Raw genomic sequence first — 144,179 nt, 5'->3', positions numbered from 1 at the left:
GGATTATATGATAGTTTTATTTTCAATATTTGAGAAACCTCCATATTACTTTTTTCAAGTATTTGCATCCATGTTTCTAAATAATATTATTATATAACTTTCTGATTTAAAAATTCTATATATTGTCATAATTACTTCCTACTATTAAGCACAGGACTAACTCCCTCTTAAATGACCACCACCATCACCATCATCACCACTACTACTACAACTCCCACTCTCACACATACACATACACATTTCTTCTCATACTTTTTCTTTTTAAGATTTATTTATTTATTTATTCATGATAGACAGAGAGAGAGAGAGAGAGGCAGAGACACAGGAGGAGGGAGAAGCAGGCTCCATGATAGGAGCCCGACGTGGGACTCAATCCCGGGATTCCAGGATTGTGCCCTGGGCCAAAGGCAGGCACTAAACCACTGAGCCACCCAGGGATCCCCTCCTCTCATACTTTAAATTATGTTACAATCATCGATTAAGTAAGCATTTAGTATTAAATTATTATGGCCATGTAAATATTATTTACAGCAGAGTCACACACTTAACTATCAATACATTTCTTTTTTGAACTAATCTAAGAATCAACTTCATATCCATCAGATTAAAAAAAAGTTAACAACTCTGGTGCTACTGAGTTTTGGTGAGGTTGTGAACAGAGTGGCCTTACTGCTGGTGTGTCTATGAATTGCCACATCCATTCAAAAGAGCATTTTCTCTGAAAATGGTACACGGGGCATGAGTTTTCCATGTATCTCTACTTCTGGGTGCGTACTGTAGAGAAACTTATCTGCATGCACATAGACACTATGCACTATGACAGCATAGTTTTTAATAGCAAAAATGTGGAAAAAAAACCTAATTAACTAATAGGAGAATGGATAAATAAGTTGTGGACATTAAACATTATCCAACAGTTACAATTAATGAACTTTGATTATGTGTATCAACATGCGTAAACCTCAAAATCTAACTTGGATTAAGAAAAAATAAATTATATAATGATAAATATACTGATAATACTTATTCAAAGTTTGAAAATGAGTCAAACAATGCCATTTGTTACTTACGGTTATATACTTAAAGAGTAAGAGTAATAAAATATACACAGGAATGATAAACAGCAAATTCAGGATCATAGTTATTGCTAGAGAGGGAGGCAACTGATGCAGGAGGTAGCACAAGAGATTTAAAGTGTATAATTTTTTTAAAGATGCAGTAGGTATGTTTCAGTCTCAAGGCTTGATAGACCTGGGTGGTGGGAGCACAGGTGTTTACTGTGTTTTTCTTTGAACTTTGTTTTAGTCATTTTAACATAATCTTAAAAATTTTTACATTTTATTTTTTATTGGGGTATAACTGACATGTAAAATTATATTTGTTTCAGAAATACAACCTAATGATTATGTACATATATATGCAAAATGATCACCACAATAAGCCTAATTAACATCTGTCACCATACATAATTACAAATTTTTTTTCTTGTGATAAGAATGTTTAAGATCCACTCTCTTAGCGACTTTCAAAAATACAATATAGTATTATTAACTATAGCCACCGTGCTGCACATTACATCCTGTGGCTTATCTATTTTATACTGGAAGCTTGGACTTTCTGACCCCTTTCATGAATTTTGTCCACCCGCCACTTCCTGCCTCTGACAATCACCAATTTGTTCTCTGTATTGTTTTTTTTTTTTTTTCCTACTTTGTATTAGGCATTATAGCTTTTTAAAAAGAAAAGAAAAAGAGAGTGATCTTTCATTAACAACGTTTTCTCTGAAAAATGTCTGGTAAAGAAATCCCACTTCATTCTCACAGCCTGAATTTAATTTAGGAATAAATTTTACTGGTTTCATGGTGCAGATGTGAGCCTTGAAGCAGATGTGGTAGGAGGTCTCCTGACTCTTGTCCTGCACACCTTCCATAGGAGGTCAGGGTACACACAGAGTAGTGATGTGGGGTCACACAATCTTGGATCCAAACCCTGGCTATCTCCCTCATTACCTGGTTCACTTTGGGCTAGTTATTCTTTAAGCCTTAGATCCCCCCTCTGTAAAACGAAGATAGGAACAATCCTTGTCTCACAGGGCTGTTGTGAGACTTGGATGATATGTGGTCAGCACTCAAGAAACATGAACCGTTCATAGCCAATCTCCTTGTTATACACATTCATGGCATTTTTAAAAAAGGATTTTATTTATTCATGAGAGACAGAGAGAGAGGCAGAGACACAGGCAGAGGGAGAAGCAGCTTCCCTGCAGGGAGCCTGATGCAGGATTGATTCCAGGACCCTGGGATCATGCCCTGAGCCAAAGGCAGATGCCCAACTATTGAGCCACCCAAGTGTCCCCCACCCTTTAGATCTTAAGAGTTTATAAAGAGGCCCTAACTGGGCTCAGTCACGTACACCATGCAGGTGTTTTCAATACCACATCCCCATCTCAAGGTGGTGTCCTTGGAGCAGCCTCTGGGAGACAGAAAGGCAAGTGGAATCTGCATCCCAAGGACAGGGGAAGGAGTGAGGAGCCTGTGAGTGCCCAGGGCCAGCTCATGGGTCAATCAGCAGTTGTGCCTTTTTAGGGACATTCCCCAGCATCAATGTTTGCAGAGTTGCATTACATGTTTTGAAAGGCACAGAATTTGAAACTATGAGTTATAGGCTTTCTCAACCAGATACTGGCAGTATTATTCCTTCCATAAAACTTGTGCTAGTTCATTATGAAGAAACTAAGAAGGATTATTCAGAGAACAAAAGAGACAATCATCGTCTTTGAGAAAGGCCTGGCTCAACAAGGACAGGATGAAGAGGAGAGAAAGGAGTATAGTAACAGTGGGGGCTGGGGAGTTCACTGGGGACAATTTTAATGGGGACGTTAAAATAGCTCTGACTGGGCCAAATGAGAGAGCACATCTGCAGTCAGTTGTCGCATCCTTCTGTTGTCAGTGAGGCAAAGCAGAAGGAAATTTAGGAGGCAGAGACGAGGTGGATATAAGAAAGGAATGGAAACAATAGGGGTTTAGGGGTGCATCTCTGAAAAATGAGGCAGACACAGCAATTATTTGCATCGGTGGAGACTAAAGAGAGGAAAAGCATTCTCAAAAGGGGTAAGGAGAGGTCCTCCGACTCACAGCTCTGGGGTGCTCCCGGGCCTTCACATTCAAATGTGTGCTTGGTGTTAGCTTGGGTCAAAGTGATAACTGGACCCCTTGCCTCTGATTCCTTCTCTGGGATTTAGAGAGAACTGACACAGCGCCAGGCTAGGCAATGGTCTCCAAGGATCACCTGCTCTGGCAGGAAGGTGACCAGAATGTAATGACTTGCCTGGGCTTGTTGCCACTCAGTTACATGTCTCTCTTCTTTATGACAGGGAGAATAAAGACAGGATTTTTTTTAAGTTTTTTTTTTTTTTTTAAAGATAAAATTGTTCATCTAACAAGGCAGGAGAATAAATCAACTGCAAAAAAGAAAAAGTTCAAAAGAGATAAGGCCTTATAATTACTGCCATTAAAAACTTAAAAGTCTGCATGTCAAATGGCTTCTATTTATGGAGTTAATAGAGGAAGAAAATTGCAGTATGTGCTCAAACTTTTAATATGCCTTAGCCATTCTCATCATTAATAACCTACAGGTAAAAATGCATATGCTTAATTTTTAAAAATGAAAATAGGCTGCTAAATAAAGTTCTTATTTGAATATAACATCTGACTAAAAAAGTATCAACTGATCTTCCTGTGTGGTTTGTGGCATTCTAATAGGCTTAATTACTAATGTCATTAGTTCTAACAGGCTTAATGACTGGTGTCTTCGATAATTACTATCTGCCTCATTGCTGCCTTGTCACATCAGAAGTACCTGCCCAGGGGCTCCACATGGGGAAGGAGGAGGGTCTAAGAAGGCTGTGGGGAAAGTATAGGTCGGATGGTGCACCTGAACAGGAGGCAGCATTTGGGGATGAGGAAGATGAGCGTGGGGCAAAGCGTGGGGCTTCTCATCGGTCTGTCTTCAACTATGAGACATATCCATATGCTTATGACATGTGACAAACACAAGAGCTTTCCTTCTGTGATCACTTTCCAGAAGCCAAAAAACACAGCATACAAGAGAATTCTTTGAAAGACATAATTACACTAATTCTCATATTGTATTAGGGACCCCCCAGGTGCTCAGTTTATTACTATATATTTTTTAAAGATTTTATTTATTTATTTGAGAGAGAGAGAGAGAGAGAGAGAGAGCGAGCGCTAGTGACAGAGAGCATGAACAGGGAGGAGGGGGAGAAGCAGACTCGCCACTGAGGGGGAGCCTGACCTGGGACTCAATCCCAGGACTCTGAGACCATGACCTGAGCTGAAAGGAGACACTCAACTGCTTAACTGACTGAGCCACTCAGGCACCCCTATTACTATATTTTTAATGAAAATTTGAAATCCAGTATTTTAAGAAAATGTCTCTGTACATTCTTCCTGCTATTTGATATAAAAATAGGAAAATAAGGGCACCTGGGTGGCTCAGTAGGTTAAGTATCAGACTCTTGATTTTGGCTCAGGATTGTGAGGTCAAGCTCCACATAGGGCTCTGTGCTCAGCATGGAGTCTGCTCAAGATTCTCTCTCTGCCCCTCCTCCTGCTTTTGTGCTCTCTCTCTGTCTGTCAAATAAATGAATAAAATCTTTCAAAAAATAGGAAAATAAGGATTTCTTTTGTTTTGGAATAGGAAAAAAAGATGATAAGCCAAACACTGTGATGTCTGTCCCTTTCACCAGGATCACGTAGGTCCCCAGAAATGAACTGAACATGAGAGAGTATTAGAAGCCATGGGATGGAAACATTCCTCAACATGACACTGGTCCAGATTTCTAAAAATCAAGTTCAAGATTCTTTTCATTTAAGAAGTGTGGATTACTAAGAAATAACAAGTTGTAAATCTAAGTTCTGTTAGCAATTTCTCTATTTTAACCTAATCATTAAGTAGATAAGCAAAGACTTAAGAGTGTACATCATGATTTATTTAAAATCTCTAAGCTGAAATAGTTGGATTTCATCAGTAGGGCATTGGATAAATAAATATGGATATATGTTTATAAATAAACCCTACATGGGTGTTTTTAAATGATGCAGGCATAAAATTTTCAGTGACATGGGAAGATGTTCAAAATAAATTTTTAAGTGAATAAACAGATTTCCAAAGAATATTTACACCATGAGAGCATAGTCTTTAGTGTCAGGCTCCCAGGGTTCAAATCATAATTCTGGTATTTACTGGCTGTATATGCTAAGCAAGTTACTTTCCCTTTCTGCACCTCAATTCTACCATATGTAAAATAGCCTAACCAACAGAAACTACCTAATAAGGTTGTTAGGGGTTTAACTAAGCCAATGCATCTAACATGATTAGAACATATTAAGTACTCAATAATTTTAAGTAATTATCATCACCATAATTATTTTAGTAAAAATGACTATGAATATAGAAAAAGTCAGTAAAGACACGTAATAAAATATTAATAGCAGTTCTCTTTGGTTTTGAGACTATAAATAATTTTATTTGGGGATGAGTTATCTTCATTTTCTATTTTTTCAGTGAACATTTATTAGTTTGGTAAAATTTATATTTCTAAGGGTATTTTTATTTTATTTTATTTATTTTATTTTATTTTATTTTATTTTATTTTATTTTTTTAAGATTTCATTTATTTATTCATGAGAAAGAGAGAGAGAGAGGGAGAGAGAGAGAGAGAGAGAGGCACAGAGACATAGGCAGAGGGAGAAGCAGGCTCCATGCACCGGGAGCCCGATGTGGGATTCGATCCCGGGTCTCCAGGATCGCGACCTGGGCCAAAGGCAGGCGCCAAACCGCTGCGCCACCCAGGGATCCCTAAGGGTATTTTTAAAAAGATATTTTAACAATTCAAAGCTGCAAAAATTTTCTTTTACCTTTAAAGTAGAATTGTTTCTATATAAGGAAATCGGGCAATTCCCTTCAGCAGGGGCCACACTCATCTGTTCCTCCTGTTTTGACTAAAGGCCAATAGTTCCGTAGTTAGGACATTATACCCTTGTTCTTTTTACCTGCTACCGTTACATATATGCCTGAAATTATATTCATTATACTGGGTAGATATGCATTTTTCTAGGGAGATATTCCATAGTTTCAATTAAAAAGTTAAAGACCAGCTCATTTAAAAATGCTTTCGCTTCTAAAAGTGAGAAAAGTATACAGAATAGGCACATAACAATATGGCTTGTTACTGAACAGATCTGGATACCTTGGGCCTCGTGGTACACCTAGAATATAACAACCACCTGCTGGAAAAATCCTTTACAGAATTACTGATTACAACCTACAGATATTGAAACACCATGAGCTACATTCTGCTAAACAGGTTTGGCAGTCTAAGCAGAATAGAACAGAGATCTTGTTGATTACTCCATTTTCATCCCCACTGGAATATTCAGAAACAATTATGGTGGATTTGTAATTTGGTGATGACATATGCTAATTCTAAACACTTGATATATCATGACTTATAACTTCTAGATTCTGAACACTTCAGACCATAGAATAACAAATCAATTTAATTGGAACAAGAAAGAGAGCTTGTTGTCCACTCCATTTTTGTTCCCATTGAAATAAATGGAAGTAATCATGTTGCCACCAGAGGCTGAAAAAATGAAATGCTGGGTAGGATCCGCTCTGAAGTGAGACTTAACCCAGACTTGGCCATGGTGTGAATAACCCACTGCAGCACCCAGACAAGATAAGAAAGGGGTGAGGGGCTGGGTGAATGGCAGGTGAATACCTGCCCATCCCCTATGAGGAAGGCCTGTGTGAGTGGTGGGATGGCTCCAGAAAAGCCCTGAAGAGAAGGACATGACCTAAGGTCCTTGTCCTCAGGGAAGAGAATTTTCTCTGTTCCCTCATCATGGCCAAATTAACACTGTTTTACACTTCTTCAGGCTAAGTCTTTCAGACTAACTAAACTGTACTCTTAAAATCTGGTGATGATAAGAGGAAACAGGCACTCCCCATGGCTCCAGGTGTGTGGTCAAAAGCTCAGCATAGAGAGGATTAAAGATGGAAATAACAGCAAATTCTTTGAGGGTAGGGTCTTTATCATACATTTATCTACATACCCAGTGCCTAGCAACATGCTTGGCTCATAGCACACATTCAATAAAAATTGGCATGAGTACAGAGATCGAAGAATAAATGAATGGACGAATGAATGAATGAATGAATGAACAAATACCGAAGGAATATATTTGCTCTGAATAAATCCCAAAGGAGAAGTTTTCTTTTTGAAGTTACTGAGATCATTTTCTACTCAGATGTGGCAAATGGGCTGCCCTAGGGCCATGTCTGGTCTGTGAACTTATTCTGACTGGCTGTTATGTTTAATATGCCAACATGTAAAAGTCAGATTTTACATTTAAAAAATTGTATTTCTGGATTCTCTTGAAATATGAGAAGAGGGATCCCTGGGTGGCGCAGCGGTTTGGCGCCTGCCTTTGGCCCAGGGCGCGATCCTGGAGACCCGGGATCGAATCCCACATCGGGCTCCCGGTGCATGAAGCCTGTTTCTCCCTCTGCCTGTGTCTCTCTGCCTCTCTCTCTCTCTCTGTGACTATCATAAATAAATAAAAATTAAAAAAAAAAAAAAAAAAAGAAATATGAGAAGAACTAGCCACACTGGGCCAGCCTGCTACATTACCTGGACACTCATTTAGAGTAGGCAAGTGTTCCTGATTTGCCACAGTCCCTGTAAATCCTTTTGTGATTTCAGCTGAAAGCTGTCATTTAGTATTACTCGTGCATTACTATTCTTACAGTAAAGAGAGGGGTGGAATATTTGAGGGGTCTATATTACTATAAACATAGTAAATCAAAACACAGGCCAAAATGACTGTCTCAAGAAGAAAAATGGAAGGGAGCATATTTCCTCTGGAAAAGGAAAGTACTTTCTGTGTTCAATATGCAAAGTATTGCTGAATTTATAACTCAATGCTAAGCTCACTTCACTCAATTACACCAGCCTGACCCTTTGGTACACCAGCCTGACCCTTTGGGTATTTATACTTAATATACTTGTAAACAAGAGGCAATTTGGCTCAAAGAAAGAACTGATAGTTAAAAACTGGGACAGGTGTTTTGATAACCAGGAATGTACAGGCAAAAATCTCAGTGACCACCCACCTAAATGAAATACATCAAAAAGGCAAAATACCTCAGGTCCCATATCACCTTGAATGCACCTGCAATTATATCCTAACCAATTTTTAAAACTTCTTAGCTGTCTTTCTTATTAGATCATTAATGATATTTTCATACTTTGTCTTGTTCATCATGGTATCCTCCACACTCAGCACAGAGTAGGTTCTAATGAAAGTTTATTGAATGAGTGAATACTTACTGTATTGAGTAAGAAGTTGGAAATAATGGTTTTTCACCTCTATGGATCTCTAACTCTGTTTGGTTTAGTCTTTGTTTCTCATTTTAAAATAGGCCGACCAAAACAATTTTTTTTTTCCCTGATGGTCTTGATAAGCAATCCCTTAGAGACTGAGAGCCTTTGGACTGTGGCAAATATGAATGCAAATAACCTGTGTTTCATGTAAAATTCCATCTACTTTCTTGGAAAATTGCCCAGAAAAGAGAGGCAGTAGTGAGCTCACTAGTGCTCCCTCCCAGAAGAGGGGGCCATTTCCCAGAAAGGGCCTCAGGGGCACACAGTCTGGAAAGCAAGGGAAGTCCTGGGAGTAGAGGGCAAAGGGAAAGGGGAGAAGAGACAGGTAGTGTCTTCTTCACACTCTCAGAAACCTGGTGCTGTAGGCAAAGTAGAGTTTTCTCTTTTAATGCTCTTTGAAAAATAGCTCAAGTTAAAATAAAAAGAAGACAATAACCCTGGAAGAGAGATCTATGCCAGGGAATATAAAAGCATCCATGCCCAAGGGGAGGAGAGAAGAGCAAGTGGTTTCTTAAAGATACTGTCGTTAGGATGAAGGCTAAGAAAATTCTCCCCGGAAGAATACATGTGTGCTCACATGAACAACATTTTGCTTGTATTTTCAAAGAATTCAAAGACTACCTCTCTCCCAGGCCAAACCCCAAAACCCAAGTTAAGAAGCCTTCCTTGAAATACTCTCAATGTCTCTTCACTTTCATTAATGTTCCACGCTATCCTGAATGTTCCTAAGGGTAACAGTCCCAAAATTTTAATTCCAGACTGTGGAGGGTTTGTAAAAGTCCTACCCCATCCCTATCTGCTTTATGGACAGTAACAAACCCCCAATGGCCAACGAGATCCTCCTCTGCCTCTGCCTCTTCACCTTTTCCCAGTCTTCCCCAAGCCTCTCAGAAAAAACTTTCTTCTTGTGAAGCGGGGAGTTCAATACAGCATCAAATCAGCTTTCTCCAGGGAACCTACCCAGAATAAATAACATGCTTCAGTAACACTACATGTAACTCACTTCTATTTATTTGAAATCACTTGGAGACCATTTCTGAAGGGCCAGTGCACTGTAAACACTGCAGATAGTTACCCTTCTAGAACAGGAACTGTGCATATGAACATATGGCTCCCCAGAGGGCTTCTGGTAAATCCACATTAACACACAGGAAAGACATAATGTGTCCTTGTCTCCCTGAGGAATTTCTAATGATTCTAATCAATAGGGAAGTCTCCTTTCCACCACAGAGAAGAGATCATAAATAAACTGAGTGGAATTTTAATGCCTTTGTGGATAATGAGAGACTGTCTGCTTAGGCTGAGGGAGAGAAAATAGCTCCGGGTGGGAATCAAGTCTGTCTAAGCCGGATGCAGGCAAGCTTGTTCCTGGGAAGCTGCGATACAAGACCTGAGGAAAGAAACCCTTTAGGGTGGGCATTCCCAAGGGAGAGTCAGCTCGCTCACTGTTGTCCGGATGTTATGTTATGATATTCCTGTTGTGGCATTCGTTCATTTGTTTCAAGAAACACGCTCTGCATGCTCTTTCTTTCAATACTTTTCTAAGGGATCCTCCATTCTCTCCATGGTCTGGAAGAGTAGGCCTTTTATTTATACATTTGTTTATTCTTTGCCTCCTCCTACTAGAATATAAGCTTCCCGTGGGCAGAGTCTTCATTTGTGATAATGCAGAAAATAATTCAAGCTTTTGGAGTGCCTCAGTTCATTGTTATGAATATTATTATTCTATGGTCTATAGTAGGAGTTGACAAATACGGCCACACTAGCTGATAAAAGAATCCTGATCAACAAAGTGCCATCAAAACAAAACCCACAACCCCATCAAACAAACAAACAAACAAATAAACAAAATAAAAAATGGCCCAGAATATTTACACTATGGGCTTCACCATTCAAAGAATATCAGCTTGGAAAGATCTGTAGAAAATGCTTCTTTGATGTCCAATTTGTTAAGCCTGGAGCTGAAGTCTTTTGTAGGTAGGCAATCTCAGCCTAATTTTTTTAAAGAGCAATAAAAATTCGCATGAAAGCCTCTTGCTATTTCGAATGAAGAAGCCACTTTTCAAAATTAAATCTCTTTCGGCTTTTAACTGCCAAAATAAAAAGACGAGCCCTGTGACTAAGTAACCAGAGGATAAATCTAGGGTTTTTCAAATTACTACCTGTTCGCACACATTTCACATGCAACATGGGGCCTTAAAACACTCATTCACCTCTGTTTAAAAACAAAATGAAAAGGTAATTTCACTTTTGATGAAAGTGCATTATAAATCATTTCCCCTGGCTGTTCCACCCATGAGGCTGATGGGATTTCAAAGTTAACTGTCCCCAGAGAGGCTGCCTGGCATGGTGATTAAGAGCACGGAGTTAGGAGCCTGCCAGGATTGAAGGGCAATCCTGGCTCTGATGCTTCTTTAGCTGCATCAGTTGGGCAAGAAACTTAATCTCTCTGTGCCTCAGTTTCCTTATCTGTAAAAACTGTAGCAATAAAATACCTAATTCTTGAGGCTGTGATGAGGGTTTCAATGATCAAATGTTTAGATCAGGAACCGCTGTACCCAGGATATGCTACATAAATAAGTGTTAGCTATTATTATAACCAGTGCTTCCCAACTTTTGAGTATCTAAGAATAACCCAGTGTGCTTGTTACCAAACGGATATTCCCCGAGCTAACCTCCATAAATTTTAACTTAATAGAGCTAGGGGGAGCCCAGAGATCTGTAGGTTTTAGGTCTGGATGCTGAGAGTTAGCTGCCACATTTTCTAGCCAAACCCAGCTCTCTCCAGTATCACAACATACATCCGCTTGCAACTTAAGCTAAAATCCCGTGAAGAAAAGCTGAATTATGCTCCTTTATCATCTGTTTCTGGTGTCTTAAGTGGAGAGTTCCAGGATATTTTCTGAGTGTCTTCACAGCCCAAGAGCAGACACAGTGCATTCTCCTGTCTTTCTCTAAAGCTACTGGTTTTCCTTCTTCCCATCTCTTGTCATCCTCTCAACTCAATTGCTCAGAAGTGGTTTCCACAGTCCCCTTAGATCATTCAATCAATATGTAACAACATCTGGTTCTTGTTTTTCCTCTAAGGCGAGTCTCTCTGGCCCTTCATCATTTTGGTTGCCCTTCTTCTGCATTCCCTCCAGTACCAGAAACAAATCAGCAAATCATCATCACTTCATGCATCTAAAGTACCAACTATGTGATTTGCAGGCACCGATGCAAACATACAGCGCACTTGGAAGGGAAAGCCGAGTTCATGGTTGTGATTCAAGTTTAATGCATGATATCCTCACACAGAGGGAAGAAACATGGGGTTAAGGGGAAGGGGAGCTGGTCAGGAGGAGCCCACACCCATGACCAAGTTCAGGGGTTGTTATTGTCACTATTATCACCTTAGTACTCAGAGTAACAACTGCACGGAAGAAAGAAACAAAGGAGATCACTAATCACATGCTGAAGATGGCATGTCCCAGCAGAAAACCCTCAGAAAAGAAAGTCTGTGAATATTAAAAAATTAGATCGTATCAGTGCCAAATGTCATCTTTATAACTGGTTGCTAAGCAGTTAGCTATAGCAGTTAACTAGTTGTCCTTTGAGGTGTGTGTTTGCTGGAGTCCTGATGGAGGGTAGAGAGGCATGCTAATTCCTATGAGGACAGGGCATTTTCAGGTCTTTTATTCCATTTATTCTGACAGAAAAACAGTATTTCATGGCTATTTTTTTTTTTTTTTGCCTGAAATTAGAGTGACCCCTTCTCAGAACAAGCTGGACACCAGCACAAATGGAAAGCAGTATGCTGATGAGGGGTGTGGAGAGAACCCTTGTGGTTGTGCATTTGAAATGAGGAAATACGATGACTACAGCCTTGCACATTTAGGAAGATCCCTGCCCCACTCCCACCGCCCCAGTTATTGTGCTCTAATATGATGTCCACAAGGAGGAAGATGGGAAAATGCTGAAGATCCTCATCTTCCTCTTCAGAGTCAGTAGGTTTTATCTGAGAGACACAGATGCAGAGGTATTCTCAGAACCCGGAGCCAGTCAATAATTAGGACCCCACCCGAAATCCTTCGGATGTGTCCAGGGAACTCCCAGGCTGCCTCCACTTTCTTTTGCAGCAAGGCGAGAGAAAGGCAAGTAGCAAGACCAAAGAGACTTTACTCTTACATTTGAAAAAAAAGGAAAAAAAAGACAGCCTTGTCTTAAAAACTATCTGGAAAGTTGCTGAACATCCCCCCAGACTATTCATTTATTGATGAATAAGTTTACTTAAAAATATTTTGTGTGGTGGGATCCCTGGGTGGCGCAGCGGTTTGGCGCCTGCCTTTGGCCCAGGGCGCGATCCTGGAGACCCGGGATCGAATCCCACATCAGGCTCCCGGTGCATGGAGCCTGCTTCTCCCTCCGCCTGTGTCTCTGCCTCTCTCTCTCTCTCTCTCTCTGTGACTATCATAAATAAATAAAAAAAAAATTAAAAATATTTTGTGTGGCACAAGTGTTTCTAGATGCTAGGGACAGCCCTCATGGAGATTACATGGTAGTGAGGGGGTAGGGTACGTATAAATAAATAAATATCTAATGCCAGATGGTGATAAATGCCACTGAAGAAAAAGCAAGGTAAGAGAGTACAGATGAAGTCAGGGAGGAGTGCTTACTTTTTTAAGATAAAATGATCAGAAAAGTGTTCCCTGATGATGGGAGGTGAGGGCAAAGATTGAGCAAGATATCAATATCTGCAGGAAGAACAGCAAATCAAAGGCCCCAAGGTGGAGCACATTTGGTGTGCGTGAGGGACAGGGGATCTCGGGTGTTGGTTTGGAACAAGTGAGTGAGGTAGGGGTGACGTTGGAGAGGTGACCAGGGTTCAGATCATAGGGGATGTTCTGGAGCAGAAAACATCTATTGCTGTTAGAAAAACAATGACATGACTTTGGAATCATCAAGGGTTCGTTCTTTAAAAGTGGATAACTGGGTCCTCAAAGGTAGGAAAACCAGGCAAGTGGCTCCAAAGGAAGATTAAAAAGAGTTTATGATGAAAGTTATCTTCATAAGGATCCTCCCACGACTCAGATTCATCTACATCATATACACAAAACCCTCACAACCCAGAAATATGACCCTTTCTTTAGATGGTGCCATCCCTCCCACACACTCAGACTCTAAAAGCAGGACTTACCAGGTTCCCTGCATCCCAAACCTCTCTGAGTAACTAAGGTAGAGTGTATCCTGCGGATAATTTACAACAGCAATTTTTTCACGTTCTCTCTGAAATGAAAAGTCTAAGAGTAAGCCTCATTTATATATTCCACCCTAAAAACTTTTGGATTCCCCTTTATACTTTAAATCATTCACATCAGGGGATCCCTGGGTGGCTCAGTGGTTTAGCTTTGGCCCAGGGTGCGATCCTGGAGACCTCGGATCGAGTCCCACATCAGGCTCCTGGCATGGAGCCTGCTTCTCCCTCCTCCTGTGTCTCTGCCTCTCTCTCTCTCTCTATGTCTATCATAAATAAATAAATCTTAAAAAAAAAACTAAAAAAAATCATTCACATCATTCATATTAGAAATTAAAAAAAGAAATGAAGTTACTTCAAAATTATAGAGGAAAAGCCAGCTTGTATGGGCCACCAGAAGGGTCTTGATTGCTAGTGGTTTCGTCACATTGGAGGACTGGAGGACAGCCAAGGTTATAAGGTGGCTTGGGAAGAAATTCCCAGTCATTTCACTACCTCTTGTTACAGTTTTGTCCCAGAAATGTCTTTTCAAGATTATTTGAGACGGTGCCTCCCTTTGGAACAAGAGACCAGATTTGCTTCCTGACCAGGACAATCAAGGTAATCTCTCCTCTGTGGGGGAAATGGTGTTGGGGGCTGGGGGGTGGGAATGCTAAGAGCCCCTGGAGGAGACTGCGAATCGCTGGTTCGGACACAGACCCCCTGTAGGTGCAAGTTCATCTGTGCATCACCCCCATGGGGCTCTGGGGGCAGGGTACAAACTGACCAGGTGGTTCCAGCTGACCTGTCCTGAGTAACAAAGTGGCAAATTCTTTTCGTCTGCCCCTGGCTGCTTCTGGCTTCTGCCAGCAGGTAGAAAACGGGGCCGGGTAATTGCTCGTAAGAAGGGGAAAGTCTGAGACTTTACAGTTCTGGACACCTCGGGTTCTCCCCCGGACCCAGGGAAGTGGGCGGTCCCAGCGACCTCCTGCGACTCCAAAGAGGTCCTCACAGACCCCACAAGACGCGCAAGAAATCAACCCCCTGAGCGCAGGGCCCCCTCCCCCCGGCGCCTTCCCCACCTCCCTCTGGAGCGGGAGGTACTGGGGACGGGGACCAGGGTGGCAGCGGGTGACGACGCGTCCTTCAGCCCCCTCCCAGCCCGATGCAGAGGGAACAGTCCGCCGACAGCGCACACTTTAGGAGAAACTGTCCCAGCGCCCAGGACGCTTCCCAGCCAGGCCCGGGGAGCGCGGCGGCTCGGGGGCCGGAGGGGACCAGGTGGGCGGGGCCGCGGCGCGGGGTGCCCGGGAGGCGGACTCGGGGCCCCGGGGTCCCGCCTGGCGCCCCCCCGCCCCGCTCGTCCGCGGGCGCCCCGGGCCCGGGCAGGGCGGGCCGAGCAGGTGCGCACCCCACGCGCGCCCGCGGAGAGCGGCGGCCGCGTCCCGGGAAGTCCCGCTTGCAGCCCGCGGCCCCCGCCCGCCCCTCCCCGCCCCTCCCCGGGCCCTGCAGCCTGGGCGTGGGGGCGCCGCGGGGGACCGTCCCGGCTCCGCCCCGGGTCTCCGCCCGCCCTGCCCTGAGCGCCCCTTGCTCTGCGCGCACCTCGCGGACGGCCCGGGGTCGGGGTCGGGGTCGGGGCTGCGCCCTGGGTTGGCTCCTGAAACGTTTCTTCTCATTTGAATTTCTGCTGAAATTCTTGAGATGATCGAGACTCGCGGAGGGAGCAAGTTCCTCTTCCTTCCCTGTCAAGCGGATCACTTGGGGCTGATTATTATTTTCTGGGCACTGGACCTGTTTCAACTGCTTCTGCTAATACTGAAAGAACTGCCTAAGCCCTGTGCCTTGGCTCCTAAAACTTCCTTGTCTAACGGTGTCGTATTTTAAAATACTAATTATTATATGTAAACGAATTAGATATCCCAAGGTGCTGGATTACTTGATTTATCTTGAAGATTACAAATCTATCAACCTTTCCAAGCTCCTTGAAACTTAGCATTGCTAAATGTTATTGTATTTAATTACCTGCAATTTAACACATCCGAATAGGAGAAATTAAAATGCCTAATTTACCCGTGATTTGGCTTTTCATGAACCGTCTTTACTCCAAACAAAAGGATTTCAGGCAAAATATTTGGATTTGGGGTTTTATTTTTTGGGAAAATTTCAGGCAAAATATTTGAATGGTTGACCACTCAACTGAATGGGATACATTCGCCTGGAACAGAAATGTTCCAAGACAGGAAACATTTTATTCATATTCTGTTCATTTTTAGTGAGCTAAAATTTGGTTAATGGGAAATGAAATTGAAAATTCAAAGTATGTATGTTTTCATCCTTTCATCAAATTATTGTACACTCTGTTAGTTTTACCCCTTCCTTAGGCTGAGTCAGTCTCCACACAAAGGACTTTTCCTTCTAGGCAATTTACCCTGGAGCCACTCCTCTGTTGCCGGCCAGAGTAATACATTTATACTGTGAGCATAAACTGTGCGAAAATGTGCAGTGGACAGGGCTGGATGACCAAACCTGCTCAAAGTTGGTGTGTGAAATTAATTCCATAATATTCTGGATTCCAATGTTAGGGTTCTCCAGAGAAACAAAACCAATAAAACAGATATGTTATATGTAATAAGGAATTGGCTCACTGGATTATGGAGACTGACAAGCCCCCACAAAAGCTGGAGACCTAGGAGAGCCAATGATGAAATTCTAATACAAAAGCTGGCAGCCCTGCAACCCAGGAAGAACTGATGTTGAGTTTGAGTCTGAGGCAGGGAGGCAGAAGGAATTCCCTTTTATTCAGGGGGAGGGTCAACTTTTTTGTTTTATTCAAACCTTCAACTGATTGGATAAGGTCAACTTCCAATGAGGAGAGCAATCTGTTTTATTTAGTCTGTCAATTTAAATGTTAAGGTCATCCAGGGGTGCCTGGGTGGTTCAGTTGGGTGGTTCAGCATCCAAATACTCTTGATTTTTGGCTCAGGTCATGATCTCAGGGTGGTAAAAACAGAGCCCCAGGTCAGGCTCCATGCTCAGCAGGGAGTCTGCTTGAGATTCTCTCTCCCTCTCCCTCTGCCCCTCCCCCTGCTCAACATACACACTCTACATCTCTGAAAAAATAAATAAAATCTTTAAAAAAAAAAGTTAAGTTCATTAATCTTTTCACAGAGTCACCCAGAATAATCTTTGATGAAATATGTAGGCATCTCATGGCCTAATCAAGTTGATACATAAAATCAGCCATCACAACTTCTCAATTAACAGCTAAATAGAATAGTAAAATTGTCATTATTATGTGTAATAGGTTGGTGTGTTAAGCTTTTCAAGATACATGCCTATATATATTTTTACAGGAAGTTTCTAGAGACAAAGTTTTATCCCCAAAGAGCAATTCCAATACTTTTTTATAGACAACAAGCCTTTTCCTCTTCAAATCACCTTCAAAGACAGCCCTGCCCACCCTGTTCTCTGAGTTGTCTCTTTTTTCAGAGGGAACAAGGTGACATTTCTTGACAATGGAGATCAGGGAAGACAATGCTCAAGTGTGGAGATCTGGGACCCCAGAGAGACAGAGGAAAGGAGCAGAAGAAAAACTTCACAGCTTGAGTCCTAGTTGCTGAGCACTCAGTGTTTCATTAAACTTTCCTCTAGATTCAGAGGCATCTATCTTCTATCTGTTCAGACAATGTTTTAGAGATAAGTTTTATTTAAGATATTCAGATACCTTACATCTTCTCAGACACAAAACAATATTTTGAAATATTAAGCTATTTTGCATCTTCCTTGCTTCAATACTGTTCTGTGTTAAATGAAATAGTGTAAAAGCGTTGATATCTGTGAGAAGTTTTACATTAATATGCCGGTTTGCAGACAAGAGATTGTGAGATTGTTCAGTTGCCATAGTCATATGAGCCAATTCCTATTAATCTTTCTCTTTCTCTGTGTATGTAGGATATGTATATCTAAATGGTTCTATTGCTCTGGAGAACTCTAATATAATTTTTTCCTATCAACTCACAGGAGAATTGTCATTTACTCTTAGTAGTCCAAATTGTACTTTTCTTATAGATGCTACACTGTATCCATCCTTCTCTTCTCAAAGACAACAAACAACCCATTTTGCAGGCATCTCCAACAGCCCTCAGACACTGCTTGTCACCCAGCCAACAATTGGTCGCCTTGGTCCTTTGACTCAGGAATATGCCTTCCTTTTTCATAATACCACACCAGCCAAATTAATCAGGAGGGATTTGCTTTATAATGGAATTGTCAAATTAGATGATCTTTGAAATCCCTGAAGCTCCCCTACTCATAATCAGATTTGGCTATTTTGGACACAGACTTCTGCCTGTCTTATAATTAAATTAGATACAATTTGAAGAACTCTGGTGAAGCTTCAGATTCCTTATGGGAGAAAAATTCTGCCAATATTGTCGGGATTATTGGAGCTGAGCTTTACCCAATTGTGCAAAATACCCTTGATATCAGAAGACAAGGAAGGAATAGGCCTATAATAGAGTGATTAGTAGAAAAAGAGACTAATTTTAGCTTACACTTGTCTTTGTAATGCTTCTTTTCTGCCTATTGAAAACTATCAGAAGGAGGTACAAATTTGTTCAAGATCTTAAGCTATCAATAGAATAATTATAAATTGCTTCCTGGTAATGCTGAATCCAAATATGATCTTTTTAAAACTGATAATGCTAACACTTAAATTATTATACCAAATTTAAATTTTAAATAAACAAAACTCTTCAAACTTAACCTAAATTTAGTAATCATGAAGGGAAGAGAAATAGATATGCAGAGGTGGGAATATTTTTGTGTCACTAGTTTTTGTTGAGAAATATCCATGGATATATTGTTACATCTTTGATTTTGGAATTAAAATTCTCAGGGAGAAAATGTGAAAGATTTTGAAATGGGAAAGAATTGCTGTGTGCTTTTTCACTGGAATGTTGGGCACTGCATAGATATCTTGGCTAGGATTAACCGATTCTTTTATTGTTTTCAGCTATTTTACAACTCTGCAAATTGTAGAAAACTGGTAGTAATGCAAATGATTTTCATCCATAGAGATACAAATTAATTTTATCAGGTAGAGATACAATACAGGTATTACTCTGTGGATATTGACCAGGTTTATATGTATATTACATGTATTTGTAAATATATAATAAATTGCATATATTTGTAAGTTTTGGTCAATCATTTGCTCTTATGAAGAATACTTTGGAAATATTTTTGACCATGATGGGTAAGAAATATTTCTAGTGTTTAAACTTAAAGACTTTGTTACTTCATTTATTTATTTTTTTAAGATTTTATTTATTTATTCATGACAGACACAGAGAGAGAGAGGCAGAGACACAGGCAGAGGGAGAAAGAGGCTCCATGCAGGGAGCCTGATGTGGGACTTGATCCTGGGTCTCCAGGATCACACCCCGGGCTAAAGGCAGCACTAAACCGCTGGGCCACCAGGGCTGCCCAACTTTGTTACTTTAGACACTTAACCCTTCATCATGTTAGAACAAATATATTGTAACTTCCTTTGTTTACCCAAAGGGAAGTGAGCTGCCTAATGAGTTACCCATATGCATTTTGTTCAGTGGTCGGCTGTTTTTCCAAGATTTCTTATCGAAAGATCAAAAAGTCCTATGTTGTTGAGTTAATAAGCCAGAGAGAATAAAATGTAAGAACTATGAATGCTTTTTACTGTTCTAACTAAATGTTTCTAGAGGTCAATGATTTAAGCACACTGAGAACCCTGTTGGTTTTATAGAAGTCTTTTATCAACATTAGAAAGCATTCTTTTTAGGATCACCTAAATATATAAAGCGAATACTAACAGAATTGAAGAGAAAAATAGATAGCAATACAATAATAGTAGGGGACTTCAATACCTCACTTTCAACAATGGATAGATCCTCCAGACAGAAAATCAATAAGAAAGCATTGGCCTTAAACTACATGTTAGACCAGATGAAATGAACATTTAGAGAACATTCCATCCACCATCAGCAGAATACACATTCTTCTCATGCACAAATTTGCTAAGAGAGTAAATCTTAAATATTCTCATCACAAAAAAAGAAATGGTAATTATGTGATATGATGTGAGTGTTAGTTCATGCAATAGTGGTGATCATTTTGCAATACAGGAGTGTATCAGATCAACACATTGTACACCTTAAAGTTACACAATGTTGTATGTCAATTAGATCTCAATACAAGTGGGGAAAAAAGAGAGAACTCATTCTCTTTCACCCATATTGAAATTGTACTGGGGTAGGGAAATATATTGAGAAGTAATCTATCAAAAAAAAAAAAAAATCCTGTTTTCTTTTACCTTCCTGCATTCCCAAATTGGTCTCCTAAATCAACCAATCTGGAAATTTGGTGTCAGTTTACCCAGATTCTTGAAGAACATTCCCCTCCCCCAGCTTAACTAGCTTAATGCAGTTTCTAGGAAATTCTGAGCCAACTTTTCAGTTCAATTGTAATAGTTATAGTTAGGCTAATTTCTCAAAACAACTGTCCTATCCACGTTGTCACATAACCCTTGTTCTCTTGTCCTTTGTGCAAATAGATTACATCTATTTTTTTTTTAAGATTTTATTTTTTTTAGAGAGAGAAAGAACACAAGTGGGAGGAGGAGCAGAGGAAAAGGGAGAAGCAGACTCCCCTCCCTGCTCAGAGTGGACCCCTGGGATCATGACCTGAGCTGAGGCAGCCACTTAACCCACTGAGCCACCCAGACACTCCAATATATCTTTTACTTTAAACCCACATCAAATACTGACATGCGGCAAGGATATACATAAATGGTAAATGAAAAGAGGAAAATATTAGGTTGAACATATGAAAAAAAATTTAATTTTTAGAACGATTTTATTTATTTACTTGACACAGAGAGAAAAGCACAAGTAGATAGAGTGGCAGGTTCTTAGAACCTAATTTTAACAATAATTCTAGCATTAAAAAAATGTTTTTCTTTCCTTCTAAGTGGAAATAAAACATGCCAATTTCTTTAAGTCTACAGACAATCTGCTAAAAACCTCCTAAGAACAATGTGAACGTACACTTCAAAATAAAACTCAAGTTGCCCTTGTTAACAACATACAGAACAGTAAAATCACTTATGTAGTTCAGAAAACTTACTTTAATATTTTAATATTATATTTAGTCACAATTGCAATAGCTGAACTTAATTATAAACACTGGCAGGAAATTCTTGTTTCTGATTTTTTCTGCTATCTCCTTATTATGTCTGCATTGCAGCAATCAAGAAGTTCACTGTGTCTTCCTTCTGTGGACAGGGAATCTTATGGGAATAAAACATATTAGACACATCATTATAGAACTAGGATAAAGTTTGCGTTTATTGGAATAAAAACAGCCAAAGTGAATATAACAATCTGGAAGAACAATGACAACATAATCACCATTCAGTCTGCCCCAGTTTCTTCCTGCCATGTTCTTCAGTGGAATCCAAGATATTGGATAATTTGCCAAGGAGCACTGTAAAATCTCAATGGCAAGTCAAAGCATTTTATGGCTGCTGATACGCAACATACACCAGAAGCAATTTAGGCGAAGTTGGTCTTGCTACCTTGTGATGGTTGATTTTATTCAGGGAAGCAGTAGTTCATTATCCATTAAATATTTGTGAAAAACGTTTGACATATTCCAAAATTAGAAGAGGGTTTATCTTTCAGCTAAATTATTAATGTTGTTTTCTGGGCAACTCATGTTATTCGGATGTGTGGAGAAAAATTAATAAGTGACTAAATTTATGGCTTATTTATATGGGGGAAATATCTGATAACCCATGACAGCAGTCAAGATTTTAATAATTCTGGGTTGTAAATAGTCCAATTTCCAAAGAGAAAAGAATGGTGTTCTGAGAAACATTCATGTCATTTTGGAAACTCCCCATGGCTTTGGCGTGGTTCTCCCCTCTGAGCATACAAACATGTGCACATGCACACATATATTCACACGTGCTTTTTAAAAAGTTTCCTTCACAAAAGTGTTACATATCATTTTTAGCTGGGGGAAGGATACAGGAAGGAAATGTCCAAGATTTGGTGCTTACTTGGGCCATGTCATTAACTTTTCCAATTTGTCGAGTGATTTCCACATTTCCCAGAGGTCCTCATCATGTGAAAGCTGACGGACTGCCTGACAGAAACTTCCAGGTTTGTGTTGGTGTAATATGAGCCAAATGCCTGGAAACAATAAAACAGCAATTTTCTGAGAGATTTACCTGCAGGAAAAGCCAGGAACATAAAAGCCTTTTCCGTTTCCCACCCTAAGCCTCTTCTTTTCTCTCAGTCCCAGGAGGGGTTTGGGAGACTGTATCCTGTCAGGTTAATTGAGGGTGACATTAAATGTAGTCTCAGCAGCAGCAGCTCTAATGGCTAGAAGGGAAAGACCCCTGGAGTAGGAATCAGAAGAGCCAGGCTCCAGTCTGGCCAGAGTAGAGGCTTCAAGTCATGAACAACAGATGCAAAGGCTGCAGAGGTTAGGAAAGTTAAGACCTTTTCTCTTGAAAGCTGGACGAGCTATCCAGTCACAGTTTGACAAGCAATGGTTCTGGCTCCGGTAGTGGCTTTGAACTAAAAGAAGGCTTGTCCCCAGTTAAGTCCATCAGAACTGGGCCAGAATGTCTAACTTCATGCTGGGTGATGACCACAACCCTGCACTCTCAGAGGGCTGTGCCTTGAAACTGGGTCTCTTCATGTTACAAGACAAGAAGGGATATGCATCCCAGACTCAAAGAGATTTAGGGTATGGAGTTCTGGACTAAAGTGATGGGAGAAGCTACCAGTGGGGGCTTGTTTCCCCAAGTCAGTTTTCTTTTGTTTTGTTTTTCAAGTAGGCTCCACACTGAGCCAATGCCAGGCTTGAACTCATGACACTGAATCAAGATTTGAGCTGAGATTGAGAGTCTGATGCTGAACCAATCGAGCCACCTAGACACCCTTCCCCAAACCAGTTTTATAGTAGGAAGCACTATAGTCCAGTCCTGAGGTGCCCCATCTAACTCCATAGCCCATGGACTTAGACATTCTCTGATTTAAAATGCATAGAACTATGTCAATTTTGCCCACCATTGTCATTTCTTCTTTGGCAAACTAAACTTTGGCATGTAATATTTGCTATTCATGTGCACACAGTAATCTTTACCCTCTTTTGAATGCTAAATAGCCACAAACTTAAAATAAGCTATCTGGATTTCTTAGGAAAATAATGTTAAAGTAATTTCCTTCAATGGAATTTTGGTTAGATAGTGACCAGATCTTACCAGGGAATAATCTATTTCTTTCAGTGTTTAAAAATCATAACCTTTCAACTCAGAGTCAACATTTATGGCCAGGTGTCAGGATAACATGATGAAGACATTTACTAAGCAATGAGAGAAGAAGAACTTTTCCCTTTTCCTGTTCTAAAGGGTGAGCAGGCTGTTGGTCCAGGAGGCATAAAGTCACTTACCTTGGGGCAGGGTTATAAGTCTTTTTAAAGCTCAGGGTCAAGAGGCTGAAGAAGAGAGGGCAAACCAGTTTCTTCCTCCTTTTCTCCTTTTTTCTAATCCTAGGTTGTCACTGGTGGAGATCTATTTGCTCAATCCCATAGGTTGTCACTGGTGGAGATCTATCTGCCCAATCCCAGGAGGTACAGGACGTTAACAGCATGGTTGGTGGATGGCTGGGGTATGAACCTTTAGTGCTGTAGTCTTGAAAGTCTCAGTAGGACCAATGGCCAAGCCACATGGGCACAGAAGCAGTGGGTGCCATGTATAGCAAGGCTGTGAAGAACCATAATGCCTGCCTTTGGGGAAAGACACCAGTTTGTACATCAAGTGATGCTCTAGGTGGCAATTGTAATGGACTCAAGATCAGAAGCCCTCTTTCAGTTTTTCTGATTGACTTTGTCTCCTAAGGTTCTTGTCAACTAAAATATTAAATATCTTCCCAGTGCATTCAGATTTACCTTGGTTTGGAAAATTGAGAAATGTGATGAGTCTTGTACCCATGCATTGAGAGAATTTATACATATTAATGAGGAGCTAATATTTTGTTCCCCCTCTTTCTCACCCTGTAGCATTTAAAATGGTTGTTTCTTTTTCTTTCTCTTTCTTTTTTTTTTAGATTTTATTTATTTATTCATGAGAGACACTGAGAGACAGAGAGAGGCAGAGACACAGGCAGAGGGAGAAGCAGGCTCCATGCAGGGAACTCGATGTGGGACTCGATCCCGGGACTCCAGTATCACACCCTGGGCTGAAGGCAGGTGCCAAACCACTGAGCCACCCAGGGATCCCCAAAATGGTTGTTTATTAACCAATGAGCAGCAACCACGGAGGAGCAAGGCAGGAGTGACCACTAGTAAGGGAACTAGTGGGAGTAAGGTCAGCATAAAGCTATAAGGCAAATGTAAATCCAAATATAAATTGAATTCAGAATAATTTGAGTTTGCCTATAAGCTGATGGATGTGATACATAGCAGCAAAAAGGTAGTCCATGATCTGCTTCCTACAAATGCTGGAATGCAAAGTGACTTGAGTCTTGTTTGGTTCTAAATTTATCTCAGAAAACTTAATTATGAGCCAGTTAGGACACCTGGGTGGCTCAGCAGTTGAGCATCTGTCTTCGGCTCAGTGCGTGATCCCAGCGTCCTGGGATCGAGTCCTACATCAGGATCCCCGTGGGGACCCTGTTTCTCCCTCTGCCTATGTCTCTGTGTCTCTCATGAATAGGTAAATAAATAAAATCTTTAAAAAAATTTACTTATGAGCCAGAGATTAAGACATAATTCCCAGGTCTATCCTGGAATAGTTCTAACTTGCAATCCTGAGTCTGGACCCATACTTCTGTCCTTGGCTGAGAAACTGGCCCCAAAGTAGCTATGTGTTAGTGACTGTCAACCTCTTGCACAGAGCAATAATGGGAAGGCCGTCTGGAGCCATCCTTTCCAGCCACAGCTAGAAGTCAGAAGACAGGCTGGTGACCAGGCAGAAGCAGAGTGGACTTCAGAAGCTCTGGCTTGTGTCAGGAGCTGTGGGAAGCATGTGAACACTGGCCAACCATTATGGGGTCTTTCCAGAGAATTGCTGGTTCAGCTTCCCATTTCAATCTGACCTTTTTTCCCAGCATCGCCTCCAGGCTTCTGTTGGCAGTGGTACCTTCTGGACTGATTGCTCCCATTAATTGAGTTTCAGATGGTGATTTGCTGTCTAAATAGATGAGTGAGCATTTCCCTAAGTTGCATCTCATTTTACTAACATCACTAATTTCTGTGTTTTCTTGTGTCCAATCAATCATTCCACTTAATGAGCCATTCACTCCATCTTCCAGATCATTAGCGAAGATGTCAGATTCTGACCAGACCTAATACCAATCCCCAAGGCTCAAAGCTGGCTTCCCTGAGAGTTCCCACGGGAGGCATTCATCACTCCCATACGTGGGCCTTCATTATCCCAAGCTGGTTTTAACACATTTTTTGTTAGCTCACTTTTAAACTTTAGAAACATAAATATTGGGACACCTGGGTGGCTGGCTCAGTGGTTGAGCATCTGTCTTTGGCTCAGGGTGTGATCCCAGGGTTCTGGGATTGAGTCCCGTATTGGGCTCTCTGCATGGAGCCTGCTTCTCCTCCCTCTGCCTATGTCTCTGCCTCTGTGTGTGTGTGTGTGTGTGTGTGTCTCATGAATAAATAAATAAAATCTTTAAAAAAAGGAAAAAAGAAACATAAATATTAATGTTTACCCAAGATGCTCCTATTTGGGGGTTGAAGGGACAGATGATCACATGATACATAGCGCAACATACATAAACACCAAAATCTAGCTTCCACTAAGTGCATAGTGCAGTTCATTTATTTGTTCACTTTTGTCTGAAGATCAGAGAAGTGACTACACCCTTTGGGTACAATCTTCGCTGCTATTTACGCCTTCGAGTACGTGTCTTTTGATGTGCCTTTACTATTTGATAGGCTTTTCTGATTTTAGCATACCTTCTTGGCTAGCTCTCAGGATATTTTGAGTATGTTGGGTTTTGGATCACTGGGAATCTTACACAGGTGGCTAACATTTAACTTTGAACAAGCCAAAGGCTTGATAACCAGAAGAGCAAGAATTATTTACTGGCTCTACCTGCTTATTTTCATTCACTCTCAGTATAAATAAAGTTCTAAATGTGTAGCTTAAATCAAAGGAAGTAATCCACTAGATTAAGCTGATTTTTTTCTTTGCATTTCTAGGATTGCTAGGTATAGAAAATACTCGAGTTCTAGGCAAGGTTCTTCACCAATGTTTCATCTTTGACATGACCACTGGAAGCAATTTCTTCCTTCTGATAGGATACTTTAAAAAACGAAGTTGCTATAATGAAAGCTGAATATAAAATTATATCTGTGCTCTCATTTTAATATGTAAAGATAAACATTTGGACATAAGCTGAAAGAAAAAAACCTTGATTTTCCAAGGTTGCTTAATTCTGGGTAAATTTGTCTTTATTTTAGAATAATTTCAATTAACATCATAAAAAGAGTTCTTTATACAGTATACTCATATATTTCAGGTTTGGATATGTTCTTCCAAAACTATGAAAATCAGAGGTGTTTAAAATTGGGGGGGAGGGGAATTTCCCCTCCAAATCTTTCCATCTTGAGCTCCAAATGGGAATGGATCTCTACTTCAAATGCTATGACATTTCCTGAGCAAAACTATTAAATATTTTCCAGGCAAAGAATCTCCAATGCTAGGGCTTTGCCACTTCATTCTGCATGTCATGTGGGCTATATTATGAGATCAGTAAACCATTCTAGAATGTTTAGTATCTCTTCCATGATGACCTAGTATGCATATACCAGTTACAATGATCTTTATTTAAGTTAAATTGTTAAATTAGCTTATGCTAAATAGTACAATGTGATGTAATGTAGTATAGGATAGCTTATACAGATAATATATTGTGGCATAGCACATTGTATATTGTATTTTAGTATGGTCTGTTATACAATAGCATAACATAGTGTGATATAATATAGTATAGTAAGGCATAGCATAGTTTAGCATAGGGTAATATAGTATAGAGTCATATGGTATAAAGTGGGATAATTAGAGTAGTATACAGTATAGTATCAAGCTGCATAGCATCCATATAGCATAGCAGTTAGAACAATGACTTTGGAAAGTGGTCTTAGTTTCAAATTGTGGTCCTACCACATACTAGATTACTTAACGTGTTTGAGCCTCTGTTTTATCACCTGAAAAAGGAGGGTTAGAAATAGTTACCATGCTGGGTGACTGGGTGGCACAGTTGGTTAAGCATCCAACTCTTGATTTTGGCTCAGGTCATGATCTCACAGTTGTGAGATCAAGCCCCATGTTGGGCTCTGTGCTGAGCATAGAGCCTGCTTGAGATTCTCTCTCTCCCTCTCCCTCTGTCCCCACCATTGTCTCTCTCTGTCTCACTCTGTCTGAGAAAGAAGAAAAAAAAGAAAAGTAAAGAAATAGTTATCATGCTTACCAGAGGGAGGTCGGCAGCGTGATGGGTGAAATAGGTGATAGGATTAAGGAGTGCATTTGTCATGATAAGCACAGGCTGACATATGGAAGTGTTGAATCACTATATTGTACATCTGAATCTAATATTACACTGTATGTTAACTAACTGGAATTTAAATAAAAACTTAAAAAATAAATAAATAGTTACCATGCATTGTGAGGCTTAAGTTGCTCTGAGGACCATGAAGGTAACGTATATAAGGAGTAAGCACAGGCAGGTCACATGCCCTTAATAAACATTCTCATTTTATGTGTCTCCCTGACAATGGCTGAGTGGTATGAAAGTCCCCTGCTAAAAGCATCTAACGATTAGTTAGGACATGACTTAGGAGTGGTTGGATGGTTGCATATTATTTCTTAACACTAGAGTCCTAAGTGAACATTGCAGTCACTTACAATATTTCACAGAGGTAGAAGATAACCTTGGAAGGATATGGAGCTATTTAATCTTGGCACTATGGAGGTACATATAGGGCTAAGATTTTATTTATTTATTTGAGAGAGAAAGAGTACTAACAGCAGGGGTGGGCAGAGGGAGAAGAAGAGGGCCACGCAGATTCCCCACTGAGCAGGGAGCCAGATGTGAGGCTCAATCCCAGGACCCTGGGATCATGACCTGAGCCAAAGGCAGATGCTTAACTGACTGAGCCACCCAGGCATCCCAGGAGAGAGGGTTTTAGAATGATTTCATAAATGATAAACAGCTGCAGTCCTCTGTATCTTGGGAAAAGCAGTGCTAACATCATAAGTGTGCATACATTTTATATTGTGAATTTCTCTTCCAAAACATCCAGAAGGAAAAGATCCAGATGTGCTAAAAGATATATCCCTCAGAATACTGAAAGCAGAGTATGTGGAGAACCAGAATCAACATGAAAGCACACTGAAAAAACTGTGGCGATCGAATGTTCAAGACACTAAAGAGTATAAAAATAAACGTAGCACAAATTTCTTTTTAGACTTGATTACTTATAACAGCCGTGCCCATGACTGGTTCTGATACATTTCAGACTTAGAAGTGCTTGGCAAAGACATTTGTGTCCTTGTATGAAAGAACCTCTGTGCCCCCATTGAAAAGAAAACTGTCTCTAAAGGGACACTTGGGGCTCAAGAACCTTCAGACTACGGGAGTAACAGAAATGTAGGTGTTGTAAATTTAGGGGCAATTTAATTTTAAAAAATAAGATGTAATGAATAACACATTAAATTAGACTTAGAAGACTAAATTCAGTGCCTAACTGGACATTTTCTAGGCTTGTGACCTTGGGAAAGTTTTTACGTTGCTGTTTCCACACCTGTATTACAGAGAAAATATTACTGCCTGTTTCTATAATCCAGAAGCTTGTGGTTATCAAGTGAGACCATGTATGTGAAAGTACATTGAAAAATAAAAATGTGGTATGCTGACCTCATTGATCCTTACTGAACAGAAAGGGTAGCATTGGGGGAGGAAATAGAGTAAAGGTTTTGGAAACAGGCCTGTGTTTTGTTTTTGGATTTTTTTTTAAGACTTTATTTATTCATGAGAGACACAGAGAGAGAGAGAGAGAGAGGCAGAGACACAGGCAGAGGGAGAAGCAGGCTCCTTGCAGGGAGCCCAATGTGAGACTCGATCCTAGGATCCCAGGACCCCAGGATCTCAGGATTACGCCCTGTGCCGAAGGCAGATGCTCAACCACTGTGCTACCCAGGTGCCCCAGGTTTGTGTTTTGTAGCAACTCTGCCCCTTCTCTTCATAGCTTTGTGGCCACAAAAAAGTCACTTGACCTTGGTCTCAGTTTCCTCAAATGTAAAAATGGATTTAATAAGCACTTCTCAGGGTTGTTTTAAGGATGAAGAGAGATGATCTATGTAAAGTCAAATATTTCTATTTTCTATTTTTAGAACATGTTTCATGTTCCTGAACATGTCTGGCTTGTCAATCATAAAAACACTTAAATTTGGAGAGGCCGAACGACCGACGTCAGCCTATCAAGCCCTATACCAGCAGATACAGAATTCCTACTGGAATTCTCTTGATTAGGTTATCTAACAATTCATTTTGAAAATTTTAAGAACCCAAGACCTGGAAAGAACCTGATTTGACTCCAATCATGATGACTATAGCTCCCACGGAAACAATGAAGTACATCTTGTAATTTAACATTAAGAAATACTAAGACAGCTCACGGTATTTTAGAGGCATTTTATCTCACACTGGACTATTTTCTTGCAGCTACATTTCAACTAAGCTTCAAATGCACTCTTCTTTCTCTGTGGATCAAGTTTTCTAGTGTTTAATAAAAACGGGGAGAGGGGTTAGTGAGACTCAAATTTCCTAAGCAAACCAGATATATTTTCTGGTTTGTGCCTGTTCCTGTAACTGCAAGTCAACAGAATCTGCTTCTTACTGAGATAATAATAATAATAACTATTAATGGTTATTATCACAACTATAAATATTAATAATTATCAATAATATTATATGTTGTATATTATAATATATATTGTTATAGTTGTAATATTATGTTATATGTCATAATATGCTATGAATTATAATATTTCATATTATGTTACATGTTATAATATGTTACAATGTTATATGTGTTATAATATGTTACATGTTATAATATGTTATATGTTATATGTTCTGTGATATAGGTTATAAAATGCTATAATGTATTATAATGCATCATAATGTTATAATATGATACATGTTACATGTTACAATATGTCATAATATGTTATGCTATGTCATAATGTGCTACATGTTATATGTTACACGTTATGTGTTGTGATGTGTTACATGTTATGTGTTATATGTTATGTATTATATGTTATAAATGTTATATGTTATAATGTATTATGTTGTAATATACTATATATAATAATAGTTGTCATTATTATTATTACTACTATTTGGTCTTCCAGTTGCACAAGCAACCAACCTTTGGAGCAGGCTTAGAATGGGGTACCGGGTGGGTGATACCCTCTTGGTATATCTCAGTTCCAGGAAAGCCAAGCTTCTACTTAACCCATATCTGTTCTAATCTCTCTCAGTCATGAATTTCAATGGAAACTACTTATGTGACTAGAAAAACATCACATCTGATTCTTACCATATTGAGCTAAGGAGAATTTCCTTCTTGTAATAGCTCTCTCAACAGAATAGGGCACACTTACTATTTTTTAAACAACTATTACATCTCACTTAAGAGGTAAGACCCAGTGCTGCTTGGAATCCATCATTCTTCTCCAACATATGGTGTGCCATGATTCACATCTCTCTCGTTGAGCGCATTAGAGGCAGACATGTTGGGACATCTGTAGCTGTGTGATGTCAAAGACAGATTTGCTGCAGGCTTTGGTTTGACAAGCTTTGAAACATTTCCCAACTTTTTGGAGATATTACTCTATTTTCCATGTATAATGGATCTATCTTTGATGTTGCCAAAATGTGGTATATGGGAAAGAGAACATGGAAATTTGCCCATGCCTCCAGGATTCTAGTTCGTGTACATTTGTGTGATCTATACATACAAGTTAGGACCTGGGTTCAATCAGAAGAGCAATTACCACTAATACATTACATTACTGAGCAACTAACTTTTATGGAAAGTGGGATGTCTAGGCATTCAGGCAACAAAAGCTGAAGTAATACAAAATAGCAGCTAAAAGTATGCCCTCATTGAGAGAATTCATTTTTAATTACTAAGATGTAGAGTTTTTGCAGTTAAGGAGTAAAACACACATATACACATACACATAGGCAGAAACACACACACACACACACACACACACACACACGAAACTTTCCACAGTAATTAAACATTAAAACATACAAGTTACTACTACTTCTGTGTTTTTTTAAAAAAAGTGATTGTATTTTTCTAATTCTTTCAGCATCACAGAGAGGCTCTTTTAGAAATATAATTTTCAACTTTTGGATGTATAATTTACATGTGATAAAATGATAAATTTACATGTGATAAAATGATAAAATGAAGGGTACAGTTCAATGAGTTTTGTCAAATGTATACCCCAATGTAAACTCCACTCCAATCAAGTTATAGAACATTTGCCTCACCCCAAAATGTTTTCTCATGCTTGTTTACCTCCTATCCTATTCTCCTTGCTCCACAAAATCACTAGTCAACTTTCTGTCACCATAGATTGGTTTTGTCTCATCTAGAAATTTATACAAATGGAATTAAGTATCATGTACTCTGTGTCTACTTTCACTCTGTATGTTTTTGAAATTCATCCATACTGTTATGTGTATTAGTGGTTAATTTGACTTCATCGTAAACACTCTCTGTCTTCCCATGTTGAAAACTCTCTTTCGGGATCCCTGGGTGGCGCAGCGGTTTGGTGCCTGCCTTTGGCTCAGGGCGCGATCCTGGAGACCCGGGATCGAATCCCACATTGGGCTCCCAGTGCATGGAGCCTGCTTCTCCTCTGCCTGTGTCTCTGCCTCTCTCTCTCTCTGTGACTCTTGTAAATAAAAAAAAGAAAAAAAAAAAAAAGAAAACCCTCTTTCTTATCTATATATTTACTCATATTTTTTTATCCTATGAAACACACAAATTATTTCAGAATTATCTTATAGTTCATTAAATTTGTTTTTTTTTAAGATTTTATTTATTTATTCATGAGAGACACAGAGAGAGACAGAGACAGAGAAAGAGACAGAGAAAGACACAGCTTCCCCATGGGGAGCCTGATACAGGACTCAATCCTAAGACCCTTAGATCATGACCTGAGCCAAAGGCAGATGCTCAACCACTGAACCACCCAGATACCTCTCATTAAACTTCTTTTGATCATATTTTTTTCTATTTCTTAACAGAAAGATGGAGATGTACAGTAAGTTAGGCTTTGTAAAGTGTTCTGAACAAAGGGGCTACAGAAGTTGAGTAATTGAGCTTGGCTTTGATAATTTTCTGTAGATATGACCACTCTAGTCTTTCTAAGACAGGGTGCTTTGAGGTGGGCTTTGTTTGGCTCCAATGGCTTTATAAAATTGCTATCATATTAACATTTTGGCAGCAACATGTAAGATGATATAGCAAAAATGGGTTCTATTTACTAAACCCTGAACACTCTACCCCTTATTTCATTTAAACTTGTAATAACCCTGCAGATCAAGTCTTATTGAGCACCTAACATCTATCAGTCCTTTTGGAGCTTATAGTCTACAGGAGAAAGCAGACATTAATGAGAAAATGATCATTGCTATGCTAAAATTGGGAGCAATGAGAACATCTGTCAGGGAGACCTCATCTACTATAAACGCAACTAAGATCTAGCTGAAGAAGTGAACTTATAGCAGGACCTTGGAGGACAAGTCAAGTTAGCCAAGCCATAAAAGGGACTAAGAGCCTTCCAACGTGAACAACATGGATGCAGGCTTGAGAAAGGCCTGGGCAGGTTGCAAGAACTGATAAGTGTTTTTGTGCGTTTAGAATCTAGAGTTGGAGGCAGAGGGGGGCCAGCTGAGCCAATCTATGTCTGAACTGTAGAGGCCTACAGGTTTGGATAGTAAGAATGGGTTTTGAATATTGTTCACTCTGGAATGGCAGTGATGTTTCACAGCCACCTATGTATGAAGATCCAGTGCATTGGCAAGAGATTTCAGAAGGGAAAGAAGTCCAGTGAGTGGTCTCACAAGTCAGTCATTGGAATACCATGTTGTCAATTTATTTCAATATTCACTTTGTAAGTTAACTTATTGTTGAAATTCTACTTAATATTCCATCTCAACTCTAGAAAAATAATTCTTATCTTACAAGTGGTCTTTCTCAGGTGGAGCTCAGAGAACATATGTAATGTTAGGACTGGTTTCCACCATTATGCTGTCTTTAGCTTAAAAAAAAAAATTAAACTGCCATGTTGCTAATCTACTCATTTTCACAGATTACATTCAATTTTTAGAAGGTAATGGTTACCAAGTAGACACTTCTGTGTGCAAAATCCAAGAAATTGATTAAAAAACAGTCAGTGATAAATATCTGTATTTTAAGGGCAACGTTTACATCGAAAATTGCATCTCTGTTTTGCATGTATAGTAAATAAATAAATCTAGTTTTGCAAGTCCTCAAGGCAATTGTGGGGAGACCAAGACAAGTTCGGTCATTAATCACATTGTGAAATTAGAGGTAGGAGAAAAAGAACTGAAGTGAAGCTCATTGAACCTAAATAGCACATATTGGAAAGTGTAGAGATTGCCTGGTCTACTATGAGATTCAACTAATGTTGGTGTTTCTGAACTCTGTCCTGACCTAAAATGGAGAACAATGATGAAGAAAACATTATACCTTTTTGGAATGAGCAGATTAGAGATTGAGGAAATATGTTTTATGTGTTGAAATTATGTTAGAAATGAGATGAAAGTTATCATCCACATTGGTATTGTCCTGTCAGGTATGACTTGACTTTATTGTAATAACAAAATATTAGAAAGATGGATTATTTAAGCTATCAGTTTTATTGAAAATTTTACTTTAAAGTTTTGTTTATTTATTTTTGCTAGAAAAAGTTTCTAGTTACAAATTCAGGCTAACATCATACATGTAGAAAAGCTAAAAAAAAAAATCAGGGTTATGTTGTCATGACTACAGTTCCTTTGAAATTCCACATATTTAAAGTACTAAAGTAACCCCAATAGATTTTATTTCCTTTTGGCTTCCTTTCTTGATGTTTTATAAGGCCCATGAAGTTGTCCTTCATCTCTCTTTTTTCCCCTTTCTTTGCATAGGTTCTTGGGGGTGTTTCCTGGTCTCTCCACCAGTGTGTTGGGTTGCACAGGCCCAGCTTTGTTGTGCTCCTCAGCCCTGGCCTAGAAAGCAGCCATGGCACTTTGACCAATCTTGTCTGCCTTTAGTAGTATATACTGTACCATTGGTAGGACTAACTTTCTCAAAGTCTTTTTTGATCATGCCATTTCTGGATCAAGAATCTTCAGAGAGAGAGAAAAAAAAAAAGAATCTGCAGAGGCTCTATTTGCTTTACAATGGAAATCTAAACTCTTCCATCTGCCTTCAGAACTACCATTACTGGAGCACCTGGGTGGCTCAGTTGGTTAAGCATCTGCCTTCAGCTGAGATCATGATTTCAGGGTCCTGGGATAAAGCCCCATATGGGCTCCCTGCTCAGCTGAGAGTCTGCTTCTCCCTCTTCCTCTGCCTCTCCTCCTGCTCATAAGCTCTGTCTCTCTCTCTCTCAAATAAATCAATAGAATCTAAAACAAACAAACAAACAAACAAACAGTAACTTCTTTCCCCCTTTGTCAACAATTAGTTCTTATTTTCTAATATGAATGCTCTATACCCTTCACGGATTCATTCAGCATTCCTTTTTTTTTTTTTTTTCATTCAGCATTCCTATAGAGGAAAAGCCAACATCAGATTTGTTTTGGAAAGGCCACTCTTTGGATGTGCCAAGAGAGTGAGTGGTCTGCTGGGTAGTTGTGCAGGAATCCTTCCTAGTGGGAAACAAAGATGGCTTCAAGCAGGGTCATGAAGGTAGAGATGGAGTGCCATAAACAATTTTGCAACTGATTTAAGAGATGTGTATCCCCTACCCTTATCAAAAAACACATTGTTTCTAGCTTTTCTAGCAGTACTTTAACCTTCAAATCCCACTAGAATGGCCACTTCTATTAGCTCTGTGACCCACCGCTCTAGCCATGTGATCTTATAAAGCTGTGGGGGTTTTTATTTTTTTGTCCCATTCTTAAAAGAAATATGTTCATGGAATCTGTCCTAAATAGTTATTTTAAGGCTTGAATGGTTCACAGTTTGTAAAGGTTTTAGCTCAATGCCTGGCATGTAGTAAGAAAGCCATAAAAGTTAGTCATTAGTATTGCTACTGCGTCTTTTGTGATTACTCCACAACATTTGGTTTACATATAGAACAGAACCATTTACTCTTAGAGCTACAAGAGGTCTTAGAAAGTGTCTAATTATATTCTCTCATGTACACACTTAGAAATGTAGTCACAGGGGTGGGGGAAGGTGATAGTTCTTCAGTCCTAGTTCCAGAGAGAGAGCCTCCATCCTCCACCTCCAAAGTCAATGCCTTTTTGCCTTGGACCACAGACCTTTTTCTGTACATCACTGTGTGTTTTATCTCAAGTAAAATCTAAGCAACTCAAATGTGTGGCTACTTCTCTGGCTATTGGCCCAGTGCTCTGCTGGAAGTCTTGCCCCAAAAGGCCTGCAGTAATGTGGAGATGAAATCTGATGCTCTTTTTTAAAAATTAGATTAAGTGGCTTTATAAGCTAGACCATTTTCAGTTCCTACTTGCCACATAATGGAGAGATTAAAGCAACCTAAGTAAGTAATACTTTATTTAATAACACCCTACCAGGTGTGTTTTCTAGATTATTAGATCTAGTACTACCTACTGATCTAATACTTGAACCGCTCTCTGGGAGAAAGTGAGGTATTCCTGGCTCTGGCAATATGGTTAGGACACCTCTGAGTCTGCTCAGGCAAGAGCATTTGCAAATTGGCTCTTCCAATTTACTAGGCCCTGAGGGAGAATCCTGTTCATTGTCAGTCCTCACAGCTCCCTGTGAAACCAGGGCCAGCAATTAGAAAATACTTATGTAATTTCCATTACACAGGTGGAGATGCCTGTGCAATCTCCTGCATGGGGTTTAACTGTTCAGGTTCCCTCACTAAGTCAGTGGTCTAAAAATGAGAGATGGAGAGAGAGAGAGAGAGAGAGAGAGAGAGAGAGAGAGAGATACGAGATAGAGATTTATTCCACTGGATACCTGTATTAAGAAAATCTTTGATATATAACATGGTATTTGTTTGTTTTTCTTTTAATAGATTTTATTTATTTGAGTATAGTGGACACATAAGGTCACGTTACTTTCAGGAATACAACATAGTGATTCAACAAATTTATACATGATGCTGAGTTCAACATGGTATTTGTTTTTTGTGATCATATAAAACTTAGTGTTCCTTAGAAGTGGCCTAACTGGCATCAGTAGAATGTTAACTCTCTCACTACATAACTGGGAGGTTAAATTTGCTAGCTCAGCTACTTAGTATTCACCAAGGGGATGGGGGGATGGCTTTGAGGCTTTCCACAGAGAAATACATTTATTCACAATTGCCATTTGAGGAAACTTTTAGTTCTCAGTTTATGGTGTAAACAATTTTTTTATATTACCTATGTCTCCTTTTTCTTACTCCCCTGATTCCATATTATCTTTCTCATTCTCAGTGTCTGTTTTTATTTCAATCTTCTCTTATTTTTTTTTTCTCATCTCAGTTTTTAACAACAAATTTTGTTGTTAAAACTTGCCAAATTATCCCCCCAGGCTGTAATAACTACTATAACAGCAAAACACGGTCATTCTATCCTCATACTATCTAAGTTAAAGAATACCAGGTTTCATTAGAGTGATAGTTTTAGAATCGTAAGTAATGTTGGGCAGTCTGAGAGCCATTTGGATAGCCTTGTCACAGGTCTGCCCAAACCCTTTGCGCCCTGAAGGAGGTTGAATTATAGCCCATAAAGATACCCCTGAAACCCATGAATGTTATCTTACTTGGAAAAGGGGGTTCTGCAGATGTGATTAAGTTAAGGATCTTATGATGGAGAAATGATTCTAGATTTTTCTGGGTGGGCTCTAAATGCAATCACATATGTTCCTATAAGGGAGAGGCGGAGGAAGGCTAGTAGGAGGAACAGCAGTTGTTCTCAGGGCTGCAATCCATACTCATTGTCCTTCCTCCTTTATGATCCAGTCTAAGTTCTTCTCACTCCCATCTCTCACTTCTGCAGTGCTGGGTGGTTTATCTGTATGATACTGTGATTTATAGCAAATGTACATTTGGTCTTCCTCTGGAACAGGGTTCCTAAAACCCTTGGAATTTCTTAACTGATAAGAGGGATAAATGAGAAAGGAGTGTCATCGTTATTCACAAGCCCTTTCAACCATTTCAGAGTCTATGTTAATGAGGTGACTTTAGAAAACTCTTAAGGATGGGCGGGTGCTGGTTGCCAGGGGAACCAACCTATGATTAGAGGGTTCAAACTTTCAGCTCCACCTCAGCTCCCTTCCTCTCCAACCCCCTCAACCCCCCCACCTCCCCATTCCCTCCCACAACCTTTAGGAAGATCAGGAAGAGGAGAAGGGTTGGAGGTTGAGTCAATCACCAATAGCCAACAATTTAATCAATCATGCCTATCATGTAATGAAGCCACCATAAAAATCCCTCACTGAAGGAGTTCAGAGAGCTTCCAGGTTGGTGAACACATGGAGATGCAGGGAGGCTGGTGGGCCTGGAGAGGGCAGGGAAGCTTCATGTCCCTTCTCCCATACTTGGCCCTATGCAACTCTTCCATCTGGCTGTTCCTGAGTTGCATCCTTTATAATAAACTTGTAATCTAGGAAGTAAACAATTTTCCTGAGATCTATGAACCATTTTAGCAAATTTTTTTTAAAAGATTTTATTTATATATTCATGAGAGACACAGAGAGAGAGAGAGAGAGAGAGAGAGAGAGAGGCAGAGACACAGGCAGAGGGAGAAGCAGGCTCCATGCAGGGAGCCTGACATGGGGACTCGATCCGGGGGCTCCAGGATCAGGCCAAGGGCTGAAGCTTGCACTAAACCACTGAGCGATCCGGGCTGCCCATTTTAGCAAATTTTTAAAACCAAGGTGAGGGTGGTGAAAGCCTCTCCTTTTACAGCCTGCATGTCAGAAGCACAGGTGACCACCCAGATTTGTGACTGGCATCTGGAGCAGAGGCAGTCTTGTGGGACCATGACCTTGACCTGTGGGATTTGATGGTATCTCCATGTAGAGAGTATAGAAATTGAGTTCTATTATAGGACACCCAGCTGGTGTCAGAGAACTGCTTGATGTGAGAATCCTCCTCCCCTACATTTGGTGGCCAACAGTGTGAGTGTGGTAGTAGCAGAGAGTAGAGTGGGAAAAAAAGAGGTTTTCTTTTACAACCTGGCAATGTAACTTGCACACTTATTTCTGAGGCATTTGAGTCCTTAAATACCTTATTTCTGAGGCATTTAACCACCTCCTTCTTAGGCCAGCATTGCTGTGCATGCCCAGTGACAGTTACATTTGGGCAAGGAAATACCAAGGGGCACCCAAGTGGACCACCTGTCTTTTTCACATATTCTACTGTGCCTCATTTTTTTTTTAAGATTTAATCTGAGAAAAAGAGAGAGAGTATAGGAGTTGGGGGTGGGGGTGTGAGGCAGAGAGAGTCTCAAGCAGACTCCTTGCTGAGCCAAAAGCCCAATGAGGGGCTCAATCTCACAACCCATGAAATCATGACCTGAGCTGAGACCAAGAATTGGATGCTGAACTGACTGAGCCCCCTAGGTGCCCCTATTCTGTCTCATTTTGTAAGAGCAGCCTTACCTAATCCTTCTGATCCGGGTCAATTACCCCTGCCAAGATGCTATCTCTTTTCTCCCTTGACAGCCCTTGGACGCCAGATGTCCAAAGTGTCAGGGAGCAGTCCTAGGTCAATGGGTGCCTTGCTTTGTCCTCTAAAGTAGACAAAAACCTCTATGCATACAGAGCCCGGGGTCTGGGGGACAGGAAGAACAATGTTCTCCAGGGACCATTCCTGCTTCCAATCTTTTTTTCCCAAATCTCAGGTGTTCTTCCTACTAGGACACAGCCACAGACAGGGACCTTGGAGGAGAGCACTTCATATGTGAGGGGACTTGCCTGCGAACTGGCTCTTCAGAGGCACTTTCAGCAGGATAATACAGTGCTTGATCAGACTGGCTGTTTCTGGAGAGTGTGCCATGTGATCCAACCAGTGCACCTCATGACAATGAGCTCACAACCACACCTTCCTCCCTGTGAAGTGGGAACCCCCACCGGATGGTATATTGTATGAAATCAGGCATTCTGTAAGCTCCTGGAGAGTGATGTTGGCTGAGCTTTAGTAAGCAGTTAAAGTAAACGCATAACTAGGAGAGTTGCTTATTCCTACAAGAAGAACCCCAAAGCCTTTCCAGGATAGAAGGGACCTGATGTAGTAAATTTGCCATGAGGTGGCCAGTTGGTGTCCTGGGGGGGGGGGGGGGGGGTAGTGCCATTTTGGGTCTTTGTTGCTGTCAGGTTGTATATTCAGAGGTGGTAGTAGCTAAGCTAGATCAGCCTTCAGTAGTGGAGCCCAAACTATTGGGTTCATTTGTAGCCATTCCCAAGTAGCACTATAATGCTTACACTTGTCTACTAAGCATATTCAAAATCAACCAAGCCCTCTTCCTCTTCTGTTGGATGCTCAAAAGAAATCCTCCATATGACCATAGGTATGAGACGGAGGTGGAGTGCTGGTATCGAATTGGTGAATGACATTGAGGTCTATGCCTCCTCTAGCTAGTTTAACCTCTGGCTCTCCAAAAAGTATATGTACATATATGTCTTAGTCAATTCATGTTGTTATAACCATAGACTGGGTAGCTTATAAACAACAGAGATTTATTTTTCACAGCTCCAGAGCCTGGGGAAGTCCAAGACATCAAGGTGCCAGCAGATTCGGTGTTTGTTTGGTGAAGGTCCACATGCTGGTTCATAGGCAGCTGTCTTCTCATTGTATCATCACATGGTGTTAGGAGGTGAGGGAGTTCTCCGGAGTCTCTTTTATAAAGACATTAATCCCATTCCTTAGCATTCCATCGATATGACCTAGTCATTTCCTGAAAGCCCAACCTTCAAATACTATCACATTGGGGATTAGGTTTCAACACATGAATTTTTGGGGACACAAAAATTCAGTTGGTAGCAATATACATAAATAGATTTATTGCAATTTTTACTGATATGAAGGATGTGCAGCACCAATCTTAAAATAACAATAAAATAAATAATATTCCTTATTTTAAATTCCATATAGCCAAAAGATTCTTACAGAATGCTTTTGTTGATTTTTGCCCAATTCTTGTATCCCTAGCCAATCTACAGTTGTGACAAATGAATATAGTTCTGACATGAATTTTGGTTAATATTTTTATTTACTTTATGAGTAAGACAAAGTGAAACAACAAACATGCATATTAGAACTTGACTCCTTTGCTAATGATGTGACTAATTGGCTGAATGGGATAACACCTTTCTAAGGCTGAAATAATATTTTCTCAATTTTTTGTGCTATTCGCAATGCCATGGCTATGGAAATACATAGTTTATATTTAACCTACACTATTATGATTTTTCCTATTACATTCTGTGTAAATAATCAGTAAAACAATAAATCAGCCCTCATTTGTAGCACTTGTCAATTGACATGGTATCAATACTTCCAACATAGCTGATCGCAAGCTACCAACTTGATGTCACTGAATGTGTAGTTCTAAAAAGATGTGCCATAGCATACTATCAGAAATAATTTCCATCATATAGACATAAAAGATAAAAGTAATACTAAGAAGATAGATAAGAGTATAATGTATTGGATACATTCTACTCCAGGTGATACCCTGGGTCAAGATAATTAATCGCAGGAAGGCACCCCTGAGGGTCCAGCACTCCCACGAACTGGGGTAATAAGTCCTCCAATAATAGTAATTCTTCTTGGGGATCCCTGGGTGGCTCAGCGGTTTAGCGCCGCCTTCAGCCCAGGGCGTGATCCAGCCCGGGATCGAGTCCCACGTTGGGCTCCCTGCATGGGGCCTGCTTCTCCCTCTGCCTCTCTCTTTCTCTCTCTCTCATGAATAAATAAATAAAATCTTAAAAAAAAAATAATTCTTCTTCCTCTTCCTCCTTCTTCTTCCTCCTCCTTCTTCTTCCTTCTTCTCCTCCACCTCCTTCTTCATCCTCCTTCTCTTTTCTCTTCTTTCTTCTTCTTCTCTCTCCTCTCCTCCTTCTTCCTCTCTCCTCCTTACTTCCTCCTCTTCATCTTTTCTCTCTTCTTTCTTCTTCTTCCTCCTCCTCCTCCTCTTCCTCATCCTTCTTCTTCTTCCTCCTCCTCTCCTTCATCCTCCTCCTCCCTTCCTCTCCCTCCTTCTTTCTTCCTTCTCCTCCTCCTTCTCCTCCTCCTTCATCTTCCTTCTTCTTCCTCCTCCTCCTCCACCCTTCTTCTCCTCCTCCTTCTTCTTCCTCTCTCCTTCCTCCTTCTTCCTCTCCTTCTCCTCATCCTCTCTTCTCCTCCTCTTCTCCTCCTCCTCCTCCTTCTACCTCTCCCTCCTCCTTCTTCCTCCTCCTTCTTCTCTCTCCTCCTCCTTCTTTTCCTTCTCTTCTTCCTCCTCCTCCCTCTTCTTCCTTCCTCCTTCTTTTCTTCCTTCTTCATTACTTTTCCCTTCCTCCTCCTCCTCCTTCTTCTTCCTCCCTCCTCTTTCTTCTCCGCCTCTCTCATTCCTTTCCTCCTCCTTCTTCTTCTCTCCTCCTCCTCCTCCTCCTCCTCCTTCTCCTCCTCCTCCTCGAAAGAGGTTTGGGGAGAGACAGAGGAAGGTGAGAGACTCTTACGCAGGCTCCACACCCAGGGGGGCGAGGGTCCACTCTGTCCACTTGACAGAGAAGAGGAGTTTGCTCCGCAAGTCTTGATCATCTCAAGAACGTTTCAGGAGCCAGCCCAGGGCCCAGCACCGACCCCGACCCCGACCCCGACCCCGGGCCGTCCGCGAGGTGCGCGCAGAGCAAGGGGCGCTCAGGGCGAGCGGCCCGGGCGCCCCCAAGCCCCCGCGCAGGGCGGGCGGAGACCCTGGGCGGCCGGGTCCGGTGATGGAGCGGGGCGGGCAGAGGCGGGAGCGAGCGGGGCATGCGCAGTGGCGCGGAGGAGGTGTTGGGGGTCAGGGCAGGCCCCTCCCTGCGCGCTGAGCTCAGGAACCTCGGCCGGAGCGCGGCCCCGCCAGCCCCCCCCCCCCCCCCCCCCCCGGCCCCGGGGCGCCGTCTCCAGGGGCGTCGGGCAACCGCGTGGCGCTGAGCCCCCGCCGCAGCTTCTACCCGCCGCTCCGCGTCCTCGCGGTCAAGTGAGTCCATCACCTCGCGCTCGCAGCTGGCCCCTGGGTCCCCGAGGTTGTGGGACCAGTTTTTTGTTTGTGTTTTTTTTTTTTTTTTTTTTTTTGGCCACCGGTTCCTCCCCGCTTCCCTCCACATCTGGCTACACCCATTCGCTCACTTTCTCTACAAGAAAGAATTATAGGGGCCCCGGGGGGCTCAGTGGTTGAGCACCTGCCTGTGGCTCAGGTCATGATCCTGGGGTTCTGGGATCGAGTCCCGCGTCGGGCTCCCTGCATGGAGCCTGCTTCTCCCTCTGCCCGTGTCTCTGCCTCTCTCTCTCTCTCATGAACAGGTAAATGAAATCTTAAAAAAAAGAAAAGAAAGAATTTTAGAGAATGCTAGTCTTTAGGTTGTTTGCCTTAACTGCATACAGGCTGCCTAACACAGGGCCCAGGGAACAAGGGTCGGTGAGCTTTACAGACGGCCAACCAGAGGGTTCCTCCATTCGAGAAATCTTTATGATGTGACCTTCCCGTGCAGTTGGGGGATAAGGGTCATCAGTGGTACAGCTCAGGTAAAACAGGATGGAAGGCAATGGAAGTTCTACAGAGAAAAAGAAAGCATCAGCCAAATTAGTATTAGCTGAGGTATCTAGAGATTGCGAGTTAATGAATGGAGACTTAAATCTCAGCCTTGTTGTGTGGGAAAAAAAAAAAAAAAGGGAGTGTGATACTCCTGGATAATGAAGTTTTTCCTTTGGGGCCTCTAGTGAGTCCCTGGGTGAAGGCATCTTCGGAAGCCGTCTATTTTTTTTTTTATTTTTTATCACTTGATTTACCTGACTTCCTTTGGAGCGATATTCATACTTTTCCCAACTTTGATTACTGTTATTCCACTTAACACACACTCAAAAAAAAAAAAAAAAAAAAGAGACAGAGAGAGAAAGAAATGCTTCATTATGCCAAAGTAATAATACCACCTTCACCCGCCCCCCAATATGCATAACATGATAATAGGTATTTTCTATTCACAAAGCTCTGTGAGATCTGACTCCTGGTTCCCTCTGAGATGTAATCTTCCATACATCTTCAGCTTGTCCATTCCACACTCTTGTTGCATTCGAGAACCCATGTTCTCTGTGCATTCCACGCTCTCGCTAGCACACTGCCCCTTCAGGGCTTTTGCACTTTCTGCTTTTTTCTTCTACCAGATAATCTCCAGGTTGGTCCCCAATATAACGTAAGCTCCAAGAGGTGTATCTCTGGCCTCTAGAACATTCTTTTGCACACAAAATTCTTGCTTAACAAATGTTAGTGAATATGATTATTTTTGTGACTGTTTAGGAACTTTTCCAGATAATTAAGGTTAGGTATTAAGGTAGGTAAAATTAAGGTAATTTTTTTTTTTTAATGGCAATATGAAGTTTCCTTGGCCCTATTTCCTAACTAGGATGTCCCTGGACTTGAGGTCCTGGTTACTGAGGGGGTTAAAGAATGCTCCGCTTCCAGCAGGACTCTTGTGGCTGTCAGCTGGAATTTGCTATATCTGTGACTTTCCATGGAGAATGAAGATCCTCAGCACTTCCTCCAGGACAGTGTAGTGAAGGATGATTGTTGGTGGATGGTGCTGTAAAGTTCAAGTCTGTAAATATCCTGAGGGGAATCTCTGAACTACTGGAAGTTCTCTTCCTACCTCACTAACTCAGAAGTAAATCCCTGCTATGTTGGTAACCTAAGTTTTCTTGAGAAGGGTCATTTTTTTTTAAAAAAAATTTCAGTCCACAAGCAGGAAGCTATGGAATTTTTTTCCCTCTTGAATTAAAATACAGAACCTAAAATAGCTTCTCCTGCAAACAATTAACATGAATCCCTGTTCTCTTCAGTACTCTACCAGTCACAGATCTTTAAAAGAAGGGCAACCTTTGCTAAGAGCCATCAACCTAGCAATCATTTTTTAAAAATATTTTATTTATTTATTCATGAGAGACACACACACACACACACAGAGGCAGAGACACAAGCAGAGGGAGAAGCAGGCTCCATGCAGGGAGACTTGATCCCGGGTCTACAGGATCACTCCCTGGGCTGAAGGCGGCGCTAAACCACCCAGGCTACCCAACCTAGCAATCATTTTTGAAGAAAAAATATATATATTTAAAATCTAATTTGCATTATTTGCTGACTTCCTTTTCTGAGGGTTTTCTTTTGGGACTTGCCACCTTCTACATGTGGTTAGTGACTTTCTTTGGTGCAATTGTTATTCTGAATACTAAGGTAACAATAGTGACAAAAACTATCCCTGAATTTGTTATGGGTATGGGCTCCTCTTGACCAGGTCCCCTTCCCCTTATTCCGTGCTCCTTCTTCCCCTTTCCATTAAAGCCTAAAGCCGTGTGAGGATGTCATGCATTAAACTTGAATCACAGTTTGCATTGGTATCTGCTAATCACCTCCTCTGCTACTTTGGATACTTGAAGATGATGATTTGCTGATTTGTTTTTGGTACTGGATGGAATGTGGAAGAAGAGTAATCAAAATGATGAAGGACCAGAGAGACTTGCCTTAGAGGAACAACAAGAAGAATCTGCTATTTATTGGTTGAATGATCTAAGAAGACTATGGAGACCACTTACGAGCATTTGAGATTTGAGATGATGACAAGAGATGGGAAGAAGACCAGCAGCTTTAGAGGAAGACAGAGAAGAATGCGCTGTGTTTGGTATTGGGCTGTGGAAACGCACCTGGAGAGTGTTATAAGATCCCTTTATTTAAGACACTGGAAATGGATGATAAAATAGTGCATTTAAATTTTTTTCCTGATGTAATTTTAGCTTAAATGTTAGTGAATGCATATTGAGTTACCAGAGAGAGCAGAGTTTGGTTGGAAGGTGTAGCAGTTGGTGTTTTGTACCTTGCCCTTAAGTTTGTAAGTTGACTTGTGTTTCTTATTGTCTCAGCACTGGCTGCTTTTATTTACTTGAGCTGCTTAATAAATAGGCAGATCTGTAGGCCTCCTGCCAGATATAGTGAATTAGAATCTATGGAGCTGGGTTTAGGGAATCTGCATTTGCAGGATGCAGGGATTCCTAGATACTTAGAAATGTAGAAACCATGGGGTGTATTTAGCACTTAAGAGTTTGAAGTATTTTTCTTGTATTAATTTAATCTTCACAGCTATTCTATGAGTTATGTTCTATTATTGCTTAAAGGGAACATATGAGGAAACTGAGGCACAGAGATTTGACTAATGAATGATTTAAAGTGCACAATGTCTACGTGTGAAATATGTGTAAATACGTAGCAAAACCCTAATGAATGATTTAAAGTGCACAATGTCTACGTGTGAAATATGTGTAAATACGTAGCAAAAACAACTTTGAATGGAAAACTCTGCATTTGTCATTTATTCTGACAGTAAAAGGTTGAGAGAAGGGGATCCCTGGGTGGCTCAGCGGTTTGGTACCTGCCTTTGGCCCGGGGCGCGATCCTGGAGTCCCGGGATCGAGTCCCGCATCAGGCTCCCAGCATGGAGCCTGCTTCTCCCTCTGCCTGTGTCTCTGCCTCTCTCTCTAGGTCTATCATGAATAAATAAATAAATAAATCTTAAGAAAAAGGCTGAGAGAACTTTAATTTTGAAAAGTGGCTTTTGCAATTGAAACAGAAAGATTCTTTTTTGAGGGTTTTTATTGCTTTTCCAAAAACTAGGTTGAGATCGCCTGCTTGCAAATATAGTTCAACTCCAGACTTAACAGACTGGACCTCAAGGAAGCATTTTGTAGGTGTCTTTTCAGTCTAGTATCCTTTAAACTGTCAATCTTATACTATTAACCTTATTTCATTTGGGATTGTGTTAACCATCCATTCTACCCTTCTTTTAATTTTTATACTATCATAATATAGAAATAAATAGAAATTAATAGAAATAAAATAGAAATTAATGAGGCAAAAATATGAAGTATTTTTTAGTCATGAAAGAAAGGTGAAATTATCTTTTTTATGTTTTGGTGTTAAACACTTCATCAGGAATTCAATACTGTATTAACTCACAAACATTTAATGGACACTGATCTTCACGTTAGACTTAAACTTTGAGGAAGACTGATGAAATCTTGCCCACAGGAACTTAATCTGTTAGGTCAAACCATATGAAATTGCTAATATTTAAGAGTTTTGGGGTTTGAGAACTGAGTTTCACATGATTCAATTTCATAGCAGGGAGAAGCAAGCCTCAAATACATTAATTAATAAATAAGAAAAATTAAAGTGATAAGTACTTTTGCCAGGTATCAATCTATTTTCTTTTGCCTCCAAACCCTTCTCCGCTCTTTCTCAACTTACCTTTGTGTTGCTAGAGATGAAACTGCAGACCACTTGCCAGCTGGATCCCTATTTAGGTCTGCCAACAAAGAGCAGGAGAGAAAGACTGCAAGCCTGGGGGTGAGGGGAAGAAGGGACTCACTCCTTCCTGTTTGCAGGAAGGGCTATATGAGGGATGGCTACTTAAAATCAAGTGGTCAGGGAGGCCTCTGCAGAGGTGACATTTAAAATAAAAACCCAAAGGCAGAGGGCGGAGAGCCAGGCAAGGGCATAGCTATTACAAAGCTTTAGGGTGGGAGCAGCTGGGATGCAAGCGGAGGGGGAGAGTGTTACAGGTGCCTGGTTATTGAGGGGAGGGGTAGGCAGCAGTCAGACAGGAAGCTCTGGTGCTAGGGTTGGGAGCTGTCATTTGATTCTAGGAAGTTGGAAGATATTCAGCAAAATAATAGGTTGATCTAATTTACGTTTAAAAGCTCACTCTGGCTTTGTGTGGAAAATGGATTGTAGGGAGTAAGCAGCAAAATAGACCACTGGCTAGGAGATACTTGCTGTGGTCCAAGTGAGAGGTGGTGGTGGCTTCAACCAGGTGGTTGAGAGAGAGATAGTGAGCTTCAATCAGGTAGTAGGAGAGATGGTGAGAGAAGTAGATGGATTGGGTAAGAAGTCGACAAATACTTTGGAGAAGTTAAAGGACCTAATGCAACATTGATATGTAATGTAAGGAAAAAAAAAAAGAGGAATTGAGGAAAATTTGCCATATGTGTATAGTAGCTCCCCATTAAGTCCACTCACCCATTCATACATAGGAGCACGTATATATCCCCACATTCACACACTCAGTTCACACACACACAGAAGCATATAGTCACAAGCTGGAGGCTTCTCTTCAAGAAGGCATGGATTCATCAATCACTAACTACTCTGGGACTCCTACCAGGCCACCTTACCGGACTGTCATCTAGCTCACATTTTTCTATCTTGTATGTAGAGATTTTATGAGAGATTTTGATAAATGCCTTTTCAAAGCTAAATATGTAAGTGTATTTATAGCATTTCCAGTTTAATGATCCTATTTTAAAAATGAGGTTAATTAGTTCAATTTTTATTTTTTCTGAACCCATATTGGCTTTCACTCTAATCAGAGATCCTTTTCCAAGTGCTTACAAATCATTTAGTAATCTATTCCAGAATGTTTTACCATTTGGTGCTGAGCTCATTCATCTATAGTTTTAGAGCTCATTTGCCACATTTTAGAAATTAGGAAAGTTTTTTGACTCCAGATTTGTGGCTCCTCTCTATTTCTCAGTGATTCTTATACATGAAAGTATTTCACATAGTTCTCCCATTACTGAAGTTGCTCCATATTTGGTAAATTCCTTTTGATGTTCTGAAATCTAATTGAACACACTTCAAACACCAGGCACTCCTTCCTAATCTATCACAGAAGAAAAAAGATCCATGTAGTTCGTATATGAACATTTTTAGATAGGTTGCATGTGGACCACCAAAGGTGAGGTATACCTTCCACTTTTTATCACTTAATCTATCTTGTAAGAGTGTAGTAACAGAATAATACCATCTTTCAAGTTTTTTTTTGAATGTTTTGAATACAGTAAGTTCTTTGTCTCTTTTAAATAATGATGCTATGTTGTATAATTTCAATGTTTGGTCTTAAATATTATGTCTAGGGGGACTCAGTTATATGTATCAAGGATATGATATGATGGATGTCTTACCCTGTTCCCCTCCTTCACACCAAGGTTTCAATATAAAAAAGAAAATGTGGAATTACCAGTGTTTAGATGTCATGAAGCGGCTCTTTCTGGCTTTTACTTGCAAGGAAATGAGCAGCAGTGTTGTAGATAAGAATTAATCTGATCATAAAAAATAAGTATTGGTAGAAAATTAGGAAAATTCAGAAATGTATAAAAATGAAAACCCATATGTAATCCTACTGTTGTTAACATTTCGGTGTGTATCCTTACATTCTTCATATATAGATGATATAGTACATACTGTATATATTTAACAAACATATATAGTAAATGAACACACACACTATATATATGCATATAATTATTTAACTGAAAGTTGTAATACTCTTCTGCAATTTGCTTTTTAAACTTAACAATATATCATCAACATTTTCTTCTGCAATTCAGTTTATAACTTATTTTATCACACAGATAAGACTTTTTATGCATTCATCTTTTAAAAACAAAATAGGACCCCATTGCACCATTTAATTATCTTCTTTTGAAAGTTATATAATGGAAATATATCCTTGTGTCACTATAGTTCCACATTATGATTTTTAATTACCCATAATAGTTCATGGTGTTAATTTGATTATTTACCAAAACCAATTTGATCATTTCCATATAGTTGGACTTTTAGTTTTTTTTTTTATTTTTCAAGTTCTTGCTTCTATAATAATATGATAAGGAGTATTTCTGGACACATACATCTTTGTGCACTTTCTTGCTTATTTCCTCTTATGCGAATTCTAGATGTGGAATTACTTGGTCAAATATTTTGTGCTTTTTTAAAGCTTTTGATACATACTGACACATATGCTTCTGCAATTGTATAGGATTGCCTTTTTCCTCTCTCTGTGATCATAAATATGAGTGATTTTAAACAATGACTTTGTTGTTGTAGAAAGTTCAGTCTGAGGAAGCAGGAAATAGAGTAAAGGAAGCCACAGGGAGGTAGGCTGCCAGGTAGCTGAGACTGCTTTCTGATGAGTAGACCCTCTCATCTTGCTCTTGTCTCAGTTTTGTTTTCCTAGTGTTTTCTGATGTCTAGCAGCACTCCCACTCTTCTACTTATAGAGTATGATGCTCTGTCCAGGATTTAATGGACTTCCTTATCTTGTCTGCTGCTCTGTTTTCATTCCTCTAGAAGGGGCCTGTGAATGAGTCATTTCACATCAGGCTCTAAGAAAGCTGTGTTATGCAGAAGCTGTGCTCAGACACCCTGGGTCAAGTCTCACTTCAGAGCACTGGTGTTAAATCTCACCCAACATTGAATTTTTCTGGCCTTTGGTGGACACATGATTACTTCACTTTATTCTAGTGGGAATAGAAATGGAATGGACAACAAGATCTCTTCTATTCCTATTAGATTGATTGTCAAACTATAATTTGAGATGTTCAAAATTTTGTAGGTTATAAGGTTATAAGGGCTCCATGCTCTTTCCCCATATCTTGCTTGGTTCATCTCTTCCATCTGACTATTCATGAATTATATCCTTTTACAATCAACTGGTAATCTAGTAAGTAATATGTTTCTCTGAGTTCTGTGAGCCCTTGTATCAAATTGATTGAGCCCAGGGAGGGGGTTGTGGAAACCTCTTACTTAATGACAGGCAGAAGCATAGATAATAACCTGGGCTTGTGACTGGCCTCAGAAGGAATAAGGGGCAGTCTTGTGCGATTGAGTTCTTAACCTAAAATCTGATGCTGTCTTTAGGTAGATAATGTCAGAATTGAGTTGAATTGTAGGATACTCATCTTGTGCCTGAATATCATTTGTTGGTTTGAAGAAAACCACACCTTCCCCCATTTGGGTCCAGGAACCCAATTATAATACAGTTATATTGATTCTATATTAATAATAATGATAATAACAACTTAATTCAAAATAATTTTTAAAATTTATAAGGCTTTATGGTCAAAAAGAAAAAATTAAATTTATGTGCATATTTTGATACAGAGAAATAGGACAATCAACAAAGGAATTTCAAGCATATAAATATGTTACAGTAAGAAAATGCTGAGAGGAAAATGGAATGGAAATACAAGTTTCAGGAGAAAAAAGAAAGATATAAAATAACTGTGTTCACATTTGTATAAGTGGATGATCAGAGGCTTCAATAGTTATTGCATTTAGATACTTTGGGGTATAAAGCAGTGATATTACTTTTATAATGCCAGTGCTTATGGTGCACTGGATGTAACATTCTTTCAACTAATGAAAATTATGATGAAAAAATTTAGGTGTCAACTTGGATAAAATTTAATACATAGTATAAAGAAATTATTTTAGGAAATACATGAGGAAAAAAATGCAAAAACCACTATTCTAAGTTTTATAAAATGTCTTATGACATTCTCTGTATGCAATGTCTTCCTCTTTTTATTTTTTATTTTATTTTTAAAAAGATTTTATGTATGTATGTATGTATGTATTTAGAGAACATAAAGGGGGTTAGGGGAAGAGGGAGAGAGAGAATCTCAAGCAGACTCAACACTGGGTGCAGAGCCCAAATGGGGGCTGGATCTCAAGACCCGAAGACCATGACCCAAGCAGAAATCAAGAGCCAGTTACTCAACCAACTGAACTACCCAAGTGCCCTTGTCTTCCTCTTTTTAAAGTGTAGCACACAGACAGAATTATATCTCCAGCAAGCAATTTGCTCTTACTGCAGCTAAAAATCTGTGCTAATAGTAGTGTGGGGACAATTAGAAGAAAAATGAGTATGGCAGGAAACTCTCCTAGTTCAAAGCTTACAGAGAGAGAGTGCATTAAACTATAGGGAAGTTTGATCAATATGACCACATGCTGATAGAATTAACTTGGAGACTAAGAAAAAGTGAATATCCTGTTAGTAAAATGACCTTTAAAAAAAATACTTTAACACCTTGGAACTAATTGAAAATAATCCATGGAAACAAGATAGAAGAGCAAAGTAGTTGAAAAGTTGGACATTTATTTAGGGAAAGATGTTTGAGAAAGCTATTTTCATTCACAAAAAGATCCAGGAGGTAAGTGTAGGAAGGAGGTGAGAAAATTTGTCTGAGGAATCAAGATATACTAGGAGTATATCTAGAAGTAGACTCCAGGTTAGATTCCTAAGGAGGAGAACATGAAACAAGAAAAACAGATGCATTTTGTGGATGACAAAGGGGTGAAAAAAATATATGGGAAATATCGTTTTATTATTGTGTTGAAAAAAAATAAAGACCTTAAATGATAATCAGAAATGATGGCAAATTAATTAACTTCCAGTTTTATTGAGACTTAATTGACATATAACGTTGTCTTAGTGTTTTTTTTCTTTTTTTTGAAGACTTACTCCATTTATTTGAGAGAGAGAGAGTGAGCAGGGGGAGTGAGATGGCCTCAAGAAAATTCCCCACTGAGCACAGAGCCAGACATAGCCCTTGATCCTAGGACCCTGAGATCATGATCTGAATCAAAATCTAGACTAGGCTGCTTGACTGACTGAGCCACCCAGGTGCTCCAACATCATCTTATTTTTAAGTATACAACATAATGATTTCATATATGTATATGTTATTAAATGATTACCAGTGCAATATAATGATTTTATATATATATATTTAATAACATGTATATGTTATTAAATGATTACCACAATTTAATTACCATTTAATGATTAGCTGCTGCCTGGGTAGCTTAGTTGGTTAAGCATTGGACCCTTGATTTCAGCTCAGGTCATGATCTCAGAGTCTTGAGATCAAGCCCTGCATCAGGCTTCATGGTCAGTGCAGGGTCTGCTTGTGATTCTCTCTCTTCCTCTGCCCCTCCCCCTGCTCATGCATGCTCTCTCTCTCTCTCTGTCTTTAAAATAAATAAATAAATCTTCTAAAAAAACTCAATTACCACAATAAGTTTAGTTAACATCCATCACCTCAAATATTTATGAATTTTTTTCTTGTGTTGAGAACTTTTTCTACTTTTTTTTAGTTTGAAGTAAATTGGTTAATAAATTTAAAAAGATCTCTCTTAGCAACTTTCAGATATACAATGCAGTATTGTTAATTATAGTTACCATGCTATACATTACATCTCCAGAACTTATTTATCTTATAACTGGAAGTCTGTGCCTTTTAACCACCTTCATCTATCTACCAATAGATCTACCAATCTATTCTCTGTATTTATGAGTTTGGGTTTTGGTTTTTTGCCTTTTTAGATTTTACATGTAAGTGAGATGACAGTGATTTTTTTTTCTTCTGTCTTATCTCACTTAGCATTCATGCCCTCATAGTCCATTCATGTTGTGCAAATGGTAAGATTTCCTTCTTTTTATAGCTGAGTAGTATTCCATTATATATACTACATATTCTTTATTCATTCCTCTGTCAGTTGATACTCAGGTCATGTACATGCATGGCTAATGTAAATAATGCTGCTGTGAATATGGGGTGCAAATACCTCTTTGAGGTAGTGATTTCATTTCTTTCATATACATTACCAGATGTGAAACAGCGAACTTAGATTGTTTTCTTTTTGGCCTAGGATAACATATTGATGTGATGTAATGAAACTATTTTACCTTCCATGTTATTTATACACCAAACAAGTAATGAATAACTAGTTTGCAAGGCTCTCTACTAGATTTCAGGGGGTATTTGAGTAGATACAACCTTGTCTCTGCTCATACATTATTTGAACTATCAAAGTAAAACACCAAAACACATAAATGTCTATGAAAGCAGGTAACATGTTATGATACAAACAAGAGGAGCAATCTTCAACTTGGGTAGAGAGGGAAGAATTTAATTTACTCCTTCTTTTTACAAATATTCATGTCCACAGTACACAGCAACCCTGACAGGAGCTGGGATGCAGCAGTGACAGTGAGGGACCCAGTCCCCATCCTCCTGGTCATGCTGATTGAGCAGAGGAATGTTATGTCACCTTGGTGCTAGTGGCTTGCAGTTTGAGGCAGAAATACTTTTTCCTCATTTGCATGCATTTTTCTATTATTTTGAATTGGTCTTTTGGTAGTTCCTAGCGCCTCATACTTTCACTGCTAATTAATTAGACAGTTAATTCAACTTGTCTTAGCATGACATTCAAGGCCTTTTGTACTGTGGCCCCAACTCCCCTCCAGATTTGCCTCCCAATACCCCCCCCACACCTTCTATTTATTTCATTCTCTTGTCATATCATGCTTTGCTTCCAGAAGTGTATCCCCCTTTATTTTAGATCTCGTTCCTTTATTCCTGTTCTTATTTTGTCTGGAATGCACCTTTTTCTTTTTTGACCTTGCATACATGTTTCCTTCACTTCTGCTTCCTGAAATTCTCCTAATCTGTTTCAATCTCAGTTAACAGGTCAGCTCTTCCATGAAACCCTCCCAGATCTTCCAGTCAAAATTATTCCTTTCCTTTTTATTTTCTCATGGAACTTAGTTTTCTTTATGATGTATGCGATTTCCAGGTAGCTTGACTTCCCATCAGATCTTAAACTCCTTGAACAGCATTTGACAAATAGGAGGCACTTAAAAAAAATACTTGCTCACTGGAATAGAGCACTAGTTATTGGATATGGTGGTGTTCACTAATTGAATCACAGTGCATGCCTTCTGTAGACATTTGGTGGTTGACTGCTGGTACCTTGATTTTCAGGAAATTGATCTACTCCTAAGGACTCCAGAAGAACATGGGATACAGGGTAAGTGTTCAATGCATGCTTGGTACTTATATTTGAATGTATATATGTGGCTGAAGAGGCCAGATGAACAGCTCCTTTTCAGTGCATTTACTCACATGGTAGTTGGTTTTCAATCTGGCATTAGTGTTAGCACCTCCAACACTCTTTCCTCCTCTGAGTCTCTGCTCCAAGGACGCTATATTTTTTATGGCAGTGTGCATTGGACTGGCACATTCTGCTGCTACTGAGGTTTTCTAGTAGTGCCTACCAGGATGTGAGGTGACAAGTGGAGCTTTGGGGTACTATTAAAGCATGAGCTGTGCTTGCCCAGTTTGTGATTTCCTCATTCTGGCTTACCACCCAGGAGCACTTATAAGTCATGCTGTTATCTGTGTTTTGTATATCCACATTTGCAGTGATGAGTGCTCATCCAGGCCCAGACACCTGGCTTTACTCTAAGATATTGATGCTCATGAGCCTAGTTCTATGTTTTACCTTCAGGAAGCCTTGCAGGTGATGCTGAGCTCAGCGCTCAAGGAGCCTATGTGTAGATGGAACAGATCTGGGCCTCCCAGCTGCTCTGCTCATAATCATTGCTTTCCAGACTGTGAGTCAGAGCTGGTGTGAGTCTTAACACCATGGCAAAACCACACTTCCCTTGCCTGTCTCCTTTAAATCATGCCAGCCTTCTTGAGTTCGTAGTTCCTCTCAGATTCAGGATGAATGGCCAATGTGTATTCTACAGCAGTACCATGGCAGTGACTTCAGCTCTCTGCTCCAGTGACAATATTCAGCTATGTCCAGGGTTTTCCTGGTTGTACCAAATATCTATTGATGGATTAGAAACTACCCTAAAACTTAGTGGCTTAAAATATTTTATTATTATTACTGTATCTATGGTTCTCTGAATCAGGAAATCAGGGCATGGGAGACATGAGGCCTCTCTGCTCCATGTTGCTTGGAGATTCATCTGTGATCCTTCAAATAGTGGGAGGCTGGAACAACTGAAAGTGGCAAGGCATAGTTGGTCTTCTTACATGGCGATTCAGGGCTCTACAGGTTAGTGTTTTAAGATAGAGGAAATGGAAGCTGCTAGTCTTAGTCTTTTGCAGTCTGGAACTGGCAACTGGCACTGGTTTCATTGTTTTCATTTGGTTGTGAGTCACAGAGCCAGCCCAGACTCAAGGATTGAATGCTTGGGGGAGTTGGCTCGAGGGGTCTCTTTGTAGATAAGCTTTCCCCATCAGTATAGGGTGATATAGAATTTTTCTGTACATGTGACTAGGTACCAATACAAATGTATGCATATAATTAACTTTATATAGATTCATAATTAATAGACTTATTAGATAATCTAATGAAGTTAACTAAAACCAACATCCATTTAAGCCTTAAGTTAATAAGACAATATTCACAAGCTATACAAGGAAACTTGTATGAGATCATTGGTTTGTGGCCCCACCCCTGTAGTCTGAAAGGGAGTAGAGGAGAGAAAGCCCCTGATATTTATCGAGCACTTCCAATTTATCCTGTGATTTTTAAATATTTTATCCTATTTAATACACAATTATACAAGGTTTCTTATATTTATAGGTAAGAAAACCAGGTAGATGATTGCAAAAATGACCACATATCCTTCCCTTACCATGAAGAGGGGGATTCTGTTTCTCTAGCCGTTGGGTTTGTGCTGGACTTGTACCCTACCTTGCCTCATAGAATGCAGTGGTAGTAGCAATGGGGAAGTTCTGAGCCTGGGCTACAAGAGGTTTTGCCCATTTGTTCCTACTCTTTGAACCTTGTCACTACCATGGGAATAAGCCCAGGTCACCCACTGGAAGATGAGAGGAAGAGAGACCAACTGATGCAAAGATGAGCTGTCCTAGTTGAGGCCCCTGACATGTGAGAGAGGGTAGCTAAAATTAGCAGTGGACTGCAGATGCCTGGGTGAGCCCAGAAGAGACAGAAGAGCTACCCAACTGAACTATATCCAAATTACTGGCTAACACTATCCTGTGTCAAATAAAAAAAATTAAGTCACTATGTATGTGTTGGGGTGGTTTATTATTCAGCAAAAGCTTTCTTATCCATGAACTCAGAGAGGTTAAATAAAATTTTATCTATGGGAGAGGGGAAGGTGGCAGTGGAATAGGAGGACCACAGGCTCACCATGTCCCATGAATACAACTAGATAACTGTCAAATCATCCTAAATACCTCAGAAATTGACCTGAAGACTGGCGGAACAAACTCCACAAATAAAGATGAGAAGAGACCACATTAAAGAAAATAGGAAGTGTGGGGATGTAGTTTAGAAGAGAGACAGATCCTGACTGTGGCAGGGTAGGATGGGGCTGTGGTTTCAGAGGGGTGAGGGAGAGAGAGGGGAGTATACAGGGAAATATAGAGAACATTTTTCCTATAGCCATTGGCTTGAAAAGTGAGAAGGGCTGAATTTGGTGAGTTCTTGCAACCAGAAGGGCTTAAAGCCTGAAGTTTTAAGGGTCAGTGGGCTGGGCTGGGCTCTGGGAGAGTTAGAGAGGGAATCTGGAGGCATCAGGACTGCTCTTGGAAAGAAGGCGGGCAAAACAACCCAGGGATGTAGTGTGGAAACAGCAATTTGAAGAGCATCTAGGACACAGAGTGGGGAGCGTTTGCTCTTCCTGGAGTGTGCCCCTGAGAGACAGTATTCATGGAAAGACCTCTCCAATATCAAGGAGCTGGCCAGCACCATTTCCCTCCCTTGCTCCTCAGCACAAACATGGAGCCAGATGCAGGAACCAGCACAGCGTGGGCACTGCTGCCTAACTTGCTTACACTAAGCTCCACCCCGCTGTGCTCCAGTGGGACTCCCCTTCTCAGTCATGCTTACCTCAGTCCCAGCTCAGTGCCCCCGCCCCCGCCCCCCAGAAGACCACCACAGTTCTGGTGGAAGTGGTGACAGGTCTCATTTCATAAGCAGATCAGAGCCCACCTTGTTAATACTTGCCACATTCAGGCCAGGAAACCAAACCTGCCCACAGTAGGCAAAGAGAACCTCTGCAGAAGACTGGCCTGGAGGGATGGAGTAGCAAGAACAGAACAGCAGAGCACATGCAGCACCCACTGTAGACACTTAATGAATGCAAGGCCCTGAGCAGTACATGACCTATTTTTCATAAAGCCATTACTTTCAAGAGCAAGAGACATAACTGGCTTTTCTAACACAGAGAAGAAGGCAGAAACTTAGATTAAATTCCAAGACAGAGGAACTTATCCCAAATGAAAGACCAAGATAAGGCCACAGCTAGAGATCTAAATGAAACAGATATAAGTAACATGCTTGATGGAGAATTTAAATCAGTGATCATAAGAATACTCATTGGACTTGAGAAAAGAATGGAAGACATCTAAGACCCTTACTACAGAGATAAAAGAGTTAAAAAGAATCAGAGATGCAGAGTGCAATAAATGAGATTAGAAGCATGCTTGATGTAATGAACAGCAGGCTGGAAGAAGCAGAAGGATGAATTCATGACTTAGAAAAAGTAATGGAAAGCAATGAAGCTAAACAAAAGAGAGGAAGAAGAATTATGCAAAATGAAGTAGGCTTAGGAAGCTGACGCTGTCAAATTTAATAACATTCATATTATAGGAGTCCCAGAAGAAGAAGAGAGAGAAAGTTGAGAGAAAATTTATTTGAGGAAATAATAGCTGAAAACTTACCTAATCTGAGGAAGGAAAGAGATATCCAGGTCCAGGAGGCCCAGAGAATTCCCATCAAAATGGGCCCCACACCAAAACATATTGTAGTTAAACTGACAAAATATAGTGATAAGGAAAAAAAAAATTAAAGTGGCAAGACAAAAGACAGTTAATTATGAAGGAAAGCCCATAAGTCTATCAGCAGATTTTTCAGTAGAAACTCTCCAAGCCAGAGGGGACTGACATAATATATTTAAAGTGCTGGTGGGAAAAATCAACAGCCAAGAATACTCTAGCCATCAAAGCTAACATTCAAAATAGAAATAGAAATAAAGAGTTTCACAGACAAAAAATTAAGAGTTCATGAACATTAAAGCAGCCCTGCAAGGTATAGTAAAGAAGACATTGTGAGTGGAAAAGAAAGACCAAAAATCACAGTATGGAGGCAGAAAACACAGAAGCAGTAAAAATGAATATTTCTGTAAAAAATCAGTCAAGGAACTCACAAAATAAAAGGATGTAAAATATGACATCATATACCTATAATGTGAGGGAGGCAGGAGTAAAGAATGAGTTCAAACTTAAGTGATGATCAACTTAATATAGATTGCTTTATGCAGAAGATGTTAGATATAACAGTAACCACAAATAAAAAATTATTAATAAATATGCAAAGACTAAAGAGGAGGAAGTCCAAATATATCACTTAAGAAGACCAGCAAACCATGAAAGGTAAGAAAGTATCAGAGAAAACCCAGAAACAATCAGAAAACAAGTAATAAAATAGCAATAAATAAATATATATCAATTACTTTGAATATAAATGGATTAATGCTCCAATCAAAAGACATAGGGTGTCATAATGGGTGAAAAAAACAAGACCCATCTATATGTTGTCTACAAGAGACTAATTTTAGACCTAAAGACACCTAAAGATTGAAAGTGTGGGGATAGAGAAACATTTATCATGCAAAAGCCAGGGAAGCAACAGTTATATTGGACAAAATAGAATTTAAAACAAAGATTACAACAAGAGACAGAAAAGGGCACTATATAATAATAAAGGGGACAATCCAACAAGAAGATATAATGATTGTAAATTTTTATGCACTAAACATAGGAGCACCTGAATAACTGTTAATAACATAAAGATAATAACTGATAATAATACAAAATAGTAGAAGATTTTAACCCCCCACTTACATTGATGGACATATCATCCAAACAGAAAATAAACAAGGGAGTGGTGACTTTGAATGACACACAGGGCCAGATGGATTTAACAGGTGTATCCAGAACATTACATCCTAAAACAGCAGAATACACATTCTTTGCAAGTGCACAAGGGACATTCTCCACAAAAGATCACATATTAGACCACAAAACAGGCCTCAACAAATTTGAGAAAATTAAAGTCATGCACTTTTCCTGACCACAACACTCTGAAACTAGAAGTCAACCACAAGAAAAAATTTGAAGGCCACAAATATATGGAGATTAAATAACGTGCTACTAAACAATGAATGGGCCAACTAGGAAATAAAGGAAGAAATAAAAAAGTACATAGAAACAAATGAAAATGAAAACATAACTGTCCAAAACCTTAAGTATACAGCAATATAGGCCTACCTCAAGAAGGAGGAAAATCTCAAAGACCCTAACCTTACACCTAAAGGAGCTAGAAAAAGAAAAAAACAAACAAAGCGAAGCCAACAGAAGGAAGAACGATAAAGATTAGAGCAGAAGTAAATGAGATGGAAACTAGAAAAAAATAATCTAATAGGAGAGATCAATGAAACCAGGAGCTGGTTCTTTGAAAAAATTAATAAAATTGATAAATCTCTAGCAAGACTTATCAGAAAGGTACCAAATAAACAAACTCACAAGTGAGAGAGGAGAAATCACAACCAACACCACAGAAGTACAAATAGTTATAAGAAATTATTATAGAAAACTATATACCAATAAATTGGACAACCTGGAAGACATGGATACATTTCTAGAAATATATGTTACCAAAACTTAAACAGGAAGAAATAGAAAATTTGAATAAACTGATAACCAATGAAATTGAATCAGCAATCACAGAACTCCTAACAAACAAAATTCCTGGACCAGATGGCTTCATAGGCAAATTCTACCAAACATTTAAAGAAGAGTTAATACCCATTCTTTTCCAACTATTCTAAAAACAGAAAAGGAAGAAAAACTTCCAAATTCATTTTATGAGGCCAGAATCACCCTGATACCAAAACCAGATAAAGATATCACACATGCAAAAAGATAACTACAGGTCAGTATATCTGATGACTGTAGATGCAAAAATCCCCAATAAATTTTTAGCAAACTGAATCCAGCAATATATTAAAACAATTATTCACTATAACTAAGTGGGATTTATTCCTGTGTTTCACGGGTGTTTCAATATTTGCAAATCAATCAATGTGATACATCACATTAATGAGAAAGGTAAGAACAATAAGATCATTTCAATAAATGCAGAGAAAGCACTTGACAAAGTACAACATTCATTCATGGTAAAAAACATTTGCAAAGTAGGTCTAGAGGGAACACATCCCAATATAATAAAGACCTCATATAAAAAACCAAGCCAACATCATATGCAATGGTGAAAAACAGAACTTTTCCCCTAAGGTCGGGAAAGGAACAAGGATGTCCACTCTCACCACTAATAGCCACAGCAATTAGAAAGCATAAAGAAATAAAAGGCATCTAGATTGGTAAGGAAGAAGTAAAACTTTCATTATTTGCAGATGACATGATATTTTATATAGAAAACACAAAGGACCACCAAAAAACTTCTAGAACTGATAAATGAATTCAGGAAAGTCATATGATACAAAATCAATGTACAGAAATTTGTTGCATTCCTCTACACTAATAATGAAGTGCAGAAAGAGAAATTAAGAAAACAATTCCAATTATAATTGCGCCAAAAACAGTAGAATATCTAGGAATAAAATATCTAGGAATAAAAATGAGGTTAGAAGACTTGTATTCTGAAAACTGTATAAAACACTGATGAGAGAAATTCAAGATGATGCAAAGAAATGGAAAGACATTCCATACTCATGGGTTGGAAGAGCAAATATTGTTAAAAATGTCTGTGCTACCCAAAGCAAGCCCTACCAAATACCCATGTAATGCAATCTCTAAAAAAATACCAACAGCATTTTTCACAGATCTAGAACAAATAATCCTAAAATATGTATGGAACCACAAAAGACCCTGAGTAGCCAAAGTCTTGAAAAAGAAAAGCAAAACTGGAGGTATCACAATTCTGGAATTCAAGTTATATCACAAAGCTATAGTGATTAAAACAGCATGGTACTGACACAAAAGTAGGCACATAGATTAATGTAACAGAATAGAAAACCCAGAAACAAACCCACAATTATACAATCTTTATTTAACAAAGCAGGAAAATATAGCCAGTGGGAAAAGGACAGTCTCTTCAACAAATCGTGTTCAGAAAACTGGACAGCCACATGTAAACTAAAGAAACTGGACCACTTTACTACACCATACATAAAATAAACTAAAAATGGATGAAAGACCTAAATGTGAGACAGGAAACCATAAAAATCCTGGTAGAGAGAGGCAGTAAACTCTTTGACATTGGCCATAGCAACTTTTTTTCTAGATATGTCTCCTGAGACAAGGGAAACAAAAGCAAAAATAAACTGTTGGGACTGCATTAAAGATAAAAAGCTTCTGCACAATGAAGGAAACAAGCAACAATACGAAAGGCAGCCTACAGAATGGGAGAAGATATATTGCAAATATCCGATAAAGGTTGAGTATCCAAAATATGTAAAGAAGTTATACAACTCAACACCCCTAAGACAAATAATCCAATTAAAAAATGGGCAGAAGACACAAACAGACATTTCTCCAAAGAAGACATCCAGAAATGAAAAATGTTCATTATCACTTACCATCAGGGAAATGCAAATCAAAACTACAATGAGATATCACCTCACACCTGTCAGAATGACTAAAATCAATACACAAGAAGCAACAGTTGTTGACAAGGATGTGGAGAAAATGGAACCCTCTTACCCTGTTGATGGGAAAGCAAACTGGTGCAGCTACTGTGGAAAACAGTATGGACTTTTCTCATAAAATTAAAAGTAGAACTACTCTATGGCCTTTATCCCACTACTGGGTATTTACCCCCAAAATACAAAAACACTAATTCAAAGGGATACACATACCCTGGTGTTTATAACATTATGTATAATAGCCAAAATAGGGAAGCAGACAAGTGTTCAATTGATGAATCAGTAAAGAAGAGGTGGTGTGTGTGTGTGTGTGTGTGTGTGTGTGTGTGTGTGTGTGTGTGTGTATTATTCAGCCATAAGGAATGAAATCTTGCCATTTGCAATGACATGGATGTAGCTAGAAAGTATAATGCTAAGGGAAATAAAGTCAAAGAAAGGCAAATACCATGTGATTTCACTCATGTGCAATTTAAGAAAACAAATGAGCAAAGGAAAAAAAGAGGCAGGGACAAACCAAAACAGACTCTTAAATATAGACAGCAAACTGGTGGTTACCAGAGAGAAGTGTGTGGGGAATGGGTTAAATAGATAACGGGGATTAAGGAGTGCATTTGCGATGAGCACAGGGTGATGTGTGGAAATACTGAATCACTATATTGTACACCTGAAACTAATATTACACTGTATGTTAACTAACTAGAATTTAAGTAAAGACTTTAAAAAATTGTATCCTGGGTGGCTCAGTGGTTTAGCTCCTGCCTTTGGCCCGGGACGTTATCCTGTAGTTATCCCACGTTGGGCTCCCTGCATGGAGCCTGCTTCTTCCTCTGCCTGTGTCTCTGCCTCTCTCTCTCTCTCTCTCTCTGTCTCTCATGAATAACTAAATAAAAATATAAAACAAAATTGTATCCATGTGTTTACAGCTAACAGGCACTGAATACTTATAATAATGACAACTATTCACAAGAGTGGAAAGTGTCACTAAACCTTCTGTCATATGTATTTGAGCTGGGCACCTGTGTGTAGTTATGCACTTGTTTGTACAATTTTCCAAAAGCTGGTTTGGGCACCTCTGAATTTTAAAAAGATCTAGGCAAAAAAAAAAAAAAAAAAAAAAATCTAGGCAAAAAAAAAAAAAAAAAAAAAAATCTAGGCAAAGCATAGCTTCTAAATTAATGACACATTTACAGAAGTTCAGGTTTAGCAGCAGATGGGTAAATCATGTTTGAGTGTCTATTCTCAGCTTACTTATGAGCTCCTTAAATTATGAAACGTGTTTGCGACCTCAGGGTCTGGCATGAAGCAAATGACAGCTAAATCAAACGGGAAGGGTAGAGTGATTAGGCCACTGAATATTTTTTGAGTAGCTCATTCATCCAAACAGTTCTTGCCTCATCATCCGGTATCTAGAGCAACCACGACAGATTTAGGTGGCTGGGCCTTTTTGCAGACCAGTGGGTTACCTTTTTAGACTACAAGACCACAGTGGTGAGATGCTAGCTTATTTGACACCCATTTCCTGCCCATAATTTAATTAACAGAGCAGAGCTGGACTGCTTGCTCACCCCCAGGGAGAGAACAGGTGGTGACCACTCCTGCTTCATTGAGTTAGCATTGATGGCAAAGGATAGCCTCATTGAGGCCAATGGTTTTATTTTGGTTAATATTTGTTTTCTTTATTTTCAAAGTCTGTGAAGGTAGATAAAGGATTTTTTTCTTTCTGCTTCTTGTAGCAGTGCATAGGCAAGCCCATAACTTAAAAAAAGTGCTGGTACTCCGTAGTTTTTAATTTGTGAAGGAGAAACACGATTCATGTTTGCACTCAAACCCCTTTTTGCTTTTTCAGTGTAGCAAATCCACCTTAGAGCTAGAACCATGTAGTGGTTTTCAATGTTTAGCATTAACCCAGAATTGGATCACACTAAAAAATGTAGGGAATAGAAGAATTGGGGACATTAGTGGATAATAACAATAGGAATTACAGCATTGTAATTGTATGACTCTTTATGGTTTTAGAAGTGCTTACCTTTAGATTATGTCATTTAGTTGTTTCCCTGTGAAATAAACAGGGCAGTTATTTCCCCCATTTTGAGTTGAGGACACTGAGGTTATATGACCTCTGCTGGCTGGTTTCAAGGATACAGACTGAAATAGAATTTAGTGTGCAGAATGTTTATGAAGGAGAGTCCTTGGGATTAATGCCTGTGGAAGAGAGGGAAAGGAAGCAAGCCTGGGCAGAGGGAAACACTGATATGTGATGCAGGCCCAGTGATAGTCTTGGTACCCCATGTAGATCTTTCTAGCTAGAATGGCCCTTCAGAGTTGTCCTGAGTGGGGTTGAGATGGCCAAGCCATCAATTGGATGTGGCCCACTCTGGGAAGGTATATGACCTTGGGCAAGGCAGCACTCTGCCACTAAGGCGATCCCTGAACGGTCTGACAGCTAAAGGCTCTCTGCCCATAGCAGTCTCAGCACCAGGAGAGTTCTTCATTGGAGGGAGATGTGGGCAGTTCATTCCTCATGCTGCCTGAATCAGGTTTTCCCTTTCATTCTAGGACTGGCTCTTCCAGGATTCCAGTAGATGTCTTCCTGGGAGAAACTTGGAAGAGGAAGATTAGTGGGATGAAACTATAACTTCATTGCTGGTGTTAGGCTCAGGGCCACAATTGCTACTCATGTCCTTCCCCAGTACTCATTCTAGGTTCCTTTTGCATTCAGCTGGCACCTCTGCCAGTCTTAGTGCGTACCTGGTGGAAAGACCCAAACTGTTATTACTCAGAAGTCAGCACCCTGATCACCACAGTCTTCTAAGGTCTGGGTTGCTACACTTGTCTAGTTATAATAAAAATTGGGCAAGGGAGTGCCAAAAGGCACCCATGTGGATTTCCTGGACATCAGAATTATTCCTTTCTATTTCTATCGTGTAACAGCAATCCTACATCTTCTTGGTGACCAGGGGAAATTACTCCTGCTTAGAATGGTTACTTTTTTTCATGCCTGCTGGTCCTTTGGTATGAAGAGCCTGAAGTGCCCTGAAGGAGTCATTGTTTATAATTCAATGAGATTCTTCAAGTATCCTTTGTCAGAAGTGATCTCTGTTTAGGAACCAGAACCTTTAAACTTATACAACCTATAGGTGTGGGAGAAAAGCATAAATAAATTTGTTGGGTAGGTCACTGAGAGTGATGGGAAGTAGGTTAACTCCAGCTTCCAGCCCTTGAGTCATATATTTTTCCTTTTGAAGACACAGCACCATATAAAGTTTTTTTATTCAACATGTATGTTGCATCCTGGAGGATGCTGACCCATCCTTGTAAAGTACTGCATCCCGAAGTATTGTTTCATCTATGCCTTCATTCCAATACTATATCAGGCTGGCAGCTTCTGGTTACTGTGGCACGTGTTATGTCCAATGAATCCCATGGTCATGGATCCATTTTCACATTTATATTATCAAGAGTGCTCCTTGATCTGATACAATGAAATGTAGGATTCCATGCCAGTAAGTTGGCTGTTGTCAACTTGCCACTCAGTATTGGTTTCTGTTGCTAGCAGGTTGGATATTTGCCAGTGACAGAAGCTAAATTGGCCTTTATTGGGCTATTGGGCTCATGCTGTTGACCCAGACATGGTCTCCATAACTGTTGTCTAGTTTCTCTCCTACTCCCATCATGTCAACACTAGGGTAGCTGAGAGGTTCATTGGTGTAAACTGGTTATTTATTTTTGTACTTGGGTGTTTAGTGCTCTCTGGGGAAGAGACATTAACAGGCAAATAAAGATCATACTTCATACCCCTTCCATATGTCCATCCACATGCCCCTACCCAACACATCATTATCCCTGATTTTCCACTATTTCTTCTTTGAGTTTCCTGACAACCCAAGCCAGTTTCCACTATCCATAATTCCACATATATTTTAATCTTGAGCTATTTCTATTCAGCACAAAGTAGAAGACCAGGGACACTACTCAAGTTCTGCCCATTGGGACAATTTTATCTTGCCTCTATTTTTCAAGTATACTATGGAATGAAGCTGAAGTAAACCTGTTGTCTATGGGGTCAAGGGAAATTTCAGAAGCTTCCATTTGGCATTCGTCATTATGATAATGTTTACCGCATTGGCCAAGGACTTAATGGGGGTGTTGTGATACCTACTAAGTATGTTTCTTCTGTATATTTAGGGACTTGGAAAATGATTAGCAGATAAGTCTGTGTACCTTGTTGACATACTGTGAGCAGATACTTGGCCAGGACTCCACATATTACTTGGTTCATTCACATATACCTCCTCTCTGAGACAGGCTATGGTGATGTTTCAGGACTCCAGGTATCAGTCAGTTGAGACCCTGGATCCCATGGTCCTGAAAAATGTTTGGATTTAGTCAGCTGGGTAGATGGTAGAGTACGAGGACTAGATAACACTCATGTCAGTGTAAATAACCCAGAAAATGACTCAAAGCCTGGCAGAACAAATTCCACCATTAAAGGCAGGAAAGAACCATCATCAAAGAAGAGAAAAAGGGCAAAGAGGTGGCCTGGGAATGAAACAACCATGGATGTCCACAGTGGAGAGAGCCAATGGTGTGGAGAAGGGTGGAAAACAAACTTTCACACTGAGGAGCCCATGAATGTAGCAGATGAATCTCCATAATATTTGCCTTTGAAAGTAAGAGGGGCTAAATTTTGTGAGTTCTTAAAACCAGTGAGACTTAAAGCCTGGAATTTGAAAAATCAGCAAGCTTTGCCTTGAGGGAGCTCAGAGAGCCTTAGGAAGTGGAGTCCCTGCTCTTAAAGAAATATCATGACAAATAGCCCATGCAGATACAACATAGAACCAGTAGTTTGAGGGATGCCTGGATGGCTCAGCAGTTGAGCCTGCAGCTCAGGGTGTGATCTTGGGCCCAGGGATTGAGTCTCGCATCGGGCTCCCTGTGAGAAGCCTGTTTCTCCCTCTGCCTATATCTCTGCCTCTCTCTGTGTGTTTCTCATGAATAAATAAATAAAATCTTAAAAAAAAAAAAGAACCAGTAGTTTGAAAATTGCTGGTGGCAGATGGAAAGGGAAGTGATTTGCTAAATCAAAGCAATGGACTGGATAGAGATCACAAGGAGACCCCTACAGGAACAAAGGAACTGACAGATGTTATTTCCCTCCCTGCCCCTCAACATGAACAATGAGCACTTGTGGGAACTAGTGTGGCACCCATATTCCTTACCTAACTTGCTTGCACCAAGAACCCCACCACCACTACCATCATGCTTGTGTGAATCTGCCCTTCCCAGTCTAGCTAGCCTGAGTCCTGGCACTATGGACAAAAGAGAGTAATGAAGATTATGCAAATTGAGAATAGTCTTAGAGAACTCAATGACTTCATCAAGCATAATATCATCTGCATTATAGGGATCTCAGAAGAATTATTCACCATGACCAAATGAGATTTATTCCTAGGCTACAGTGGTGGTTCAATATATGCAAATTGATGTGATACACCACATTAATAAAGAAAGGTAAGAACCATATGATCCTCTTAATAGATATAGAAAAGGCATTTTACAAGCATCTATTTTTTTAAGGAATTTATTTATTTATTCATGAGAGACACACACAGAGAGAGGCATAGACATAGGTAGAGAGAGAAGCAGGCTCCATGTGGGACTCTATTCCGGGACTTCAGGATCACGCCCTGGGATGAAGGCAGATGCTCAATCACTGAGTCACCCAGGAGTCCCAACAAACATCTATTTTTGATAAAAACTCTCAATAAAGTAGGGATAGATGGAACATACCTCAACATCATAAAAGCTATATATGAAAGACTGACAGCTGATATCATCCTTAATGGGGAAAAAAACTGAGAGCTTTTCCCCTATGGACAGGAATAAGACAGGGATATCCACTCTTAGCATTACAATTTGACGTAGTACTGGAAGTCATAGCCTTGGTAATCAGACTACAAAAAGAAATAAAAGGCATCCAAATTGGCAAGGAAGAAGTAAAACTTTCATTATTTTTAGATGACATGATAGTCTATGTAGAAAACCCAAAGACTCCATCAAAAAATTGCTAGAACTCATACACGAATTCGGCAAAGTTGCAGGATATAAAATCAATGTACAGAAATCTGTTGCATCTGTATATGCCAATAATGAAGCAGCAGAAAAAGAAATCAAGGAATTGATCCCATTTGTAATTGCACCAAAAAGCAGTATAATACCTAGGAATAAACCTAACCAAAGAGGGAAAAGATATGTATTCTGAAAACCATAGAACACTTATGAAAGAAATTGAAGAGGACATGAAGAAATGGATAAACATTCTATGCTCAAGGATTGGAAGAACAAGCATTGTTAAAATGTCTATACTACCCAAAGCAATCTATACATTTAATGCAACCCCTATCAAAATACTACCAGAATTTTTCACAATCCTAAAATTTTTATAGAAACACAAAAGACGGGATCCCTGGGTGGCGCAGCGGTTTGGCGCCTGCCTTTGGCCCAGGGCGCGATCCTGGAGACCCGGGATCGAATCCCACGTCGGGCTCCCGGTGCATGGAGCCTGCTTCTCCCTCTGCCTGTGTCTCTGCCTCTCTCTCTCTCTCTGTGACTATCATAAATAAATAAAAATTAAAAAAAAAAAAAAGAAACACAAAAGACCCTGAGTAGCCAAAGCAATCCCGAAAAAGTAAAGCAAAACTGGAGGCATCACAATTTCAGACTTCAAGCTATATTATAAAGCTGTAGTCTCTTGGACAGTAAGGTACTTGCACAAAAACAGACATATAGATCAATGGAACAGAACAGAAAACCCAGGAACAAACTCACAACTATATGGTCAACTAATCTTTGACAAAATGGGAAAGAATATCAATGGAAAAAAGACAGGCTCTTCATCAAATAGTGTTGGGAATTAGTAATACGCAAAAAATGAAACTGAAACACTTTCTTACACCATACATGAAAACAAATTCAAAATGGAATACCTAAAAACAAAACAAAACAAAAAAACAAAAACAACAACAACAACAACAAAAACAAAATGGAATACCTGGGTGGCTCAGCGGTTGAACATCTGCTTTTGGCTCAAGGCATGATCCCGGAGTCCCAGGATCAAGTCCCACATCGGGCTCCCTGCATGGAGCCTGCTTCTCCCTCTGCCTCTCTCTCTCTCTCTCTCTCTCTCTCTCTCTCTCTGTGTGTTTCTCATGAATAAATAAATAAAATATTTTTTTAAAAAAGAGAATACATTCAAAATGGATGAAGGACCTAAATGTGAGACAGGAAACCATCAAAATCATAGAGGACAACACAGGCAGTAAGCTCTTTGATATCAGCTGTAGCAACTTCTTACTAGATACATTGCTGGATGCAAGGAAAACAAAGGCAAAAATTAACTCTTGGGACTTCACCAAGATAAAAACTTTTGTACAGTGAAAGAAACAATTCACAAAACCAAAAGGCAGCTTATGAATGGGAGAAGAATTTGGAAATAACATAGCTGCTAAGGGTTAGTATCCAAAATCTATAAAGAATTTATCAGACTTAACACCCCAAAACCAAATAATCCAGTTAAGAAATGGGCAGAAGACATGAACAGACATTTGTCCAAAGAAGACATATGGCCAACAGACGTATGAAAAGATACTCAACATCACTTATCATCAGGGGAATGCTAATCAAAAATATAATGCGATACTACCTCACATCTGTCAGAATAGCTAAAATAAAAAATACAAGAAATTACCACTGTTGGTTGGGAATATAAATTGGTGCAGCCACTGGAAAACTGTGTGAAGTTTTCTCAAAAAATCAAAGATAGAACTGCCCTATAATTTGGTAATGGCATTAATTGTTGTTTACCCCAAAAATAAAAACACTAACTCAAAGGGAAACATAACACCATGATTATAACAGCATTATTTACAATAGCCAAACTATGGAAGTAGCCCTACTGTCCACCGATAGATGAATGGATAAAGGATAGGTGGTATATATACCCAATGGAATATTATTCAACCATAAAAAGAATAAAATCTTGCCATTTGCGACTACGTGGACAGAGCTAGTGAGTAAAATGCTAAGCAAAATAAGTTAGTCAGGGAAAGACAGATATTATGTAATCTTACTCATGTGGAGTTTAAGAAATAGAACAAAGGGGCAAAAGAGAGAGTCAGGACAAACTAAAAAACAGACTCTTAAGTACAGTGAACAGACTGTTGATTACCAGAGGGGAGGTGGTTGGTGGGATGGGAGAAATAGGGGATGGGAATTAAGGAGTATGCCTATCATGGTGAAAAAAAAATGATTAAAAAGTCATGTGCACCCTGATGTTTATTAAGCATTGTTTGTAATTATAACCTAAGTGTCTATTGACAGATGAATGGATAAAGATTTTGTGGTTTATATACACAATATAATATTATTCAGCCATAAAAGAATGAAATCTTGATATTTGCAACAACATAGATGGACCTAGAGAGTCTTCTGCTAGTTGAAATAAGACAGAAAATGACAAATACCACATGATTTCACTTATAGGTAGAATCTACAAAACTCAACAAACAAAACAGAACAGAAAGCAATTCATAAATACAGAGGACGAACTGTAGTTGCCATAGGGCAGGGGGCATGGTGAGATAGGTGAAGGGAATTAAGAGGTACAAACTTACAGTTGTAAAATCAGTGAGTCACAAGGATGAAAAGTACAGCATAGGGAATATATATCAATAATATTGTCAATAATATTGTAATAACATTGTATGATCACAGGTGGTGACTACACTCACTGTGGTGAGCATTTCATAACGTATGCAGATACCAAATCACTATGTTGTACACCTAGACCTAATAAAATACTGTATGTCAACTATACTTCTATTAAAGATAATGAATTGATTAATTTTTAAAAAGTGTTTGGACTTTTTCCCAGTGCACAGTTACCTGAGTAAATAGCCATAGGTTCCTTTGGGGGAAGGGCCTGAACAATCATTTCTGTGTTTACTTGGATGCAATGTTAGAGGGTGTTGGAGAGTCCTTCCTGGAGACTTTCCCTCTTCCTTGGTCAGTGGGTTCCATGAATGAGAACTTGTTCATGCCTGAAAACTTTGTAAGAGATTCTGACTTTTTATTGGAGATATTGCTGATAATCTATGCTTGATTTATTTTGGTGGTTCAAACTGAGTAGTATCTTTGTTGCTTGCTTATTTGTTTGGCCCCTTGGACCCTGCATTCCATTAAAAAATCTTAGTAACTGTGGCTCAGGTCACTCATTATGACAATTGCTCTCACCTGGATTTTGACAGTTCTGTACTGCTGAGTTGCCTCTCTTTCTTGGAGATCTGATCTTCCACATTGTAATTAGTGAGTCCCCTGTGGAATGGCCTCTCCTACTGTCAGTCCTGGTCTGTAGAGGAGGGATGTTAATTTTCTCTTACCATTTTGTTCCTTGTCGCCTTAGCAAATGGAATATCATCCAGGCCTTCCAGGGAAATATAATCATTTGGTGGGTTTTCAGGCTTTTCCATAGAATATCCACCTCAATGTGTCCCTTCTTTTAGCCTTTTAAGCCTTTTTCCAGTTCTGGCATTTCTAATTTATCATAGGTCATGGCTTTCACCATGTTTTTTGGAGCCTTGCTAGTAATAAGTTCACACCAACTCCTGGGGTTTATGCTTAGGGGTTAGATATTGTTTCCCAGAAGAATGTGTCCAAAATGAAAACTTCTCTTTTATCTAACTTTATGCCTTGGCCCTCTTGACCAAGCACCCTTGGCGTACAACTCCACATGTATTCCTGCATCCAGGCTGGCTAGATCTTGAAGATGCTTTGGGGTGGAGTGTCTCTCTTGAAGGGGATATGTGGTATCTCCTGAAGGGAAGAGGCCCCTGCATCATCTTTAAGCCAGGTTGAGAGGAGTGTTCGTTTGATAGGCAGAAGTAGGCCACTTCTTTTTTTGTTAATTTTTTAAAAATTTATATATTCATGAGAGACACAGAGAGAGAAAGAGAGAGGCAGAGACAGGCAGAGGGAGAAGCAGGCTCCATGCAGGGAGCCCAACGTGGGACTCGATCCCGGGTCTCCAGATCACGCCCTGGGCCGAAAGCGGCGCTAAACTGCTGAGCCACCCGGGCTGCCCAAGTAGGCCACTTCTGTAGCCTTCAGAGGCTTCTGGCGATTCTGATCTGAGAATTTAAGATTTTTTTTTGTGGGCATTAATCCAGATATTTCATCTATTCAGAGTCCCATTCTTTCCCAACTAGGGACTTGATCTTGACATAGCAGATGTGGCTTAGATGGAAGTTTAGCATTCTTTGGAGCTCAGATTCTAAGACAGTGAAGTCCTGAATCTTTTTCCTTAACTTTTTCTGCCCTCTCTGCAGAGGAGAAACTGCTTCATAGGCTACCAAAGAGGCTATCACACATAGCTTTTAACTGGCAGGTAATCTCAACTACTCATTATCTACCTCCCTGCCCCTGCAACCTCATCTGTAATATCTAGAAAAGCAATAACCAGCTAGTGCCATTATCCTATAGCTGCTCCTTCCCCTATATATTTCAGATACTAGCTAATGCATTCCATTCTATTAGCATACCATCCCAATTGACTAGTGCTGAAAACTTTAAAAATGGAATTGCTATCCTATTCCAGGGACTATGTGTGCTTCACTTACCATGAGAAAGTGGGTCCTTATTGCTATCTGGCAGATAGTGATCCATGATCCAGCTCCAAACCCCATCTTAGCACCTTTTCTTTATGGACCATTCATGGCACCAAGTGTTTAGATTGAGTCCTAAAAAGAAAATTCTGAAATGGAGTTCTACCTGCAAGATGTTTATGGAAAAGTGCTCTTGAGATCAATACCTCTATACTCCTTCATTGATCAGCCACGGGTATTGGCCTTCTGGGAAGGGCTGTGACCTTAGGTAAGATAGCTCTTCCACTGAAGCTGTCTCTAAAGAGGTTGTCAGCACTGCCAACATCTGGGAAAACAAGGCTTCTTTTGAAAGGCAGTTAGAGTGTGCACCAGAGTGACCACCATGGTGGCTTGTCACTGCTGCCTGTACTGAATAGCTCTGCTTTCCTCTTTCTGAGCTTTTTGAGGGCACAACTGCCCTTGCTATATAGCTAGCTCTGAAGTATGGTAAATTAACTTAGGCTGTGCCGATAAGTATCACTAACAGGTGACTGGCATAAGACACAAGTAGAGAGAAAGAGAGAGATTGAGTGTGGGAAAGAGAAAAACAGAGTTACCCTCTATTGATTGGAGCAGCAATTTGGGACCACATGGGATGGGTGAGGATGCCCATCCAGGATTACTCAGACTGGCTGGTGCTGGCTTCCAGTAAGTAGATGCTGCCCTGAGATCTGTCTCTATGATAACTTGACATGAAAGTATTATAATCAAGACTTTCAAAGATGCATCTCATAGCCTACTTGATTTGCTTCACTGCAGATTACTTTCAGGCAGTTGATCACACAGAGAAAGCTACTGTGTTTGTCACATGTCATAATCCCATTGAGTAGTTTATAGATTAAGATCACCAGTGAAAAGTTGCTACACACACATCCTTTGCTTCTAGTTCTTTATGCCACATGCCCATATCCTTGCCCTTCTCCAGAATCTGACATATACTGTCTTTAGGGCTTTCTTTGAGCAGCCTATGCCTTCCCAGTGTGGAGCCTTTAGGCAGGTACTTCACTTGTGACTAATGCATCCAGATGGGTGATGTCCAACAAGAGATGCTGCTCACTTTAGAGCCTATTACTTCCTCCAGGGATACTGCTGGAGAAAACTGCCCAAAGCAGTTTTGGGAGTTGCCTATTGCAATTCTGCAGAGAGTCTCTTTGAAATACTTAGGCACATTGTTACTTTATTGTTGTACATCATATTCAAACTAAAGCATAACTTTATTTAGTAGTCCCTTTAACTAAAGGAAAAGAGTGTAAAGCATTTTAACGTCTGGAATATTGATAAGAATGTCCTGACTAAGCATATTAGAAGTTGAAGCACATACTGAGAATTTCTTTCCCTATTAAATCCATAAATAGCAACCATTTGACATGCAGACTCTAAGTCAGTAATTATAAGGCAAAATCACTTTTGATCTTTTTCTTTACATGGCTGATTTATTCTCCTACCTTGTCAGATGAAGAATTCTACCTTAAAATATTCTTCGTCTTCTTCTTTTTTTTTTTTTCAACATTTCCCTCTTCTTTATTCTCCTTGACAGGAAGATGACAGTAGCTCTATTGAATGGCAACAAGCTGAGATATGTTATTAAATTTTAATCACTTTCCTGCCTGTGAAGTTGATAATTGGAGATCATTTAATAGAGCCTGCTGCTCTGTTGGCTCTCTGTAAATCCCAGCCATTTGTAAAAGGCAAAGAGCCCAGTTATCACTATAACTCAAGCTCATCTGGAGCATGGATTTTATGCCAAATGCCCCAGTACCCAAATGCCATGAGCCTGAGGACCTCCCTTGGGCTCATATTAATTTTTCTTTCTTTTCTTTCCCTTTAACCAATGGAACAGTTGTAATGGTAATGTCATGTAGAAACTGGCAGGCCAACCTTACTTATCAGAGACCAAGCGACTCCTCTCCCTTGCTTTCTTTCCTCTTTCTTCTCAAATGGACACAAAAGCTGCCTCTAACTTCCTTTTGCTTTGCTGCCTACCGCACGTGGATGTGACAACTAACTGCAAACACTCTCTCGTCTGGTCCAGAGCTCCTTTCATTTTATCTGTGAATTGGTGTCTCCTGTGGTCTTATGACTCTGTAGCCAACTGTCATCTACACTTCTTAACTCCTTTTCATCTCATTGCAGTAGAACCAGGCTTCTTTTTGTCAAAGAGGATAATTCTTCCTTCTGTTCCATGAACCATCCTTGACCTTTATCATGAGAAATTTCCAAGTGTGTAGAAGGAATTAGATTGCTAAAATGTGCCTTAGAAACCTCACTGCTCAGAGTTTCTGATTCTGTACTTTAAAGGAAACTTTCAGTCCTCACATTCAGCATTTCTCTATTAGTGGGGGCACTCATTCACTCATTCTTCCCTTAGCTGTCCATTCCACATATGTTTATTTTGTTCTTGGCACTCTGCTAGCATTAACGGAATAGCTGAGAATAAAACAGTCACGGTTCTTATCTCTTAGCTCTTATGAAGAGCTTATAATCTGGTGAGGAGACAGACATCACATAAGTAATCACATGAAAATTTATTACAAGTGTGATCATTGCTGTGAAGGACGTGTATAGGATGAGAGCATAGGGAGAACTTGCCGGACCAGACACTGTGACATGCCATTATAGGCAGAGTCACTTCATGCTCACAGCCAGCCTGTTATCCTTGTTTTACAGAGGAGGAAACAGAGGCTTGGAAGTACCATCCTGACTTACTACATACAGTCTGAAGGTAGTCATTCACATTCACAGTATATGAGAATTCCCTCTGTGCTATATACTCACCAGTAATTTGTAATATCATATTTTTAATTTTTGGCAATTTTAGTAGGTATGACATTATATCCTGGTATATAGTTCCAGAGAGAAAGTGTAATTGTGGTAAACTGTGGATCAGTGACAAACTTTATTTACATGGCCAAAATAATAAAATATGAAAATTTATTTAATTGATATCATGAGAATGTAGTCTTTGAAAGATGTGGGGAAGAGACATGTGTGTTCATATGTGTGTATATGTTCATAAATGTGTTCATATGTGTGTATATGAGCACATGTGTGGGGGTTGCTGCTGCTGCTGATGACATATGTCAGGCAGCCAATTCTTAGTTTCCCATAGAAAGAAGTCAATGTGATACTGCTGAAAATTAGAATATCAGGTACTAGTCGTAAACTTGTGTTATTTTGAAATATGGAAGAAAATACTAGAAAAAAATGAAAAGATGTGAGAATGTTTGGTTCTAGGGAACAGGACTTGAGAAAGGGATGAGTGGATCAGGAGACTGCTGTTTGTAGTTACAAGTCTTGTCATTCTGTTTCCTCTCAATTCCATGAGCACTCAGGGGCACTGAGGCTCCCCTTCCGTCATTGCAGCCCATAGCAGGCTGGGGCCCCCAGCCCCACTCACTGCCAGTGCACCCTCACTGGGAGAATGGGAGTCAGCAGCAGTTTCCTCAGTGAGGAGCTTGGGGTGGCTTCCATTCGCCATCATCACCAGAACCCAAAAGCAGTGGATTCCCCATGACTCCTCAAGCTGGGCGGTCCATGATAGGGTACAGTGCTGGGCTTCTCATCTCTGTGGGTTTTATCGTTTTAAGATTTTATTTATTTATTTTGAGAGAGAGAGAAAGAGAGGAGGGGCAGAGGGAGAGAATCCCAAGCACACCCTCAGTGTGGAGCCTAGTGTGGAGCTTGATTTGAGAATCATGATCTAAGCCAAAATGAAGAGTCTGATGCTCAACTGATTGAGTCACCCAGGCGCCCCTCTGTGTCAGTTTAAATGTTCAGCATCACCTAGTGTAGAATAAAGTTGGTGGAGAATAAGGCTATTAGTCAATTATTTGTGACTTCCTCTTTTCTCTCTTCCTCCCACCCTCCCTTCTTCTTTTCTCCTTTCTCTGTATTAGTTTAGAGAAAGGCATAGTGGAAGGACAGAAAGAGGAGGAAGTAGAAACCCCGCTGATTGCCATCATTTGGAAGCAGGAGATGATCTGAAAAGCAGACATTTTGCTGCTTCCCTGGTGGAAGTGCCCCCGGCATCAGACAGCTGGCACCCTCAGTTTTGTAGGGTGGGGGAGGAGAGCACTCTACCTTCCTCTTGCTGTCTCTCTTTGCTCTGTGTGTGTTAGGAATTTATTTCAGCACAAGCATGGGAGGAAGGCCAGAAGACTCTTGGAAGCCCAGGGGATATGCTTTTCGATTGTCAGGAAAATGTCTTTAGAGTATGGGATTTTCCAAAACCTTTATTGTTGTCTTCTTTGACCTAACTCTGAAGATTGATGTAGATTTACAAGCACAGGTGTTCACTAAATGAGCCTGCTTCTAATGTAGAAGAATTTTAATAAATATGAAAGTTCTATTTATAGCATCGGTATTTTACCACTTTAAGTTATGGCTTCTGTGTAGTCCTAGGAAACTCCCTTTTTTCAGGGTCTCTGTTCCTAGTTATTCCCTCCATTACCTTCTTTCCATTCATTCAACAAATATCTAATGAGCATCTATCTACTGTGTGTCGGGCATGTTCTAAGCACCAGGGATGTCGTGGGCAATAAAGAAGACAAGGTCTTTGCCCTTGTGTATCTTCCCTTTCAGTAGAGGAAGACAAACACTAAATAATGAGCAATGAACAAATATTGGTGAACGCTGTGAGAGCAGGGTGTCGGTTTTTGCTCAGAGTTGTATCCTTAGTTCCTGGCACAGGACTTGGCAAGTGGTAGCTGCTCAAATATTTGTGAAATGAGTAAACAAACGAACAGGTGGTAAGGCAGTGTTGGACTTGACAATGAACATTTGGCAATGAAGACATAGAGAGAAAGGATGTTAGCTGGAACAATGACTAGTTTTATACTGATTTTCAATGTCATGGACAAGGGATTCCTGGGGACAGTTATAGTCTCAGGGAAGAAAACCCCTAAGGAAGATTGATGAAGATGGTGGAGCTAGAGGATAACTGATAGAAGTAGGTCCTAGGGAAGGTGGTGGGGAGGATGAGTAGGGTGTTGGGGAGGAGAAGGAGAAAGGGGGGAGAAGGGGCAGGACAAGCATGTGGTACAGTGTCCTAAGTACCAGGGAGTATGCTAGGGGTTTAGGAGTATGTTTACCTGTAGCCATCACAATAGCCATTTGGGATAGATATTATAGTTCTCAGTTTACAAGTGACATGACTGAGGGCTAAGAGGTGAAATCACTACCTGAGGTTCCCAAGTGAGTAACAAGTAGCATGGATGGGTTTGTGTGGGAAGGTGTCCTTACAGCATTAGGTTATGCTGTAGGCAGATTGGAGTTCCAAGCCCTGATGAGGAGTTAGCATAGATGAGGGATCAGGTGGTGGGGTTTTGAGATTGTTTTCATGTTTAGCCCCAAACATCAGCAATTTTAGAGAGTGAGATAACTGGACTGCAATACATAGCTCTTTTAAAACCAGGACAGAGATTTCTAGGTTGTCATGTTTGTGAGCAAGGAGGGCAACTTCTTTCTTCTGAAAAGGAGCCTGTTACGGTTCTGTGTATATTGTCAAAGTATTAGTAATTTGAGGAATTATTTTTGTTCTTTTTTGGATTAGTTGAGTTTAAAAACAAGTCTGAAGAGGTGATATGTGTAGGACTTAAGAGCTCTGACCCAGTAGGCGGAGCGCCTTGGTTGAAATCATGATTCCAGTGCTTCCTAGGCAATTTGTTTAATCTCTCTGAGCCTTAGTTTCTTCATGTGTAAAATGACAGGTTGTGAGGTTAACAGTGCAAATCTGTACTCCTAATACAGGGAAAACTATTTGACAATGGAACTTTTTTTTTCCTAATCATTCTTATTCTTTTAAGTATGTCTTACCATATGTTGCTATAACAGAATAATGCCATAGACAGGGTGCTTATAAATGATAGAAATTTATTTCTGGAGGCCAGAAAGTCCAAGATCATTGTGCTGGCCAATTCACTTACCTGGTGAGGGCTCTGTTCCTGGCTCGCAGATACCTTTCCCCACCCCTCACCATAACCTCACCTGAAAGAGAGAATGAGAGAGAGAGAGAAAAGGACAGCTCGTGCATGTGGGCAGGCAAGCTTTTCTGGTGTGTCTTTTATTAAGGCACTAATCCTACTAAGGGCCCCCTGCTCATGATCTCATCTAAATCAAATTACCTCCCAAAGTTCCCACCACCAAATACCATCACACTGGGGGTTAGGGCTTTAACACGTGAATTTTAGGAACAGAGTTCAGTCATAGAAAAACGTAAATACATTGTGAGAACTTGTGAATCTGAAATTCTGAAACACATAGTTTGAGAATGAAATAATGAAGTTGTGTGAGTTTTTGTTGCTGTTGTTTAGTTCGTTTGTGAGAGCTGTTTCTGAGCAAAGCCCTAGAGTGAAATTATATTGAGCTCATTACTCTGAGACTGACACAAATACTTTATCTGGCAAATAAAATATGGGTTACAGATGTCAGGAAGCATGGTGAAAATCCTTTCCCTCTCATTTCGTTTATTTAGTTGCCTGATTTTATCTTTTCTGTAGCAATTGACTTAAAAGTAGAATTTATTGTATTGGAAATCCTGGACTATGGATTATACCCAGCTCTAGATCAGAAGAAGTTCATTTGCTATTATCTTTTTCTTGAATTGCTACTTATGAAATGAGAAATGCTTTGTATTTAAGTACTTTCCCTCCACCCTATCAATATATCAAATTAATGCACACAACCTTTCCCTTGAAAATTAGAAAGCTCAGGGATTTGTATATGAAGTCTTGTCTTTATTTTCCTTATTCCTGATACATGTAAGAGTGTGTGTTTCATATTTTGATGACAGTCACCACAATATGCACTGAGACAATTCCTGGCTTAGTGAATTCATGGGTAATTTATTTTTCTTCTTTATAGTAGCCTGTGCTGTAGGGTCTCTCATTCCCTCATTAATTTAACAATATTTATTGTTTATCTGTTATCTATCAGACATTATTTTAGCTTTTAGGGGGGAAGCCGCCATCAATGAAACAAAATCCTGCCCTCTGGAATTTATCTAGTTGATGATCATGATGTTTTGCTTAAAGTAGGCTCATTTTTTTAACTTTTGTGGAAATCTACCATTGGAAATGAATCTTAAAGTTCTTTATTTTAACTACCTTGCACAAAAGCCTGTAAATCAAGTTACTCTAGCAGGATTGGATTTAGAGAACATTTTCATATTTGTCACTAAGGTGAAATCGTAAGGTATATAAAAAATTAGGAGACATAAGGTGCATATAAATATCTCCACTGGCGTTGTTGGAATGAGTAACCATATTGGTCCATTCAGGCTGCTGTAACAGAGTGCTGTAGACTGGGTACCTTGTAAACAATAGAAGTTTATTTCTCACAGTTCCGGAGCCTGGAAGTACAAGATCAGGGTGTGGACAGAGTTAATGTCTGGTGACAGGTGCTTTCTGGTTCATAGATAACTGTCTTTTTGCTATGTTCTCGCATGGTAGAAGGAAGAAACTCTTATCTCTTTAGTCCTAAGGGCACTAATACCATTTATAAAGGATCCACCCTTATGTCCTAGTTACTTCTCAAAGGCCCTATCTCCAAATACCATCCCATTGGGGATCTAAGTTTCAACATGTGATTGTTGGGGGGACACTAATATTCAGTCCATTGCAATAATAAGCTCTTTTTAAAAAAAGAAAGATTTTATTTATTTATTCATGAGAGACTCAGAGAGAGGGGCAGAGACACAGACAGAGAGAAAAGCAAGCTCCTTGAAGGGAACCTGATGCAGGACTCGATCCCGGATCTCGGGATCATGCCCTGAGCCGAAGGCAGATGCCCAACCATTGAGCCACCTGTGCATCCCCACTGCAGTAATAAACTCTTAAATATCATTTTAATGTTTTATTTTCATAGACCTTGTGTTTTGTTCTTTTACCCAAGTTAGAAAACATTGTATAAATTAACCTCATATTATTTAATCTCCTTAGGTGGATGTTAAGGTTTTATTTCATACATATAATGCTAAGAAAGTCCAAATGCATTTCAAATTATTATTAACAGCATTATACTGATTTGAAGGAAACTTGGTAAGCTAGGGCAGTGAGATTTGTAAGTGATAGAAAAATAAATCTGTGACCACATCATGTATTTTTAATAAATAACATTTTTTTTTCTGAAGGTAAGTTGGTCACCTGTTACTCCTCTGTCCCCTTTTTAAACACCTTTTTTTATTGACTGAATTCAGATGAGTAGTTCTTCACTTTATTCAGCTGATGCCTGTCAAAAATGAAATAAGGGAATAAACAAGGTGTGAAGTTGAATAATGAGTCTACACAGACTATATAGCCACCAGTTAAAGTAATGTTGTGAAGTCATATTTACTTAATAGAGTAATATCTGACTTTAAAGTGTCTTAAAAAAAGTTTTAGCCTAATTAATAAGTACATGTTCTTAATTCAGAGCATAAACAGTGACATGCAAAGAGATCTAATTTCAGATCATTTGAAGTTTCTCCTCTGACTTCTCTGCATGTCACTACTGGTTTCTTCTTACTTCTTTTCATTCATTTTTATGTTAAATTTCTTTGTTTAAAGACATCTTGGGACATATGTTGCTGTGAAAGTTTTTATTTCCTTGAGAGAAATATTCTAGCTTTTAGTTGTCACTTAACTTGGCAAAACAGGAGGGTGGTGGTTTCAGGCATTAAGGGAGCAGAAACTTTGCTGCAGCATTTGTTACTGGTACATATCAAAACAGCTAACAAAACTATTGTAATATCATTTGTTATTTATGTATTTGAACTCTGTCCTTAAGTGCATGCACATTTAGGATTGTTGTATCTTCTTGATGAATGAACCCCTTTATCATTATGTAATGCCCCTCTTTATCACTAGTAATATTTCTTGCAATTAGTCTGATATTAATATAGCCATATCAGCTTTCTTTTGAATAGCATTTGAATGGTATATTATCCCCATCCTTTTAATCCAACTATGTCTTTATATTTAAAATTCATTTCCATAGTACATAACTGGATTTTGCTTTTTTTCATCGAATCGAGTAATCTTCACCTTTAATTGAAATGTATATACCATTAATGTAATTATTGATGTTTGCATTTAAATCTGCCATCTTTTCTATGTAGTTCTAGCTCTTTTCTCTGTCCCATCTATCCTGCTATCCTTTGTTCCTTTGTGTCTGATTTACCATCTTCTTTTTGAGTATTTTTTATGATTCTATTTTATGTCTCCTATTAGCTTATTAGTTGTATGTTTTTAATTATTTTGGCTCAATAGTTTTTAATACATATCTTTAACTCATGACAGTTCACTTTCAAAGAATATTATAGGACTTCCTGTATTGTTCAAGAATCTTACTGTAGCACACACTTGATCCTTGAACAACCCGGGTTTGAACTGCACAGGTCCACTTATATGTGGATTTTTAAAAATAAATACAGGTGGTGCTATAAATTTATTTTCTCTTTTTTATGATTTTCTTCATAACATTCTCTTTTCTCTAGCTTACTTAATTGTAATAATATAGTATATAAGAGTTATACAAAATATGTGTTGTTTATGTTAACAGTAAGGCTTCTGATCAACAATAGGCTATTAGTGTTTCTGTTTTGGGAGAGTCAAAATTATATGTGGATTTTTGACTGCATGAGGTGGGGGCAGCACCTTTTATCCCATGCTGTTCAGGGTTCAACTTTCATTTGCTCCCTCTTATCCTTCATGCTACCATTCTCATACGTTTTACTTTATTTCAACATATTTTATGAAATACACAATGATTTTTAAGTGTTTTTACTTCAGACAATTGTCATTTAAAGAGATTAAAATTAAGAAAAATGTCTATCATATTTATCTACATTTTTCCTTCTCCTGTGCTCTTTATCTTATATTAGATTTCCTTTGAACTGAAGAAACTTCCTTTACTTCCTTTAAGAACATCTTTCAACATCTCTCATTGTGCAGGTCTGCTGGTGATTAATTCTCTTAGCTTTCGTTTGACTGGAAAAATCTTCATTTCACTTTCATTTTTGAAAGGTGTTTTCAGTGGATACAGAATTATGACTTGACCAATTTTTTTTTCCTTTCAGTTCTCTAAAGATATGACTTCATTGTTTTGTGTTTGCTTAATTTCTGACAAGAACTCTGGTCTACTTCCTATCTTTATACCTCTGTAGGAAATGTTTCTTTTTCTCTGGCTACCATCAAGATTTTTCTTTCATCTTTAGGTTTAGGCATTTGGACTATGATGTGCCCAATGAGTTTATCTTGGTATTTATACTGCTTGGACTCTCTGAACTTGGGTGTGTGGTTTATTGTTTTTTGCTAATTTTGAAAATTATCTCATCAAATACTCTTTCTATCCTATTCTCTATCTTTTATCCTTTTGGTACTCCCGTGTATATAAGACTATTTGTCTTAGGACACCTAAGATTGTCCCACATTTCTTAGGTGATCTGGGTTTTTTTCCCCTTACCTTTTTTTCCCCTTTGTGGTTGAATTTGGATAATTTCTGATGGCCTATTTTTAAACCCATTATTCTTTGTTCTATGGTGTCCTATGGATAAGCCTGTACAAGGAATTCTATATTGATATATATGTATGTATATATGTACACAAATGTACATAAATATATATATGTATTTATATATTCTAGATTATCTATTTGGTTCTTTTTTACAGTTTCTGTCTCACTGCTGAAATTTCCTATTTGTGCATGCATGTTGTCTACCTTTTTCACTAGATTTTTTAACACATTAGTCATACTTATTTTAAAGTCTCTGCCTATCTGATAGTTCTAACATGTGAGTCATTTCTCAGTCTGGTCCTTTAGACTGCTTTTTTTTCTTTTTGTGTATCACAGTTTTTCATTGAATACTGGATATTTTTTTAAAAGAGCAGAAAGGATGGAGGTCAATACTATTTACATCTGAAACTGGCATACCTCTTTTGTCAGGTATTGTTGTCTTAAGTGATAAGCAAATGCAGCTCAACATCAGTAGTTGAACTGGTTTTGTTGCTGCTATACTTGCCTTCTGTGTATCTGTCTTCAGGTTCCTCCAATGGTGGGATACCGCCACCAGTATAAGGCCTGCATTACCATAGGTTTTTTTTCAGTGTTCCTGTTCTGATACCAGCAGGTCCTGCATACCTGAACTACAAATGGATATTTCCCCATGGTCTTGTTCCTCCCAAGGAACAAGCAGGTTGTTATTGCTCATTATTTGGTGGAAACATGTGGGGAGGGTAGATAGGGTGTTTTGGTTCTCCTTGATCTAGCATCAATCTCAGGAAGGCCTTATTCACTTACATTTTAGAGGTGGGGCTTTTTTTTTTTTTTTTTAACGTTTCAGACCTCTGTCATCACCCCAGTCCTCCCCCCTGCCACCTTGCCACATAACCATAGTCTGCCCTATATTTATGAAGGGGTCTTGAAGGGACACTTAAGTTGGCGCATGTGTCCTGCCCTCCCCCAGTGACAGTAGACCTCTGCTTTGTACCAGTATAGGGGCCTGGGCTCAAGCAGCTGTCCTGTCACTTCCTCAGCTGCAGATTGCTGTTGCTGTTTTCCCTCCCTTCCCCTTCAGTGGTACCTGTGTCCAAGAGCAGGCCAGCAGGCTTTCCTACCCCACCTCCTGTGTCTTCCAGACTTTGCTTCATATGAGGCATTGCACTGGGAGGGTGTTGTTCCAGGTACCATCTCTGTCTCATCTTGTGAGCACCCAATAGAGGCTCTTGGATAAAAGATGATGAATGAGAAGAGATTCTCTGTAAGTCTGGGACTCCTAGAGATCTAAACTGACAGGCTAGTTCATCCCTAGCATTTAAGAATTTGTTGAAATATCACCTATTTTTTTTTTCTTACTTTTATAATGCTGATCTTGTCCTATGCTGTGCCAAATGTGAAACCTTTCTCCTCAGCAGAGCTTGTCATCTGCTGGATTTTAATATAACCTGGTTGCTTTAGAAAAATTTATTATTAAAAAAATCCTTTATAGCATGTCCTATTATTTGATTTTAATAATTCAGATACCTCTATGATCTTTTTAAAATCTTAACCCATTTGCTTAAAAATGATTTTATATTATTTACAATTTTTTAAAACAATAAACTGTTCATAGATTTTGTTAATACTAAGTACCCTGAGGTACAGAATTCTTAGTGTCTATTAAGGCATTAGAGAGGTAGTTGGGTGATTCTGATGCCCAGAAAAATGTTTTTTTTTTTTTCAGACAAATGTTTTTAAGAATGGAAGGAAATATTTAATAAGAATATGCTCAGATAACCTCATTTGTGTGTGTGTGTGTGTGTGTGTGTGTGTGAGCAACAGAAATAATAGGAACCATTAAGAAATTTTAAAAACTTTATTAGATTAGTATTGCTAATTTTGTAAATTATGAGCCATTTCCCACTGGAGATCCTCATTAAGAAAGAGGATTTTGTTCTGAAGAGTTATGCCTCTGTTTTGGGTGGGATTAGCTGATTTACCAAAGCTGGACTCTCAAATTCCTTCATAGTGAAATGGAGAGAATGAATTTTATATATATTGTTATTCTTTCTAATTGAGTCCCCAGAATAAGTAGTAAAGCAGGAATTACTTTGATGTGTTCATTTGAAAGCTTATTGGAAACTGTGTTGGTTGGTACTTGAACTGAGCTCAACACTAAAATGGTTCATTTCACTAAAATACTTCTTGGCTTCATTCAGAAATTAACATTAAAAGCTATTTCCAAATAAATCACTTGCTAACGAGCCAAAAATTTTTAAATTTATGGGTAGCATTTGGTAAAGATTCTAGCTATTGCTGTCCTTTGTTCATTTTGCTTAATGTTAATTGGGTACTGGTGCTTGGTAATCTTTGATCACCTAGGTGAATTTCAGCTAATGGAAGATAAAGTCTTTCCTTTTATCAGCTGAAACTAATCAAGTTTAGATACTTACTTTTGTAGTAAATGCCCAGCATCACATATTCAGAGAGATATTATTAGAATGGAGGCATTTCTGATTGACAGACAATTTAGTCACTGTCATAATGGTTTCTTGTTAGCGTATCCCAGGTTTCAAGCTTGCCCATCAAACAGTCACCATATGGAATCCTCTAACTTTAAGAGTTGTGATTTTAAGATTACCAACATCTCTTTTATCCTTTTGCAAAACACAAATTACTTCTCTCTTTCTCTCCCTGTTTTCCTCAATTTTTCCCTCTTTCCTTGTAGCCTGTGAAAAGATGGTGATTATAATAAAAGCAGTCTCGGTTTATTTTTTGTATCATAAAAATTGAGAAAATATAATGGGAATTCTTTTATGATAATGTAATTCTAGAGGAAGTAGCAAATCCTATGACCCCAAATTACTTGGTAAAAACTTCAATGACTCCCCCTACCCAAAACCATATGTCACATGTTTTGAATACTGAATGATACTGTTTTAGAGAGTGCTTGTGACAGATGTCAGAAATTCGTGTTTGAAACATTAAAAAAAACCCATGATGAATTTAGAGGACCAATTATTTTTTTTTCAGCAGAAAACAACGAGATTATACATATAAAAATAACTTAGAATATAAAAGAAGCATCATGACTGATAGTCATGATTATCAACTCAAAATCATAATGGTGACACTACCACACTTGCTGGGTACTCATTAAAGGGTAGGAACTACGCTGCTTGTTTTACATATATTTTTAAATTGTACAATTACAGAAGCATAAGAAGTATACAGTATACACAGTGGTTAACAGCATTCATTTCATGCCGGAATGCCTGGGCTCCTCTTCTGCTCCACTGTTTGTTAGGTGTGATCTTGAGCAAATGTCTTAAACTCTGTGCCTTAGGTTACTCATGTGTACAATCGCAAAAATACTAGCATCTACCCCACAGGATTGTTATGGGGAATAAATGATGGAACACATGAAAAGACTTAAAGCAATCTAATACATAAAGACAGCCTAGTAAGAGCTAGAATTTCCCTATATTTATTTTATGCCAGATCAATGTTGAAGAATTATTGCTGAGACCCATTTTCTTTCTAAAATATCTCCTCATTTTCTATCAGATTCATTAGGAAAAATGAGATACTTTTGATTTGACATATCTGTTCTATAAATTATTGCTCTTTTGTATGAGCTTATAGCATTCCAAAGGGAATAAAAACAGAGTAGAAAAGAGTAGAAAATAAAAAGTATTCTGGGATACTGTTGTAAAGTTCATCAGTGTTTATGAGAGGCTCATGGAATGCCTGAATTAACACTCATTCTTAACAGAAGGGCATATTTATTTAACTGATGAATGTCATCCTCATTATAAATTGATTGAAAAGAATTGCTTGTGTATATTCTTCATTTTTCTGTGACAATTAGTCAAGAAAAAATACCCTTTTAACATTTTTAGAATCTTTAGTGAATAAAGCAGCATTAGCTAAATGAACAGATAATTAGGTTGAAAAGCAAGAAATAAACAGACATAATTTACCAATTTTTAGATAAATAAACCTTATTTTCATTTGGGAAGCTATACTTTTTGTATGTAGACTTTACTAATATTAATATTGCTTGCATTATGCAAATCATGGTTATCATTATTTATATATAAGCTAGAAGCATATTGATTTTGAAGTCATTTTATGCAGCAGTGTCTATGAGGAGACTGATATTAAAGATTTGCCCTTAAAAATTTAACCTCCAAAATATTGATGGATTATTTAAAAAGGACATAAATCTGGATTTCTAGGGAAGTGAGGCAACCAATTTATCATAATTTGAAAGAGAAATAAAACACACTCAAATAGACATCCAGAGAAGGGTAAGTGAAAGGATAATGCTTGTGTTGAGCTTACGGGCTGGCATTCATCCACACCTAGTGAATAATCAATGCATTTTTGTTATCGATTGATAGAGCTTTATGTAACTGATAGTTAAGTCTTTATTATAAATCTTTTATACTTTGCACTTAGCTTTAAGTAATTTTTATTTGTGACTATGAAAAGAGTTATGATGTACATGTCAAATATGAAGAACATACATTATCTGTAAAAATTATTGATTACTTTGATAACTGCAATTTTGATTTTTATGCAAAGAAAATAAAAGATTGTCTTTTATATCTCTAGTAATTCTTGGCCAAATCACCACATTTATAGCTGGGATTGAGAACTGCTCTGTACTGTCTTTAATACTTAAGGTTGATCATGGTCAAAGACTAAGAGAACAGAATATTTTAAAGATCTAAACTCTTATCATTGACCCTTATTCTACTTTTGAAAAATCTGCAGGATATAAAACCACTGTTTGGTTCTGCTTTTCTGAGAGCTCATGTCTTTGCCTGAAAACACTGAAAGCTAAGTGTTTCCCTGGTTGTGCTTGAGTCAAAGGTATTTGAATGCATATTAGGGAGGAGACAAGAAATAGTTTGTCTGATAAGAGCCTGGGCTCTGTTGTGATTCTGATTTGGCAGATGACCCTGGGCCAGTTATTTCACCTCTTTGGGTCTTCATTTTTTTTATCTTTAAACTGGTAGCAGTTGGAGGAGGTTCAAGTTTTTTAATACTTTTTAAGGTCTTTCTATATTCAAAATCTTATAAAACTGCACTGCCATTTTTCCTTTTTTAAAAAATTGCTGCTGTTCCAATGGTAGGTGCAAACTTGGAGGTTCTCCTGAAGATTGGAGCTGAAGGGAATCCTTGTTCCGATCTAATTCAATAAGAGGCAGTCATGAATTCATTTAATTAGCAGACATATATTCACCACTTACATACAATACGTAAGTGTCTTAGAGATCATTTGCTTGTTGAAACAGGAATACTTTCAAATTGCTTAAGTAAAAATGGAGACTGTGTAGGAAGGATCTATGAGAATCTCCCAGAACCCAAGTTTGCATATGTGTGACCTGGTTTCTGGACACAGGAAACAGTAAATTAAACTGATTTGTTTTTTGCCTCTTCAGAATTTGTGGCTTCCTTTTTGATGTTTGTTCATGTTTTCTTCTTTTTCCTCTCCTTTCAAAGCGTGGCCTTCCCTATTTGATGATTGCAGAATTATCTCCATTCTAGCTTTGCATGGTCTCTCAGTTTGTCTTGAGAAGAGATATACTAGAATTACTGTGTTCTAAATCCAGGTTCTCATAAAAGAGACTGATGGGCCCAGCATGGGTTAGATGTCTGCTTATACTATAGGAGATAAGTCATTTAAATAAAAAGTGCAATGATAGATGTATGCACAAGGTGCTACAGGACCCCAGGATGGAACATCTTAACCAACCTGGAATGTTTAGCTGGAGTAGAGTCCCAAAACAGTGAGCAGAAGAAAGATGGGAATGTCTCTAGACAGAGGGGCAGCACTAGCAGCATATGAGGTTGCTGTCTCACAACAAAATGTGTGTGTGTGTGTGTGTGTGTGTGTGTGTGTGTGTGACAGCAACCAATCAGGTCTTGTGTATCCCACAGGGTGAGGCTGGGGAGGTAGGCACAAGTCCTGCCATGGAGGGAGATGCCAAGGTGATTCTTATCTCTGACAACAAGTGTGATGTGGCCCAGCCATCTTTGATTAGAGTCCTGTGTGGCAAAAAGTGATCAAAGCCAGAAAGAACATATTACTTAAATGTGAAGGTTAAAAAATTTCAAGTCACTTAGTATTATTTTTATAACAGTTAACTGAGAATGACAATTAACTGTTGAGAATGACAAAGCAATAGTGCTGAGATTTTTACTATAATTGAATCTTTGAATTTTTTTACCATAATATCTTTGAAAGCTCAATATTGATTATCTCTTAAATAAAATTTTCTCCTTACATATTTGTAGCTTGAAAGAATTTTAATATTTAAAAAATAGTATTAGGACCCTTCAGGGTGTGATTTTATCACACTAGATGGAGAAACTATAGTATTATTTGTATCTATTAATTGACTTGAGACTCTAAAAATGTTATTTTCCTCCAAAGAATATAAAAAAACCAATGGAAATTTCCTTAATATTTATCCAATATGTTAATTTTGTAATTTTATCTCTGGCTTTTAATTAATTTCATCACTTCTGAAATGTACAGTTGGATATAGCTGGGTAAAATGAGAGCTGTCTATTGGCCAGTGAGATTTGAGACCTTGTTTGGAAGAGGGGAAATATGTTCCCACATAATTGGTAATTGGAAATAAAATGAATACATTGGCAGTAATGTCTTGTTTTCTTTTTATTACAAACACATTAAACATTTAAGTCTCATTTTCTAAGTTTGTTATATCCAGTTATGATGATGTTGTTATAATAGTGAAACAGCAGCTAGTTTATACTGATAAAGAAACATCTGAATTGCCTTGAAGAATAAGGGGAAAGAATAAGAAATATATTTCAATAGGGTCTTCCAGGAAAAAGTAAAATAAAGTCCATTTATTAAACATCCTTCCATCTGAATTATTCTGGTGTACCTTGATAGGTAAAGCTCAAGTAATTACATAGTTAGGTTTAGAATTTAATTCGTGCTTGGTGCATCCAGGCAGCTGATAAACTTTGGGTAGGTGATTGCTTATTTATTTGGCAAAGAAAATAAAAAGATGCAAAATAAGTATATTTTTCTAGTTTGATAATTCAGAAGCTTTGTAACCTACTTCTGATTGTGTTGTCTTAAGTGATAAGCAAATGCAGCTCAACATCAGACTGCAGCTATTATCTGTCAAGGACTCACTTTGATCAAGATTATATGACAAAGCCTGTAGTATCAAAGCTCTTAGAATTAAGACTTGACTAGTAATAAACAGGGTTTAGTGTTCACACAAGAAAAATTGAACCACTAGAAGGGTTACACTGATATATATTTTTTTTTCTGAAAAATGGTTCTGGACTTTCCTTTCTTGTTTATCTTTTAATAATGATGGAGTAGCATGGCCTAGTGATTAGGTACATAATCCTCTGGAATTAAAAGTACTGGGTTTAAGTCTCATATTTATCAATTAGTAGTAGTGGGAAGTTAGGTTATTTCTTTACTCCAAAACTGGAAATAATGATAATACAGCTTCAGGATGATAGTTGTAAGATTTAAATGGGATTAAGTATAGAAATAATTTGGCATATGACCCAGCACAACTTAAAGAATTCAGTAGACATTTATTGATGTTGTTACTATTATATGATAATCTCATGCAGTTGACCAGGTTTCCTGAAATTGGGAATGGGGGGCGGGGATACTATATCAGAGCAGATAAGCTTCCTGTCTAATGCACTCGTGATATCGTTTTTCAATTTCTTGAATGTTTTATATTAATTTTTCATTACCTCTCCACCATTGGGAAGGAAAGGGGAAAGACCTTGGAATGTCTACCAGAAGCCAGCAAATTAATACCTTTAGCCGTCAGCATGCCTCTGTGAAGTAGTTCTTTTTGCCACACTTATATATGTGAAAAGAAGGCTCAAGGAGGTTATATAATTTGCACAGCATTGCACAGCTGTACTGATTTTACTTGTTCTCTGTCCCAAGTTCTAGAGGCTGAGCCCCATGGTGTCTTCTTAGATAGCTGGAAACATTCAGTGGACATGAAGGGCATTGCTTCCCTTTACCCTGTGGGTCTCAAGTGGCTTTCACCCTTCATACATGTTGGGCACTGACCATTTATTCTTCTCTTCCATGTCATCATCACGCTGGAGATTAGTGGGCTTTCACTGTCCAGGGCCCTGGGCTCAGTATGTTTCAGAAGGACCTTATTCACCTTGAAGTAAAATATGAAATGTGTCACACTCCATCTCTAAGCATCCCTTTAATAAATTTTTGAAGGCCTGTGAAGTGACAGCCTGCTCGCTATAGAATGAAAACGTGGGCCCTGATAATTGTGTCTGATGGGGTTTTTTGTTGAATTGTTCTGCTCCTCAGTGAAATAACTTTATGTGTAACATTTCTCGGGGTTTGACTCTCTTTTTGCAAGGTTCATAATTACTTTTATGAGCTTTTGTCCAAAACACTTCAAAGTAAATGCATGTCTTTGTGGTTGTTCATTGTGGGCATGCTAAAACAATGTTTCGCTGTAATTGGTCATGTCATGCATTAGTGCATCATTAGTTTCTTGGGGAAAAAAAAGTGAGGAAATTAATTCAAGTAAGAGAAGTGGTCTATTATGTCCCCAATTAGAAATGAAATGACCTCTCATTTTAACTTTTATGTTTATACTTTTCAATTTGTTATCTAGAATATACTATTCCTTACTCAAACATATTTCCTAGTATCTTTTCATAGACTGCTTTACTGGTTTGTTTTTTTTTTCTGAAAAGTTAAAAAATTAGGAAAAAGTATATAGGCAAATAAAACAAGCATCCATATTCCTACTGCTCCAGAAAGAAAACTTTGAATATTTGAAATTCTTTTAGGCCCTTCAGGAAATGAAACCTTGCAGATACATCAGTCTCTCTTAACTACATAACAACAACAAAAATCCTATTCCTTCTCCTTCTTCTTTGGGGTAACAACTATGGTGAGTTTGGTGTAGACTTCCACTCATGCGCTTCTTTTCTGAGACATCATCTGTCTTTCCCAAATTATCCAGAAAACTAGGTCAACTTCTGGTTAATCAGGCCATACAATCGGTGTTCTCCTACACAGGGGGTTAGAAGTGAAACAAAATACACTTCAGGATTCCCCAGATTTTATCTTTTTTTAAATAAAGATTTTATCTATTCATTCATGAAAGACACACACAGAGAGGCAGAGACATAGAGGGAGAAGCAGGGAGCCCGCAGGGAGCCCGAAGTGGAACTTGATCCCAGGACCGCAGGATCATGCCTTGAGCCTAAACCAGACACTCAACTGCTGAACTACCCAGGCATCCCCCCAGGTTTTATCTTTTATTGGTCTCTTAAATCTCTAAGGTATTATGTGACCAAGTTTCACTGGATCTTAAATTACTCAGAGAGATCTAGGCTGGAGTTGCCCTGAAATCTTAGTAACTAACTCAGAGTTTCCTAGGTGACACTGAAGTGATGAGTTTCAGAGTCTTTTCACTTGTTCCTAAACTTCTAGTCCCTCTCAGCATCTTCATGCAAAGATAATATGGAAGAAATTCCTAGATTTTGTTATATCAGAGTCCCTAACGTCTGTTTACCAGGCGGCCTTCATTCATCCCAGGGCTACCCATGCCACTGGGAACTGCAAGCGAGAAGAGTTGCCCAGTGACCCTGGCCCTCCAGTTTAAACAGGATGCACTCATTTCATGCATCTCATCCTCTTTTGCCTCTACTGCAACCAGAAGCTTAAATTCTCCAGGTTATGCATGGACACTCATATTCTTATTCTTATTCTGGATAGCCCCTAAGTTGACCTCTCCTGTTACCCCCTCCTACCTTCCCAAACACTTCTTTTGTGCACTCAAGAACTGTCTTTGGCAAGCTTCCCTATATCCACATTCTTTTAATCTACTTTGACTAAGTGAAACCTAAATCTCCCCTGATGACGCTGCAGTCCTCTTGAGTAGAGGCCATATTTTTCCTCTCCAGTAACACACTGCAGCAAATAGATATAGATTAGGCATCCTGTGCTTGTATCTCATTGCCTCTCCTCCCTATTCCTTCAAAAAATTAAGTGCTCCATGATCTGTCTTTCCAATGCTGTCATTGGCTACCATTCATCTAGTCGTTGGAGCATCTGCTTTAGAAGGTGTGCCTGAGTTTGAATTCTGGTGCTACTACTTGTTAGCTGTATGACTTTGGACATGCTGTGCTTGTTTCTTTGTCTGTAAAATGAAGGTTGTTGTGAGGAGAAATGATAATAGATAAAAGGTTCTTAAAATGTCTGACACATAGTACATGTTTATTAAGTGTGAGCTATTATTTTTATTATTTTTTTATTTTTTTATTTTTTAATTTTTTTTGAGCTATTATTTTTAAAAGCAATTATCATCCTTCTCTTATGTTTATCTCCATCAGTGACTATAGTGTATTTAAAATTTCAGTTTCAAGTAAATTAATGTCTAAGCACTGACTCCTTCCCTTTCACTTTCTCTGATGCTTCCTTTCCAAGTATTTCTTCCATTCTACCAACATCTCCAAGATTTGGATTCTACTGCCCTTCACTCTCATTCATCCTCCATGTGGGCACTATCTTCTACCTACAGTAGTGTCTGTGGTCCCTCTTCCTAGTCCTTCTCATGCAACATCAGCTCCCTTCTTTATACTCATCTGGGAGAACCACAGCTCTACTTAACTGCAATTTTATACCTATTCTGCAAGAATCCAAGTAACTAAATGTTCATGGAGAAAACTATGTAGCTTGCAGATTTATGAATATAAATCTTAAGTGGGGACTTAATACTACCCATCAATTCTACTGAACTTTCTAGTCTGTTCACTTTCCCATACTCCAGAATGATTGTTTTATACATTCTCATTCTTCAAGCCTATAACTCTTGTTCTATTGCCTCAGTTTTCCTGACTGGCTTCCTAATATATTGGCTTTTCCCCCTCTGGTCTCCTTTGCTTGTTCCCCTATCAATACTTGTAATAATTTGCTTTGCAAGTTACCTCAAATCCTAGCTGGCTTAAAACAATGATAATTTTTAAAAAAGATTTTATTTATTTATTCATGATAGACACACAAAGAGAGTCAGAGACACAGGCAGAGGGAGAAGCAGGGTCCATGTAGGGAGCCCGATGTAGGACTCGATCCCGGGACTCCAGGATCACGCCCTGAGCCAAAGGCTGACACTTAACTGCTGAGCCACCCAGCCATCCCTAAAAACGACGATAATCTTTAATGATGTTTCTCAGTTTCTGTGGGTCAGGAATTTGGGAGTGGACTTGGGGTCTCATGAAGTGGCAGTCAGATGTCAGCTGGGTTTGCAGTCATCTGAAGGTTTAACTTGGACTAACTCTTCTCATATGACCTCTCTGTGGTGCTGCTTGAGCCATCTCAGCATGGTGACTGGCTTTCCTTTGAAAAGACAAAGAGAGCTGGGCAGATGCTGCAGTTCTTTTTGTGACGGGACCTTGAAAGTCATACACGATTACTTTCATAGTGTTCTATTGGCCATACATGCTAGCCTGGATTCGTTGTGCACGGGCCAGATTTTGGGGGAAGTACACAAGGGTGTGGACACCAGGAGATGAGGTTCCTTGGAGGCCATCCTAGAGGCTGGTTGCCACTACATGTCAGCCTGACTGTTAAATGTTGGCATTCCCTAGGTCTCTGAAGAGAGATCTCCTTTCTTCTGTGTTTATATTCTCTCCCTTAGTGCTCTCATCTAGTCTTGTGGCTTTATATATTGTATATGAGCTATGGGCACTCAGATTTGTCTCCACCCCTAAACACCAGATCTGTACATGCAAATGCTTACTTGATGTTTTCACTTAAATGTCTAATCGGTGTTTTAAACTTCTTTCTAAAATATTTTCCAAGTTTCTTCATCTCAGTGAATGGCATCAGCATCAGTGCAGTTGCTCAAGCCAGAAATCTAAGAGTAATCTTGGATTTCCCCTTTTTCTGATGAGATTATTAACAATACCTTCAAACCATATCCCAAATTTATCCATTTTGCTTCCCCTCTGTTGCCACTACCTTGATCCAAACTATCATTGTTTCTCATCTAGTCTACATCAAAAGCTCCTAATTGGCTTCTCCATTTCTGCAATCCACTATTCATCAGTCATCTTTTAAGAAGGTTGATATTATGTCTTACTCATGCTTAACTACCTCTGTTGGCTTTCCATTTCATTTAGAATGAAATCCCTTTCCTCACCCTGACTAAAAGGCCTTCTATCCATGGCATCTAAACTCTTCAACCTCATTTTCTACTACTTCTTATCTGGTTTACATCATCCCATCCATATTTGTTTGTCTTCTGATCTTGACACATGCCCAGTGCATCCCAAAGTGGGACCTTCTGTGCTTTCACTCTGAAATGCCCTCCCCTGGATCATGCATAGTCTCAGGTCTCAGCTTACGAGTCCAGCCTCTTCAGAGAAGTCAGACCTGATCATTCAATCTAAAGCAGCTCCACATCATTCTCTATCACATTGCCTTATTTTCTGTACAACACTTAATACCATCTGCTATTTTTTCTCATTTGTTTGTTGTTTGTACCTCTTAGTAGAATATAAACTTCATAAATGCAGAAGCCTCAAGTCTTATGTTGACGACTGTATCCCCAGCTCCTAGAATAGTGTCTGGCTCACATTAATGCCTCAAAAAAGGGTTTCTGAGTGAAAAATTAAATAGTTAACTGATCACTCACTAAGGTACCTTTCTTGGTGTCATTTAGATTGAATTACCCCTGGAATATATAGGTTATCATAAAGAAAAAAATTACTTAAGGACTATTTACATCCAACATCTGTCCTTCCTCTAATGTATTCTATTGCAAAAATTCTCTTTATTGCTCTTGGTACTTAGGCAAATTTCCCTATATTTTAAGAATATTGTAATTTCAGTTATAGATAATTATACCTTTGGGGTCCCATGGGTTTAAGGCATCTTGTATTAACAAAAACACATGTATCTTTATGCTGTGTGCCATGGTTTTTGTTTGCAGAATTATTCTCTACAGTTCTGGTCCTCAATTTTTATTGTCAAATTTATTGTTAAACCTGGATCTATATTGCAGAGAAACTGTTTAAATATTTCTTTTCCTGGCAAACCACCATAGCCTGTTTATTATTATTGTTCTTATCTTCAGCATAATCATTCCTATATGTTACATGTCACTGTGCTTTTTCTTTAGAGTGACCCTGAGATCCCTCCCTTACTCCCCTTAGCTCAAAATCTCCTTCTCTCCTAAGGGGTGATATAGTCTCCTTAATTTTATTATTTTAGCTCATGTGCATTGCTTTATTTTACAATGTTACATTGATTAGTGAAGTTCTATGGTATTATTTCCCTTTTAGGTGGTTTGTTTTTCTTTTCTCCTATCTTACCCCCTAAGACAACTCATTCTGCACAGCTGACATTCAGTCTGGATGAGTGGGTGCTGCTCTCCTGTTCATGCTTACCGGAACAGGACCTGACCTCTGACCCAAACTGTGATTCTTAGTAACACATACTTCGCCTTGTGAGGCAGGCACCCAAGTTACATATGAGTTAAGTTTACTTCATTCTCATCACATTTTATGCCAGAATGTTTTATGAAACAGTCATTTCTGGGACACCTGGGTGGCTCAGCAGTTGAGCGTCTGCCTTTGGCTCGGGGTGTGATCCTGGTCTGGGGATCAAGTCCTACACTGGGATCCCTGCATGGGGCCTGCTTCTCCCTCTGCCTATGTCTCTGCCTTTCTCTGTGTCTCTCCTGAATAAATAAATAAAATCTTAAAAAAAAAACCAGTCATTTCTGTTAGTTTAATTATACAAATATTTATTCATGTTTATTCAACACCTACTAATCAGATGCAATTCTGAATTCAATAAAAAACACCCCAGGGATTTAGATGTATCTGGAATAATTAATAGTACTAGCTGTAACAGTCAGGGTTTTATCAGCAAAACAAAACCAGCAGGATATCTATAACCATATCTATGGTTGTAACCCAAAATCAGTATTTGCGGTGCTGGTGTGGTCATTCACAGGCACACACAGAGTGGTGAAAAATTGGGATTGCCTAATGCACATGCTTCCAGCTGAGGTTGAACAAGGCTATGACCTGCCTTCTTGTTTCAGCTATCATTCTGTAAACAAGCGTCTCTTTCATGGTCTACTTAGTGCCACATTTTTCATATTTTTATTCTTTTTGTTGGTGATTTCAGTGTTTACAATGGTCCCCAAGTGCAGTGCACCAGTGCTGTCTAGTGTTTCTCAGCACAAGAAGCCTGTGTTGTGCCTTATGGAGAAAATGTGTGTGCTAGATAAGCATCATTCAGGCATGAGTTATGGTGCTGATAGTTGTGAGTTCAGTGTGAATGAATCAACAGCAAAGCAGATCCAGAAAAATGAAGAAGACGTTCCCTGTTCTGTACATGAGGCTGCTCTGGAAAGTGCTAAAGTATAATGTGTGATGAAACTATGGAAAATATGGGAAAATGGCTAAATTTATGGATTCATTAGATAATAACTCATCGTAAAAAGCAGAGTAAGTAGCAATGTTGTGAGGCTGAAAGCCAAAGAAATTTCAGGTCATGTTACCCATGGTCAGGAAAATGTTAAACCCTTCTTGGCTAGTGCTGGCTTGCTCACATGTTTCAAAAAGTGATACAGCATGACAAATATTAACTTGCAGATGAGGTAGGTGCTACAGATCAGGAGGCTGCATAAGAATTTTAAAAATACCTGTTAAATGATAGACAGGAAAAGGGTTATAGGAAAGAGCAAATTTTCACACTGAGACTGGCTCATTGTATAAGAACACTGGCAAATAAACCTATATAATGCAAATAGCCTCTGAATCTCCTGGCTTTAAATCATTCAAAGACCATGCAATTAGTTATTTGTAATAAATACATATTAAATAAGGAGTTTTTAAATAGAAACAGATGAAACAAGATTATGTATTGATTGACTGACAAAAATGTTGTGACTAGACACTTGCAGGAACCTAACCTGTATTTCTCCCAGGAACAACAGTTGCATATGCATGAATTCAGTGATCATGGCAACTTTGTAGAATATAACTGGGAATAATGAGAATCAACTTCTTGTCAAGGACTTGTATTAGTTCATGTAATTGTGGGTCTGGCTAGGGAAGTCCAAAATCTACAGGGCAGGCCAGCCAGCCAGAAACTCTTGGGGGGCAGGAGCTGGCAATTCAGGCCAGAGGCATTATTTCTTTTATCTCAGGGAAATCTAATTTTTGCTCTTAAGGCCTTTTAACTGAATCAATGAGGCCCTCCCAGATAATAAAAGCTAATTTTTACTTAAAGTCAACTGATTATAGAGGTCATCCACATCTACAAAATACCTTCACAGTACAGTAGAATACTATTTGTTTGAATAACTGGGTACCATAGTCTAGCCAAGTTGATACTTAAAATTAACCATCACACTAATATTTATTGAGTCTTTACTATGTTCATACATATTATCAATACCTTCATACTTATTTAATCCTCAACAATCCTATGCAGTTGGTACTATTATTATCTGCATTTACAGATTAAAAAAACAAAACAAAAAGTCTTCCCTAGGATCATACAGCTAGGGTGTAGTAAATCTGGAAATCAAATCTCTGCAGACTGGTTCCTAGTCCCTGCTCTTAACCAGTTCACTCACCTTATGTAGAGAAAATGTTAGCTATGGCAAGAAAGCTCATAACTTCACAATTGGACAGAATTTTAACATTAAAGATGATACTGTTTTGGTTGACATTGAGGACTATATGTACCATCTGGGGTTGGAGGCAGCCTTCCGAGTAAGTACTGCTTCCTCCTTCTGTCATGAGCTTTACCCCGTCTGTGTAACCCAGGTTCAGCCTGGTTCTGCATTTGATAAGACCACAGTTGTGAGATGATTGGTTATTTTAAGTGTTAGGTATTTTTAACTAGCCTGGAATAAGCTAATTCTTAAAACAGAAGCCAAATACTGTCAAGAAACAAAGTTCACACCAAGAGATGCACCAAACTATGTTCTGAAATATTTACACAGAACTAAAATAACCCCAGAGGTCCCACGTAATCCCCATAATCACAATATGGCTTAGCGTGGTTGTTAGCTAAACCACTAACTACCTTGAGGCAGAGGATCTGTGATTGCTGAAAATATCTCTTATAACTGTTTAAGTAGTAAAAAGCAAACAAGTCAAAATAGAAATGCAAATTACCAACTACTGAATTGAAGTAGAATAAAGTTAAATAAAATTGAGCTTCATAAAGATTGATAATGGTGGCCCCACATCAATAGCATGGGGAATGTGGCACATATCAAACAATTGATATTTCACTATTTTTATAATGCAGTTAAAAATAATTTTGGTGATTTTTTTTTGTTTAGTTGGTAGAATTCTCAAAATAATTTGTGCTCTTCTAGCTTCTGGATATGGTCACCCATCTGCTCACTGAGGCAGCCCTGACAAAGGTTGTGAGGAAGAGTTAAGAAGCATTGATGTCCCAGGAAAAGGTTAGAGCTTCACTCATATGAAAAATACGGTGTCTCTCCTACTACCACGGGCAAAATCAGATCGGGCCACCCCTTCTTCAGGTCAGCAAAGTTATATGTCTCATTAGGTAGAGGCCAACTCTGATGGGTGCTTGAGAGGAAATACAACATCCCTATGGGCATCACACTTTCTCTTTCCTAAAGTACAAGAGGCATGTGGAGGAGTAAAAAGAATGTCAACGTATATCTGAGAGGAGTGAATCATAGTTTAAGCAGATAGCTTTTGGCTGCTTGGTGAGGGAGCAGATGTCTCAACATATATTTTAAGATGCGTCATATAGTTAAGAGAGTAAAAGAGAGTGGTTGATCATTGTACTATAAAAAGATAAAAAGACTGGAGCCCTATTCTTAGAAGTAAGTTATATTTATTTTCCTCAGTAAAGTGCTGAATGTAGGTCTTCAAAGAAATGTAAGTGAACAATTTCAAGTTCATTAATGTTCTGTGGAAATTGACGTTAAAGAAAGTAGGCCTTGATTGTCAAAGCAAAGAAATGGGAAGCTCCTCAAGATAAACAGTAGAGCAAGCAGTGCAATTTGAAACAGGTGAAGAAAAGCAGGAGGTGTTGAGTACGGAAAAATTGTTGGCAAAGACTGAGGGGGAGGCTGATAAGGAGTGAGGGCTTAAATAAGAGGAGTAGCGGTTGGCAGTTTAGGGGCATGTTGAGGCATAAAGTCAACCTGATTGTGGATTTTGTCAGGGCACAGCTAGGAGAGGGAGAAGGCCAATGTGTTCAGAAGATGGTAATTTCGAGCAAAATACATTCCTCTGGAAGGAAAAAGGATGTGATGGTTGAGCAAGCTGACTCTTGCCACCTCTCTATACACTAGCGATGGCTGTCAGTGTTGGACTTTTAGGATAAAACACAGAGAAATAAGTAACAACTTTCTAGAGAACACGAAGGATTACCCTTTGATTATGATTTTTCTGTCAACCAAAGCCATTCTTCTGGGTGAGTGTGTAAGGCCAAGGAAGCCATGGGCCTGGGGCAGCTGACACTGGTCCATGGGGTTACTCTCTTGGGGTTCTGAATTGATGGGAAGGAGAAGGCAATGTGGTGTCTTTGGGGTCAGATTGCCTGGTTCAGACACAGCTCTGCCACCCACATTGCCTGTGACTTGACAAATTAAACTTTTTAAACTTCAGTTTCCTTATTTGTAAAATGGGACCGATGATAGCATCTCTCTCATACGACGGTTAGAGTGTCCGTGGTGGTGTCACCTTTATCATGTGCCCACTCTTTTGGTAAGATGCTTTAGTTATTTCATTTAAGCATCATAACAACATTTACAAGTTGCTGCTATTATTTACATATTTTTTACCTGTGAGAAAATCGAATTCAGAAAAAATTACTTGTCCAGAGTAACCCTTATAATCACTGTTGGAATCTAGGTCTTTCTTTCTTTCTTTTTTTTTTTTTTTTAATCTAGGTCTTTCTTGATTCGAGTTCATGTTAATTGTACAGTGATGCTTAGCACATGCAAGGGCAGACATGGAACACCATCAGGAACTGACAGCTGGACACAGAGGCCAGAGCCTTGGTTTGGAGAGCCCTGGCTGTGATGGAATGATCTATCACATCACTCAACGGTGACACCAGACTCAATGTGGTTGGTAACCGGAACTCATATTGCTTTATTACCTTGATATGTGCTACGTGCTGTGAAAGATGTTTTCCCACTTAATACTGATGGGAATTCTCTGAGGCAGTTGCCCTTATCTTTCCATTTTGCAGATGAGGAAATGGGGCCTGTAGGTGGCAGAACTGGAATTGGAAAGAACATCTGTCTTTCTCTGCAGCTGTAGGCTGATGGGCCTCATGTCCATGTTTTTGGACACCCCCAGCCCCAACACACAGTGCTCTTTTGAAGTAGGTGGTGCTCACCAGATCCCTCTCCTCCCTGCTACAAAGTGTACCTTGTGCTTTCTGATTGCCATGGCTTCACAGTATTGTCATCCACCTCTGTATTTTCTCCCCCATAATTTCTTTCACATAAAGCGATCCATTTGATACTGTTTCTTGAACATCTTGCTCGGTCCTATTGCAACTTATCTGAGAACACACAGCGCTTCTTCTTGGCTTAAACTTACCTAGCAGTTGTCATTGCTGGGTATTCTTAGACTTTCACATGTCTGTGCCTTGTCTTTTCAAATACATTACCAAGCCCTTGTGGCCCATGTCTTCCTTTTGTTGTAGGATTTGTTTCCTCTAGAAACCCTTACTTTGCACATCGTCTAACTTAGTAAATATTAAAATTCATTAATTTGAGGAAATAATATACTCATCAAGGGAGATAATTTTAAAACATGGTAGAAACAAATCTGTTATAAAATTATAGCACAAGTCACAGCTTATGGATATTAGAATTAGGAGCCTTCATCATCTTGATTATTCCAATGAAAAGAAAGTGAATGAATGCAGAAAAATCGCAGCCAAAGAAAAGCTATCATAAGGAGGCAAAAAAAGGCTGGAACATAACAGAGTCACACTGGGGTTTACCTACCAGTTTGGAAGACCGATCAACCAAATGCTCCAAATCCTTCAATGTGTAAAAAAAAATGCAGCAGCTAAAGTAAAGGAAAAATCAATATCCTATATAGCTATTAAGTAGCATTTCATTTCTTTTATGTGTCTTTTTAAAATGATTATTTCTTTATTTATTTGAGAGATTGAGAGAGAAAAAAGTGAGAGAGAGAGAGAAAAAACACAGGAGATTGGGGGAGAAGCAGAGGGGGAGAGAGAAGAGACTTCTTCATTAAGCCCTTACTCGGGGCTTGATCTCAGCATCCCAAGATCATGACCTATGCGAGGCTTGATCCCAGGACCCTGAGATCATGACCTGAGCCGAAGGCAGATGCTTAACTGACTGAGACACCCACACACCCCTACGTGTCTTTTTAATACTCCTCATACTAAATAAAATCTTTTATATATGGTGATATTATTTATCTGCTTCATCCACGTAAATCAGGGAAAGACGATTCAAAAGTAAACCTCGTATTGGATTTAGAAATTTTTGTTGTGTCTTCTTCCAGTGTTTTGTTGCACAAGGAGCAAGCAGTTTCTGTAGTCATGTAGGTTTAAATATAGTTACCTAGTCTTAAATTTTTTCTTTTAAGAACTTAGTATTTATTTTCTGATGTTTTATCACATTGTTTTGTGTTATGTGCATTTTTAAAATATGTATTTGCTTTGCTAGTTATTTAGCCTGTTATTCAATCCATTTTTGTACTTGTTGAATTAAATCTTTTAGTAGGAACTAATTCACTGTTGTAAAAATCAGATTTTCATGATTAGTTCTACTTTACTTCTCACTCCTTTCTCCAAACCTTCCTTAGAAATATGTAGAACCTGTTTCTGTTTCATATACTAACGGATGATATTTGTAAGAGCATCTAAGATCTGATCTTCCATAACTTTCCTCTTTTTTGAATATCTTCCCATCTTGCCCACAAATATTTTTGGAGGGCAGAATTGGAGGGCAGAATGTAGCTGTTTTGCACAATTATTAATATTATCTTGCATAAAATAGGGAATTAAAAATATTATTCTCAAAGAGACTTTTCCCCCTTTTGGGTCAGTATTAAGTAGAAATTCTCAGTGCGGTTCCTGCTTTATTTATACTCCAAATAATTCTGTTCAGAGTTGACTATTAAGATGCAAGAGCTAGGAATCATTATTACCCTGTTTACTGGCTCTTTTAAATGTGTGTAATTTATTTTAATATGGAACAGCTGGAGAACAATCAGGTGAAACCTCTGTTGGCATCAAGAAATAATTATATCATCCTTGTGCTAATACCCACAATCTTCTGTTGCAGATGGCAATGCTGTCACCCTCCAAAGATCTTTCTCAGAGATGATTCTAACTGTAGAATCTCTGCTTGTTTTCAGAGATTTCATTTTACTTTAAAAATACAGAATAAGTGGAAGAAAGGAGATGATAGCATCTTCTTATCTTTAGAAATGGGTATTATTTTTTTGAAATTATAGACAGATGTGGGAGATGGTTTTGCAAGGCACTGAAGCCCAGTAGTGTATGTTACTAATAATACATTTAGTGTAACCCATCTGCCTCTTACGTGAAGAAAGGTGGCTGTTTTCTACAAAATGCGTTTTTAAAAGCCACCTTGGAACTTTGTGTGGGGGATGATTCTTGGGAAGATGGCAGTTTGAGCTGCATGCGATCATTGAATCTGATAGGCAAGGTCCTAAAATCTCCATTCTGCATTCATTTTTAAATCTCATTCAAGTAAAACATTTTCAGAGTCTTTGAATTAGTGAGGTAAGAATAAATGAATTGAGATGGAAATTATTATACCATTTTTCCAGCTTAAATTTTTCCAACCCTCCATGCAACTCCCATCCCCAGCTCTCTTCAGCCCTCAACTAGCCACTGATTCTGGGAATATTCCCTTTGTGTGGCTTATTCCCATCTTGCCCTGAGTCCTTCCAGGAGCATCTGCAGCACATAACCAACAGCCTAGAAAGTACTTAAACCCAGGGAAGAGAGTCATGAAGAAATGTTCCCTTGAGACTTACAAGGAGTGACACATCCATCTTGAAGCAGCCTTGTGGGGAGGGTGCCATAGGAATATGCCCTGACCTCTCTTTCTTCCCTTTCTCCCCTCTTCTGTCAGGAACCCCCTTCCCCTGCCATTGAAATCAAACCAGAAGGCAGAGGATATGGGAGCAAGTTACAGATCAGATGAGGTAGGCTTCTGAATAGAACAGAGTAGAGAAGCCAGCAGAGAAAGGGGCTGGGAAAAGGGGAGGGTGGGGAGACAGGAGACAGCAAATACAGATAAAATGTTCAGCCACTGTAAGTTCCCAATCTAGTAGGGAGGATGAAGAGGGAACAGACATGGACAGCCTGGTGTGACATGTGCTCCTGATGTGGTACACATAGCCTGCAATTGAGGAGCACCGAGGACAGGTCCCTAACTCAGAGGGATGGGGGCTGGAGGGATTTACAGGAGGCATTCCTGGATTTTGAGTGATGAAGAGTTCTCCTGGTGAGAAAGCTAGCCGCTGACAGCAAGGAATTGGCTTGGCAGTCACAGTTAGGCCTAGCTATTCTGTTGCACATAAACAATTTCACAGAACATCGACATCAGAAAATGTTGATGGATCCCTGTGCAGATGGATTAAATAAGAAAGAAGAGCACTCTGAAATCATGTCTGAACATAGATGAAAGGTTGAACATTGTTCACATCACAAACATGGCCAAATACTCCTCCATTCTGGGTAATATGAGTGACTGTTCTTTCTTTACGAATTACCGATTTAGCTTTGCTTCAGTTCATCCACCTATTGATAAGATTTATTGGAATTCAATCACAGACATGAGACGTCCTGATCCAAACTTTTCCTTCCTACCCAGGTTCACCTAATACCTCAATCCTTTAATACGTTCTTTGTAAACCCTCTTACTAAGGCATCCTGGAGCTCCTCAAGCTGTGTATTATCCCTCTCTCCAGTGAGTAATAAACTCAACATGTACTACCACAGGTGTGTTGCTGGTGATTTTTAGCTGGAGCATGTTAACACTGGTTAAAGTTGAGAAAAGGAATTTTAGATTAATATTGCAGCATGTAAAAATGACTAGGATGGAGAGAATATGTTATGTTGGAAAAATTACAATAGTTCACAAGGGTTGGTACTATCTAAGTACATTAGAGGCTGTAAATGTGACCCCTCTGTGTATTCAAAAATAAATTATATTCTTTCCTGGCTTTTGTAATTAGGTAAGGAGAAGAAATAACATGTATAAAAAAGGGAGAAAGATTTTACATTTTGAAATACCTCAAAACTTACCTGTATGCAGAAATTAAAATAACTTCTTTCTAGATTTTCTGGTTGCAAAATTACAGTATATTCATAGGAATGTACTTTTTAAAGTTTTTTTTTATAGGGTAGGGTGGAACTGTGGCTTTGTAAGTGTGATAAGTGCTTTATAAATGTCCTGTGCATACTTAGTTGACCTACTGGCTGATGCAGAATCTGTGGGCATTATGGCAAAAAAACAAGACTGGAGTAGAAGTAGAGACAAGATAGGAAGCAGCTCTTTTATAGTGAGCCTGGAAGTTTCTCTGTTCTTTGAAGACACTAGGGAATCACCATATGAATCCTTAAAAGCCTTGCAAAATCCATATCTCTAAGCAGAGTCATATATAAATGGAGAAGTTGATCATTTCTGATGTTTTCCTTGTCAAATCATCATAAAAATGATTTTAAAATAATATTCCTAAAACTTACATTAAATTAGTTTTATGCCAGGCATCCTGCTAAGCACTTTCTATACATTTATCTGCATATTGCTCACAAGAACCCTTTGAGATAAATATTGTGATTTTGCAGAAGGAACTGAGGAAGTGTGTTTAAGGGTCACATAGCTAGTAAGTGAAGGAGATTAGATTGAAACCCAGTGGTTTGTCTCTAGATCTGCTTTGCTGGATTGGAAGAATTAAATAGTCTGGTGTAGACCCCTGCTTTTCAAATCTTAATGTGCATGGGAACCTTCTGGGGATCTTGTTTAAAAATAATTCCTGGTTCAGTAGATCCCATGATGGGGCCTGAGCATCAACATTTCAAATACTTTTGATCTGCTTTGTGTGGTAAGGGGTCAAGGACCTGGAGAGAGAAAAGTGGAGTCCAGTCCTAGGGCTAAGACTCTGGTGAGCTCAGTTCAGTTCTTCTCTTTGCCAATTCCTTTTCCCGATGTGACATGAGCGGGTTGCATGATTTTTAAGTCCCAGCCAAGCCTGCAAACCTTACACTACCCCCCCACCCCCACCCCCCGTTCCTGTCTCTCCTTCCTGCTGTCATTGGTTTGGTTCTCCTGGTCCTGAGCAGCTAGGAGGCTGTAGACAGGGGAGCTGGTGTGGGCAGCAGCCTCCTTCTCCCCACAGGGCCGAGTTCAGATGACAGCGCTTGAGCTTCCGGACAGACAGGGGCTGCTCTGTGACGGGCTGTTTCCTTCCATGTCTGAGAGGTTTGCCAGCATCTGGTGCTGCTTGGTTTTGCCTCATGGATTCTCGTTCCCTGTCACAGCTGATTAGGGGGTTGGATCTAAGAATGAAGCCTGATACTCAAGGCACCACATTGTATCATTTATATTGTGCTCTGTCATTTCAGCCCCAGACTATAATATTCCTGTGAAGAAACCTCTAGCATCTTCACAAGGCTCCTTTTTCTTTTGAAAGGATTTCTACTATAAAGCTAATGGGAGATACTTAACTCAGTGTGGCCAGCCAGAGCTGTGCTTAAAACTCACCATTTTCAAACTTCTTTTGCTTTTGTAATAGCTGTGAGGACCTATGAATAGAATGTGATAAGCCTTCTTATAACTTAAGCTTCAAAGAACATTTCATTGTTAGGGTTCCCTAAATCTCCAAGTGATGTACCTGAGTTTAGGGCCCCATTTCACTGTAATCCCTAGTTCTATATTCACTATGCAAATCACAGATTTGTGTTCCAGTTGATCAGTCTGGGTCCATAGTGGGCATTTCTTTTTCTTCCTTTGCTTTGATCATGCAGTACTATAGCACACGCTCAATAAATTATGCAAAGAATTTCTCCAGATGCAGAGCTTCTGTGACATTGTGTGTTATGGTTTCCTTGCTGCATTTTGACATCTTGTGAAATTTAATTGCATCTGATGATGCTTTCAGCCTAATCAGTCCAGAGCAGCAGTGTTATTCCCCTGCTGTGCTCAGCAGTACCTCCTGGAAAGTTGTGAAGGGTGTTTGCTGTCCTGTTACCGTGTTTATGTAATTCATTATCTCTTAAGTACATTCAGGGCTAATTACAAGTCATGAAGATGTTAGGACAGGGTAATCTTTTAAGCATACATTTAATTTCCAAGTAGATAAAGTAGAAGCAAGCCTTTCCATCTTTAGAATCGTCTTCATATTGGAGGTATCAAATGTCTTGGGCTTCCTAATTTTTCCTGATCTGTGGTTAGGGATGTTTTTATTATGTGTCATTGCTATTCAATTATTATTCCAGCTATTGTTTAGGATTGGTGTGCCCAGTATTTAACCAGGGATGGGATTTTTAGAATTGTTAAAGGATAGAAAGGTGCAGAGTAGAAGAAATTGTTGTAAAGCTTGTGATGGGTAAAAGAGGGATAATGGTTCCAGAAACCTTTGAAGAGAAACACCATCTCTATCCATATGTCTGTCTTGGCTGAATGCTCCATTCCCACTTGGGTTGAAGATCTGGAATAGATGGAAGATTGCTATAGAAATCTAGGAAGCAATTCTTCGGGATTTTCCTAAGATTGGAAAGATGGGAGAATTGTTGTTACTAATGGAGTAAATACTGCATTTAAATATCCCTTATGTCTCTAAAAGCAGCTTCCATGTTCACTGCTTTTGAATTATAGTAAAAATCGAAAAAAAAAATCTATTGAATGGACAGAGGTTAGGGCAAAAATCAGGGGTGATTTCAGAGGAAGACAGACTGTTTTTCTCCTGTATGCTACCCACCCCTATCCTAGCAGCCCCAGAGAATAGGCCTCAGCTCTCCCAGGCTTGTGGGGTTGGTGGTGTCCCATGAAACTGCCCTGGGTTTCCTGGGGCAGTGTTAGATGAGCCAGAACATGGTGTATGGTTTGTCTCTTCCTTTTGGGCCAATACTTGGCAACTCAGTCAGGCTATGGAATCCTGGGTCTAGGTAGCAGTTTTGCATATAAAGACTTGGGTCTAGCAACAAATAAGAGGCTATAATGGAATTTGTGTCTCTCTGCCAGATAGTCTGTTATTTGGATTCAGATTGCCCTTCTTGAAATAATCACTTGCATGTTTTATACACCTGCATGCATTTTGAATTTGAATATTCGGTATAAAAAATTGGGACATATGCATATTGTTGTTCTCTCTCTCCAAATTAATTCCAGCGTAGTTCTGATGATTTTGAAATGTTATATGTGGAGGGTGGAAAATACTTTAACATAAAATATTGTGAAGTAGATAAAATGAACATTTTTTAAAAAGGATAAAAATTTAATACTGTGAAATCTTATCTTTACAGAGCATTCAATTAATTAAGATTAGTGGGGAAATAGTCATTTTATTGGCATTTATCGGGATGCAGTGTTTGCAGTGCATAACAAGATTATTCACTAATAGTCTTTCAATTCTGCTTTTATTACACGGTTCTCCTATGATTCAAAATGAGAAATGACAATGCTTAGAATTTGGTGGAGATAGTTCAGTTATACATAGATTTTTTTAGTCTGCTCATTTCTAATAAGAAACACTGTCTATAGCATCTTTATCTCATATTCTTTCATGCACTTTAATGTATTCTAACATTCTGATTTAAAAATATTTGTGTTGGGCAGCCAGGGTTCAGTCATTTAGCATCTCCTTCAGTCCAGGGCCTGATCCTGGAGACCTGGGATCGAGTCCCGCGTCGGGCTCCCTGCATGGAGCTTGCTTCTCCCTCTGCCTGTGTCTCTGCCTCTCTCTGTGTGTCTCTCATGGATAAATAAATAAAATCTTTAAAAAAAAATTTAAGTATTGATATATAATAAAAGTTTTAATAAAACATTTGAAAAAATTTAGAGTTTTGAATGAATTCAGTGAATACCTTTATATTGTGTACCTCTTCCCCAAAGCATTCTGTTCCAATTGCCTCAGAAGTGCCATTATCCAGAATTCTGTGTTTATGTTTCCTTTTTTAAAAATGTTTTTACCACATATGTTTGTATCTCTAAAAATGCATTTTGTAGTTTTTCATGTTTCTGAAATCTGTGTAAATCAAATCATCATTCTGTATTATTTCTGAAATTGCTTTTTTTCACTCACACACCTTATGTTCCTGAGATTCATCTACATTTTTAACTATCATTAATTCCTTTTAATGGCTACAGATTATTTCGTTATAAAATTATACCACTATGTATCCATCATGCTATTGATAGACCTTTGGTTTTCCACTACTTTGCTACCTCAAACAGTCCTGGCCTGAACAATTTTTACATGCTTTTTGGTGTAACTGTATGGGACTTTTTCTAGTTAATATTCCTAGGATTGATACTTCTTAATCTTGGACACCATCAACATTATTGGGTGAACGAAAACTTTTTCTAAAGTCATTAAACAAATATTCAGTTTCATCAACCAAGTATACGCAATCCAGTTGATTCATATCTTTGCCAGTACTTGACACTATCAGACTTTTAAATTCTCACCAATATGGTGGGTTTGTGAAATGGTATGTCTGTATGGATTATAACTTGTTTTTTCTATGAGTACTAATGAGATTCAGCATATTTTCATACTGTACTATTGACCATTGGGATTTCCTTTTCTGTGTGGTGCCCATTTTAGGTCTTTGCCCACTTTTCTATTGGGTTGTTGTTATGGCCGGAATTATATCACCCCAAATTTCATATGGTGAGTCCTAACCCCTAATACATCAGTATGATCTTAGGATTTTCAAAGAGGTAGTCAAGTTAACATGAGGTCATTAGGGTAGGTTTTAATCCAATACAACTAGTGTCCTAATAAAAAGAGGAAATTTGGACAAAGGTACAGAAGGAAGATGATGTGAAGACACAGAGAGAGGACAGCCATCTGCAAGGAGAAAGGCCTCAGAAGAAACCAACCCTACCAATGCCTTGATTTGGATTTGTAGTATCCAGACTGTGAGAAAATAAATGGCCACTATTTAAACAACTTAGTCCATGGTACTTTGTTATGCTGGCTTGAGAAGACAAATATAGTTAATCTTAACACTTCTCTATGGTCTGCATTCATTGTGTCCTACTTAAGAAATCCTTCTACATTCCAAATTCATGAAGTTATCCTTCTATATTTTTTCTAAAAGCTGTTAGTTTTGCTTTTTCGTATTTGTCTTTTTCTTTTTTTAATTATAGTTGTCACACAATGTTACATTAGTTTCAGATGTGTCATATAGTAATTTGACAATTCTATGCATTATGCTATGCTCACCAGAGGTATAGCCACATCTGTCACCATACAACACTATTACAGCATCATCGATTATATCTTAGTTTTCCTTTTTCATATTTAAGCCTTTAAAGAACCCATAATTGATTTTTTTTAGTGTGTGGAGAGTAACCTGGGGGTACAGTTCTTCTTTAACTTTATTAAAAATGAATGATCAGAATATGATTTAGAAAAAAAGTTTGGCCTTTGCCTGATGAACTTTCCTTCTATCTGTAGGTTTGTTTTTACTTTCCCTGTGCCATGATTTTAAGTATTACAGACTTAAATAATTCCTGATGTTTGGTACAATAGCTACTCTCAGCTTTTTTTTTTTCTGATTTTTTTCAATGGGTTCTTAGCTATTCTTGGATGTTAACTATTCCAAATTTATGAGATTTTGATTAAAATCATATTGAATTTATAGATCAATTTCTGGAGACGTGATATCATTAAGATATTCAGTCTTCTATAACTGCAGAGCTAATGAATCCTATGACTTATACTATTTTAAGTGACAGAAGTCAATGACTCTTGAACCAGGCATACATGTCGTAAGTAATAGCCCCATTTTGGTGACTCAACTAGCTGATTGATTGCCCGGAAATGAATCCCAATTTGTGTTCTGGCTGTTCACAAGGCACTTAAGGTCTACTTTATTCCACTGCCTTTTAAAGAATTCTATATTTTTGGACTCATTTTTTAACATGCAGTTAAAGAGTCATTGTGATGTCAGGATATCTATGCAATGAGGGATAAGAATCTTTTTTTAAAGTAAATTAAAAAAATTTTTGGCATAAAGTAGCTTTCTCATTCAGTTTTCATTCATCTTTAACTTTAAAATTTTTCTTTTCTTTGAATTCACAGTGTATACTTGTTTTCCTAGTCTTTTGTTTTGGGCACCATGGAGCATGTACATAGACCATGGCAGTGTGATTGCTTCTCCTTGAGAAGCATGTCATTAATTCTAAAATCTATCAACTTTTATAAAAAAAAAGATTTATTTATTTATTCATAAGAGACACACACAGAGAGGAGCAGAGACATAGGCAGAGGGAGAAGCAAGCTCTCCACAGGTAGGCCAGTGTGGGACTCGATCCCAGATCCTGGGATCACGCCCTCAGGAAGGCAGATGTTCAACTGCTGAGCCACCCAGGCGTCCCTAAAATCTACCAACTTTTAATGAGTTAATTTAATGCGATTAATGAGTTAATCTCAATTAACTCATATTTGTGAAGCCTGATCAAATACATAAAAACAATAATAGAGCAGCAGATCTTTTGCACAGTGACAAATTGTGTCACTGGTTTTTAAGCCATGGGATTCATATCAAAACTGTTATTAACATGTAGCAATGATCATTGATATCTATAGACTACTTGTTGTGTGCCAGGGCTGTTTTGCATGTTACTTACGTGTGCCACTTCACTGATTGTAGCTAGCATCCACCACATGAGGTAGTTACTGTCAGTAGCCTACTTCCCTGGGATGGAAATGGAGGTGAGCAGAGTTAAATACTACACCCAAGATCATTTAATAGTAAGTGGCAGAAACTTAATATGAAACTTAGAGCCAGTGTTCTTAACCTCTACAATTGCATCTTTTGCAAGATAGTAATCTTGGAAAAATTAGCACTGCAGAGAATTATTTTTGCATCTTTTAGCTCTGTAATCATCAGATTTTTCTAGTCAGCTTGCCATTTACTCCCAGGGTAGGAAGGGATGTAAACAATGAATAAAAACCCAGATTTCCCTTTGAATCCCACATCCTCCATTCTTTAATTCATTTTGTACTTACTGTCTCTAGTCTAAAGCTTGTCCTTTTTTTTTTTTTTTTCCATCTTTGGCTTTAATTTGGTTTTTCTGACTCTAATTACTTATCTCTACCTATCCTTCATCCTTCATTTACTAATGTGTATTCAAAGAACACGGGATAGTTTCATTAGAAATGTAATAGCTGAATTAATAAGAAACATGTTTTATATAATAGGTTGAAGATTTTCTATCACTTTATACTTTTAAATTATTTATTTCTTGAATTAGAAGTCAAATTCTGAATATCCAAAAGAGTAGTGAGCGAACAATGAGTACTTCTCTTACTCCTTGTTCACCAGCTACCACTTTCCTCCACAGAGAGTACCACTGAGACCATGTCATGGGTTGTATTGGGATATAGAAAGGAAAAGTTGCCTTCTACTTGTTTTAATATTTTTACAGTAACTAGTGCAATAATGTTTAAGAGGTTTAATTCATTGTCCATGATCTACAATTTGTTTTGTTTTGTTTTTGCCAAGTGCCTGTCATTAGGCTATAGGCTATAGGTTAAGTGCCTATAATAAACTACATATTTTTTTGTAAAAATTTTTAAACCCCTAATATCATAAAATTTTGAGAATTCCAAAATAATTAGCAATTCTAATTATAAGTGGATGTTACATGATATGTACAAAAAGAGTCTTATACCTAACATGAAGCATCAAAACTAAAGAATACAATTGCTTGTCTAATTTTTAACCTTTAAAAATTGTTAAATGTACTTAGTACTTATTTTGTATGTGATAAAACTTAAACAGGATACATTAAGTTATGGAGCAGAGTCCTTTTTACTAAAATTGAGCCATTCTAGGCAAAATCAGCAAGACTGATTCCTTTCAGATCTGGTATATTTCAAACTACTATAGGACACTTCTCTGGGACCAAGAGTTAGATCTTGAAATTTTCCTGTCTTCTAGGACTGGGAGTTTAAACTTTTAAACTTTTGGTTTATGTGCCTACTAAATTTTTACAAATTGCATATGCCCTCACATTTTTAAATTGGTATCTTAAATTTTTAATCATGTCAAGAGTTTACAAAGTACATCATTTCCCATGTACTGTAAATGTCCGTGAATTAAAAAAAAAAACCTGCTTTATCTTTTTAAAAACATACCCAATAGAATCTAAATTCTGCAGGGCTTTGTTATCCATCAGTACCCATCTTACAAATACACAAATAAGAAGGATTTCTAGCTATGGCAAAGTGAAGAGTTTGGAGAAATCTTTCCACAACCAGCAAGTATAAAACTGCATAAAAATGTCAAAAACAACAACCTCTGGGCTGTGCAAATAGAACAGAGGCAGGCAAAATATTGAAAAGCATTTATTACTGAAACATTTCTACAGTTCAGGTAACATTAGTAGGATATGTGCAGCCTTCTTGCCTGGGATTGCTCCCAGCCACCTTGCCAGACATAGTTTTGCCAATTTATCAGCATAAAAATGGATGCAAAAACAAACTAACTAGCCAACAGCTTTGCTGCTAGAGGAAGCAAACAATTTCAGATGAGGAGCAACATGACTATTTTGTCAAATAAGCTTTACAAACTCAGTGGAAGCTTTGATAGTCCAGTGTCATGTTCCTGTTTGAGAGGAGCTATGGACAGCCAGAAAATCAACAGCAGGGTTCTGGAAGTGTGAGTGTCATAAAGGGCTGAGATAAGCTTTGCACTCATGCCTGGTAGACTGGGAAACTACACACAAGCAAACAGTAAAAAGCAAGACACCCAAGAACTGGCTTCAATTCTGAATATGCTCCCAAACCACAAAGAGATTGACTCACAGAAGATGGAAGGTGTATAGTTCAAGGTGGTTAGTCAGTGTCTGCCCAAGTCGTTAGCTAACTTCTAAGGTATGCAGCGTCAGAAGCAAACTCTAGGAAATGAAGCCAAAAAATAAAGATAAGAATAAGAAATATGAGCAGAGACATCAGAGGCTACATACTGCAGGGGAGACAGATTCCAAAGTTGAAGGCCAGGCAAGTTACAACAGCAGCAACAAAACCCTCAGAAAAAAGTAAAATAGAGCTGATAATTTCTACAATATATCATCTGAGATGTCCAGATCTTTTCAAACATGATTTAAGAGACATACAATAAAACAGTAAAGTGTGACTTATATTCAGGAAACAAAGGGAAATAACATCAAGAGTGCCCAAATGTTGGATTAGTCAGGCAAAAACTTCAAAGCAGTACTTACAAATAATGTTCTTAAGAGTTAAAGGAAACGATGTCCCAAGAATTAAAATATGATAACAATAGCTCAACAAATAAGGAATATCATTAGAGAAATAGAAGCTGTGAAAGTAATCAAAAGAAAATTCTAGAATTAAAAAATCTCAATAAATGAAATAGTCTCTAGATAGTCTCAATAGCAGATTCAAGATGATAGAAGAAAGAAAGAATCAGCAAATTTGAAGGTCAATCAATAGGGATTATTCATTCCAATGACCATGTGAAAAAAGAGGTTGATGAAAATGAATGGAGCCTCAGCGAATTAATAAAAAAGTGTCCTGTTTATCAATGTATGTTTCATGGAAATTCTAGAAGAAGAGGAGAGAGAAAAGAGCAAGAAAATAATTTTAAAAATAATCGGTGAATGGTTCCTGGATTTGATGAAAAGCATTAATCTACAGATCCAATGAACTCTAAGTTAAAAAAAAAGAAAGCAATCCAAACCCACCAGGAGACATAGTCAAACTGTTAAAAATATACCTGATTTAAAACTTACCATATAACAGTATAGTAATCAAGGAGTGTAATATTGGTAAGGACAGATGTATAGATCAAGGAACAGAATGGAGAATCTAAGAAAACTCCCAAACTACATATTTATGGTAAATTGATTTGTGACAGAGGTGCCAAGTGATTTCAATTGGGAAAGGAGAGCATTTTCAACTGTTGTGAGACATTTGGATAACCATATCTCTATTCCTCCTTCCAAAAGAATGTAGATCCTTTTTTTACCTTCCTCCATATATAAAATTAACTCAAATGGATCATAGTCCAAAATATAACAGGTAAAACTATAAATCTTGCACAAGAAACAGAAAATCTTTTTGACCCAAATAGACAAAGATTTCTTAGCTATGATATCAAAAGCATGACACATGAAAGAAAATTTGATAAACTGGACTTCATTAGAATTAAAAACTTTGCTTTTTAAGAAAATGAAATCACTATTAAGAAAATGAAAGACGAACCAGACTCGGAAAAGATTTTGCTCTCTGTCTGATAAAGGACTCCAGATTTTATAAAGAACTCTTATAGCTCTCTAAGAGGAGGACCCAAAAAATGTCCAATAAAAATGAGCCAAAGATGATAATAACCCAAGGAAAAACTGTGATTGGCTGACAAGCACATGAAAAGATGTTTAGTATCATTAGTCATTAGGGAAATGCAAATTAAAGTCACAATGAGGTCCTGCTATACATTACCAGAATGGCTAAAATTAAAATGTCTGTCAATACCAAATGTTGGTGAGGACGTGGAGAAACTCTTCTGCATCGCTGGTAGGAATGTAAAGTGCTGCAGCCACTTTGGAAAATAGGCACACAGTTTCTTAAAAAGATAAATGTAAGATGGGGTGCCTGGGTGGCTCAGTCGGTTTAGCATCTACCTTTGGCTCAGGTTATGAACCCTGGACCCTGGGTTTGGGCCTCATAGGACTCTTGTTCAGCAGGGAGTTTATCCCTGTCTCTCTCCCCCTCTGCACCCCTCCCCCACTTGTGCTCTGTCTCAATTAAATAAATAAAATCTTTTTTTAAAAAAGATAAATTTACATTTTTCATTCTACCCAGCAATTCCATTCCTAGGTATCTACTGAAGAGAGATGGAAACACATGTCCACATAAGACTTGCACACAAGTGTTCACAAGACATTATTCATTGTTTCCAGTCAAAAACTAGAAATGAACTAAATATCCATCAACCAACTGGTGAATGGATACACAAAATATGGAATATTCCTATGATGGAGTAATAGTCAGCAATACAAGGAAATGAATCACTGAATATGCAATGGCATGGATGAAACTCAAAAGTATTATGCTGAATGAAAGACACATAATAGATGATTCAAGTTTATATGAATTACCAGAAAAGGAAACACTATAGAGATAGAAAGAGGGCCAGTGGTTGCAGGGAGTGAGGGGAATGGGACTGGGTATTGATTACAAATTGCACATAGGACTCTTTGGGAGTGATGGAAGTACTTTAAAACTGGGTTATGAAAATGGTTTCAGGATTGTTATAAATTTAGTGAAAGTCCTCATACTGTTATTTAAAATGGGAAAAATTTATACAATATAAATTATAACCCAATAAAGCTTTAAAGAAGAAATTGTGAGGATATATGGATGAGTAGATGGATGGATTTTTTTTTTTAAGATTTTATTTATTCATGAGAGACACAGAGAAACAGGCAGAGACATAGGCAGAGGGAGAAGCAGGCTCTCTGTGGGGAGCCCGATGCGGTACTCTCTCCTGGGACTCCAGGATTATGACCTGAGCCAAAGGCAGATGCTCAGCCACTGACCCACCCAGGCGTCCCTAGATGGATGGGTTTATGATAAAACAAGTATAATACAATGCTAATGTAGAGTCTTTGTGGTGGGTTTATGTATATTAACTACGAAGTTCTTTTAAAAATACACAAAGACAAAAAAAAATACACAAAGACTCTTTTGCTCCAACACATCAAATTTTGTGTCTTCTCTTTTTCTCCTTGAACTTGTATTTTCATTCTACTTCCATTACAATATTTTATGCTATATAATAATTTTTAAAATCAAATGGCTTTCATTGACTACTCTATATCATATTTCCCTGAAATATGCATTGTATGCACATTTCAAATTTTCAATTAACTATGACCGCAACCCTTTAAATAATTAAAATGTTTCTGGATTTGGTTATGAATGCAAACAATCTAAATGTATTTATTATAAACACACTGAGACCATACACATTATGGTTAAAAAGACATACTCTGGAGTCAGACTGCCTAGATTCAAAACCCATCTCTGCCCAGCAGGGTAGCTTTGAGAGAGTTTCTTAACCTCTCTGTGTAGCCACTGCCTCTGCTGTAAAATGTGGTAAAAATAACATCTAGCCCACAGCAATCTCAAGGGAGTTCAATGAGTTAAAAATGTGTAGCACTTAGGGTCCTTAGAAAGCACTATATATATATGTTTATTATTATTTTTTATGTTGATGCTTATATAGAAGATCAAATTTTATTGTAGTTGTGTGATGAATTTCAGTTATTGCTTAGCATCAGTGTTATCCTTATTTTCCATTGTGACATTGTAGAGGGAAACTTATTTTAATAAATCAAAATGGAAATGAAGAAGGATTTTTTTTCTTGAAGTATAACGAAGTCAATTAGAGTTCCATGCTAAAAAAATCACTTACAATTTTTTTCTCATAAAATATTTTAACTGATTCTTCACTAGATCACCTAGTTCAGTTTTATTGAAAACAAGGATTTAGAGACCACTTGACTTGCAAAAGCTTTTTCCTCTGTCTTCTGAGTCATTTTCCTTTGCAACCACCACAACCAGGTTTTAGCTATCAGGAAAGAGAAACAGTGTGATCCATGGACTCCTGACCTTATCCGGCAAATCTAAGGAAACAATACATGTGGATAGATTTTGTGCGTAGGCTTCAGTTTAAAGAACTGGCTATCTTGGGGTGATTTGCTGGAGTAGCTATGAAGGTTTCAGGCTGCAGCCTGTGGGACTACTGCTGAGTGTGTAGGGGTGTTCCAGCTGCACCCCTGCTTTCTTTTTTTAAATCTTAAATGATGCCCTCCCCCCTCCAAGCCATCGTCCTTTCTCCACTTACCATGACCATCCTTGGCCAAAGCATAGATTGTAACCAACCCTCCTCTCCTCTGAAGTTGGCCTTTGGTGAGGAATTCGGAGCTTTCCCCATATCTTTTCCCCCACCTTAATGGAGGGGTGCTACTTTTTACTTCCTCCTCCTTAGGTCCCTTTTTGCGCCATCACCACCCAGCACTTTCCACGACACTTCCTTACTTTGGCCAGAAGCTATCAGGTGAGATTAGAAAGAGTCTCTGACTTCCCTCATTTAGTTTTGGAACCACATTTACTCACTCTCCATCAGCCTGGGAATGGATATTGGGTCCTCAGCCCTGCCACCTTCTGCTATCACCGTCAGCTGATGTGGTTTAGATAAAGTGAAAAAAACTCACCAGCGTTCTCAGACCTGCCAACTCTTAGCCAAGGGTGCTTGGGGGCTAAACTTGAAGAAAGACCACAGAAGACACTTGTAAGCACAGACAATCCCTCTGAATGAATTGTTTTCTTTTCATATAGCTGCTTCTGCTTTTAATATTTGAAGAAGTTTTAAGCAGGGTTCTGTTGTGATCATCTTATAATCCATTTGGGTCTAGTTTAAAATCTGACAAGTGGAACAAAAAAACCCTTGGATTTGGTGCATATTTCTGTTTTGGTTCCACTGCATCTCATGGTCCTCAGCAGGGATCGAGAAAGGACGTGGTGTGCACAGTAGATCCCTGAAATTGGCGGGCTTGTGTTTTTCTACTTTTCTGTCCAGGACCTCTAAATGCAGAGATGTGGATGCATACCGAAATAAAAGTGATTCGTTGTGTTCTAAAAAACTAAAGAAAGAAAGAAAGAACTGGCTCTGGGGGGGAGCCCTCATTTCTGTCAGGTGTTTGAACCAGGAACATATTGCACACAGCATCTGCCAACTTGAATTCTCTGTTCTTGTTCCCGTTGGATGTGGGTATTCAGAGTGGCCTCTTAGTAAACAGGAGGAAATGAAGTTGGAAAGAAAATAATTCTTATTTTGGCTGAACACATATTATGGGTTAAATTTTGTTTTTTGGGGTTAACCAGTTTGGACATTTTTACATAAAAGCAGTTTCTTTTTTTTAAAAAGATTTTTATTTATTTATTCATGAGAGACACAGAGAGAGAGAGAGAGAGAGAAAGAGAGAGGCAGAGACACAGGCAGAGGGAGAAGCAAGCTCCATCCAGGGAGCCCAACGTGGGACTTGATCCCTGGTCTCCAGGATCAGGCCCTGGGCCGAAGGCGGCTATAAACCCCTGAACCACCCGGGCTGCTCCATAAAAGCAGTTTCTTGTGTGGAAGGATATTTTTTTGGTGTGCATAGTCTTTGGATAATCTTATTTACTTATAGAAATAATATTATATTACAGAAATATTAAAATAAAGAAAAAACAAGACCCATAATCCCATTATCACCCTGAAAGAAAGATTCCAAGTTTTTCTGTTAAAATTATATTCATACAGTATAGTATTTTCATAGTCTTAAATTTTTTAAATTTTGGAATAATTTAGGTTTATAGAAACATTGCAATGATAGTACCTATATATCTTTTACCTTCTCCTAATGTTTTTTTCCTAGTTTATTGAAGTATAACTAACAAATAAAAATTGCATATATTTAATATATACAACATGATGATTTGATATATGTATATATTATGAAATGATTACCACAATCAAGCTAGTTGACACATCTGTCACTTCACACAATTACCATTTTTTCTGTTTGTGGTGAGAACACTTAGGATCTACTTTCTCAGCGGATGATTTCATGTATACAATACAGTTTTCCTAACTATAGTCTAATGTACATCAGATCCCCCAAACTTATTCATCTTATAATTGGAAGTTTGTTCCCTTTGACCCCCCAATCCCATTCAACTCTCCGTTTCTATGAGCTTGACTTTTTTAGATTCCACATATTAAATGAGATCATACAATGTTTGTCTTTAAATGAGATCGTACAACGTGGTATGTTTAGTGTGTTTTGTCTGTAGCAAAATGAATGGGCTTAAAATGGCATTCATTTTTAGGATTCTCTTCCATGTGCTTTCTTTTTTAAGATTTATTTATTTATTAGAGGAGATCATGAGCGAGCGGGGCAGAGAGAGGGGAAAAGGGAGAGAGAATCTCAAGTCGACTTCCCAGAGTGTGGGGCCCAAGGCAGGCTCCATCTCATTATTCCTAGATCACAACCTGAGCTGAAACCAAGAATCAGACTCTTAAGCGACTATGCCACCCAGGTGCCTCTCTCTCTCTCTCTCTCTCTCTCTCTCTCTCTTTTTTTCCCCAGAGGAGGTTATAATACATTGGAGAGTGGCAAAGCCTTAAGAAAAGAGTATGTGAGATGAGCCAACCCAGAGAGGGCAACTTTGTTAAGTGACTTTGGGAACATTTCACCAAGTGTGTGCAGCAGCTCACCAGTTTTCTTTTGTGGCCTGCCTCTGGACCCCATTTCCCTGAGTATTCCTATATATGCTCCATCTATTCCATTAAATTCCCTTATAGCTGTCTTAGAAATACACTGCCATTTGCAGTTTATAGCCTGAGTTAAGAAAAAAATCACCAAATCTTAGCTCAATGCATTTAATTTTTTTGTGACTAGAACTTATGGGATAATGTAGAACATTTCAATGGGTTTGAAGAAATAGAAAAAGCCACATTTTGAACTAAAAAACAGAAATCTGTCTACCTGCCTTTATTTCCTCCCCTCCAAATCATCACATAAAACTAGTTCCTGTGTACTTTCCCTTCTTACCTTGTAAAATATTTAACTTTCATATTTCCTACTCTGAAAATAGTCTTCTAAGGTTTCAGAGATTGCCAAGGACATTTGAGGTCCAGGTTGATGAAAAACATAGGATGTCATTACTGTTTGGTTTCTCAGACACGTGGTTCCCAAATAGGAGTGTGGTTCCAATGGCTGCAGAGGACAAGCAGCCTGCAGACTAATTGGCATGCAGCGGGGAGCGGGAGCCGCCAAATGACTTACAAGGGATCCGCTGTGTCCTAACAGGCCTAAAGACTCTCTGCAGACCCCAACAAGGGGATGCAGGCTGCGTTTGGAGTAGCTCAGACTGGAAGCCAGTGAGCAGCGTGGCAGCTGCCTGATTAAAGAGCATTGTTCAGTAGAATCAATGGGAACAGAAATCAGCTGTAAACTGCTAGCTTCCCTGAGGAGGGACAAAGTATGTTCGTCCACAGTAGACCCATATGGGGCCTGTCTTGTGTAGTGCAGAGTTGTCAGGAAAACCTCCTTTGGGCTGATCCTATACTAATGTTGGTCCTTCCCTTAGCAAACTAGCCATTTCATACTTATTCGAGATAACTTGCCTTGTGCTGTGAATGCCTGTCTTTCTGTGCATAATTTTCTTCACATATATTCTCATATGATGGTGAGGCATTTGGGTAGCATTTTTTTGCTTTTCATTGTGTTTATTTATGTTTATGTGCATTATAAACCTACCTGGGGCACCTTGGTGGCTCAGTCAATTAAGTATCTGACTCCTGGTTTCAGCTCAGGTCATGATCTCGTGGGTTGTGAGACTGAGCCCTGAGTTGGGCTTTGTGCTCAGTGATGAGTCTGGTTGAAGGTTCTCTTTCTCTGCCCCCACCCCTTTCAAATAAATACATAAATCTTAAAAAAAAAAAAACCTCATAGGTAAGCATCAGTAAACATTAAGCTAAGCTTTGGAAATCATGTTTTGAAAAAAATATGGAGACATAAAGGCATATTTTGAAATTTATTATTTTAAATTTATCTTTAAAGAGAGCATGCACGTGCAAGCAGGGGTGGAGTGGGGAAGAGCAGAGGAAGAGGGTGAGAGAGAATCTTAAGCATGCTCCATGCTCAGCACAGAGGAGACTCGGGGCTTGAGCTGATGACCCTGAGACCATGACCTGAACTGAAATCAAGAGTCTCATGCGTAACTGACTGAGCCACCCAGGTGCCCCAAGGCATATTTTGACTTTAAAGCAAAGTTCTTAAAGCAGACATAGAGCTGAAAGAATGTTATCAGGTATGATTGGTTCCATTACCATCTGGGAGTTGGATTCTAAAAGCAGAGAATGGATAAAGACTTTCAGCCAATGGGAGTTCTCTGTTTTCTTTTCCATGTTTGCCTCTTTCTTTGGCCTTTTTTTTTTTTTTTCTGTGAAACTCCCACCCCTTAAATAGTTTCTGACAATGTATTTTAAAAGTATTTTAAAAGCTGGGAGTTGCAGGGTGCCTGGGTGGCTCAGTTGGTTAAGCATCCAACTCTTGATCTCAGCTCAGTTCTTGATCTCAGGGTCATGAGTTCAAGCCCCACAGTGGGCTTCACACTAGGTGTGGAGCCTACTTAAAAAAAAGACAGTAGTTGTACATAGAAACATATTCTAATTTTACTCAAGTCTCTGTAATGTGGAAATATTTTTCTTTCTCATTTTTTCTTTTCCACTTTCTTTCCTGCATTTTGTTGGTGTGTCAAGTAGTGCTCCAAACATAGATTGTCTTGTTTAGTGTTTACACTGCCCTATGAAGCTATTATAATTACTCTTGTAATTATTATTTCCCCCATTTTACATAAAAGGAAAACAGGCTTGGAAAGGTTAAATGGGTAGATCAAGGTCACTCAGTTCAAAAAGGACTCAGATTCATTTGTGTCTAGCAGTTAGGCTCCATAGCCTATGTTTTAAAAACTACTGTATAAGATGGCACCCCTAAACTCTGAAACTACTCTGAATTTCAGACATAGTTTTTGTTATATTGTGTAAAAAGATACAAAAACAGTGATCTCTTCCTGATTTTGCTGTTCTACACTTATTCAGTACCCTTTCTTACTGATTTCTCTCTTACTAGAAAGAACTAGTCTGGATCATGTCCATTTGGCAGAAAAAGCACTTTCTTTTATTCTTATGTTTACAGGAGAAATGAAATATCTCACTTTACTCAGAAGGAAACTAAGATAACGTTTCATTTTGGCTTTGTTCCTATTTAAGATATGGATCTGATTCTCAAAGCTTTCAAACATCTTGGATCCGTCTTTTTTACAGACTATTTCTCCTCTTTTGCATCTCCCATAAAACAAGATTTGAGACACTATATTCTAGATTTGTGTTTTGACTCTTGTGGATTTTTTTTCTCAAAGAAAGCATCTTTTCTTTGGAATTTATTGAACAAATCAAAGTTTTTAGGAGGACCTGCTATTCTGGGTATGCTGTGGCTCTGATTGGAAAATTCTAATATACTCTGATTGTACATTATGTCCTATATCTGCATAATGTATTGTAAGAAAAATACATTTAGTGGTACCTGGGTGGCTCAGTCTGTTAAGCATCAGCCTTTGGATCAGGTTATGATACCGAAGTCCCAGGATCAATGGAGCCCTGCGTGGGGCTCCCTGCTAAGTGGAGAGCCCACTTCTCTCTCTCCCACTGCCCCTCCTCCTTTTTTTTTCTCCCTCTCTTACTCTGCCTTAAATAAATAAATAAATAAATAAATAAATAAATAAATAATCTTAAAAAGAGAGAGAGAGAGAGATAAATTCTTTTAGCAGGAATCCTTATCATGGCATTCAACGAGCTTTAGAGGGTCTCATTGCAATTGTCTGCAAATACTGGTCTGCTTTCAGAGTTCCAGGGGGTCCTGAAATTTTAATAGCACAGCTTTGAATGTTCTCTAAAGTTACTTTCAGTGAAACTATTTATCTTATGATTTTCGTTGATTAAGATTAGCAGCTTTTTTTTTTCTTTTTTGTATTTCATATGGATTTATTTAGGCAGTAAAGTGTATTAAGTTTGTTGGGAGCTTCCTTACACAGATTTCTTTCTCCCCTTAGCTGTGTTCATTCCTTCATTCATTTATTACATTTACACTGTGCCATAGCAAAACTACATCTTTTCAGACTAGGTAAGATCACTCCATTATAAATTTATTCTATAGTTCTCCATGGAGTAACTTTATCACTCTTTGCAAATTATGTATTTGTATGATGTCTCCCTCACTGTGCCAGAAGCTATAGGAGGCCAGGGTCCCTCAGGATTGGGCACATTGCTCACGTAATAGGATCTCCAAAAAATCACTGTTGAATGAATATATCTTTGTGTCCCTTTATAGTGCCTAGCATCTGCCTGAGAGTCATTTTATATCTATCGTAAACAAGTGATCACAATAGAGTGTTGGAGGGATAGAAAAAAAGAAACACAGCATGATCCCTACGTCAGGGAACTTTCAGTTCAGCAAAGGAAAAGGAAGTATCAAACCCATTACTCTCAGGGAGGTACTGTGGGAATGAAGAGAAGGACAAGGAAGAGTGGGCGGCAGGGAAGGAAGGCTTCGCAGCAGAGACCTGACATGGGGAATGATTTGTGGGGAGAGCGAACATGTTAAGTCATCTGAAGAGCAGGATCAGGGGGAAACCTAAGGAAGACCTGGTGATGTAGAGGCAACTGCAAGGAGTCTGTAGAATTTCCCCAGTTGTAGCACTGTCTCTGCCTCTCTCCTTGGGCACTAGAAACAAGCGATTTTCCTAATGCCAGTGAGCAAAGAGCCATGGCCAGGTTAGAGGGCTGTTGGAAATGTGTGATTTGGAAAGGAGAAAAGGCTGCACTGAGAGCAATAGCAAGGCCCTGAAGCAAGACTAAGCCTTGGAGCACAGGATGCCCCAGGGTAGAGAGCAGAGGAGGGCGAAACTTGTGTGGGGCACCAGAGTGAGTTGCTAAAAGGAATGCATAATAGCAGCTAAGCAAGTTTTTTTCTGAGAAGGAGACAGGGTATCCATGATCCAGGAACCATCTATGTATCTCATGAACCTCATAAGGATGGAAATGAGGATGGCTAGGTCAGAAGCCATGCCAAGGAAGGAGCATTACTATGCTCATCATGGAGAAGGGGCTGCCCTTTAGGCAGGGTCACCTGCATATGTGGTTGATCTTGCACAGTAGCTATAAATCCAGGACATCCCAGTATACCCTTCTACCCTGCAAGCATTCACTTTGTGTCTATTTGGGGTCAGTTAGCCTTCTGCCCACTGTTTTCCCCCTAATCTCCCAGCATATCTGCCTCATAAGACTCTAAATGGCCCCAGATATACCTTCCATCTTCTCAAGGACAGGAATACTGATACTTCGTCCACTACAACTCACAAACACATGCTTTTCACAAATAATAAAGTCCACTTTTATGCTAGCAGTTTGTTATTTACTCTCAACATTGCTGCCCACCCCCCATACCACATATTATGAATAAAGCCTGACCTGTAGGCTTCATTTCTCCTGTTCTTCTTTTTTTAAAAAAATTTTTGTCACTAGTTAAAAAGCAAGAATAACAATAAAAACTTATCAACTTAAAAAAATAAGGAGGGATTTTGTAGAGTGAGAAGCCATAGTACAGAACTAGTTTACCAAAAATACCCTTAGAGAGTGTCATCAATAGTGTCAACAATAAAATCTTGGGAACTAGGAGTCTGGTTCTAGTCGTTTATTTTGAAGAGAAATAATTATTTTTATGGATGACCGTTCTCAAGCGTTTGACGATTCCTGGAGTCAGTGTTCCAGATGAAAGCATCTGTTCTAAACTGTGCTAAAGTACTTCGAGAATCACTTCTTCACATTCCCACATTTCAGTGAAGAAGCCAAAATGTAGCTAGAAGTAATTACTTCAGACTAAGCCCTGATGCTAATGGTGCTACCTCATTAGTATTGTGGCTCAGTGAGGAGCCAGAGTGTATTTTTAATGAGTTTAGAATGATAATAAAATTAAAGTGGAATTGTTGGGCAGAAGGAATATGTAATCCTATTATACTAATGTCTCAACATAAAGGGAATGGTGACGGGAATTATAGGGGATTGTATTACTTTTGCTCTTGTCTTGCCTTTAATGTTCCCGCTGCTTGAGATCTTGCCCTTTGGGAAATGCACACTTTCTTCCTCATCTAAACCTTCCCCTTCCTATAGGTATCAGATCAGATTTCGACTTCTCTGTGAAGTTTTCCTGACCACTAGATGTACCTTTCTTTAAAAGCTGGCTGGTGGTGTTGTTTGGGCACCAAAAAAGTTGTGTTTCATGCCTCAATTCTATTTCCTTCTGTGGCAGTGCCACACACAAAACAGCCTTGATAGGTTGATTTTCTTTCTTTCTTTTTTATAAATTTTTATTTATTTATGATAGTCACACACACACACACACACACACACACACACACAGAGGCAGAGACAGGCAGAGGGAGAAGCAGGCTCCATGCACCGGGAGCCCGATGTGGGATTTGATCCCGGGTCTCCAGGATCCCGCCCTGGGCCAAAGGCAGGCGCCAAACCGCTGTGCCACCCAGGGATCCCGGTTGATTTTATTTATAAATAGCATAGGAAAAGGATATGTAGAGAACATGGACAACATTAAATTTTGTTCAACAGTTTTCGAGGAACTATTGTATATACAGAACTTTGAGAAATAAGAAAGTCTGAAGCCTTTGCTTTTATTCAAAATATTATTGAAATTTAATATATATGACTATACATCAAACTTCCCATCCAGAAGTATGTGAACAACTTTATAAACATCACATGAACTCTTTCTAATGTGAGCACCATCAATGAATGACATCGAAAGACATAAAATTATTCATCCATCCATCCACCTGCCAATTCAGAAGTATTAAGTGTTAGTGCTAGGTGTTGAGACACAGAAGTAAAAAATGGCATGGATGGAATTCCTGCTTTCATGAAGATCCTGCCTCTCTAAATGTAAGGTGACAGAAATGAAGTTAGAACCAAATTATGAAGGACTGTGTATGCCATGGTAGGTCATTTGAATTTTATTTTGAATTCTGTGGGGAAATGATAAAGATGTTAAGCAAGGAAATGAGAATGATTTATTTTCTAGAAAGATCTTTCTGGGAGCATTAGAGGTAATAGCAGAGTGGAGATGTGACAAAGCAAGTTTAAATATAGAGAGATGAGAAAAAGACCATGATATTCAAGACAATCTCTCCAAACTCTCTTTAAGAATAGGTATCTCAACCACAAATAGGACAGCTGGAAATATTTCTGGCAAAAAAACAGTACCAGTTTAAAGATTTTAAAATTTATTTATTGGAGAGAGAGAGAGGGAGAAGAAGAGAGAGGGAGAAGGAGGGAGGGAGGGAGGGAGGGAGAGAGAGAGAGAGAGAGAAAGCATAAGCAAAGGAAGGAACAGAGGGGGAGGGAGAAGGAGAGAGAAAATCTCAAGCAGACCCTGCACTAAACACCAGGCCTGGCACAGGGCTCAATCTCACAGCCCTGAGTTAATGACCTGACCTGAGACCAAGGGTTGAACCCTTAATGGATTGAGCCACCCAGGTACCACAAAACTGTACCGGCTTTAAATCTTTCTGATCATGCACATCAAAGATGAATTAAAGCAACTAGGGACTTTTTGGATTTTGAAAAGGAATTAATTTTGAAAACAAAATTAGGTTACAATTATGTGCATTTCTGTTAAACTTATGTGTAACAGGAAGCTATATTTATTCAATTTGTTGGATTAAACATGGAGCTTTTAAAAATAAAGTGGCATTAAAAAAGTTGAAAATATTTTGTGGTTTAATAGAACTGCTTTGTTCTCTCACATAGGATTTTGTTTTATTAATAAGACACACTAAATTTAATTTGTTTTCTTCATCTTTGCTGTATTCTCTCCAAAGAGCTGACTTATTTTTATATAAAAGAATGTGTAAAAAAACTAATAAAATTCGATGAAAGGAGTACAATTTTGTCTAGACATGTAAAGGGAAGAATTACACGAGCAAAGATTCTTTAGTTGACACACCAAAGAAATTCAGAAATCTGGTTCTACACAGCTGTTACCCACCCTACTATCAAATTTGGTTAAAAGAAAATAATTCCTAGTCTAGATCTGGTTCCTTCATCCCCTCCCATTCCTACCTTGGAATAAATAGGACATTTTTAGATTGAGCATCTTGTGGGGTCCATAATTAAAGATTCTACTGTGCAAATAAATTTAGCTTGTCCTCTTCAGTCGTGATGGGAGATTTATAACCCCACCTATCAAAAAGTCAAAATTCTGTTGCCTGTTAGTCCTAATAAAGCAGCAGGAGTTTCCTGAAGGGAATGCTGATGAGCTTAATTGTTCACAGCTGGAGGGTGAAGGGTTGGTTTCATCAATGCAATTTTAACCTTCTCCTTCCCCATTTCCCTCTTGAATTTACAGATAGGAGTTGGGCTCTAAAAGTCCATAAAAGAGATATGGAGATTTTCTTTAATAGTGGTGATCTGTTCATATTTTGGCAAGACTGTGAGATACTGATTTGGATTTGATGGTATAATGAGGGTTAATAGCAGAGGTCTGTGCAAGTGTTGATGTCTGAAGCAAGAATTCAGTGCTGAAGTGTGACTTTTTTGGGGATCAATCAAATGAGATATGGGAAGCAGCTACAGAAGAAAGGTCGCTTCTTGACTTGCCTATGACGTTCTATATATAAAACATCAGAATGAAGAGACAGTTTATTTAGAAATGTTTCTTTAACAAATGTAATATGCAAATCATTGTAGAAATACATTCTTTGGAGACCATACCCCTTACAAATATTAGAGAAGTCTTCACAATCTGTTATTGCTGTCATTTACAACTACTGAATATCTGTTGGGAAAGGATATCATAATAGAATTGGTAATACAAAGAGGGGCTTACAATAGAAATATAGGGAGGCCGGACATGTTCATATAAAGGTAGAAGATATATCTGGGTGGATGCTATGCTAAGTGCTAAAAGACTAGAGAAAAAAGTAAGATCCAGAGTAGAATCAAAGGAAATGAGAGAGCAATGAGATATATAGTACAAAATCAGGAAAGCAAAGATTGGAAATTTCAGGAAGGAGATGACCAACACTATTTATTATTACTAGAAAGTTAATGAGACTAAGGACTAAAAATAAGTAAAGAAATTACACTTAGCTATTTGAAGATCATCAGTGACAAGAATATGCAGTTTCAGTTGAGTGTGAATGATGAATGAGAAAATGTAAACATGACCGGAATTGGGACTAATTCGAGATTAGAATTATCGTAACAAGGTTTTAGCAAATTGAATCCAACCACATATACAAAGATAATACACTATCATAATTTGATGGGGTTTATCTCAACAATGCAGGTCTTGGTTGGTAAATTACACATACATACACATGAATACACACACATGCACATATTTTACTTAATGATTGCCGTATTAACATAAAAGTTAAAAATAAAGCAAATACTCATAAGATCATCCTAAAAGAAGCAGAAATATATTTGACAAAATTGTTCATCCATTCATAATTTAAAGAAAAATCTCTCAGAAAACTAGAAATCAAAGGGAAATTTCTTAACCAATGAAAGATATCAACAAAACATCTTACAACTAGTATTTTACTAAGTGGAAAAGTCTGAACAAAACTGAGTAAAAGATAATGATTAGTCATTCAACATTGTCCTAGAGGTCCTACCAAGTGTAATAAGAAAAGAAAAAAAAAGCATACAAATTGGAAGTAAAACTGGATTTACTCACAGAAATCATGACCATGAACTTATATATTTTAAAGAATCTATATATAAAAAAGCTGCTACAACTAATAACTGAGTTTGGGAAGGTAACAGGATAGAAAGTTGTTGTGCAAAGACAAGTAGTATTTCTATATAGTAGCAATGAACAATTTCAAAATAAAATTGAAATAACATCATTTACAATAGCCCAAATCATAAAATACTTAGGGATAATTTTATCAGTTATAAATTGGTTGAAAATTATAAAACACTGCTGAGAGAAATGAAGACAAAATTAATATAAAGATATACTGTGTTCATGACTCAAAACATTCAATATTTTTATGAGGTCAATTCACTTCAAACTGATATAAAGATTCAAAATCACCCCAATTAAAATCCCATTAGGTTTGTTTAAAAAATTGTTTTTTAAATTTTATAATGCAAATTCTGGCAATTAAAAAACTTCGGAGAATTAGAACAATTATAATGAGAAGAAAAATTTGGAGAACTTATACTATGTGATTTCACAACTTACTATAAAGATCTGGTAATCATACCAGATGATTTTGGCTTATGGCAGGCATGTAGACCAATGCAAGAGAATTTGAATCTGGAAGCAGACCCCATACATGATTTGTCAATTGATATATCAGGGTAATTTAAGGGGGGAAATGCTATTTGTCAATAGCATTGGGAGAATTGAATATCTTTATATAGAGAAAAAACCCAACCTTTAACCCTTCCCTCATACCAGATTAAGAAAATAATTCTAAGTAGATCATAGACATAAATATAAAAGCAAAATCTATAAAGCTTTCAGAAGAAACAAAAATTAACATCTTTGTGACCTTGGGGTAGGTGAATATTTCTTAGATAGGAGAAAAAAAGCACTAACCATAAAAAGAAAAACTTTATCAAAGTGTAAAGTATCATTAAGAAAATAAAGATGAAAGGCAAGCTTTAGACTGGAAGAAAATACTGCAGTACATATATTTAATGAAGAATGTGTTTCAAAATATGTAAGGAAGCTTATAGCACAATAAGAAGCCAAACCATCAAATTGACCAAATAGACATAAGGTTTGAATAGGCATTTCACAAAATTAGCTCTATAACAAACACATAGTAGATGCTTCATGTCATGAGTCATCAAAGAAATACAAAATAAAACCACAGTTTTGAGGGAGATGAAAATGTATAAATCTGTCAAACTGTATCTAAGTGGATGCATGAAATGTGTGTATTTTATTAGATGTTATTGTACCCAATAAAGTTGATTCCAAAAGTAAAAAACACGATATATATTCAAATGTTATGGTTCAGCTTGGTTTTGTCTTTTAAAATAGGATTGTTATATGTAGCAGTGTCCAATTTAGCAGGATATGATATAATTAAAAATTAGTGACTGAAACCTTTTCCTTGATGATGTATGTTATATTTGAGCAGCTTTCAAAATATGAACCTTTGCTGTAAGTAACCAAGCAGCTTTTGGGTTCACTAAATAAAATTTAAAAAACCCATTAGATCGTACATACTAGTTTATTCCAAATAGTCCTAGAAGTCATTAAACTCTTGCTCCTTCCATCTCTTCATTTTCTTCTTGTTATTTTAATAAAATGAAAGTGTGGGAAGTATGTTACATTGGCTGATTTCAGTTTGATGAAAGAATTTGTCTGATAGCAATGAAGTATGGATGAGAAAATTCTAGTCCTTCTATTTCCAGGAAAGGAAGGTAATATTTGTTTTCCACTGGAGAAACACTTGCTTTTTATACACTATTTTCTTTAATACGAAGTGGATAAGTTATAGATCCAGAGACATGTTCAGGGCAAGATGAAGGAAGTGTTGCTGATTTTTCTTTGGATTTTGGTTAATTTTTATTACTTTATTCTTTTGCATCGTACCAATTTGCCAGGGACAATTTAGTCTCTTTGTAAACCTTTATAATCTGTAACTTTATGGTAGAAAATTTTTAGAGGTGTTTGATGTGGGCATGTGTTTAGATTTAGGTCAAAAAGTTTATCTTTAAAAATAACAATTTAAGATATCGTGATATTAGTCAGATTTTTAAAAGCTGTGAATCAAATTTTTCTCTCGTATATTCAGTTGGGTGAGTTAAATGCTTACTTCTCAAAGCCTTGTGTTGGGAATGCAGGGCAGACACAGATGAATAAGGCACTTGCTGTTTTAACATACTTAGAAAAACTAAATAACTTTCTCCATTTGAACATTAATTTACACATGGTTTGGTGACTGGAAATATGGCAACAATGTGATAGTACATCAGTGAGAAAATGAAACTGGCTGCAAATAAAATGGAGGCCTTTGATTAAACAAATCTCTGTGAAGGTCATTAGCAATATGAAGCTGTCTAGTCCATACTAGACAGTAAGAGTTGGGCAGTAGTAGAGTCAGGACACCTGTGTGTCCATGCGAATGAGGTGGGGCCACAGAGCCTGTTATTTGGTTATGTGGATGGCACTTCTGTACATCAGTACTGAGGCTTCCTTTTCTGTGGACATGCAGGCTCCAGCCCAAGAGCATGTGTTAACTTTTGCCCCTAATTGTCACCTCAGCTTGGCATCCTTGCACTACCGCACTGTAGTGATCTGACCTCAATATCCAGGCTGAATTAATAAGGGCAATGTTGAAAGTCAAATTACACTTCTATCTTTTAGGATGATACTGTGTTACATTTTCCCTTTCCTTCCAGGAAGGAAGGGATTGATAGACATTTTGATTGTCCTATTTCTGTACTTATTCAAATCGAATCTCTTCATGCCATGCATGGCAGAGAGAGACAGTAGTTTCCTATATTGGTGTGGCCCTGGAAGGCATAGGCCACAGTGTTTTAGTATTTTCAATGGAGTTGTATTGGCTGTTTCAGTAATGTCTACTTTGTGTGTTTGCTGGGCATTGTGTTAAGTCACTTAAATACTTGATCTCATTGAAATCCTTTCAACAACCTTATAAGGCAAAAGTTATGATGACTGCTTTACTGCTGAGGCACCTGAGGTTTGGGGAGCTTAAATTGTTTGTTCAGACTCCCAGCTGGTCACTGGCTGAGCTGGGATGCAAGTAGGTCTGCCTCCTTCCCTGGGCTGTTCTGAATTGACCACACTCAGATGTCCTGTAGAAAGAAGGAAACCTAGTTTTGAGAGCTTAGAATGAAAGGAATCATTAGGGATCACTCTAGAAACAGGCCCAGAAGGTTTTTCAGAAGGTGTAGGAACTTGCCCAAAGACACAGAGCTAAAACTGAAGAGTTTTCCCAGGGGAGAAGGGTCTTCATTAAAGGGTTTTAAGAATCAGAACAATAGCCGTCATCAGCAAGCCCAACTGGTGAGTAGTTTAGACCAGTTTGTAGTTCCTATTTAGGGGCCACAAGGAGGCAGATCAGTGCCATTGATAGAGGCTTGGGCTTGTGGTATCATCTAGGCCCTAATAGTCCCCTGATCTGTCATTCGCTTGCTATGTGACTTTGGGCTATGCCACTGCCTCCATGTTCCATTTGGAAAATGGAGATGATGATGTAATAATAGCTTCCATCTGGTTAGAGCAAAGGTTATGTGGGACCATCAATAAATAATCACTACAATTATTCAGATCAGAGGCAATGTCTGAATGATAATAAAAAAAAAACCTAGTTTTGATAAGTATAGAAGTTTTGGGGGATAAATTTGGTTTTTGTTTATTTTTGTCTATGTGTTTGTATTTTAGTGTCTCCCCCCTTCTTGCTGTGTGGCTATGTAGTTACCATGGACTCCCCTACACAGACTACCTACGGACCAGGGTAGGTGTCTGGGATGTTGCAGACAGACATCCATATTCTCAGGATTCATCATAGATATAGGTCATGACAGCTGAACAAATTGGAGTATTTTTTATTAATTTCTGTTTTCACATTGGAAATACACTTTGATTTGATTAAAAATATTAAATTATAAGCAAATAGGCATACAGATTGCATGTTAGGACACAGCAGAATTTCTACTTTCCTTAGCAACCTTCCAATGTAAACATCTTTCCATGCCTTAAATATAGATTGTCAGGTCTATGGAGAAATTAGGAGAAGTTTCAAAAATTACAAAAGTGAAAGAAACACATATTTCATTTTTATATAAACCATGATTATGATGCATACATTACTTCTATAATACTGATAGGCATATTAATCAAACTTTAAAATCCTGACATGAATAATGTTTGTATATATGTCTTAATACTCTGTGCTAGGGTCAATATGGTTCTCATTTCTAATCTAAAATCTTATTTATGGCTTTCCCTTACAGAGCTAGCTTTCTGTGGGAGTAAAAATTCAAAATAAAAAATGAAATAAAATGCAAATAAAATATTCCAGAAATGAAGAGTTAAAAAATCTACAGGCTGTTTTTAATATAACACAGACCTTTGTCCTCAAGGTAAAAATAATCAGAGTTCCAACTACATATCTCCAGAGCTCTTTGTCCAGGTCCTTCTCCCCTCTTTGTGCCTTTTGATCCCTGGCCACTGTGACTTTCCAGGATTCCCAGTCCAGACCTCTCTGTTCCACCTTGCACTGTAGCCTGGGAACTTTCTCCAGAGCAGTAAGCTGGGGCAATTGTTTCTGTTTCTCAGGGTCATTGGCCTTCATTGCCTGGCGTTTGTGTGATTTTTTGGTTTGGCTTGGTTTGTTTTGTTTGGGAGGAAAAATGAATTTTAGAGGTGTTTGGCAAGATTGTACAGATAATGACTTATTCCCCATCTTCTAGCCCTATCTTTGAGGGTAGTCAAATCCTCATACCTTAAATATAAGGCCACATTGAGACCGGGAGGGGGTCGTGACCTGTTCTTTGGATGGGTTTTGTTTGGGCTAAGAAAAAATTTATTGTCTCTTATATCAACAGTATTTGCACCCTTTAAGTTGTACTGTGTTTTATTAGGGCCACCTACTCTGCTGAAAGGCTTTGACCACAAATGTAAGATGATCTATTGAGGAGGAGCTGTGGTCTGCCAGAAGCTGAGGTTGCAGAATGTCTTCTTTGGCCCCTGTATGAACTCAGCTCAAGAAACTCATGTGCTTTAATTTTTTTAACTTTTTATTTTGAAACTATTTTAGATTTAGAGAAAAATTGCAAAAATCATACTAACTAGGAAATTAACATTAATACAATATATTAAGTAATCTATATATCTTATTCAAAACCTACCACTGTTCCACCCATGTTCTTTTTCTGGCTTAGGATCTACTTCAGAAATCCACATAAATGCACTCATCTTATTATGTGTACATTTTAATAAGTTTTGACAAATTTATGTATCATATAACTACTATTTGAATTGATATAGAGAATGTTTTTCTGATTCTCAAAAGAATCTCTTAAATTTCCAACACCCTACAAAGTTCATTGTGCGGGCAGCCCGGGTGGCTCAGTGGTTTAGCACCGCCTTCAGCCCAGGGCGTGATCCTGGAGACCCAGAATTGAGTCCCACCCCAGGCTCCCTGCATGGAGCCTGCTTCTCCCTCTGCCTGTGTCTCTGCCTCTCTCTCTCTCTGTTTCTCTTGTGAATAAACAATATCTTAAAAAAAAAGTTCATTGTGCCCCTTCCTAGTCCATCTTGCCCACCCACTTGTAGCCCTGGGAACTACTGATCTGCTTTCTGTCACCATAGATGAGATTGTTCCATTCTAGTATTTTAAGTAGATATAATTATCTATATATACTCTCTTGCATCTGGCTTCTGTGTTCAGCATAATAGCTAGGAAATTCATTTATGTCGTTGTATCTGTATTTAATTTTTTATTGCTGAGTTTGAAAATACCGCATAATTTATTCACCTACTGATGAATGTTTGGATTGTTCCTAGATCTGAGGTATCTAGAGGGGGAAATCATAGGAAGGTAGACCCTCCCCTTCCCTACTGCTTATTCTTCTTCCAAGAGGACTCTTGGCTAACAAAGATAAACATAAAGAACAATAGCAGGCTAGTAATCAAAATACCATGAAATATCCCTGATTCAGAGCATTCTTTTAAAAGCTGCATTGGTCAAATTGGTTTGGTCTTAAGCCCTAAGTGAGGTTTCTTTTTCCCCCTGCCTTAAACCTGAGATGTCTGGGATTGTAGATCTGGCTCCAGCTTAAATTATTTACCCAAGTGAAGACACAAAACTGGAATAAATAGAAAGAGCCAGTGTTGAGAGTGAGGGCTCAGAACCAGACTGCACAGGTTCAAGTCTCAGCTCAGATAACTACTGGACATGTCACTCTTGGCAAATTAACCCACTCTCTGGGTCTCATTTTTTTCTTCTATAAAAGAGGGATAACAATAGCACCCACTTCCTAAGGTTGTTATGAGGATTGAAAGGTTAATATATGTGTTTAGAACAGTGTCTAGCCTCAGTATGTGTTCAGTAAATTTTGGATATTGTTATTAAAATATTCAATAGGTTCATTTCATTCAGGTTTGCCTGGTTGTTCCTGAAAGTTAGATTCACAGATATGTTTTCTATCTTTTCCATTACCTCCAGGTCTACCACAAAACTAGGCAGATAGTAGCTTCTCAATATCTGCTTTTCAAATGGAAATTGATGTCTTAATAATTCATCATTTTCACAGTGACTAAGTTATAGCTGTTTGTTGTCAGTTTCCCAAATTGAGCAGCAACTTCATGTTATCCCTGGGTTATCATTCTTTCTAACATATATTGTTGATGTACTTGAATCTCTGGGAGTAGTATTTGCAGTTCAAGTATCCTCCTGGAAAGGGGAAGACAGAGGTTTTACTGATGATAATATGAGAGGTAGTAGAGCATCGATGATTAAGGGCATAGGTTCTTGTTCAGCATGGCCTAGGTTTATATCTTATTTTACTTACTAGCTGTGGGAATTTGGGCAAATTACTATTTAGTGCCTCAATTTCCTCTCTATAAAATAGAGCTGATAATAGTACCCATGTCACTGAGTTATGCTGAGGATTGATGTATTAAGGCAAGTAAAGCACTTAGAAAAGTCCCTTGCACAAAGCAATCATTCAATAAATGTTATTTGTTCTTATTGTTATTATAAAGTGGTATATCCCCAATTTTTGAAGACAGTTCTAATGTCAAAATTTTCCTTCACTAGCTTAATTGTGCTAAAATTTATTGGCCCTTGTATCCCAATTAGGAATTACAGCAGCATTGGCTCTTTTAATCTTCTTAGTACTAAACTCACTCATGCACCTGCATGAGTATATGCTGCAGGTAGAAGTGATTTTGTTTGCTTGGATTCCTTGGAGCTTTGCTGTGCACTAAGTTTGGACAGATGGAAATAGAAGAAAAAAAAGACTAAATTCCACATACTTATAACTGTGTAGCTGAGAGAACACTGAACTTCAGAAAACTCAAATTCTAGTTAATTGTTCACTACCTCTGACCACTTTACCTTTGAGAGCTTCATTTATAATATGAGTGTTTTCTGTAATATGAGTGTTTATAATATGAGACAGTGTTTTCTGTCTGCCAATCTTATAAGAGTCTTTCAAAGATTAAATAAGAAAATGGATGGAAGAGCCCAATGCAATGAAATATAAACACATAATGTTTATATTTATGTGAATGGTTGATATTCTGGCAAAGCAAATGCTTAAATAATAAAGAATTTTCATACATAACAAATTAATAACCAACTAGCAGAAGACTGAAATACATTGAGAGAATACTTAGTAACTAAATCATTTCAACATTTCCATATAACATGCTTTTCTAACTCATCCTTATCCATGATTGGGAGAGTCTTTAGTTCCTACCATAAGAGACTTCTTAATATTTCTGAAAGTTCCTCTGATTATATGCCACATCTCCAAAGTACTGTACAGTCTCCAAAGTGCTGTACTCTACCTCTTATTCTGGCTCCCATTACTGGTATTTCCCTCTGGTCCTGGGGCCTTGCCTCTCTGCCTAGTACCCTATTCCATGGTGATGCATTCTGCTAGGACTCCAGAGTGGCACTGTATGAACGATATATGCTGCAGAATCGGCCTTGCTCAAAGTCTGATCATGCCATCTGCTTAAAAGCCTTCCCTGGCTCTCCACTACCTTCAGAATAAAGGTAAGATTCCTTAACAGGCCTCAAAAGCTAGTTTCTTTTCTATCTCTCCCTTTATCTCTAGCTTCATTTCTTACCACTCTGCCAGTGGTTGATACTCCTGCCATGTTGAATTTCTTTCATCTCCTCCAAACATATCTTGGTCTCTTTGAACGCCCAGCTTTTATTTCTGTTCTTCCCTTGAAATCATCTTCCATCATCTCATGAATTCTTCATCATTGTTCATGTGCTAGCTTCAGTGTCATTCTTTTGAGGCATTTGTCCATGACTCACTCTCAGCTCTGCTTACAGCTTCTCTTAGTGTGGCATGCAGATCTGCGTTCTTGAGGCTGGTTGACAGGTCAGTCTGAGAAGCTACAGTGCAGCGAACTGGTCTAGAGTTTCCTCTCTCAACTGTGCACACCTCTCTTTCTGGTCAGCTGTTTTCCACTTGGAGAAATTAACCTGTTCTATATAGGCTTCTATACAGGGTTCTATTTTATTTATTTTGTAGAAGGCCCTTTGAGACTGCACACTGCCTAAGTTCATTCTTTTTTTTTTTTTTTTGACAAATGTTTGATTTGTACTGAGGGTGTGCCCGGGACTGTTCTAGCTTATAGAGACACAAAAGATTCATAAATGAGGTTGTTTTTTAAATAAAAATCAGTACACATTGTACTGTACACATAGATACCCAAAAATACCAGTGAATAAAAGATATTATATTAAAAACATGCTGAATAAACCAACTTCTATTTTACTTTTACAGGGTCTAGATTAGTCGATGGTTTTTAATTTGTGTTGTGTCCTACCTCCTAACAGCGGTGTTAGGCGCTGGGCTTCTGGTTATAAATTCCCTAAGCCCCAAGACAAGGAAGAGTTCTGACTCAGACTGTCTTGAGGATTAGTTAAGATAAAGCAAGCAGTATACTTTGTACAGAGACAGCACATATTAAATGCACTAAATGCCAAATTTGTTATTATACTGAAACTTCTCTGAGACTGTTAACCACAGAAGTAGCCAGTAGGATGAAAACTGATTAAAGCTATTTATTGTAGAGAGAATAGAGATGATGTCTCTGGAGGCTCTGACTAAACTAGTGGTAGAGTGTTGGAAAAAACCCACTGGACTAAGCATAAAGAACCTGAGCTCCAGTTGATTTTTGACACTTTGATACCATATGACTGTATGACTTTATGCAATAAAGTCTCTGACTTTATTTTTCTTACCTGTAACATTATAGGAGCTCATATGGTCCCTTATAGTTTCAGTATATGAGAACTTTGCCATCTCTTTAAAGATTTTCAAACTGGTTTAGAGAATTAAAAAATTATATCTTTACATATCTCCTGTATTTCCTATTTCTACATTTCCTAACATGATAACAGGACACATTTTCTTGTACACAATTCTTTCTTTGTAAGTAACGTGCCAAAACAACCGTTTAACATTTCAGGAAGAAAAATTTATCATAGCTGTGGGACAAGATATTGAAGGTTTGATGCAGTGCAAACATTTGTGAGTGTCTTTTTTTGACTGGTTGGACAGCTTCTTCCCCAGAATCAGCCTCTGAATATCAAAGGAGACATCAAAGGTTATTCTGCTCCTCGTAGAATGCCATTGGTTATTATGGTTTAGATGAAGCACTTAATTTGTTTAAGGTAGTACATTTCAGAAAGAACCCATAGACATTTAAATTCTCTTTGTTGTTTTTGTTAAACTGTAATCTTTCCTAATGTGAGCTGCCTCTTTGCTACTTTGGTCAGCTGAGAAATCTTTTTACTTACTGTTCAAAGGGAAATAGGATTTCTGAATTTTTATTCTAAAAACTTTGAGTTCCAATTCTTTCTTGTTAGTAGATGTGAATCTTCTTCTTTTTATTGCTTAAAAGAACAAGGAAAATTCTATCAATATGGTTAGTGTTTTAGAAAAAATTTTATATAAGGTTTTTTACAATTCATGGATTGTTACTACTTTCCATTAACAATGCTTTGCAATGAGATAGATGATGGTCACCAGAGCCAGTATTTAGGCAAATTATCAAGTGTTTATTATTCTATGAAGAGCTTGAAACTCTAACAGAATATTTTCATTTGAACCACCAAAAATTAAGATGGGTAAACAATTTCCAAGTGCCTATTCTCCTCCATCCTGTTGTCCATATTCCACACTGTGAGCATTCTTATTTTTACCCTGGTTTAGCACTGGATACTAAGAAAAGAAAAGAAACAAAAAGAGAGAGCAAGAGAGTGAGAAAGAGTGTGAGAGATGACAGGAGTGATGAGTGAAAGTTCTAAGTGGAGGAGTAATAAAGGTTTTATAAGTTCACTGTAGCTCAGTAAATATTTATTGATCATCTTGCTATAAGTTAAGTATATTGTAATCATCTGATGGTACAAATGAATAAGGAGGAAAGCTCCTTCATTATCCAGGAGCTTGCAGACTTGTAAAAGATGGGTAAATGTGTTTTTGAATACTACCAGGCTGATTCTGGCAAGGGCTATTATGAAACAACAAAGATGTATACACAGAGTTGAGAGCAGAGGCTCTGGAAGGAGACAGACCTGGCCAAGCCAAGCTCTGCTCTTTACATTTTGTGTAACCGTGGCCAAGGTATTGACTGTTCTTAAGAGCCAATGTCCTCATTTATAAATGGAGATAATGTCTACCTCTAAGGGTCATTTTGAGGATTTCAGGCAAAAAGATTATAGCATAGATAACTATATGCATTGGCACAGTGTCAGACATACAGCAAGAGTTGACAAAATGGTAACTAAGTAATAGGAAAGTCCAGGGAATGGAGAGATTAAATCCTACTGGGAAATTGTGGATACCCAGCTTGGGAAGGTGAGATTTTATTTTGGTGCTAAAGAATGAACAGGTCTCTGCTAGAAGCCCTGGAAAAGAAAGGATTTCTGGGCAGAGGAAGGTGTAGGGTTAGGGTTGCAAAGGACAAAGAAGGAAGATCCAGAGAACTTGGGAGGGATTTGGGTATGTTTGTAGTGGAAGAGCATCTGGATGCTGCTCATGGTCAGAGTTTGGAGACTTTGAGTGCCAGATAAGAAATTTGGACTTTAATTTTAGTAAGAGCGAGTGCCAGATAAGAAATTTGGACTTTAATTTTAGTAAGAGCTCCATATTTGAAATGATTCTCAGTTTTCAAAGAATTTTCTCACAAGTTAAAAAATAAGTTTTTATAGTCTATGAAATAGGTCAGGAAAATGTTACATGATCTCACTGCATACATGAAGAAATTTATTTTCAAGGAGTAGATTCAGAACTGGGTCTCACATCCTTTGGCCTAGACAAAGTGTCTTGCCCAAGATGCTACATCGGGTTCCAGTGAGTGCAGCTGAAAGTATTGGTTAGGGGCCCTGTTGAGATCTGTTTTTTCAGAAGGGAGCTATGCTCTGAGTGGATGGCATTGAGGAAAAACACTAGAGTTGGGAAGACCAGTTGGGGGTGGTGGGGCTTTGAGGTAATCAAGGAGAGGGATAACTGGGCCCCAAACTAAAGAAACTCCAGGGCAAATTGAAAAGGGAGCACAAACTGAAGAGCCTTTGTGAAGATAGATTCAACAGGTTGGGAAGACTGATTAGCCATGGAGGGTGAACTTTAAGGAGAAGCAGTTTATGGTCTTGAACGTGACCAGCTAAGAAGGGGGAGTTCATGAACAGAGAATTTGAGGTGTTTTTAATAATTGTTTCCTGTCTCTTCAGGAACAAACCTCCGGGAAGGTGACCAAAATTGAAAAGTAGCTAATGACATTTGAATAGTGCCCTAAGTTTACATGGCACATTCAGGTCTTTATCTTATGATTGAATTAAGTAGCTGAGAATATCTGATATAGTGATTATTATTTCTAGTTCTTTGTTCTTCTCATCTATAAAATGGGGAATATAATGATTTCCCCCCCTGGGCTTATATTGCATGAGTTAATATGTTTAAATCACAACAGTGTCTGGAACATGCAAATTGTTTCCCATTATTATTTTTGGTTTTATTATTGTTAAGTTTCAGTTCTGTGAGCTATATATAATGAATGGGCTGACAAGGAAAATCCCACAAGCTAGTTTTACAGGGGTGAGGGGGAGGAGGAAGAGATTTAGAGAACTCAACCCCTGGGGTGAATTTATGAATTCACCTCTGTACAAATTTATGAATTTCAGCCTCTGATCTAGAGTGGGGAACAGGCAAGATCATTGCTGGCTTATTTTCTATTTTATTATGAGTTGACAAGGAGAAATATAAACTCTGAAATAAAGATCATTTCTTCAGTCACTGACATTCTAGTCCCTCATTGCTATGGGAAGCTAACTCTTAATTAAGAGTAAATTATTTGGTCCCTTTAGATTCACTTTCTTAAGGAAATAGAATTTTTCATGGAGAGAGGAAGAACTGCCAAGTAAGAGAGAGCCTCATAAATAAAACTTCAAATAACCATCCCAGCATGCTTTCAGGGAACTGGAACATGAGAAATATACCTCAATATAACATTAAAAGAAATCCCCAAAATGACACAAAATTTGTCATTTCAGAGAAGAGGAACCACTTCTAATTTCATGAGCCTTTTGGAGTACTATTCCATTTACTTCCAGCTCTTCCAAGTAAGTTTTTCCACACTGCCACTCTCTTTCCTTTCTTACTACTCTTTATTTTGATCCTCTAAAGAAGTTGCAGGAAGATATGATCCAGTAATTCCACTACTGGGTAGTTACCCAAAGAATATGAAAACAATAATTTTAAAAGATATATGCAGCATTACTTACAATAGCCAAGATATGGAAATAACCAAAGATGAATGGATAAAGAGGATATAGCATATATAATGGAATGTTACTCAGACGTAGAAAGGAATGAGATCTTACCATTTACAAAAACATGAATGGAGCTAGGGAGTATAATACTAAGTGAAATAAGTCAGTCAGAGAAAGACAAGTGTCATATGACTTCACTCATGTGTGGAATTTAAGAAACAAAACAAAACAAAAAAGAGACAAACAAGAAAACAGACTCTTAACTATAGAGAGCAAATTTAGGTTACCAGAGGGAAGATGAGTGGGTGGAGATACATGAAATAGGTGAAGCAGATTAAAAGTACACTTATCTTGATAAGCACTTAGTAATGTATAGAATTGTTGAATCACTAGTTTGTATGCCTGAAACTAATATAGCACTGTATATTAATTATACTGAAATTAAAAATAAATAAATTTTAAAAACTTGAAAAAAGATAAAATAAAATTAGATTAAATAAGAGAAAAGGAGGAGGAAGCAGGGAGGAAGAGAGGGGTGGGGGGGAGATGGAGTTGTTACAGGAATATCCTGAGTTTGGTCTTTGTGATGTTGAGCTGAAAACAATACCTATCAGGGAACCAGAGCTGAGAGGAGGAAGATGCTTAGCAAAGATTCAGCAATTTAGGATCACAGATCATAATGAGACTGAAAATCAAAGGTAGACTTTTACCTAAAAAAATGTTTTAATGCAAATATATGCAAAATGTTACTTATGATATCAAGGGTTGTGAACTTCCTTAAGCCTATCTTGGGATAGGAGCAGCACCTATTTTGGGAGAGATGGCAGTGACTCAGGGCTTCCTCCTTGCCAAGCTCACTATTAGGCAGAGGAGAGAGGGAAGAAATAATAAATACAGTGCTTGGAAGTGAATCCCTGCACTGGGACTCAGTTTAGTCTTCCAGATTATTTTCATTTTTTTCCATTCCATAAATACATGGACAGTCAGTTTTTTAGGAATGTCTGCCAGGTGTTGGTATGATAGCTGGAGACCTGGTATTAGGAGAGAAGGAAAGAACTATAGAGAAAGAAGACTTGTGATCTGAGTGAGCTGGTCGCTTCCTTTTGGTGCCATTTGGGTACATTTAACTGCTATGAAATACATGAGACCACATATATTTTCTAAGTATCTACACAGAAGCTTCTTTTGGAGTTACTGATACACTCTGGTAGTCAGATCTTACAGAAAGATTTTCCCAGAGAGACCTCATTCAAATGCAAAATTCTGAGGGAGATGGGAAGAAATACTCTGAGGAAAAATTGCATTTAAAAAAGAGTGAAAGGGTGAGGATAAGTAAAAGTGGTGGACAGTAATGGTAAGGGAAATGGTTGTAGGATTTTATGATTAGATGCAACTTATTGTCTCCTCTCTGTCCTTTAATATGTAGTTAATTTGCGTGTAGTTTGCACATAGTAATTACCTCTGGATATAACCAAAGGATTTATGCAAAATTTGACATTGAAAAGAAAGTAAATGATCACATAATTTAAAATTGCGGTCCTGAAGATCATAGAAAAAATAATGACATCGGATATGAAGCAGATGGCCACTAAGCTCACCTTTGGTATTTATTAACTGTGACTTTGGGGAAATCACATAACCTCACCTAACCATAATATCCCTCTTTTTTTTTTTTTTTTTAAGAATAAGGAATAGGCCTATTTGGGAGATATTCAATAACATAAAATAACTCTTTTATTCTTCAGAATAGAACGAGGTAGATACTATTATTGTTGCCATTTTATAATTGAGAAAAATACAGAGGTGTAGAAAGGTTAAGTAACTTGCCCAAGATCTCCCAGATAGTAGGTAGCAGAGCTGGAGGACTGAAATACAGCTGGTCTGGCCCCAAGGCGATACTCTTAGCTTTGGTCCTTGGTGGTTTTCCAATATGTCCCCTTACATGAAGGGC

This window comes from Vulpes lagopus, chromosome 21 (genome assembly GCF_018345385.1).
Source record: "Vulpes lagopus strain Blue_001 chromosome 21, ASM1834538v1, whole genome shotgun sequence".
Classification (NCBI taxonomy): domain Eukaryota; kingdom Metazoa; phylum Chordata; class Mammalia; order Carnivora; family Canidae; genus Vulpes; species Vulpes lagopus.
Note: the sequence above shows the minus strand (reverse complement) of the source record.